This window comes from Ictidomys tridecemlineatus, chromosome 2, assembly GCF_052094955.1.
Source record: "Ictidomys tridecemlineatus isolate mIctTri1 chromosome 2, mIctTri1.hap1, whole genome shotgun sequence".
In the NCBI taxonomy this organism is placed as follows: Eukaryota; Metazoa; Chordata; class Mammalia; order Rodentia; family Sciuridae; genus Ictidomys; species Ictidomys tridecemlineatus.
In genome coordinates this window covers 219723749-219844149 of record NC_135478.1, presented here as the reverse complement: position 1 = coordinate 219844149, position 120401 = coordinate 219723749, and the positions used below count along the sequence as shown (strand labels likewise).

The 120401-nt window shown below is 47.1% G+C and overlaps 5 protein-coding genes across 10 annotated transcripts; 3 read left to right on the top strand and 2 right to left on the bottom strand.

Annotated features, from left to right (window-relative positions):
• Window positions 1-19162: 19162 nt before the first annotated feature.
• Kel (Kell metallo-endopeptidase (Kell blood group)) lies at window positions 19163-38994 on the top strand. 2 transcript variants are annotated; one of them, XM_040291330.2, is made up of 19 exons: window positions 19168-19598; window positions 19921-19998; window positions 20278-20419; window positions 20674-20850; window positions 22655-22779; window positions 23097-23243; window positions 26087-26149; window positions 26239-26427; window positions 26667-26815; window positions 27789-27918; window positions 34510-34620; window positions 35682-35780; window positions 35954-36031; window positions 36415-36515; window positions 36693-36803; window positions 36946-37013; window positions 37216-37385; window positions 37741-37836; window positions 38716-38994. In XM_040291330.2, exons 1-19 carry the CDS (start codon window positions 19596-19598, stop codon window positions 38875-38877), a joined length of 2199 nt encoding a protein of 732 aa, XP_040147264.2. In that variant the 5' UTR covers window positions 19168-19595; the 3' UTR covers window positions 38878-38994. The 2 variants fall into 2 exon arrangements, with proteins under 2 accessions (XP_077896807.1, XP_040147264.2); XM_078040681.1 differs by lacking the exons at window positions 37741-37836; window positions 38716-38994 and having other exon boundaries at window positions 19163-19598; window positions 36946-37017; window positions 37216-37379.
• A 212-nt stretch (window positions 38995-39206) lies between these two features.
• On the bottom strand, window positions 39207-43916 carry Llcfc1 (LLLL and CFNLAS motif containing 1). 2 transcript variants are annotated; one of them, XM_040291331.2, is made up of 4 exons: window positions 43811-43916; window positions 40468-40652; window positions 40233-40353; window positions 39207-39712 (listed from the first exon to the last, which is right to left on the bottom strand). In XM_040291331.2, exons 2-4 carry the CDS (start codon window positions 40501-40503, stop codon window positions 39534-39536), a joined length of 336 nt encoding a protein of 111 aa, XP_040147265.1. In that variant the 5' UTR covers window positions 40504-40652; window positions 43811-43916; the 3' UTR covers window positions 39207-39533. The 2 variants fall into 2 exon arrangements, with proteins under 2 accessions (XP_040147265.1, XP_005326662.1); XM_005326605.4 differs by lacking the exons at window positions 40468-40652; window positions 43811-43916 and having other exon boundaries at window positions 40233-40374.
• A 1183-nt stretch (window positions 43917-45099) lies between these two features.
• On the top strand, window positions 45100-73020 carry Trpv5 (transient receptor potential cation channel subfamily V member 5). 2 transcript variants are annotated; one of them, XM_078040680.1, is made up of 15 exons: window positions 45100-45685; window positions 47886-47998; window positions 48148-48270; window positions 48747-48884; window positions 49194-49292; window positions 49410-49582; window positions 50089-50235; window positions 52090-52302; window positions 62387-62473; window positions 62570-62646; window positions 62902-63067; window positions 63255-63321; window positions 65000-65268; window positions 68103-68209; window positions 68803-73020. In XM_078040680.1, exons 1-15 carry the CDS (start codon window positions 45573-45575, stop codon window positions 69098-69100), a joined length of 2190 nt encoding a protein of 729 aa, XP_077896806.1. In that variant the 5' UTR covers window positions 45100-45572; the 3' UTR covers window positions 69101-73020. The 2 variants fall into 2 exon arrangements, with proteins under 2 accessions (XP_077896806.1, XP_005326661.2); XM_005326604.5 differs by having other exon boundaries at window positions 45101-45685; window positions 47901-47998.
• A 12109-nt stretch (window positions 73021-85129) lies between these two features.
• Trpv6 (transient receptor potential cation channel subfamily V member 6) lies at window positions 85130-99833 on the top strand. Of its 2 annotated transcripts, XM_005326603.4 has the most exons (15): window positions 85130-85506; window positions 93056-93153; window positions 93300-93422; window positions 93786-93923; window positions 94234-94332; window positions 94453-94625; window positions 95097-95243; window positions 95325-95537; window positions 95836-95922; window positions 96021-96097; window positions 96333-96498; window positions 96850-96916; window positions 97301-97569; window positions 98625-98731; window positions 99103-99833. In XM_005326603.4, exons 1-15 carry the CDS (start codon window positions 85379-85381, stop codon window positions 99392-99394), a joined length of 2184 nt encoding a protein of 727 aa, XP_005326660.1. In that variant the 5' UTR covers window positions 85130-85378; the 3' UTR covers window positions 99395-99833. The 2 variants fall into 2 exon arrangements, with proteins under 2 accessions (XP_005326660.1, XP_040147268.1); XM_040291334.2 differs by lacking the exons at window positions 85130-85506; window positions 93056-93153 and having other exon boundaries at window positions 93298-93422; window positions 93791-93923.
• Window positions 99834-99907: 74 nt separating this feature from the next.
• Window positions 99908-114966, bottom strand: Ephb6 (EPH receptor B6). 2 transcript variants are annotated; one of them, XM_021727227.3, is made up of 19 exons: window positions 114636-114966; window positions 114162-114372; window positions 107469-107540; window positions 106988-107188; window positions 106677-106741; window positions 105647-106418; window positions 104847-105002; window positions 104186-104536; window positions 103872-103996; window positions 103497-103659; window positions 102926-103040; window positions 102683-102735; window positions 102394-102513; window positions 102014-102261; window positions 101607-101780; window positions 100967-101116; window positions 100608-100801; window positions 100328-100483; window positions 99908-100222 (listed from the first exon to the last, which is right to left on the bottom strand). In XM_021727227.3, exons 4-19 carry the CDS (start codon window positions 107085-107087, stop codon window positions 100114-100116), a joined length of 3051 nt encoding a protein of 1016 aa, XP_021582902.2. In that variant the 5' UTR covers window positions 107088-107188; window positions 107469-107540; window positions 114162-114372; window positions 114636-114966; the 3' UTR covers window positions 99908-100113. The 2 variants fall into 2 exon arrangements, with proteins under 2 accessions (XP_021582902.2, XP_005326658.2); XM_005326601.5 differs by lacking the exon at window positions 114162-114372.
• Window positions 114967-120401: the final 5435 nt, after the last annotated feature.

The window sequence follows — 120401 nt, the reverse complement described above, 5'->3', positions numbered from 1 at the left end:
AGTAATTTATCTATAGAAAGTCAATAAGAAAGGGCAGGGCCTCCTGTAAGCAATGAGGACTGTGTCCGCTGATGATCCAAAGGCAGGTTAGGAAAAACTCTGCAGAGCTGCTGCTGACTCTTGGGACATTTTGGTCATGGAGACCAGGAGCGGGCCTTCTCAGATCATCTCCGGATGGCTGCGACCACTTAATGTTAATTGAGAGGGAGCAAAAAGGCATTCAGAAGTGCTTAACAGTATCTTGTTTTTAAGGTTTTTAAATTTTTTAAAAATTATACATGAACACAATATCTTTATTTTTGTTTATTTATTTTTATGTGGTGCTGAGTATCGAACCCAGTGCCTCACATGTATGAGGCAAGTGCTCTGCCACTGAGCCACAACCCCAACCTTTAATAGACTCTTTTGAGACAGGCTTTCATGTTCAATATTTAAATGGATCAGAAAAAAACTTTCAATGATTGAAAGTCTAAAATTTAGGCTCTTTGGAAAACATCACAATGCAGTTCAGGTTTCTGGTGGTTTATAATCTATTTTTAAAATGCTTAAGTGAAATATTGACTAAAGATTCCAGAATAACTAGTCAGAGGTTTCCCTCGGTATTGAACACAATAAAATAACAAAATGAGTATTCAACAAATGAAAATGTCAATATTGAAAACTGGCAGAAGATTTACCAAAAACAAAGCAAGAAAACTATCATAGCACAAGAAATAATTTTATCATACATAAAAGCCCAGAGAAGCTTCTAACTTTTCTATAATGAATGGCTCCAAAAATCACAATAAAAAATGTTAATAATAGGTAAAATCTGTTAGTAAAGAAATGAGAATTATACCAGTCATCAGTCTAGAACAGGTTAGAATAAAGGCAGTAGTAATTTAATGATTAACCATAATGGAGTAATTAAAATGATCACTGATGTACTCTTTGACCTAGCCATTTCTAGGAATTGTTCTTCTAGATGTATGCACATTAGGTACAGAGATATGCACACCAAGATATGAATACCTTTGTTAGAAAACTATCTAGACTGCTTTGAAATAATGAGGCTAAAAGCAACTTAAATGTCCAATGAAAGGGGACTGATAAAACAAATTTTGTTATATCCATACAAAGGAATACTATGTAATAATTAAGTAGATGTGTGTGTGTGTGTGTGTGTGTGTGTACTCATACTTAAAATTAACGACTTTAAAACAAAGAAAAGGGCTGTGGCTGTGGCTTAGTGGTAGAGCCTTGCCTCACACTGGCAGAATATTTATCAAAAAAAAAAAAAAGCAAGAAAACTATCGTAGCACAAGAAATAATTTCATAATACATAAGAGCCCAGAAGTATGAGGCACTGGGTTTGACCCTCAGCACCACATGAAAATAAATAAAATCTACAACTAAAAATATATTTTAAAAAAGAAAAAAAATAAGTTGCAGAAGATCATACAATGAATCATATTTAAAAATTCTATGTGTGTGTGTGTATGTGTGTGTGTGCACGTATTATGATTGGAAAATAGTTAGAAAGATACCCACCAACCAAAGTGGTATATAAATTGAGGATTTGGAGAAGCAGACTATGGGTTTGAATTTTTTGCATTACTCTATAGATAGTTATATTTGATTTTTTAAAATGTTTTTTAAATGTTTAAAAACAAGAATATTATTGTTAAGTTTGAAAAATTAATTGATGGAATGGACCAAAAAATCAAGCCTAACTTAAAATTGGGTTAAAATAATGCATTGAAAATGATGGAACTTGAAAATGGTATGTAATGGATAGGGATCACTGTGCTAGAACATGCCCTTCCTTCCTCTGGGCAATGTCAGCAGCACTTCCTTCCCTTGGACAATGTCTCTTCCCCTCTGCAAACTTTTGGCTTCAAGAACCTGCAACTGTCTTTCAAATTCTATGCTCCTGACCAAATGATAGGCCCAACAGGAAGCTCCTAGCCTAAACTGGGCTACACATAGAAACAGGACTCTGTCCCCAATATACATGACGGTGTGGGAGTCCAAGCAAAACCTATCACAGCTCTTTTCAGCATGTTTCAATTGGTATTTGAGAAGGGGAGGGATTCCTTCTGGGGGGTGGGACTCAAAGGTGCATCTCTGGAGATGTCCCCTCCACGTGGAGGAAGCCAGGTGGCAAAAGATAATGAGCCAATGTTCAAAAGAAGCTGTGGTGAGAGCTGTAGAGCAGATTGTTGTAGCTCTACCAGTCCCACTTCCCTTCTCGGGGTTACACGAGAAAACAATTCTCCTGACTAAATTAGCTCAGGTTGGGTATCTGTCCTTTTCAACCAGAAACATACTAATAACAGAAAGAACAGGCAAACCAGCTAGCACATCTATTTGCTTCCACATTCCTTTCAATGGAAATGTCATGAGGATATATTAATCCAAAAGTGTACTGAAAATATTCAAAAGATTATAGATTGGGACGACTACAACTTTTATGATTTAAATCATAAATCTAGAAATAGGACAATATTTGCAAGTTCTTACAGAAAACCTTTTATATGTTTGAAGGACAATCTATTTGCAAAGAATAAAAAAAAGGAGATAGATTTTCACAGGTTCAAAGGCCAGAGAGAAATCTGCTGACCTCATATCTCATTGCTGAACACATTTAAAATAATGTGTTAGCAGCTTACCACGTGAGAAAAGCATGTTGGAAAGATGATACTGAGAATTCAGGAAGCAAATGGATTGATGTTTTGGTCAGAGTAATGCTGGATTTAAAACCATACATGGGATAAAAAAAGAAAATGAATGAGACACACATTCAGACGTGGGACAACTTGTGCAAAACCTCATCAGAAAAGAATCCAAAATTTCAACTTGCTGTTTAATAGAAATAGAAATAAGAATGTTTTTTTATTAGTCCACCCTGTAGAACTGAATTACATAAAGCTTTTTTCAATCCATTTGGAACATGTAAATGAAGTTCATATGTAAAAAGGCATAATTTTTAAAGCAACAACAAGAACTGGAGGAAGAAAACCAACTCAGTAGTATGTATTTCAGCCATAACCTCTACTTTTCAAAAAATAAAATAAAATTCACCTCTCAAAAATGTCTCATCCTATATTTAAAAGCAAAGCCAATTATAATGTTTAAAAAATAGAAGATTAGCTGGGGGTGGTGGAACATGCCTATAATCCAAGCTACTTAGGAGCAGAGACAGAAGGATCATAATGTCAAGGACAGTCTGGGAAACTCAGTGAGACCCTATCTCAAAACTTTTTTTAAAAAAACAATAAATTTAAAAAGGCCTGAGGATGTAGCTTGGTGCTAGAGCACCCCTAGGTTCAAGCCCCAGTACCACAAAAGGGGGCAAAAATATCCAGAAAGAACATGAGCTGAAATAAAGAGTATGAAATTACAAAGACAGCATGAGTGATTTTCAAAAATGGAGATCATTTCATTAATAATTAGGTGTGATAGTGACTACTTAATAAAGTAATGTGATAAAAATGCATAATAAAAATAATAAAACCACCTTTACATTCAATCCAACCATTTAACATGAAAACAATGTCAATGAAAATATGCTTAAAATGGAAGAAAGTGAGGCAGTCACCAGAGCAGCCCTTGCAGACCTCCAAGTATGTGGAGTTGACTGGGGAGCACTCCTACTAGCTTTGACATCTGTCCTGGGAGAGGTGAGGCCATGCCATGCTGCTTCCATGGGCTCCTCAAAACAGCCCACACTTAGAGAAGTGGGTTTCCTCCGACTGCAGCTTCATTTGAGGGCTCGCCAGTGATCCCCCCAAGCCCTCTGAGACTATGTGACATGCAGAAAACTTCCACTCACTTTCTCTTCCTTCCCTCTGGGACAGCCTTGCAGGGTGGCTTAATGACCCTCCCCCTATATTTCTTCCCAGGCCTTTCTTTTCCCTAATAAACACTGGCGTGTTAATCTGGTTTTACCAGCTGCTTCTCTGAGAACTAGACCAACACAAAGAGATCGATAAAATAATACATTCATAGTGAGAGATCTGAGCTGCATGGCAAAACTTGCAACCCAAGCAAGTTCAGGTACTCGTCTCCCCACTCCAGTGGCAAACTCAGCTTCTTTTTTTTTTTTTTTTTAGCAGAATTCAATGTTTCATAACTGTAGGTGATTCATCTCTTCATCCTGCTGGGAGGAACAGAGGAACACAATCAAGCTCCCCAGGGAGTAGCAATGGCCCAGATGGAGCTGGGGTCCCACCATGGAGAGAGCACAACCAGAAATGGAGACAGAAGTTCTAACAGTGCCAGTCCACAGAGGGCATGTTAAGAAAGTGAGAACTCTGGGGCACCACCCACCCACCAGGAAACCCACTGGGAGCAACAGAGCCCATCCAAGACTCCTTGCACTATAGGACCCTTGATGTAATTCTTGTGGGCTGGGATCATAGATCCAAAAGGACTGTGACTCTCAGGAATGGGAAAGGGGTTGACAATACTATGGTGATAAAACGCCTTAAGAAAAGTGTTACAAACTTAGACAATTCAACGACTCAGGCAATTTTAATAAATCATTGTGAAATTAACTGAGAAAAATAGAAAATATATTTCTGAATAGCTATCACAAAAAAAAAATCAAAATAGGTCATTAAAGTATTTTTAAAATATCAACCACCAGCCTTCTAAGAGCAAGAATTCTACCCAACACATGTTTTAACTATTACACATTTAAAGGAGAAATGAATAAGAAAATATTAATAAATTGCTTAATTTCTTAAGATATTGAAATACTTTTTATAAGTAAAAATTGGCTTAGGAAGGAAATTAAGAATGCAATAAAATTGTATTTTAGCGTAATTGTAATCAACACAGTTCTGAATATGAAAATGCGATGGGATGTGGCCAAAACAGTCTTTAGAAGAAAATGTACTCATTTAAATGTCTTTAATAAGAAAAGAAAAAGAGACCTATTAGTGAAAAACTAATATACGATAAAATTCTAGAACAGAACAAAGTATTAATTTAAATATGCAAGCAAAAATAATAACCCCAGAAAATAAATGCTATAATCATACACAAAACTAAGAACTGGTTATTTGACAAGAGAAGAAAATTGATAAACCTCTGATAGATATAATTTAAAATACATAGAATAGTCTAGTATCTACAGATATCTATATGAATACCCCAATGCAACATCTCCAATTAAAAAAAAAATCAACATATGCTTGCAGACACACTGGTAAAACTCCTAACACTCCTCAGATTAATCTTCCTTGCAGGCTTATCTTTTTGACCATCAAATGTTGGAAAGGTGCATACTCCAACCTCATTTCTGGACCTGAGGAATTCAACTTCCGACTTCCAATTTGTCATCTCCAACCTTGACCTCTCTTGAGCTCTAGTGGTTTTATTTAATTTTCTACTGAACATCTCTTCTAATAAGAATCCTTGAATTTGAAAATCTAAATCAAAGCACTCACTAGCAACTTGTTCCTTAATTTTATTTCAGAAAATTGTTCTGCCATTCATCCAGCTATTCAGGCATCAAACCTTGGTCTTGGGCTTGATAGTCACATCTCCTTCCCATCTCACATGGAGAGTTGAACATCTAATCCTGTTGCAGCAATCTTGGAGGATGGATAGATAGATAGATAGATAGATACATAGATAGATACATAGATAGATGGGTAGATCTCTCTTGATTTTGACCCCTTTCTTGACACCTCCATTGCTATCATTTTAATCCCTTTCTTCATCATGTTTTTCTTGGATCTTGCAATGATTCCAACAGCCTCTTATATCAGCCCTCCTGCTTCCAGTCAATCTTCCCAGAAGCCTGGACCATTCTTTATAAACCGTGCAACAACTTCCCACTACACACACAGGAAGCTTGGTCTTTCCTGAGATCAGCACACACTGCCTTCTGCCCTCCTTCTGCTCATTTGCTAGCTCACATCATCAAAAATGGCGCCCCATTACCATCTCCCTCCATCTCTCCCTGTCCTCTTTTCCTGATTGATTCTTCTTCACAGCAGTCATCACCCTGTAGAATTATCATATTTTGGATACAGCTGTTTATTGTCTGCCTATCCCTCCCTCTGGGTGCCAGGACACTACATTTACCCTTGACTCCTTGATCTTTCTTTATCTACTCAGAAATAGCAGTTCCCAAAACTATCTTGCAAGAAGGTGAAGCGGAGCCCTGGAGAAGGTCTTGCATTGTCTGAAGCTGTGCAAGGACCCCATGGGTCATGGTCAGAGTCAAGGGAATAGCACAGTGCTGGGGATTCGAGTTTCAGTACAGAAGTTGAGAGGAGCTGACAACCGAGATCTTGACACCAATAAATGCGTGCTGGAAACACAAACAAGGCCTGGACGTAGTTCCTGCCGTCTCTGATATGAGAATGGGAAGTATCTTCCTACGTCCATGGTAAAACTGGAAGCTTTCTTTATTTCTCCTCGTGAGTGAATCTCAAGGTACGAATGAAGCTTGCTAGCTCTTAGTCACCTCTACTCAAAGAAGAGATATCAAATGGGAGAAGGGATTAAAGGGTGTGGTATGGCATCTCCATTCTGCAGGCACAGCGTGTATGGAAGTGTTGGGAGAGAAACTGTGGGCCATCATGTCAGCCTAGAAGTCCTCAAGGATGTCCCCAGGTTCAGTGAGTGAGTCTGAGCAGGCTCCGTGGTAAAAGCCTAGGCAGGTGTGCATCCTGTAGTTTCAGACATCCACAGACAGACTCTGGGTCACTTTTTTGTGTGGGGGATTGGTTAACAGAGCATAGTCCTGACCCTTATCCAGAAGTGGTTAGGAATTCCAGGCTCAAGTCACCCACTGGTCTTTTAAATATAGATAGTACAAATCCAATAAGGCTCTTAAATTTCAACATAGCTTTGGCACCAAAACTCAGACTGCTGTACTAAAATCAAACCACATCCGCCAGTTCTATATTTATGGACCACAGGCTTTAGAAAATGTAGAGGACAATCTGGAAAGCAAAGTAAGAACATTTCTCTTCAAAATAGAGTTTTCTTGGGAGGCTTCGGATTCCCAAAAGAGAATAATCCTGTAGACCCATTCCAAACCAGCCACACAAATAGACTCAGAGGGTTTTTAGAGGCAAAATCCACATTTTCCTATTGTGCAGTGATAAGTTTGGCTAAACTTATCTTGTTCAATTAAAACAACTGGGACCAGGCCTCCAAAAATCTGGCATTAGGGACTCTATTGATGGGATGAGTACACAGTTTTTCTATTTTTAACTGTCTCCCAGAGTGGTTCCATCTTCTGCTGGGTGACCTCAGTTCCCAGGATTCATTAATACACCTTTGCTCTTCTAGTTTTAAGGCATGTAGTTTCTACTTTTTGTTGATAATTTTGGGGGCTGTTTCATTGGTTTCCTACCTGTTTGCTTTCTCCATTCTTTTATCACCTGTATATCCAATTAAATATATTAAGTTTCTTCTTTCTGTCTTCTTGGAAAGACTCCAATTATCCGACTCATCCAAATAAAGCCAAGTTGAACAGCTTGTGCAAGAACATCTAGGTCTCTGAGTGAACCAGCAAGCAGAATAGGAAGAACATAGCAGTAGGAATGAGATCAACTTCCTCTTTTTGACCTCATGTTACTTGTTAGATACAAGGTTGCCACATGACCCAACCCTATAGAAAACCATGCATTCCCTAGCCCATGCATTTGACGCTCCTTGGAGCTGTGCAGTTCACAGTAGGGTCATCTGCATCTACCAACCCTGGGTAGGCAGACATTTTCAAACCTCATTTCTTGTAGATGGTAAGTACCTGTGCATTAGTAGGACCAGAATAAACCATGAGTGATAGAAAAAAAATGATACTAACCTAAATCAAACAGTCATTTTTTTCACATGTAAAAGTCTCCTGGGATGTAGTCCAGAGCTGGTAAAGCTGCTCTCCTCCACAAAGTTCTCAGACCTCCAGACACTGGATTCCTTCCAATCCACCAGTGTGCTGGCCATCAAATGTGAACCTCATTTTTATCATCCATGGAAACATCTGCCCCCAGGCAGCAGAATAGAGGAAGGAACCAAAAGAATAACAATAACAAATGAAAACCCCAAAGAAAAACACAAAACATGTAGAGGTGATGGGAAAACGAAAGTCTCTTCCAAAGAAGATTCCAACAGCTAGTGTAGGACACGTTGCTTATATGCCTTTGGCAGAACTTTCAGGAGTGGAGGTGGTAAGCTTAAGTTGTCCCCACAGGTTGAGGCTGGTTTCTGACCCTAGAACTATAGAGACTTCCAAGAAAAATGTTGTCACCAAATCAGAAACCTAGAAGCACAGGCTTTAAATACCAGATTTTATTGAGATAGAAAATCAGGCAAAAATCACCCAGGTAGTTTATGAGACATATAAAGAAAACCAAGTTTTCTGACTCCTAGTTCAGTGGACTCTTCATGATTTATGATTTCCACAGAAAGTGGTCTTTCTCTTTATGGCATATCAAATATGAAAACATATGACCAAGTATTCTTTGCAATCTCTTCCCTCAAGTCAAGGAGTTTATTTTTCAACTCATTTGATATCCAGTAGTCTTGAGACTTGTACCAGTGGATTATGGCTGAAGTGATGCTGCAGGCCTTCCAAGCCTAGGTCCCCAGAGTCTTGCAAATTCCACTCTTGCTCCCTGGGAATCCAAGAAAACTAGTCCAGCCAGCCTGCTGGAGGGGCTTCATGGAGGTGATCTGAGCATCTGCCAGCAGCTATGCCAACCACCTACCATGTTGAGTGGGACCATCCTGGACTGGACAGATTCTAGCCTCCCCGCCATGTGAAACCAAACACATAAATAAGCACAGCTTACACTCCAGCTGTACTTAATTGGCCAATCCATAGGATGGATAGCAATAAATTATGTTGTGTTTTTCCCCCTGGGGAGGGAATAGCACCAAATTTGGGGGTTGTGCATTATGAAGCAATAAATAACTGACTCACCCTTGGTCATGTAGTTAATATGACTGGTTTAATAACAGAGCTAGACTTGGCAAAGTGCAGATTGACTTTATTCTTTCTTGCAATTATTCCTGCAAAACTGCTCTATCAATTTGTTCATCATCTCTGGGTGAAGTCTTATGCAAGTCCAGTAGTTTTTCCAGGTGCTTTCAGTAATAAAACATCCAGTCAGTTGATAATAATAATAATAATAATAATAATAATGCCATCTAATGCCACCAAAACTCTGGCTTGTCATCTGTTTCCAAATGTTCTCTCCTTCCCCAGTTTGCACTTGTCCCAGGCTTGGGGACTGCAGTGAAACACAAGTCATAGCTAACATCTTCTTTCTTTCTTTATCCACTTCCTTTCTAACTTGTCATAGCTGTTTTGTTTCCTTCTAGGTTAGAGCTTGGGAAGGGAGGAGAAAGACAAGATGGAACTGGTTTTACTTTTAATCTGATGCTGGAGCCCTCTAGATGAGACCGATATCCAGAGTCTTATGGGACACTCTTCTGTATTCTTCAGAGTGATTCTCCCACAGAATAAATAACTAAAGTCCTCTGAATTTTATCATGCTTCTCTGGCTCATCATTTTTAATTCTGTCTTAATTTTTCCATCCAGGAGTGTATGAGCAGCCTCTTCCTGCTAAGTCTGCTTTCTCCTGGCATGAAGACCCCCGTCGTGTACATTTTAGTGCAGCTCATGGCCAGCTCTACGCCAAGAGACTCACACAGCACAGAAAACAGGCATCATGAAGGTGCATGTAATAGGCACCGTGGTGTTTTGGCTGGGCCATCTCAGTGCAAGTACCCAGCAGCCTCATCTTTACAGTTTTCAGGTATGAGTCATGAGCTCCCTTCATGACACGTCAAGTTCTTCAACATTTTCTTTTGCCTCAAAGTGAGAGGAGACTTGGTGAGGAGAAGAAACATCAGGACTCATGGTGAGGGGTAAAAAATCACAGTATCCCAAAATGTATTCAAAGAAGTGCATGTTCTCCAACGTCTTCAAATTTTCAGTGACTTTCTAGCCTTGTCATATGTTCTGTTGAGATGCAAGACAAATCAAGAGCAAGAAAACCAGAGTCACAATCTCTGATTCTTTACTGCATCACTATCATGAAACTATTGCATTGTTCTTGGAAACTCTGAAACATGAAAATGAAAACACAGGTACATGGGGGAAAGCCAGCACTTGTTGTTTGTCTATAATATGCAAAGCAATGGATAAAACGCATCACTTTATTTAGTTCTTACACCAAGTGGGTCAAAGAAGGCATGATTGTTGGATTACAGACGAGAACATCAAAGGTATAGAGATTGTGATACTTTCCCAAGATCACATGGGCAGGAACCGGTAGAACTCACACTCCCAACAACTCAGGGATGCCTAGAACTAAAATTCCTGCTTTGCATTAGATCACACCACTTCTAAGAAACACCCTGATCTTATTTACTGGGGGGGTGGGGTGGATTATATATATTTTATATCAGGTGAAGGATGAGGGAGCCAAGATTGACACAAAGAGCTGGAGGAGGTTATATTACAGGGAAGATGAGGCCAGTCGAGATATAAAGAGGCCTCTGACTTTCTGAAGGAGAAAGAAGAAAGAGAGAACCCCAGCACGGTCAGTCTTAAGAGTTCCAGGAAAAGATAAAAATGAGACAATAAAGGAGGTGAGAAACTCACAAACCAGGAGGTACCCTTTTGAAGATGAGGTGGTGTGTGTGTGTGTGTGTGTGTGTGTTTAGAGGGAGTTAAAGAACAGAATTTTTAGTGAAAAAAGAAGTGGTTGAGAGTATACAAAGAACTCAAAAAATTAGACAATAACATAACAAATAACCCAATCAACAAATGGGCCAAGGACCTGAACAGACACTTCTCAGAGGAGGACATACAATCAATCAACAAGTACATGAAAAAATGCTCACCACCTCTAGCAGTCAGAGAAATGCAAATCAAAACCACCCTAAGATACCATCTCACTCCAGTAAGATTGGCAGCCACTATGAAGTCAAACAACAACAAGTGCTGTTGAGGATGTGGGGAAAAGGGTACACTTGTACATTGTTGGTGGGACTGCAAATTGGTGCAGCCAATTTGGAAAGCAGTATGGAGATTTCTTGGAAAGCTGGGAATGGAACCACCATTTGACCCAGCTATTCCCCTTCTCAGTCTATTCTCTAAAGACCTAAAAAGAGCATGCTACAGGGACACTGCTACATTGATGTTCATAGCAGCACAATTCACAATAGCAAGACTGTGGAAGCAACCTAGATGCCCTTCAATAGACGAATGGATAAAAAAAGTGGCATTTATACACAATGGAGTATTACTCTGCATTAAAAAATGACAAAATCATAGAATTTGGAGGGAAATGGATGGCATTAGAGCAGATTATGCTAAGTGAAGCTAGCCAATCCCTAAAAAACAAATGCCAAATGTCTTCTTTGATATAAGGAGAGTAACTAAGAACAGAGTAGGGACGAAGAGCATGAGAAGATTAACATTAAATAGGGATGAGAGGGGGGAGGGGAAGGGAGAGAGAAGGGAAATTGCATGGAAATGGAAGGAGACCCTCAGGGTTATACAAAATTACATACAAGAGGAAGTGAGGGGAAACGGAAAAATAATACAAGGGGAAGAAATGAATTACAGTAGAGGGGGTAGAGAGAGAAGAGGGGAGGGGAGGGGAGGGGAGGGGGGATAGTAGAGGATAGGAAAGGCAGCAGAATACAACAGACACTAGTATGGCAATATGTAAATCAATGGAAGTGTAACCGATGTGATTCTGCGATCTGTATACGGGGTAAAAATGGGAGTTCATAACCCACTTGAATCAAAGTGTGAAATATGATATATCAAGAACTATGTAATGTTTTGAACAACCAACAATAAAAAAAGATAAAGCAAATATCATATGAAAATTTATACTTTCAATTGCAAAAAAAAGAAGTGGTTGAAGAAAGAGTAAAGGCAATTGCTTCCAGAGTTTGGAGATGATGACCATGATCCTTGATGTCTTTGAAAAAATTTATTTTGATGCTCAGTTGTGGTAAAAAAAATCTAACAGAAAATTTACCAATTAAACCATTCCAAGTGGCCAATTCAGTGGCAGTAAGTATATATACCTTGTTGTATAACTAACATCCTTCTACAGGACTTTTTCCTCTACCCAAACTAAAACTCTGCCTGAATTACACATCAAATCCCCATCCTCCCTTTCCCCCACCTGCTGGAAATCAGCATTCTGTGTTTTGTCTCTATGGATTTGACTACTTTAAGTATCTCACCTAAGTAGACTCAATTAGTATTTGTCCTTTATTGACAGGATTCTTTAACTTAGACTTTTATTTATTTATATTCAGTTTTGTATGGAAATGGTTGTATCCATTGTTGCTTATTTAACCATTTCTCAGCCATGAGACAGGTTAGGGGCTTATAGTTTTTTAAAAGTCATTATAAATAACACTGCAGGTGCCCTTATAGTCAAGCTGTAGGTCCATTCATTCAGTTCTTCCTTTCCAGTCAGAGTATGATCCCCCTGTTCTGTGCCAACACACTCAAGTCAGTGACTAATAAATATTGTCAGTAGAAGATGCTCTAACTTAAGAATCCAGGAATTAGGTCAGGCTAAGTGAGAGTCTTTGGACTCTCAAGAGACCAGACAAGCTGAGAGCTGTCTCTGTAAATTCCTCCACATGCTAAGATTAGACACCTCTTCCTGGGCTTTATGTCCTGGCCAACCCCTGCCAGCTTCATTCCATCCTATTTCCTGAACTCAACACATCTTGGGTGATGTCTTGGGTTCTAAACCCAGCCTTGATTTTTACTTTTTCCTATTCACGTTGTTCAAAAGATCTCCATCTCTTTTAATTGGTGGGCTGACCAGCTGACATTGGGATAACAAATAACAATTTGTGGGTACTTTTAGATCTGAAATCTAAAGTACAGAAAACAAAAGCAAAAGCATACAAATGGGTATATCAAACTAAAAAGCTTGGTCCAGCCAAGAAATAATCAACAGAGTGAAGAGACAAGCTATGTAATAGAAGAAAATGTAGAGAATCAGATGTGACTGTGTTACTATTACTGTCCTTGATGGAGTCTGCCTGCAAACGGGATATTCTGTCAAGGTATAGATAGGTAACAATGGACATGCTTGAAAACCAGGTGTCTACTGTCTTGGGAGGGCCTACTTGCAAACAAGAGGCTCCTTCAAGGTTTAGATAAGGTAACAGCGGACATGCTTGAAAACGAGGTGTCTGCTGTCCTTGGGAGGACTTGCCTGCAAACGGGATGTTCTGCCAAGTGGGCTAGGAGGGTGCTGAGAAAAATTTTATCATCTGTTATTAACAAAGAGCAGAGCTCAACATACTCCGAGCTGAGAATAGATTAGCCATGAGAAGCGGGTCACTTCTGATTAGAAAGTAAAACTTCTGTGTGCTATGTTTAATTAGCTGAAAGACCTGATTTATTGATGTTGGAAGGCTGCCTTCTTTGTTCACAATACTATAAAAAGATTGCTTATACACAATAAAGGACTTTTTTTTTTTTCTGTTGCTGCTTTGCTTGCTCTGCTTCTTCTTTTTCTTTCTTTTCCCATGCTGACCTGCAAGTGAATTACTGCAACAAGAAAATATTTGCAAGCCATATATCAGATAAGAGTTAATATCCAAAATATGTAAGGAACTCAAACAACTCAATAGTTACGAAACAGATAACCTGATTTCAAAAAATGGGCAAAGGATCCAAAGAGACATTTCTTAAAATAAAGTATATAAGTGGCCAACAAGTACATGAAAAGTTGCTTATCATCACTATCCATCAGAGAAATGCAATTAAAAACTGCAGTGAGATGTCACCTCAGACCCATTAGGATGACTGGCACCAACAAGATGAAAGGTGACAAGTATTGGAGAGAATGTGCAGGCGTCTCTGTATACTGTTGGTGAGAGTATAAAGTTAAGTGGTCATTATGGAAAACAGTTTAGAGGACCCTCAAAAAATTGGAAGTAGAACTGCCACATGATCTGGGGGTACATCCAAAGGAAATGAAATCAGTATGGAAGAGACTTTGCACTCCCTTGCTCCATGCCAAACTAGTCACGATGGTCAAGATATGAAATCCACCAAGGAGTCCATTCAGGGATGAATGGATATTAAAAAAATGTGATTTTATATATTATGGAATACCATTTGGCCTTAAAAAGAAGGAAATTCTGTCATTTGGGATGACATGCTTGAACCTGGAAGGTGGTTATACTCAGTAAAATAAACCAGGCACAGAAAGACAGATACCATATAATTTCACTTATATGTAAACTGTGAAGAGTTGAAATCATAAAAGTAGAGAGTAAAATGGTGGTTACCAAAGGATGGGATGTGGGAAATTGGGAAGATATTGCTCAAAGGATATGAAACTTAAGTTAGAAGGAATAAATTCAAGAATTCTATTGCATAACACAGTGGCTATACTTAATAACAATGTACTGTATCTTTTTAATATTTATTTTTTAATTATAGGTGGACACAATATCTTTATTTTTTTGTGTGTGTGGTGTTGAGGATTGAACCCAGTGCCTCATGCATGCCAGGTGAGCGCTCTACCTCTTGAGCTACAACCCCAGCCCTCAACGTACTGTATTCTTGAAAATGCTGAAAGAATAGATTTTAAGTCTTCCTACCACAAAAATTATGAATATATGGGGTAATGCATATGCAAATTAGCTGGGTTTTACCATTTCATAATGTCTATATATTTCAAAGCAAAATGTTATACACAATTTTATTTATCAATTAATATAGAATAAAAATGAGTTTTTTACAATTTCTAAAGAAGATAAAAACGTCATGGGTTGGGGGCTAGGTTAAAGGATCTTACTGGAACTGGAGTCTTCCAGGAGCTGAAGATCCAAGGCATGAATTTAAGCCAAAATCTTTAGAGTGTTTGCACACTTAAATCTGTATTAGTTAATCTGAAGCAATAAGGCTGAGATATGGATGCTAGGCTTAAAGAAACAACAGAACCAAGGGTCAGTAGCAGAACCAGAAAGAATGGTCAAGGTCAATATTAAAATGAGGAGAATCTTAGAAACCAATTTTTTTTTCCTGTGAAAAAGCTAAGGCATTTTGTGCATTTGCTTGAGTTGGTAAAAGACTGGTTTAATTGTTCACAGATGAAGGAATGCTATGCTGCCTGTGGCCTGAGATGCCCTGCAGTGCTTAAGGACACAGGGAGCAAGGACCACCATTCATGTGACACAAGAAGTATTTGGGGTTTCCTCACACAGAAAGCTGACCCCATGTGGTTCCTGCCATTTCATTTCTGTGTAGATTTCTGATGGTGTCACAAAGGGGCACATTTTTCTGCTTCCATAACAATATGATCAAACCCTAATGAGAGAGTATGTGGGATTCGCAATAGAATATGTATGGTGGTTTATGTTCATTAGTTAGCAAATATTCACTAAGGTTCCCCTCCTCCTGTAGCAAGGTATACTTTTGATCCATTGACCTTGAGCTTGGCCATGTGACTTATTTTAGCCAATGGAATGTGGGCAGAGATGATGAAACCAACCTTAACATTTCTTTCACGCTTTGGTTTAAATCTTGGACTCTGGTGATCCTTTATGGGAACACATGACCTGCTTAGCCTCTGCCCATTAGCCTGGGCTCCAGAATAAACATTTGTGGGGCAGATTTGTATGAGCCTGTACACTGGATTCAAACTCTCCAATTATAACTGGAAGCACAGAGGGATACCGTGTAGATTGGCCGAGCAACATGAGGTTAACACACAGATCTTTGAACCTGACAATAAATCCTTGTTTTTACATCCACTGAGTTTGGGTGGTTGTTATGAACCACTGTTATGGCAGTTATTGATTCAGAAGGTTGGTTTAGGTTTAGCATATATTGAATTGACACAATTTTTAGAGTTTCATATATCCAGACTACTGACATGAACACTTGTTGGCAGGGAAGGAGGCATGGATAAAATAATAAGGACAATAAAGGACTAGAATCATCCTTTTGATGTGTTTTTACCTTCAGTCTTTTGGGCATTACCTTCAGGTTTTCTCCATGTTTCAGTACCGATTCCAACTATTATCTGTTAAATATATTTTTAGTTGACTTATCTGTTTAATCAAACAGGGATTTTTCTATTCTAATATTGCTCTAGTCATGTATCTATAGAAGACAAAAAAAACATGGAAATTAAATAAAAATTTATATGGAAATTGAAATGTTAAACTACTAAAGTGGTTTCAAAACCAGTTTGTGGAATACTGAAGTTGTAATTTTTCTATCCCAAGCATGATCTCCAATTCTGAATATGTCTTCCTTTGAGAGAGTAATTAGGATGTCCCCAAACTTGCCTCTGGGACTCTGTGTCTCCTCATTTTCTTGTCAAAGTCCTCAGCATTGCTTGTGACACAAAGGATTACTATGCTTCATTCAGAATCAGGTCGATGATAATTAGGAGGTAGCTTCCTGGTTGTTATCACTGCAATCCAATGAGCTAAGAAGCAAATTGCCACCGATGTTCACACCTAAGTGCCACAATAAGTACATAAATGTCCTGTCCTTGGTGTTGATATCATAAGCCCTGCAGATGGTAGTAGATTCTGAATAGATTGAAAAAAAAAAAAAAAAAAAAAGCAGCTCCAGTCCCAGTCTTCAGAAGGTGAAACTGGATGTTCAAGAGTTTAGAGAGTAACAGCCCCTAAAGCCATCTCATAACAAGGTCAAGCAGAAAAGATAGTTACAAAAAGGAAAGTAAGACAAAGGAAGAAAACTCTTAAAGGCAGATGCTTAATGCCTAAGAGCCTCAATTGATAAAGCAGAAAAGATAGTTACAAAAAGGAAAGTAAGACAAAGGAAGAAAACTCTTAAAGGCAGATGCTTAATGCCTAAGAGCCTCAATTGATAAAGCTTTGGTTCAATTCTCAGTTCTGATCATTACTGATCTTATCACCTTGGGAAAGCTTACTGTGCTTCTATGCACTTCAGCTTGCTCATTTATACAACAGAGAGAATGGCAACTCTCACCTCCTTTACAGAATTGTTGTGAAGACCCAAGGGGGAAAAAAAAGACGTAATAAGCAAATCATTTAATGTATTCCTGGCACACAGGAAGTGCTCTGTAAAAAATAGATATTATTGTTATGATTACTTGTAGTATAATTGTGCATTAAGCAAAGCTCTTGCTTGGCATTAGAATAGGCAGTATGAAACAATTAAGGCACCCAGGAAGCAGTGTCTGCAGAGATAAACATGGTGGCTGCTCCAGGATCGGTGCTCTGAGCTCACCTCTCTTTGCTGCCCAGCTCTGAGTGGTGGCGGCTGTACTCACCCAGCGGCTGGGCACGGCTGCGGTGGCGGTGACACCCAGAGGAGGAAACAGGAGATAAGGGGGAGCTGCACTCCGGAGGCAGCTACCAGAACAGAGGTTCCTTTGCCTTCCAGAGCTTCTAGACGGGAAGGGGAGAAGCCAGGAGGCTCAGTTGCCATCCACAGTTGGCTCGGCTTCTCCAGCAAGGAGGGAACGCAAGTCAGGCTGCAGTGGCTGTCCACAGGGTTAATGCCACACAGCACACGCCTGCCTCAATTCACTCTAACCAATGGAGCTAGTCAGCCACCAATGCACTCTTATCTCATCAGAACGGCCCCTATTATCCTTTTACTAGAGAAACAGCTTGGGGATTGATTGACAGAAGAGAAGGGAGGAAGGAAATTTGGGTGCAGGAAATTAGATGTTCATGGAAAGCGTTGTGGGACTGCCTGGGAAGGGAAGGCACCACTGGCATGTACCAGGCAGACTGAACACTTCTGAAATCCCGAAGCATCATTTTTCCCTTCAGGCTGATACCCACTCCCCTCCTAGGCCAAGATTCCAGTTTTTCCATCACTGTTGTTACTGTTCTTCTAGCCATCCAGAAATACAACTCATGCCTCCATGAGAACCCCTCTCCCATCAATCTGAATGTACGACTTTATTTTCTTGCATAAAATGCTACTTCCTACTTCCCTCCCCTTTGTCTGCATTAGGGGCCAGGCCCTCACTCCATTGTTTCTGCAACACCCAAGCAGCCACTGACTTGTCTTTTATTTAATCAATCCCGACCCACAGGACTACATCAACCTTTCCTAAGAGCCTCTTTCTGTCACTCTAGTCCTCAAAAAACCTCATTTCCTTGTTTAATTGGTGCATTATAATTATATGTAATAGTGGGATTCATTGTGTTGTATTCATACATGCGCTCGACATAATTGGATCAATCTCATTCCCAAGTAACTTTCCTTTCCCTCCCCTCAGGAGCCCTCTTTTTAAAATTCCTTCCCCCCCCCAGTATTTCTACCTTCCACATACGAGAGAAAATATCTGATGATCTGACCCTTGATGTCTTGAGTCTGTCCTATTTGACTCACCTTGATGTTCCCCAGTTCCATCCATTAACTAGCAAATAACAAAATTTCCCTGATGCCTTATTTTATATCCTGACTCATCTTCGTAACTTTCTTGGTCTTCCATAATATGACCCCAGTTGACCCAGCAATTTGACTTCTCCAACTATGGAACCACTCTTTTTGAACCCAGCTCTATCCCAAAAAAATGCCACTTGGCCCTAGCACAGCGCTGCTGCTATCAGTGAGTATTTCCAGGTTGGCATTAACATGACTATCCTGATCAATTCCTTTCCACCTAGGATGAGGACACAAGGGATCTACTCCCAGAAACGTGCCTGCTTTACTGAGACTGCAATATGATGCAGGAAAGAGAGTTTCTGACATGAAATTCGATTCATTCCTACTAACATTTGTAAAGCATCTTGGGTGCATGTGAAGCAAAAAGGGATACCATACCCGCCACAAAACATTTTTTAATCAGCAGGGAGAGGAAGATGCAAATCAGTGGTGCAGTAGAAAGCAGAAGAAAGATTGGGACTCAGTATACTGAGTCTCATTCCTTAGTAGCAGGTGTGAGACCTTGTGAGGTAGGCATAGGAAAACATTACCTTCATTTTCCAGATGACAAAACTTGCTTACCAGCCTGAGAGCTTAAGTGGCTTGTTTATTGTTGCAGAGCTAATAATTAGCAGATTAGGGTCTCCTAGCTGGGTGATCTTTTAAATGTACAACTCTGCCTACAACCAGCAAGGAAATGAAACACCTAGAAAATCAATTAAGCATGCTTGGGAACAGAGTGAACGGCCTGGAGCTGGGAGGCCTCCCGGGTGAGATGGCATTCGCTCGACCTGGGAATTAAAAAAACCCAAGAGATTTCAATCAGAGAAGAAAAAGAAGGAGAAAGAATATTCTAGAAATAAAAGAAATTTATGAACAAAGCCACAGAACAGGATAAGAGGAACAGACCAAGGGCAAGATTTCTTGCCTAGTGAAGACTCCTCCCTCTTCTCCCCTGAGAAACTGAGATAAAGGAGGAGAGGCTTGAGTGTCTCCCAGCTGATAAACAGGCTCCACCCAGAGGCCGGCAGTGTGTGTTTGGGGACAGGGGGGCAGAGTGGCAGAAGTGCTCTTTCTCCAGGACCACAGACCTGGGGCAAGGGCAGAAGGGAGGCCATTTCCTACATCCCAGTCCTCAGACTCAACACCTAGTGCAGAACCAGGAGGACTCTGGGAGCCGAAGAGGAGAGACACATGGCAAGTGCCCTGAAGAAGCCAGATGCCTGGGGTGGGGTGTGGGGGTGGCTCTGTGAGAAGGCCCTGCCCTCCACTAGGGAGGAGGCAATATGGGGCTTCCAGAATAGGAAGCGGGTAGAGCAGGAGGCGAGGGAAGAGAAGGGATGAAGTGGCACATCCAGGGGATACCTTCACCCTGAGGCCAATCTGGGGACACTACCTTGAGACGAGAATACATCTATGGGAGAGGTTGTGGGGGGTGTCAAACCACCAGATAAAACTGTCCTTAACACCCCCGCCCCCTTCCTGAACTGGCTTCTCTCTCCTCCTCTGCTCTCTTCAGGAGGGTGGGGACAAAAGTGGACAAGAAGGAAGGAGACAGAGCCAGGCCAGGGGCCTGGGGCCTCCCTGGAGCCAGGAGGTAAGTGCCTTCCTGGGTGGCACTGGAGTCAGTCCTTCGGGCTCTAAAGTCCCACAAACCCTCCTTGCTCAGTGCTTACCCCAAACGGGTACCGTCCTGTGCTTTCTCATCCTGCAGGGCCTGAAGAGGGATGGGTCTAGGAGAATCAGCAGAACTCCCTCTGTGCCAGGGGGCCCTGGCACTAACTTATTCCCTCTCTGTGCCCCCCCCTCGCCCTTTTCTACCCCTCTCTCAAAACTCCTCCATGTTGTGTTTTTCACCTCCCGGCTCCTCCCACAGAGCCCTCCAGAAGAGGGGCTGCCCACTGAATGGAGCCCAGAGTGGTCAGTGACCCGGCGGCTGCTGTTGGTGGTCTCCCTTTTTAGCCTGCTGCTCGGTTCTTCTGTGCTTTGGGTTTACATCTTCCGGAACTGCGGTCCTCGTAAGCAAGACTCTGGGACACCCCGGGCCCAGGCAGCTGTCCCTCAGCCATGGGCACCATCCTTGCCCGGACCCTTGTATTCCCTGTGAATCCCTGGATCCCACACCCGGCTCCCACTCCCACCATGTTCTTCCTACCCTCGTTTCCCAGTGGATCCTCCCCTTTGATCCTCACTGGGGATTCCTTGGCCAGCCCCTTGGGGGAGCCCTCATCCCTTTCCCTCTTCTCTCCTAGCTCTGAGCTGTTCCCCACAGGCCCCTGTGAGACACCCCTGTGTTTGGATCTCCTGGCTCGTTACCAGGCCTCTGGGAACACCAGTGAGGCCCCCTGCACCGACTTCTTCAGCTTTTCCTGTAAAAAGGCCAAAAGGATCAGTGATTCTTTTCAGGCTCTTGCGGAGGAGAATAAGAAACGTCTGAAGAGACAACTAGGTGAGGAAAGCAGGCCCGAAGATGCTCTGTGCAAGTGGATGGCTGAGCCCAGGACACCATGACTGCCCCCAACTCTGCACAGCAGGGAACAACGGGTTTGCGCCATCCTGGGTGGAATTTCTTGGGTTGGCTTCTCCACCCCTTTGCTCTCACATCAGATACCTCTCTCCCTCCATCTTTTCTGGTCTCTCTCCATGATCTCTTCCCCTTTTCTTTACCACTTATGTATGGTTGCTCCATTCTATTTAAATGCTCTTTTTTTAACAAGTTCCATAAACTTCGTTTTTCCCCCAATTTTTAATTTCTATCCTATGTATAGCATTTTCTACTACCTACTCCTCTTCAAGACATCCTGCACTTTAAGTCCTTATCAACATTACCTTCTCCTTTTCATCTCTCCTCAAATTCCCTCTCACAATGACTTCTTGCTTCTCCCCCTGAAACGCTGGACCATGTCAAGCAAGTTGAGATGGAACAAGGCATAACGGAAATGGGTGATTAGAGATGATAGGGGAAGAAAAGAAGCTGAATAGAAGTGAGAGGGGCTTTCATTACGGGTGGTGTATGTGGAAAAGAATGAGTGAGCACAGAGCAAGGGGAGAGACAACTGAAATGCAGATGAGGAATATTCCTGAAGATGGAGGCTAGGCAGAAGAATGAATAACTGCCAGGACTGAAATGAAAACCAAGACAGAGGGGCATATGAAAGACAAGAAGAAGGGCACCCAGGTTTGTTCCACAGTTTAGCAAATACCATGGTACCAACCTAGGTTCCTTTCAATACATGAATGGATAAAGAAAATGTGGTCTATATATTCAATGGAGGTTGAAACAGGGGTCCCAGGAAGTTGGTGGATGGCAATGTAGGTTTAGTAATAAGGACACTTAAGATAGGCAAGAATTTCCATTCCAAAGAAACCTAGAGAATGGGTTGACAGTGTAAATTGGAACCCTCCCTTTTATAAGAAAAGAGTAGAAAGTAGGTTTTCTTTTGGTTGAGGAGTACTTTCAGTTAAGGCACAGAAATGAAAAGAAATACCATGCTCAGGATAAGTTCTGTTTTTCACGAAGGGATGAAGAGATATCAGGGACACAGGGAGGAGAGTTGTAGATTTTAGTGGGCAGATATGTGTGTGTGTGTGTGTGTGTGTGTGTGTGTGAGAGAGAGAGAGAATTACTGTAACGTGTTGGATTGTTTGTTTTCTGAGATCAAGAGATGAGGAGAGTCTGAACTCATGGAGTTCTTCCCATTCTTCTCCTTTGATGAGTTTTCTTCCCTGCGTTCCCTCAAAGTCCTCTGGTTCCCTGATTCTGTCCCTGTCCCTTCTGCCTTCCGTTTCTCTCCATTCTCCTTTGAATCATATCCCTCTTATCCCTATCCTTTTCTTTTATTCTTTTGTTTAATTGATAGCCACGGTGTCAGTAAAGACTTCCTGGAAGAGATACTCAGAGCCAACATTTGAAAACATGTAAGAATTTTCTAAGTGAAGTGTGGTTAATTGTAGGCAAAAGGAGCAGAGTATGCAAAGAAAGAAGAGACATTCTTTTCCTTCTTCTTTTGTTTTCCACTTTCCCCTTATTTTCTTTATCATCTTCTTGTCTGCAGTCTCTCTTCCTGTTCTTCTGCTTGCATCAAGTTGATCCATTACAAATTGGATGCTTTTTTTCCATTTATTTAAAACAGTTCCTCCCCTTCTATATTCCCGTGGGGAACTTCCCTTTCTTTCCTTTAAGTGCTGTGTCTCTCACCTCTCGGTCTCTACACCAGATTCCACCCTTTAATCCTCCCATTCTTCCTTTTTAGAAGATCCAGAGTCCTGGCACCTAGGCTCTGGGGAGGAGAAAGCCTTCCAATTCTATAACTCCTGCATGGACACAGATGCCATTGAAGCTGAAGGAGCTGGTCCCCTTAAACAAGTCATTGAGGAGGTAAGAAAAATCGGGGCATTGACTTTTCTGGATATAGAACCCCTAAGTCCAGAGTATGCTTAGGGCTGCCATGTTTCCTAGAATCTGGGTCTCTTTCCTAGGGATCCTTAAGTTCTAGGAGGGATGGAGATGGAAATGGCAATGCCCTGTGAAGAATCAGGAACTAGGGTAAGAGGAGAGAGAGAGAATAGATGTAGAGACCTGGAGGGATCAAAGGGCTCAGAAGTCAGGAGACAGAGCTATGAGAGGAAGGGAAAATCAAGACAATGGGGAGAGGTCTCATAGCTCCCTGTCCTTTTGCCTTTCTCTTCTTCTAGCTTGGAGGCTGGCACATCTCTGGTAACAGGACTTCCTTTGACTTTAACCAAACTCTGAAACTTCTGATGAGTCAGTATGGCCACTTCCCATTCTTCAGAGCCTACCTGGGACCCCATCCTGAATCTCAGCACACGCCAGTCATCAAGGTGAGAGCTACCCTGGCAAAAACATAGCTGGACCCGGGCCTGGCTCAAACTCTAGGCTGCCATTTCTTAGAGGAAGACTATAAGGTTTGGGAGACACCACAAATGTTCAAAATTTCCTATTTCAAGAGAAAATTACTGCTATGAGAGCCAGGGACACTAGGTCAGGGTGGGAGAAAGAGCAAGAGTCAGTTCTGGGAAGACTGGAATAGTTCCAACCTTCCTTATTGCTAATCTGGATTTCTCTCAACCTCTTAACTAGTCTTCCCATCTCCAGGTTTGCCCTATTCTTATTTACTCTTCATTTCTGCCCAAGGGACCTTTTAAACTAAGAGTTAATTATGCTATTGTTTCTGTTAAATGTCCCCCATTTCAATGGCTCATCGGCTCCTCGGGTCATCAGGATCTGATCCCTAATCCTTAGCAAAGCCTCCCAAGTCTTGTGATCTGACCCTTATACACTTCTCCAGCCTTATCTCCTACCACATTCTTTCTCCCTTTTATACCCTAACCTCTGCTGTCTCACTTGTAGCTCCAAGAATGTCTCTTCTTTCTTTGCATACTCTGCTCCTTTTGCCTACAATTAACCACACTTCACTTAGAAAATTCTTATATGTTTTCAAATGTTGGCTCTGAGTATCTCTTCCAGGAAGTCTTTACTGATACCGTGGCTATAAATTCAGTGAAATCCCTCTGTCCTGTCATATCCTCATGCTCTAAGCACTTAATACTCTAAATTGAAGACTTTGGGCCTCCTCCCAACAGGCAGCAGAGGTCCTCCTTGTCAAGCAGTTAGAACTCTTTACTGGATGGTTTTCTAATTGAGCAAATAAGTAAATAAATAGTGGCACCATCACTATTGTGGTAGGCAATGTCATGCTATATATTTGGCTCCTGTTCTCAAAAAGTTCCACGGTGTTATAAGGAAGAATATTCAAGAAGATCTGATAATCAGTGTAAGGTATTCAAAGTTCACTTTTAAAGTGTGTGCTCAGAAGTTTAATAGGTGTGGCCTTTGGAGATTTGTAAAGACCTGAGTTGGTTAAGGAAAGACTCAGAGAAGAGAATGTAAGGTGAGCCTTGAAGCATGGTCCATCTGCTCAGATGAAGGTGAGGCTGAAGGTCATCGCGAGAGCTATGGGAAGATTCTGAGTCAAAGGAAGAACTGGGAACACTGTGGCTTTTCCATGGGGTCAGTGAGAAGACTGGTCTGGAGGTAGGGTGGGGGACCGTAGGAAGAAAAGGAAGACAACATGTGAGGTTTGGCCTGGTTGTTCCTGGCCAAGGAAGCCAGGCAGATTTACCAGGAACAACAACAAGAACAAAGCTACTGAGTGCTTTCAGATTTTATGATGGCTAGGTATAGAGTTTAAGAGAGGCAGCAGTCTCGAAGGTCTACCAGAGGTGTTAGGAATCTAAGTGAGCACCATGAGGTCCTGAAATGGTGGAAGAAATGGAAAGGAAGAGCTAGGCATGAGGATAGAGCCAACTTCATCCTGGTGGTGATGGTCTGAGGTGTTTCCAGAGGACTTAGTGACTGAATAAAAAAGGAGGGAGATGGAGGCGCTACCAAATGATGGCACTGTTTTGGGTCTGGGTGGCTCTTGGGAATAGAATAGGAAGGGAGATGCAACCACAGAAGGAGCACCCATGAGAGGCTGGCTCAGAAGGGAGCCAGAGAAGAGGAAGAACAGCCAGGAAAGTGGATGTTAGACCAGCGTGTGTGGGACCACCCAGGAAAAGAGAGGACTTCCAGAAGGGGGTCGTTGTTGATTCCTGAGATTCCCAAATTCCCTTCCTTTCCATAGGAATGGAAAGATGTCACTGGAGACCTGAAGATAGTTTCAAAACAGTTGTAGAAATGAACGCAATTTATTTGGCGTTTAGGAGAAGGGTGAGGAAGTTGAATCATTGGCATAGATGCCTTTTTACTTTTTAAACTTAGAACCTAAGATGTGAAAAAAAGGGTCAAGTGAAATATTTTTTATGCTAGAGGAAAAGTATATAGCTTCAGTTGGGAGTGAGATGTAGATATTGATGAGAAAAAGGAAAGTGTAGAAATAAACATCTTCAGAATCAAGGGCAAACTAGGGCATCATTACTATTGTGGTAGGCAAGGGGAATGGGGCACTCTCCTGGGGTGAAAAATTTAAGAGGTACCCCCAAACTCAGTATCAAGATAATGATGACTTGAATATTCTTTAAAAAAAACAAAATCAATGCAAAAATCTACTATGAACAAAATTTCCAATTTGGGTTTATTGTGGATTTGAGAGGGGGCAGGAATTATATCTTTTCCCTAAATGGAACAAAAAAACTTTATTAAGGACTTTTTTTTGGAAAATACTTACAATATTAAAAGTAAATTAAAATTTTTTTGTGGAATTTATGGTAAAATAATGCTAAGCAAATTTTTGATGTTATTCATCATGGATTTTTTCCATTAACTTAGATTTTTGAAAAATATTAAGATTTGTGTCCTGTTTTCTGTGTTGTGGCTACTCCTAATTATTTCAACTAAGGTGAGTGTCTCACCTGCCTTACCCCATACTTAACTCCGGCACAAGGAAGAGTTCCATCCAAGATGTTGATTTATTATATTTATCTCTTGCTGAGCATCCTCAAGCTGGTTGTGATTCCAATACCTGCTCACATTTTCATACCCAGACCTTCACCCATGCCACTTGCCCCCAATCTCTTCCTTTATTTATAATCCAGCTCCTTCTTTGTAGGCTCTTTACTCGCCTCTCCCCAAGCCACCTTTGGTGGAGCCTTCTCTACCTTCCCACACCTGCCCTCTCCATCCCCCGTGCTCCCCATTTCTCTTCAGTCTCTCTTGTGTCCAGATAGACCAGCCAGAGTTTGATGTTCCCCTCAAGCAAGAGCAGGAACAGAAGATCTATGCCCAGGTAAGATGGTGCATGAACACAAACCTGCCCTCAGATCTGGAGAAAGATTGGGACCTCTGGCACCTGTGACCAAGGTTGTCTTCCTCCAGATTTTTCGGGAATACCTGACTTACCTCAATCGCCTGGGAACTTTGCTGGGAGGAGACCCCATCAAGGTGCAGCAACACGCCTCCTTGTCCATCTCCATTACCTCACAGCTGTTCCAGTTCCTAAGTCCCCTGGAGCAGCAGGAGGCACAGGACAAGCACTTCCAAATGGTCACCATTAACCAACTGCAGGTGCCTGGAACTGGAGGGCAGAGGACTGTGGGCATGACAATCCATCAAACTTTATTTATTTATTTTACTTTATCTTCTTCCTCCTGGTGTCCTTGGCTCCTTTCCATCCCTATTCTTCTCTGGCTGTATTTTTTTCTCAACGCTCCTCACTCCGTTTCAAACCCAAGGAGAAGCCCTTTCCCCTTCATTCTCGCTTCCCTTCATTCCCCCCACCCTCAGTTTTGTGTTCTTCCTCTAAGGAAATGGCGCCTGCCATCGACTGGTTGTCCTGCTTGCAAGCCACATTCACACCGATGTCCCTGAGCCCATCTCAGCTCCTTATGGTCCAAGACCTGGATTATTTGAGAAATATGTCACAACTGGTAGAAGAAATGCTGTTGAAGCACAGGTTTGCCCCAGTTGGGTTTGGAGAGGAATTGGGAATGGAAACTGAGTCTGAGGACCCATAGGTTCCAAAGACCAAGGACACGGTAGGTGAGAAGGAACTGCAGAGAGGGGACAGAGTTAGTGTGCAGTGGATGACACAAGAGTGAATGGAGGGAACAAGAAGTATGCAAGGCTTAGGAGCATGAAGAAGGCATATGCAAGAAATGAAGGATCCTGGGGTCTGTGGGAGGGAGCAAAATGTTAGCCTCTGAAGAGGCTGCATCAGAGGAGATGCTAGAAGGACCAGCCGGGAGCAGCCTGGGATGTTCTAGGCGAAGAAACGGTGGGAGGCCCCTTCCCAGCTGTGGTGAGCAGATCCACCGAACCTCCTTGGGAAAGAATTTCCAAGATAAATTCTGCTATGATTAGGAAGTCAAGGATGGTGGGACAGGAGTGTGACTCCATATTAGTTTTGCTGCCTTTCCTGATGCCTAAATGGCCACCACCCAAAGGTAGTGGCTTCCATCTGGGGGCTTGAACTCAGGACCCTTCTACAGAGTAATTCAGGGCAGCAGCATCTAGAAATCCCTTTTGAGGGAGGAAAGAAACACCCATGTGGGCACCAGCAGGTTTACACAGGGTATCGGTTGAGAGAGCTGCTGTGCTTAGGAGATGCATCTTCAGATGAACTGAGGTTCTTTGGTTATAGAAATAGATGAATCTGTTTGTTGAATTGAGCCCACCTCCTTGTGACTTAAGAAGGCTGCCTCTTTATCCAGTTCCTCTGTCATTCTCCAAACCTCACCAAGAAAGGCTCTTCTTGACTTGTCTGCATGCAGTGACAGTTATTCTTTGTAAATACACAGAAGGGTCTGCCCCCTGGAATGCTGACTTGGCTTCCCCAAAGAGATTCTTTTTCTGAACACCCCGCCCCCCACAGAGCCCTACAGTTTATATGAGGTCTTTTTTTTTTTTTTTTTTTTTTGTCTCCCTAGGGACTTTCTGCAGAGCCACATGATCTTTGGGCTGGTGGGGACCCTTTCTCCAGCCCTAGACAGTAAATTCCAGGAGGCACGCAGGGAACTGAGACAGAAACTGCGGGAGCTGACAGAGCGGCCACCCTTGGTGAGGAGAGAAAGCCATGTATTTTCCAGATGGGGGCGAATATTGGTGTATCTCTATGAGGGAAAGGGCCATGAGAACAGAGAACCCTCCACGTGTAGGCTTTCCGTGGAAGCAGGCAGGTTGGGAAGACAGAGACTCACTCAAGAAGCAAACTAGCAGATACCAGATTTTCAGGCACAAATTCCTGGCCACCTCTCTGGCCTTTTGCTGAGTTCTAGAGTTTAAATATAACATTGACATTATCAAGGGCTGCTTTTGGACAATTTGTCATCACTCTTAAACTGTTTGCTCAGTTATCTTGAGCTCTGTGATTGGAGGACTCCCGACCTACAGTTTAGGACTCACTGCAAGAATACATAAACATAGCAAGCACTGGACTTCCCTCTGTCTAGATGATTCCACGATTGATGTTCAAATGTGCTTCGCAAGGAGTTCATCTCTGATCCAGTGGGATCGGTGGTAGAGATGTTAATAACTCTGAGGAGGGGCCAGTGTAGGAAATATGCTTCACCAATCAGAGACTACTTGGAATTCTAGATCATATACATTCAAATGCAAGTAGAGATATCTACTACCCTGAATACATCCCAACCTCAGCAAAGGCCACAGTTTTGCCTTGAAGATTATTTTTTCCTTAATAATTTTTGGACCATTTCTCTGCCTTAGAGAAACCTGAAATATGTTTGGAATTCAGAGATGGGAAATGTATCCACAGAGACAGGAATATAGTTATTGCTTATTGAGAGATTATCACATGCTCAATGTTTCCCTAAAACTTTGAGTCTAGTAGCTGATTTAATCCTCAAAATTCTCTGAGATATGATGGATATCATTTTATCTTTGTTTCAAAATAGGGAAATAGATGTACACCTATTAGGGAAGTTGCCCATGGTAATACAGCCAGTGAGTCGTTCGAACAAGAATGTAAACCCCAGCGGTCTGGCTTCTGGGTCTGAGTGTTATAGCACATTTCTTCTTGGGACCTTCACTCAGGGGGGCAAATTCCAAAGAAGCTCTTGCCCAGCTCCTTTTCTTGATTCAACTGAAGCCAAACAGAACCCCAGCTCTTGTTTTCTTGCTACAAAATTCCTGGAAACAAATAGCTTTCTGTAAAAGCCAGCACCGTGGCCTGACATCCTGGGTTGAAGGGTGGAGGAGTGCCAACCTGAGACTCAAGCTTAAAGAATGTAGAAGACTTTCAAATCCTGAAACCACTATCCTTTCTTCTAGGGTACATATTTGTCCTTAGGCTGAAAAGCTGAACCAAGCTCTGCCAAGAAACAGTGGTGTGACCTTGGGGAAAGTACTTCACCTTTCGGGAACAACAGTACAAAATATGACACAATAACTGCCGTGCTCAGCCAAAAAACACTGAGTGGCTGCTGTCTGTAGTTACGTTCCTGGAAAACTTTGGTTTAAACCACAGATATTCTGGGGGTTCCCAAGAAGGTGCATGCATGGTGGCAGGTTTGAGGATCAATGGCATCTCTTTATGACTGAAGCCATGTCTAGAGACCCAGAGTGTTCCAGCAAAGAAAGAGATCTCATCTGGTCAGGACAGCAGAGAACTTAGCGCAATATGGGGAATCTTCCTGGTGGCTCTGTCTGAGAAGAGATGACAAGGTTTGCCCGCGGGGCCGTGTCCAGGGCTACTGCTGAAACACGATGCGGGTGTTTGAAAAACAGAAAGTTAAATCAGGGCATCTGGAACAGAGGGAAGAGGAGAACAGTGAGGTGGAAATGAGAGGGGCGTTGGGAGGACCTCACAGGGTTTGCAGGTCACTGTAAAGACTTTGCGGTTCTCTGCATGAAATAGGGATTGCAGAGGAACTTGTCTTTCATGTTTTAAAAAAAAATATTTTAAGTGAAGTAAGGGATTTGATGTCGGAAGAAAAGTGGGGACAAGGACAAAAATTAAGGTTTCAGCTTTGATTTGACCAAAATTTGGGGTTCTATCCAAGAGTCATTAATTTATAAACTTTATTGTTCCTAAGGGATTCTAATTTCAGTCGTCTTTATTGGATAAGATGGCTAACTTTTATCATCTGACTATCTTTGCTGGGATATGTAGTCAGTGAAAATGTTTTGGAAAGTAAAAAAACAGACCAAAAAATAAGAAAAGAAAAATAGGACATCACATTTGTACCTGCAAAATGTGTAGTATTTATATTCAATCAAAGATCCCAATTTGTTTATTCAATAATTTGAATCGTTGTTTCAACAATCCATTCTATGACTTTTCCTTTACCTCTTTGGGTTGTTTGCAGTTTTATTCAGTATTTCTTCATCAGACCACTGCTAGATCCCGAAGCTAGGAGGACTTTGGGTCAAGTTATTGATGACTTACCTATACGGTCATCCATTTATTTATGTGAGAAATATTTATTGAGCACCTTCTATGTGCCAGACACTTCTTTACTCACGTGGAATACAGAGGAAACAAAACAGACAAGTATTCTTGCTTGTAGGCATTTGTATGGTGGAGGAAGAAAACAATCAAAAATGTTGGGTGGTGTTAGGGTCAAAAGCGTAACAGCAAATGAAGAAAGTGATGCTAGGTGGGCAGCAGTTGTGAGACTTGATGGGAGGGTCAGAAGAGGTCATAGGAAATCCAAGTCCTCCACCATCCATGTTTAGTTACGGTTTAGCCAGATGAGAGTCTGTTCAAATTGCACCATCGTTTAGCATTGATTTTTCTATTGAATTTCCTAGGACTGGGACTTGATTAGTGGTTCTGCCTGACATTCTTCTGAAATCAAAATAACTCCAACAGGGTGACATTAGGATAAACAGAGGAAGGAGCCAGGTGTGGCACACATGCCTATAATCTCTGAAGGCTGAGGCAGGAGGATGGCTAGTTTGAGACCAGTCTGGGCAATTTAGGAAGATTCCTGTTTCAAAAGAAGAAATAAAAAAGGCTGGCGGGGCCCGGTGACACATGTCTGTTATCCCAGCAGCTCGGAAGGCTGAGGTCAGAGCATCGTGAGTTCAAAGCCAGCCTCAGTAATTTGGTGAGGTCCTTGGCAGCTTAACAAGATCTTATCTTTAAATAAAGAATTAAAAATGTCTGGGGTTGTGACTCAGTGGTTAAGCACCCTTGGGTTCAATTCCTGATGCCAAAAAAAAAAAAAAAAGGCTGAGATTGTGGCTCAGTGGTAGGTAGAGGTCCCTGGGTTCAAGTCACAAAACTTGAAGGTATTATTTTACCTGATCCTCCAATCTGTGAGGAAGGTAGAACAGGCATTACTCTTATTTTTACGGCTGGTGCAACCAGAGTACTGGGGTTTAAATTAATAACCATGCTTGGTAAATGCTGGATACGGTTCAGGAGACTGTGGTGGCCCTTGAGGATCACTTTAGTCTATAGATTTGTTTTGTTGATTTTTAGAGTAATTTACAACTTTGAGGGCTGGGATTGTGGCTCAGCGGTAGAGCACTCGCCTCTCACATGTGAGACCCTGGGTTTGATCCTCAGCACCACATAAAAATAAATTTAAAAAAAATAAATAAATAAAAATATTGTGCCCATGTATAACTAAAAAATATTTGGGCTGGGGTTGTGGCTCAGCGGTAGCATGCTTGCCTAGCATGCATGAGGCACTGGGTTCGATTCTCAGCACCACATACAAATAAATAAAAATAAAAAGGTCCATCAACAATTTAAAAAAATTTTTTAAAAAATGTACAACTTTGAGTTAATTGCCAGCATTCCAAAACTGGGAGATGACGTGCCAATATTCAGATTTCTAATTGCCTGTGGATGCACGCGACATGCAAAGCTTGGCAGCCCTGGGCAGCCTTCTCGGGTGACAGTGTTTGACTGTACCTGAAAAGGGCACCTCAGTACAGCTGGTACTCCCTATCCAGTCTCCCATAGCCTTGCCCTGCTCTGAGCTTGGGCTGCTGGACTGTTGCTGCATGGCCCCTGTTGGAAATCGTGGCTCCTGCTGGTTCCTATGCCCCAGTTTAATGAGCTTTTTAACCAGATAAATTTTTATTATTTTAGTATTATCTGTCCTCAGTGATCTCTCCTTGGTTCTTAATAGTTACACATTACTTTCAGAATTCTCTAAAATAATTTCTTTAATGACTCATTCTAGAATTTTGCTTAGGAATTAACATTAAAGATTCTCCACTGGGCTATTGTCCTTCATTCTACTTTACCCCTCTTGAAGATTGTCCAAAGTTTTGCTTCCCTCCGGACTCTTGGAATTTTTCCTGAGTTCTATCACTTCTGAAATATTATTATTCATGGTTCAGAGGTGATAGATGAAAATTTCTCAGTGTCCTAAAATTAATCTACTGAGCTTCATTTCTTCCATCTTATATGTAAGCGCAAGATGATGGGTACAGACCTCAACAGATTGAGGGATTCTAAAGTTTTAGGGAATCACATCTAGGGAAGCCATTTATTCTTTTGTGGACTCCAGCACCATAGAGCTTATTTCCTGGATGCGAGAAATGGCCTTCGTTACAGAGGGGATTTGGGTTTTATAGGGTACAATTAGGGTGGTTTCATCATTGGAATTTGTGGGCGTGCCCGTTCGATCGAATAGTCAGGAGCTAGTTAGGTAGGTTAAAACTTTAACTCAGGAGAGCAGCTGTAAAAGGTTGAAATTCATTGTTACTTGGACAGGTAGGAGCCCAGATTGTGAAGGATGGGTATTTAAATCTGTTCATCTCCTTCCTTCGGGGACCATTGTTCAGTATTTACCATGTGTCCTAATTTGCAATGGGGGAGGGTCAAAGTCCAGAGCCTAACACTCAGTTTTCAGTATTGGCCTCCTTCCTTCAGGGCCCATTGTTAAAGGGAAGGGATTTAATGAAAGGTTAATGCTTGGCTAGTTTCTTTCCCTTCTCCTGAGCTGCCTTGTCTCTCTGCTTTTCCTCTGGGGGCTGTTTCATAGGATTATTATTTTTCATAACTCCTCATTATATATTTTACAGATTTTTCTCTTTTTATTCTATGTCTTTTTCTCTCTGCAGTCATTGTGGTTTACTTTAGCATTGGGGTAGTAGTCTGAATGGTGTCTGTACTCTTGAGTAACCAGGTCTCATTACAAAGGGTGTTGGAGAAATGGTCAGGCATCCACCCGTGAAGGGGATCAGCAAACAAGTCGGGAAGTGTGAAAGGGCGGGCAGATCCACATCACCGAGCTCACCCGGGTCCCCCACAGATGGCTGTTGCTGCTGCACCCGGGTGCAGCCATAGTCAAGGGAGAGGCATTCTCAGAGACAGGTCCGTCTGGAGTAGGAAGGATGTTGAAAGTCATTGCAGTCAGACCCACATTCCCAATGGGAACCCATTGCTTTTCACATTGATATCGAAGAACTTCGACTAGCACACCATAGAAAGGATCTGACCTCTTTTCACAAGAAGAGACATGCACAGAGTTTATGGTTCAGAGAACAGAGCCCACAGATTTAGGCACCCAAGACTGGAGCAACCTGCAAAAGAATGAACAGGCAGGCCCAGGAGCTTCCTCTCCACCCAGGCTGCAATGACCCGCCTTTCCATTTCCTCCAGTGGGATGCCCCTGGGGCCCCATCTCCAACCAGGGAACCAGCCCAGCTCCTGTTAAAAACAGCAGTGACAGCCTTCCTACCTTCCTAGCCAGCAGATCTTCCGGAGGGAAATAAGTTACAGGAATAAAGTGACTGGTTTCATCTCTTCTAACCCAGATTAGTCTAGTAGCTGGTTTTTATAGGTTCCAGCTTGGCCACCCCTAGGCCAGTTGCCTGAATTTTTTTCTCTGGCTCCGCAATATGTTTCTTCATCCACCTGTGTCCTCTCTGGGCTAATCCCTGGTCAACTTTTCAAAACCACCCAATCCATTCTCTGATATCTCCCCAGCATCTTTCTTTTGTTTTTTTTTAATTCTTTGGGTCATGCTCTTAGAAAAACACGTCCCTAGTTCTCTTGAGCTGATAATTTTTCTGTACCTTTGAAGTTAAATTTTCCTTTTCTCATCCTATTCCCCCTCAAAAAAAAAAAAAATTGGGGTGAAAGTTTCGTAGATTTGTGAATTATACACTTAGCTGCTTTTTTTTTCTTGCTTCCTCAAGCAAACAATGTAGCCTCCAAAGCCTAGTTTTATTAATGATTTTCTTCTTTATGACTTAAGGTCCTGCAATATGATATATACACTTAGAAAGCAGGCATGGGTGATGGTAGAGGAAGGGAATCACTGTCTTAATTGTCCATTTTGAGCAAAGAAGTGTGGGAGGGTGGAGTCATTGCTGGGACCCAGGGCCATGTGTGTGGTGGGTGGGGACCGGGGTGGGTAATTGTCCTACTAAAGGAAGAGGTTAGGCTTCTCCTCCTCCCCTGCCCAGGAGCCTTGTATTCCTTCAGAGCAATGCCTGCCGGGAGTCTTGCTTTCCAATTAATAGGCAATTTGCTCAACCAGGCTCACAAGACCAGCTGCAGAGGACCCAAGCCCTATAGGCTGAGTAGGAATGTATGGCCAGAGGGGGTAATAAAGAGAGATAAATCAGGGACTCCAGGGCAGAGAGCAGGCTCTGGGGTGAAGGTCTAGAGAAGATTGGTGAGGAAAGAGCCTTAGACTCACTCCAACTTTGTCTCTGCAGCCAGCCCACCCGCGATGGATGAAATGTGTGGAGGAAACAGGCACTTTCTTCCAGCCCACCCTGGCGGCCTTGTTTGTTCGTGAGGCATTTGGCCCAGGCATCCGAAGTGCTGTATGTGAGAGCGATCCCCCGCTGCGCCCCCTGCCCCGTCCTATGGACTGCATGCTTCTCAGTAGTATGTGTGGGGGACAGGGGGATCCCAGAGGCCCCTCCACCCCCTGGGTGGGCACAGTTCAGCTATGGAACACGAGGAGGCATAACATGCACTAATTTGGACACGTCACCGACTTCCTTGGTCTTGTGTTTCTTCAACCATAAAATGAGAAAATCGAACTCCCTGACCTTTAAGGCTCCTCCCTGTTTATCTAAGACTTTAGAGCAACACATGACATGACGTGAGCGTGAGGTGACGTAACCTTGAGGAGTACAAATAAATAACTACAGGACACTTGGTGAGTGTCTTGTCACATGCTGGGACTCTTGCAAGTATTTCACCCGCGACTTTATTTAAGTCTGGGTATCATCCTAATTTGATAGGACCAAGAACTGAGGCATGGAAAGGTGAGATGACTCGATCAAGGTCACACAGCTACCAAACAGCACAGTCAGGACTGAACTGGGGCAGTCTGATGCCAGATCCCAGGCTTCCGAATATTGTCACTCACTTTCTTCCCCGAAGAGAGGAGGCATGCAAGATGCTGGGTGGCTGAAAAACAGGAACTATACTTCCAGGCCCTGAAGATGGGGAGAGGCCCACTTGTTAGGAAGCTGAAGAGCTCAGAAAGGCGAAGAGAGGAAGTGCATGCATTGGGAGGGAGGGTGGGAGGACAAGATCCCGATCCCGAGAGCAGAGGGGGAGACGGCAGCCCTCTTCTCCCTTGGCTCCAGCTGTAAGGGCCTCTCCAGCTCAGATCTCCCTCTTCCTGATTGACCAGTGGTGGCCAGCTCCCGCTTTCCTCTCTGTGCTTGGCACTGCCTTTTTAGCCCTGCCTTTATAGTACCTAGGAAAAGGCCTTCCCCTCCTCTTTCTGAGCTCTTTTTCCTTCTGTGACAGCTCCTCCTGTGAAGGCACCCTCCAGAGCCAAGGCCCCCTGAAGGTCAGTGCTGTGGCAGAGCCAGAGCTGAGGCTGATCTTGGTTCTGTTCCCCTGTCCCCCACCCTCACCCCCACAGGCCATGGAGCTATTCACTGAGATCAAAGATGCCCTTGTCGCACACCTCAAAAGACTCCCCTGGATAAGTGAAAAGACCCGAAGAGAGGCCCAGAACAGGGTAAGGCCAGGATTGCAGGCCAGTGTGGGAATGCTTAGGGGTAGGTCAAACGACAGTGGAGGGGGAGAGAGCCAAAATGCCACTGTGCTGCACACACGCCTGGAGACGGCATTAAAGGCTCCGAGACAGTCAGGGAATGTGAGGTCCTTACCACCTTTCATGTCTCTCCCCAGATCACTCAACTGCAGGTGCAGATGGGAGCCCCTGAATGGACCCTGAAGCCGGAGCTGGCCAGACAAGAATACAGCAACGTGGGTCCCTGCCTTTTGCAGCTCTCCTCCCTGACCTAGCCAAGTCTTATCCACAGCATCCATTTTCCCCGAGCAATTCTTACCCACCCACTTCCTTGCCCTGGTGCTGGCTGGGTCTTGCCAGCAGAAAAACAGAAACTATTCAGGCTGTGATGCTTGAGTGCACACACCTGTGTCTCCTGTGACTTCCTGTGTATGTTTGTCTGTGTGCTGATGCACGTGGAGCGTGTCTGCACCCACAGCAGGAGTGGTCTCCACCAACTCATGGATGTGTGTGTATGAGGGTGTTATGTGTGTTTGGGTTTAATGTGCTCCTTGGCATATATAGATGTCCGTCAGTGCTTGTCTCTGTGTGCCCAAGTCACCTCTTGCCTCCTCTCTAGATACAACTTGGACCCAACTTCCTGCAGTCTTTTCTGAGCTGTGTCCGATCTCTCCAAGCTAGAAAGGTCTGGAGCTTCTTGCAGCCTCTCCCTTACCACAGGTATGGGGTCAGAGGAGACAGGGACACGCCATCCCTGAGATACCCCATTTGTAATTAGTAGGAAAGGAATCTGGAGACTTGGAGGTGGCCGTGGGGACAGTGGTATTCGTTGGAGGAACTGTAGGTGCCTTGGGGCAGTTAATGATGGAGCTGTGTTCATATGTGCTTTCCCCACAGATGGCAGGTGTCCCCCTGGGGGGTCACTGCTTCCTATTCCATACCTGACCATGAGGTGGTCTTCCCAGCGGGACTCCTGCAACCTCCATTCTTCCACCCTGACTACCCTAGGTAAGGGCCATTCTGGGAGGGTGGCCGGGGAGTTTCCCAGGAGAGATGAACAGTTGTTATGATGGATGAGATCCGTGGCTGGAGAGTTGGGGTAAAAAATGTTGAAGGATTCTGGGGGTGAGACAGGCTCTTGTATCCCTAGAGCCGTGAACTTTGGCGCTGCTGGCAGCATCATGGCCCGTGAGCTGTTGCACATCTTCTACCAGCTGTGTGGGTAACAGGGGCCACTGGGATGTGGGACCACAGGGAACCCAAGGGAAGACCTCAAAGAAGTCCTACAGGGGAAAGGAGGATTATTCAAGGGCTCCAGGAGGGACAGTCCTAGAAACCTGCCGTGTTTCTGGGAGCCAGAACCTTCCGTGGCACAACCCACGTCCCTTGCCGTTTCATTTTCTTGCTCTGTTTTCAACAGTGCACCCTGGGGACTGCCAGGACTGTGACACCCGGGCCCTGCAGGAGGCACTCCTGTGTTTGGAGCGCCATTACGCTGCCTTCCCATTGCCCGGTGGAACCTCCTTCAATGGCTCCAGCACGCTCCTAGAGAATGCCGCAGATGTGGGGGGGCTGGCCATTGCGTTCCAGGTGGGCCAACGGTCATGATCTGTTTTCACCAGCAGAACTAAAGGCACTGTCCTCGAGTTTTCCTTCCACCTTCTCTCATGCAAATATACTTACATAATTTTCTGCCCTTTATATCTCCACGTATCAGTTGGCAGCTTGGGGACACACCTCACTCCCTGTAGATTCCCCCCTCCCACTTTCTAAGAAATCTATCAGTCTTCCGGAAAATATTCTTTCTTTTGGCTCAGACCAATGTGTTAGCTCAGAACAGGGAACAAAGGCCCAGGGGTTTGTTTGAGGTACTGCTCGAACGGCATCGAGCTTCCAGATGGTCTCAAGCCTAAAGCCAACTCTTCATCCTATCCCCCCAATCCAGGCATACAGCAGGAGCCTCCTCGAGTACCGTGGGGAGACCAAGCTGCCCAACTGGGACCTCAGCCCCCACCAGCTCTTCTTCAGAAGCTATGCCCAGGTAAGCAGCTGCCCTGCCTTCCTCAGCTTGCTTCAGATCCGATAAGCACCCTATTACTAATACGCAAAGGCATTTTCTCTATGACACACCCTCTTCAAATACCCCTGACTCACTGCCATGGATGTCCCTGCTGTCAACCTTTCTCACTTGTCCCCTTGCCCTCACCCTCCAGATCACTAAAAAATTCTTCTACCAAATCAGCAACCCTCCCCCCTCCTCAAAAAGAAGAAAAAATTTCTCCTTCTAGGTCCCTCCATGAGTTGAGTCCAACATTTTCTTATCTCATAGGCCAGAAATACGGACCCTTTAAAATGACCCCACCAGAAGCTGACTCTATGTAACATTCCTCCTCAGAGACTTCACCCCCAGGAGTGGTCCCAGTTTGACATGACCCCTTTTATCACCTGTGCTTCCCCAAGAGGCACAGTCCCCAGCTCCCTCGCGGAGCTGTCTCATTATTAGACTCGGCCTAATAGGGGTCCTCACCAATGGTGTCATTGCGTAACTTGGGCCCTCCTCTGCTCTCCTAGTGCCAGATGAAATGACTTACAAATGACATGAACTCTACTAGGCCCTTGAGCATTTGAATCCTGCTCTGCTCTTTGTCTGCTCCTCCTGGTGACCCTTAGCCCCAGCCTTGTTCTAATAAACCTATAAGAACTTTATCTGGTCAGGCACATGGTAACACTGGTGACATGAGCGGCTGAGGCAGGAGGACTGCAATTTTTGAGACCAACTTCAGAAATTTAGCAAGACTCTGTCTCAAAACTGACAAGATGGAAAGGGTTGGGGATGTAGCTACGTGGCACAGCACCCCTGGGTTCAGCTCCTAGTTCTAGAAAGAAAAAGTCAAGACCTCTGCTCCTTACCCTTCCTCAGGTCCTGTGCAGGGAACCCAGCACTGAGCACTCCCAGGACACTCACAGCCCTCCCAGACTTCGGGTCCACGGACCTCTCAGCAACACCCCAGCCTTTGCCAGACATTTTCGGTGTCCGCGTGATGCCCTCATGAACCCCTCCAGCCGCTGCCAGCTCTGGTAACATGGACCCACAGACACAGCAACGCAGGTGGATCAGCAGCCCCGGGCCCATCCAGGCAGTTGGGCACCATCTCTTTTCCCTTCTATTCTCCAAATAAAAGGCGGCCCTTGGTCCCCACCTGTCTCCCAGTGACTCTTTCCTGCTATGCTCTATTCCTAGAAGTCAGAAAAGATAAGAGGGAAACGTGCCAAGGACGGTAGGTAGAAAAGGAAAGAGCTGGAGAGATGGTGGGTCTGAAGGTCAGTCAGTCCGTGGGCCAAAGGGCTGGCAATTCCACAGACCATTTAGAGCCCCAAGGGCTTGGTGAGGGCTCAGAAAGCTGCTCCCAATGGTTTTCAGGATTTTATTGCTATTTTATTGTCACTGCCTCCTCCCTCTAATCTTCTGTTTTGGACAAAGCCAGGAGAGGTGTGAGAGGGAGAAGGGTGTAGGTCTGGTGTGATGTCTCTGGCGGTGGGAGATGAAACTCTGGGCGTGGGGTGGCAACCGCAGTCTCTGTTGCCGCACCGAGTCTAGGTACCAATGATAAGAGGTGGGGAGTGGTGTAGTGACCTGAAGCCCACTGGGGGGAAGAGGTCAGTGAGCAATTATGAAGCGCAGGCAGACGTTCAGGTTTTCATTCAGGAACCAGGCCACCACCTCAGCCTCAATGTCTCTTATAAAAAAAACATGATGCTGGCCATGTTAAAGCAGAAGGCTAGATCAAAAAGGTGGTCTCGGACAGCTGCTGCCTTCGATGTCGTGTTCTCCTCTTGCTGGGCCATGTCCATCACCTGCCACAGCTCACCCACCGAGGAAGCCAGAAAATGTTCTTCAAACTGCTCTTGGTTCTGGTCTGGAACAGGGAAGAGCGGGAGGCATGGGCGGCCCTGATCCTGACCTGCCCCCACCTTGACCTGGCTGAGAGAGAAAAGTGGGGACCAAGGGGATTTGGCACAATTGCCACCTCTTTGGCCTTGACGAGAGAGGTGCTCCCCATCTAGATGTCTTTTCTGATCTGGGTTCAAATCCCACATACCCCAACCCCACCTCTAAGGCTAGCTGTCTCCTCTAAAGTGGTACCATCCTGAGGGAATGAAGGACATCCTTCAATATGAGGAAAACCCAGGTTCTCCTCCAGGACACTCATGCTCACCCATGCAGAAGCTGCATGCAATTGCAGCTGGCCCAGGTCGGCCCTGGCTGGGAACCCCCCCTGCTCCAGACAGGACATTCTACCCTGATAGGGAAACGGAGCCGTCTCCCAGAATCCAAACCCATCTCAGATGCACCCTCATCTGAACAGCTACCTGAGGCCTGGCCTCAATCAGACCCAGCCCTAACCTCCAGACCTTGTCTCTCTCTTCTCCACCTACCTGCAGAAGCCATTTTCTCTTTCTGCTTCCCCTCATCCATGTCTGGGCTGCCCTTCTGAGACTTCATCCCCTTCACCCGCAGCAGCAGTAGGAGGGCTGTCAGGAATGCTACCCAGCAGAGCTGGGAGCCCAGAGATGTCATGGGCCTGCCCACCCACAGCTTCTGGCCCACCAGCTCCCTAGTGCCCAGCAGGCTTCCCCCACCTGCCTCCCCCGTCCCTGTCCCAGTCCTTACCCTTTCCCTGCATCGATTTCCTCTCTTCTCTTCCATAGGACCTCTGACTTCATGTGCTCTGTGACATCACAGCCATGGATCCCATGCTCATTCCAGCTCACTAGTGCATTCCATTGCCAGGAGGGAGGAGGAGGGTAGCCAGCCGGGGATGGCAGAGGCCTTTATAATGGCTGTAGTGGGTCATCCTGTAGAGATGGCAATAAAAAGGACTTAAGAGCTTGCAAAGTACTTTCTTTTTTATTTTGTACCCATGGGTGCTCAACCACTGAGACACATCCCCAGTTCTTTGTATTTATTTACTTATTTTATTTGGAGACAGGGTCTTGCTAAGTTACTTAGGGCCTTACTAAATTGCTGAATCTGGTTTTGAACTTGCAATCCTCCTGCCTCATGTTCCTGAGATGCTAGGATTACAGGCGTGAGCCACTGTGAGCCAGCTTACAAAGTACTTTCAAATCCACTATGTTATTGGTTCCGAACACACAGGCACTGGCACTCCAAAGTACTAGTATTCTCATACCCATTATATAGATGAGGAAACCAAGGTTCACAGAAGAAATGAGCTCTTTCTCGAGATCATGGAGTTACCAATGAATGGGCAGAGCAGGACTCTCAATTACAGCTTTTGAATGTGAACATGACATTTCTCCGCTGTCCGTGTAGCATTTCTTTAAAGAGAGTGTCTTGAATAGATAAGGGCCAGACCAGACGTAGCAACAAGCAACAAAGATCACCAAATCCTGGGAACATGCTTCATGCTGTGCATAAAAGCCTAGTCTGTTCAAAGTGAAATAGAGTGGGGCAGATGGAGAGAGGGAAAATTCTCATGCTCTAAACCTGTGCATGAGCAACAGACAGACACAGAGACAGAGACACATAGAATGCACAGATATAGAAACAGAACAGTCTCCTGTCCCTGAGTAGAAGCCATTATCTCCTCTTCCTTCTCCTCTATTTTTTTTCCTTTCCTAGACTTTATCCTCTTGTAGCACTTGAAGCTAAAAACCTTCTCTCTTTCTCTCTCTCTCTCTGTCTCTCTCTCTCTCTCTGTACCAAGTATGATTGAACCCAGGGTCTTACCTTGCTAGGCAAGTGGTTCACCACTGAGCTACATCCCCAGCACTCCACCTTTTCAGATAGGGTGTTGTGGTGTGGATGTGGAGTGGCCCCCAAAAGCTCATGTGTTGAAGGCTTGGTCCCCAGTGCAAGAGGGTTCAGAGGTAGGGCTTTTAAAAATGATTGGATCTTGGGGCTGGGGATGTGGCTCAAGCCGTAGCGCGCTCGCCTGGCATGCGTGCGGCCTGGGTTCGATCCTCAGCACCACATACCAACAAAGATGTTGTGTCCACCCATACTAAAAAATAAATATTAAAAAACTTCTCTCTCTCTCTCTCTCTTTGAAAAGAAAAAAAAGATTGGATCTGAAGGCTCTAACCTCACCAGTGGATTAATCCATTTGGTGGATTAATATTTTGAATAGACCATTGGAAGGGGATAGAAATTGTAGGAAGTGGGACCCAGTTGGAGGAAGCAGACCACTGGAGGTGTGCTCTTGGGGACAATTTCTTGTCCCTGCCCCCACCACCCTCTCTTCTTCCCATCTGCCATGAACTGAGCAGCTGTCTGGGGGATGCCACTGCCATGACATTTCTGCCTTGGAGCCAGCTGACGCAGGACTGAAACTGTGAGCCAAAAATAAAAATAAACCGACCACCCAACCACCAAAGGTCTCACTAAGGGGCCCAGGCAGACCTCAGACTTGCGATCCTCCTGCCTCAGCCTCTCATGTAGCTGGAATTGTAGGTGTGCACCATGGCACCTGGGAGTCTCTTCTCTTCTTTTACACTTTAAGACACAGAGAAAAAGTGTTTCCAGGCTCATCTCCAAGCCCTTCCCTTGACAGAAGGAGTTACTCTGCAGAGGAAATGTAGTGGGGCAGGTGTCTCTGCAGCTCACTTTCATCCTGCCCATGAACCTGGTGAGCACAGACATGTTGGCCCCCTGGATGGTTGTGGGTTGGAGAGACAGGATGAAGGACTTTCCTGGAAAACCAAAAGCTGATGCCAAACCATAAGAGGCAGGTTGGGTGCCTAGGACGAGGGAGGAGCTATCACAGCCACTAGCGCTGCCCACGCAGACCATGCCCGAATGAAGTGTGCACCCGCTGGTGCAAGGACACATGCAAAAACATGTGCCCCTTGTTCAAGAGCGACCTGCAGACCTGGGAAGTGTGACAAGATTTGCCCGGGCTAGCAGATGTGTTCCTGTGGAGGCTGCTCCTTGTGCAGCAGATACCACCTCTGACATAATTCCTGGTGACCCAAACCAGATGACAGTGAACCAGAGAGCGGTCTGGAAGGGCACTTGATGATGAAGGAGGAAAGAGTCAGATTGAGAGTGACCCGGCTCACCCCTTCCTTGTACCCATTGAACTGCAGAGCCACAAAACTAATGCTTGAACGGAAAAAAGAAAATCACTAATCTCCTCCTGGCTATTTTGGGGGAGGAGCCTGTTGATTCCCTGGCACAAAGAGAAGCCATCTCCAGCTCTGTAGATATGAATGGGGAGGGCAGCTGCGGGAGGGGCAAGCTGGAGTGGAAAGAACCAGTTTATACCGACCACCATTACTTCCACCTGCCTGACTCCTGGTGTCAAGAGGTAAATAAATCCTTGCAGGAAGCCAACAATCCATTTAAAAAAAATTTTTTTTGTATAGAAAAGTACACACACACACACACACACACACACAGGCTAATCATTCCATCATTGAATGATATTCACTCTGAATGTTTTTAAAATGTAGTAGAACTCAGATCTGTTTCCTGCTTGCCTGTGGGCAGCTGGGGTGACAGGGCATTTCCTAAAACTTGAAACCCAGGTATGTTTTCTCCTCCTTCTCAGCATGTCAGTCTGCGAAGTCCTGCTGCTTTTCTCTAAGAGCACTCTGGGATGTGTTGATGGGGCGAAGCGCCCCAGCCCAGCTCCTCTCCCAGGCACCTGGCGGCATTAGACTCTGAGGTGTTCTGGCTGGGGAAGCCGCTATCTGAATTGGGGGTGTGCTTGTCCACAGAAAGCTGGGGCAGGACAGAGGAAGACAGAATGGCAATGCAGACTATTGCCAAGATGAGGAGTGGCGGAAGACAAGAAGGAGATCAAAAGAGAGTCCAATCTCCCCTCTACCAGCTGGGACAGGCAGACAGTATGGTCTCCATCCAGAGTACTTGTTCATGCTCTTCCCATTAAAGACAACAGTGTAGGCAGCAGCAGGGGACAGGAGAGACACTGAAGACCCAGGGGTGGGGACTTGAACATGGGGCCCTCTTTCCTCCTTCCCAGACTTACAGCTGATGCCCTTAGTGGTAGCCCCGGTACCTGCTCCGTGCAGCTCTGACCAGGCCAGCCTCCTCCACTGCCAGCTCCTCCCTCCCCCACCCCCTGCAGGGGTGGCTTTATGGGTTGAGTGTTTCCTTGGCAAGTGCTCCCTTCCTGGCCTGCCCCCCCTGCTTATCAGCGCATCTACAACCCCCACTTCAACCTTATCGCTCCCTCCATCTCCTTAGACTGGAAGTCCCCAGGCTTCAGTGATCATTACCACCCACACTGCCCCAACCCTCGGGAAGGCAGGAAAATGTCCCACAAGGTGACCCCTCCCCACTCCCTGGGTGAGAACACCTCCCGGTCGGGGACACCTCCTCTTCCTTTCTTGCTTGATTTTCCTTTCAATTCTTGTCCTTCTCTAGTGGTTATCTTATCCATCCCTTACTCTCTGGAGCACAGTAAACGAGGAAGGCAGTTCTTGGTTCCAGAGGATCCCCAAGAGGAGGCTCCCAACATACCCCACCCAAGTCTCTCACATCTTTATGGACAAAAGACTCCCAAGAAGCAACAAGATCTGGAGACAACTCACTGGGAGCCAAAATCCCCAATTCAGAGCCAGGTCCAGTCTTGCCTCCAGCCCTGGGGTTTGGGGGAACCTTACTTCTTCTCTGTGCTCTGTCTTTCATTCAGAAAACAGAGAACTTGTGCCCTATTCCCCTTGACCTCACAGAATGACTGCAACTCAATGACATTGATATGCCTTTTTGAGAACAATCAGAACAATAGGCACAAGCTGTCACACAATAAAGTAATATAACCTCGACTTATCCGTGTCCATTCCTCCTGCAGCCTTGTTCCTGGAATGAGTCTTAAGATTTCCCTGTCCTACACTTTACTAGGCTCCTGCTGTTCAACTCCCCTTGGAGCACAGACCGCTGCGGGTTTCCTGGGATTTGAACCTGAGAGTCTTGCTCAGGCTGGGCTCAGGAAAATGGCAGGGGAGGAGGAGTCACCACAGGCAGGGGTGGCCTGGAAAGGGGAGAGTCAGACACCCTCTTTTGAGGTCCAGACACGAGCCACAGGCTTTTGAGGAGAAGCCATCCCCGGGTTCTTTGGGGGAGAATAAGCTGGTGAGGTCTTGTGACACATGGTACCTTACATACACTTTCTTGTTACGGTATAATTGCTTCCCCTACTTTAAAAATTCAGAAGATCCTGGTGAAGAATGCGCACCTGACTGTAAGTGGTAAGAGGCAGGACTTAAACCGGGATCTGCCAGATTCCTGAGCTGGAGGCCTTTAGTTCCCACATCTTGCAACCCACAGCCTGCACACCTTGTTCAGGGAACCCACCTTCCAGGCACTGCCCTTGCTTCCTCTCCAAACTTATCTGCCCCATTCCTCAGCCTCTCCAGGTCTCAGCTGACCCAGCTGACTACCAGGACCCAAGAAGTTCCCTCCCCTTCCCCTATCCCTGCTCCAGGGCAGCTCTGTGCCCCCAGGCTCAGCTCTGGAAAGAGCTCCGCCCCTTCCAGGGAAAGCCTCCTCTCCCTAGGCAGGTTGGCTAGTCCCTCAGTGCACGTGCACACACACACACACACACACACACACACAGACACACACAGACACACACACACACACACCACAACCACACTTGCACACACCAGTCACACAGAGAATATACTCACTCAGGGTCCTAAGCAGACCCTGCTTCCTGAGTTGCTGCTGCCATCCTAGCTTGTTCCTCTCACCAGAGTCTCATACCCTGCCAGTGCCTGCAAGAAGACATGGGGGCAAAAGGGCCTTGGATTCAACTCCAGAAATTTCTGGCCTCCTGGCTGGTTGGAGAGCAAGACTGGGACCAGCACCTGGACCAGGTCTACATGTTGCAGCAGAAGAGGTAGGCTCCTAAGGAGTTGGTGTGAAATGCACCAATTCTCAAACCCTCCGACCCACAGGACTGTTTTTCTGATATTGCACCCTAGAATTCAGCATCAGCTTCCTGGATATATTCTTCCCTCCAGCCCACCCACTAAAGCACCCCAGCGGGACCCTCTTGGTAGTAGTGCAGAATGTAGCATTGGGCCACCTAAGGAGACTTTGTCAATATAAAGGCAGGGGCAGATTGACAGCCCAGGCAGGAACCTGCTTGCCTCCTGGAAGGAGGACTAAATGCGACTAGATTGAAGAAGCCAAGCATATAGAATGGGGAGGACAGACAAAATCAGGTTGTTGGGAGCAGGTTGCTGGAGATGGGATCAGATGTTACCTACCGGTCTTTTGTTGAGAAAACTTGGTGGAAGACAGAACATGAAGTTACAGTTGGAATTAAAGTCGGTTGTCTGGAAAAGAGGGAGGAGAGATTAGTTTTGTGTGACACTTGGATGTGACCAGCTGAAGAGGACAACCAGGGTGACATGGCAGAATCCTGCCTTCAATTCTGCCTTTTATTGTGTGTACTGTGTTGGGGGTGCACCAGGTGCCCACTACATGGAGAATGAATGGGGCTTGTGCCGTTCCTGGGACCTTTCGTTCAGGAAAGGGCTGGTCTACCTAGTGCAGACCATCCCATGGTTTTTCCCTGAGGTCCAGAGTCGGGAAAAGCAGCCTGGGTGGGGGCAGGGATGCACCCTGCAGGCCAGCCTGCGGGGGAGGGAGTGGGGCCTTCCCACTCTAGAGCTGAGGGGTGGAGCAAGCAGACAGCCATCTCTGAAGCAGGCTGCTCTGGGTGTCAGGAGAGTCTTGTTTTTGGTTAAGTGTCCTGCTGTCCCTGTCTTGAGACTGTTCATCATTTTGAAGAGGAAGTCCTGAATTTGCGTTTCACATTGAACCCTCCTATTGACAGGGCCTTCTGCTGACTCAGCCCCAATCCCCCACCACGCCCTATGCTGGAGCCTTTGATCTCCCCTCCCCCTGCATCAGAGTGGGACTGAAGTGGTCTCCCAGGGACCTGGTCACAGGACCTCCCCTCTGCAGAGTAGCAGCGGGCCAAGGGTCAGGAGGGACAAGAGCTTTGTACAGTGGCCTTAGGACAGGGAGTGAACTCCGGAATCTAGCCCTGGCCACTCTGGACAGGTCAGAGATACACAGTTCACTGGGACTGAGGGCCTGGGTGAAAGAGGCAGGTGCTGACCCTTCGCTCTGCAAGTCTCTCCCAGTGGTATTCCCTGGGATAGAGAACTCCTTCTTTAACCAGAACACTTCTTCCCCCTGGCTCCGGGAGCCCTGGGAAGAAAGGAATCCGTGAGTCCGGGCCATGAGGTAAACAGCTCCTCTGCTCTGCCCGATGACCCTCATCCTGCCTGACTCTGTGTTTGCCTTTGGAGCCAAGGCTACCTTGTCTAGCAGGCCGGGCTCCAGCTTTATCTCTTTTGGCTTTAGAAGCAGACAAGGGCAGGAACAATAATGAACTCTTGGAGGGCGTGTCGATGGCTGTCTCATCCTGATTTCTGAGCTGAGAAGCCCGCTGCTCATTCCTCCTCAGGCATGAACAACTTGCTTTGAGTCCAGGAGGAGGAATACCTGGCCCATAACCTACCCCAAATTCTCCATCCACAGTAGACATTGTATCTAAACAGCCCAAAGGAGTATCCAGAGCTTTAGAAGCTCATGATTTCCACAGATTGCCTAAGCCCTAACAGTTGGTCTTGTCCTCCTTCACCGTTTTAAACTCCCCTGGCTACAGAGGGCAGGTTCAGTAGGCATGAAATCCTGGGGGACCCCACAGAAACGCACCTTCCCTCCACCTGCTGATTTCCGGAAACATCTACGCAATTTTGATGAGTCAGCAGGGTCCCGAGAACTCTTTGCAGGGATGTCACAGCCAGACCTCAGGCTTCCTCCTTCAGCAACTGCACCCTTCTGTTAGCCTCCCTCCCCAGCTGAGCCACAAACCTGTATTCAAGGAATCTTCATGACAGGGATGGCACCAGAACCAGGGAAACCCTTAGACCACACTTTGCCTTAATGTCCCCTTAGTTCCTTCAGTCCTTGCAGATGATGCAAGGGTGGCCAAGTGGAGATGTGTGCATGTTAGACAGAGGATGTCTCTGGTTGCCCCTGCTCCTGGCATCTCTGTGATGGTTTCTACCTGACTCCAGTTCACCCTCCTCCAGGATATGGGAGTCTCCACTGCTTCAGGCAGCCAAGGAAAATGACCTGTGTACACTTAAGAAACTTCTGTTGGAACAAAATTGTGACTTTCGACAAAGAGGTGAGATCAGAGTTTAATGGGATAGAGGTAGGCAGAAGGCCCCTCTCCCTGCTCAGCATGTGGGCACTTTGGAGGTATTCCTGGAGCCAGGAGCTCCTTCCTGGAGGGCTTCTGGCTGGAATTGACGTTCTTGTCTCATTCCACTCCAGGAGCCCTGGGGGAGACGGCACTGCACGTAGCAGCCCTCTATGACAACCTGGAGGCCGCCATGGTGCTGATGGAGGCCGCCCCAGACCTGGTCCAGGAGCCCACCGTGTGTGAGCCTTTTATAGGTGAGGAGGCTGCGTGGTAACTCCAGGTGGAGACAGGCATGGGATGGTTGGCTGTTTCCTTTTGAAATGCGCTTCTGAAGGGTGGGCTTGGGGAAGTACTAGAGGGCCAGGAAGCATGACACCCATGAATTGGGAGAAATACCCAAATCCCAGCCTTTGCTTTGAGTATCCATGGATCCCTTTAGCTGTTTTGCATCTCAATCCTGTCAGCATCCCTGACAACATCTCTCTCTGCCCCTTGCATAGCAGCCACAGTGATTTTATTTACATCAAGTCCTCCTCACCTGCCTCCAGTAGTGGAGGGGTAGGGACAATGAGTTGGGCAGCCCGAGGAAGTAACTAGCCACTCTGTGCAGCCATGGTAGTAGTCTACATGAGGACCTGGCAGGGACTCTTGCTGGGGATTCTGCTGGGTGTTGTGTCCCTGAGAGACCTGAGGGAGATGGACTTGTGACTGATGGTTCTCTCTGGGCCAGGTCAGACTGCCCTGCACATCGCTGTCATGAACCAGAACGTGAACCTGGTGCGCGCCCTGCTTTCCCATGGAGCCAGCGTCTCTGCCAGAGCCACAGGCACCGCCTTCCAACGCAGTCCCCACAACCTCATCTACTATGGTGAGGGCAGGGCCAGGCTGGGAGGAAGGGGAGGTGGAGAGCCAGGTCGAGGACAAGGAGCTGGACTAAGCAGGGCCTTGCCCTCAGCTCCATCTGTGGGGAAGCAGAAGGGCAGCCCTTACAGGACTTAAGGCCACAGGCCAATTCCCAGGACCCTCTTCAGTGTCCTTCCTCTGGTTCTTCTGGACAAGTGCCCCATGCCCTGAGCTGAGATGTGTGAGGAGCAAGCAGGCAGTCACCTGGGAGAAACTGCCCCCTCTCAGCTCGTGACCCTGTGGTCTCCTGCCATGGATCTCTCTGTGTCCCCAGGGGAGCACCCTTTGTCCTTTGCTGCCTGCGTGGGCAGCGAGGAGATTGTGCGGCTGCTCATTGAGCATGAAGCTGACATTCGGGCCCAGGACTCTCTGGGTAAGAGCTGAGATGGGAGGGGTGCTGGGATGTGGCTGGGGGTGTGAGGGAGGACCCGGGGGGGGACCACGGGGTCCTTTAGACCTGTGTCCACATGCCAGCCCGTGTCCTCCCCAGGAAACACAGTGCTGCACATCCTCATCCTGCAGCCCAACAAAACCTTTGCCTGCCAGATGTACAACCTGCTGCTGTCCTATGATGGAGGGGACCACCTGCAGCCCCTGGAGCTCGTGCCCAATCACCAGGGCCTCACCCCCTTCAAGCTGGCTGGAGTAGAGGGCAACACTGTGGTGAGAGGGTCCCTAGCCCTAAGGTGCCTCTCTTATGACCCTTCTCTCCAAGCTCCTCCCAAAGGAGGTAGTCCCCTACTTTCTACCTCATCACCAAATTGTTCAACCTCAGGTTCCCCTCCTAGTGGCATTTGAGACTTTCATCTTAAAATATTTTCCATTGTATTCTCAAATCCTACTCCCTTCATCTCATTTCCTCCTACAGAGCTTTATGGGAAAGAAAGAAAGGGGTGGGGGGAATGGAGGGAGTGGGGAGAGAGGAAGGAAGGAAGGAAGGGAGGAAGGAAGGGAGGAAGGAAGGGAGGAAGGGAGGAAGGAAGGAAGGAAGGAAGGAAAGGAGGAAGGAAGGAAGGAAGGAAGGAAGGAAGGAGGAAGATTCGTGTAAACAGAAGATGGCCAATTCTGCACTATCTGTGGAGAGTGAGCAACTGGCCTGGTCCACAGGCGTTTTGTCTCATACCAGCTTCTCACTCTTTGACTCTCCTGTTCGTCCCTGTATCTTTCAGATGTTCCAGCACCTGATGCAGAGGCGGAAGCACATCCAATGGACATATGGACCCCTGACCTCCACTCTCTACGACCTCACAGAGATCGACTCCTGGGGAGAGGAGCTGTCCTTTCTAGAACTTGTGGTCTCCTCCAAGAAGCGGGAGGTATGGACTCAAGAAGCGTCAGAGAGCGCTGTGTCCACACGGTACCTGCCCATTTTCTGGGATCCCGGGCTCCAGGGGACTTACAACAGGTCAAGAGGAGAACAGTTTCCTGAGACCTGGGGGAATGACCAGCCAACACTAATCTCCTGAGGTCGTTTTCCCTCTGCTTGGCTCTAGTTCCTTCAGCTTACCTGTTCCACTCTACCATGAGGAATTCTCCAGAAGGAAACTCTTCCTTCCCTCCCTCCTTTGCTTTCTTCCTTTTTTCCTTCAGCATAATGAGCACCTGCTGGGTTCCAGACACTACCCAGGAACTGAGAATACAGAAAGAGAGAAAACACGTTTCCTGTCGGCCAAATTCCTCAATTCTGATCCCTATCCTCAACAACTGCAGTAGAGCACAAGATGTACCATTGTAGGGTGGTGAGCTATGAACTGGGGCAGCAACATGGAGGTGTAGTCGACTTGGTTTGGAGGGCCAAAGAGGGTGTCACAGAGGAAGTGCTCCTCCTAGGTCTTCAACGGGGAGTTGGGAGTCATCAGGAAGATGAGTCAAAAGAGAGCTTTCCAGAGAGGGAACAAGGCATAGATCATTGAGACAGTCCAAGATTGAATAACACGAAGGAAAGGAAAATTTGTGGAAGTCTATACAAGGAAGAAGAAAATGCTGCTGGCATTCAGGAACCTCCAAGATACTGGCCAGCTATAGTTTCCGTTGTTTATCTGCTACGTGACAATTTCCTAGGAGCCTTTGTAGAGTCACGAAACATGGACAGTTGTGATGGATGATGGAAACATGAATGAGGGGAGGAAGGCTGAGTGGTCAGTTTTTGTGGCCCTCCTCAAGGAATCATCCTGGAAACGGATAAGCTTTGAGCAGGTTTTCTTAGGAATTAGATGTCTGGTCCCTCTGTGTGGACTTTGCCACCATGCTTGTTTAGTTTTTGATATCAGCTAGTTCTCAACAGACTCTTGTGGGTCTGATACCTTCCCCTTCCCTAACCCCTCCCAGCTATTCCCTTTTCATATTCTTGCTACCTTCACCCTTAGTTCCAGCAAAGAAGACCCCTACCTGTGACAAACCTTAGCCACTCTGGGTGGGGATCCTTAAACTTTCTGCTCTGAACTGCCAAGCACTCTGTCTCTCTCTTTCCCTTCAGCTTCAGTGGTATAAAAAGTTTTTTTTTTATGCTAATGGTTAATCGCTTCAGCTTTGCCTTGGATCTGCCTCTTCCTAATTTCTGACATGCTTCATCCCGTCCTTCACCCTCTCTAGAGCACAGTCCCATCACACTTAGATTTCTGGCACATTCTACAGCCTGCTTACTGCTTTTCTTGAGTCTAACAGTACTTCCAGAGCAAACTGGACTATATCCTTGCTTAGACTTTCCACTTGCTTTCCATTGTATTCAGACTTCACACACAATACACAATAACATGGCTCATATTTACCTTGCGCATTATGTCTTTTGTCCACCAGTCCCAACAGGTTCTCCCATATTCCCAACCGCACCTCACCTGCAAATGGATAATGCCTTCTCACCCCCTCCTGCCCTGGTGCCTGCTGCCACTTCATGGAATGATCTTTCCTAACTCTCCTTCATTCAGTAAACTACTCTTCATCTGTTAAAGCTACAGTGGTGCTATGGTGCCTTGTTTTTGCTTCTTAATAGTATATCTATAGTATTAGCACAAACCTAGCATACAGTAGAAATGGACTAGTAATCCTTCAAGGAAATGACTAACTAAATGAATGATGATAATGATGGTTACTGTCCTTCACTTCTGGGACCCAGTGGGAACTCAATAACCTCAAAATGTTGGTCACCCCAAGCTACTTTCCTTCCATGGCAGGCTCGCCAGATCTTGGAACAGACCCCAGTGAAGGAGCTGGTGAGCTTCAAGTGGAAGAAATATGGGCAGCCATACTTCTGTATCCTGGGTGCCTTGTACATTCTCTATATGATGTGCTTCACCACATGTTGTGTCTACCGCCCCCTCAAGTTCCGTGTTGGCAACCGCACAAATCCTCGAGATAACATCATCTTCCAACAGAAACTACTACAGGTGATTTTATTGGAAGAGATAGAAGGGAATAGTAACATGGGGTAATGATGCTGGAGACAAGACTGATGCTATCCAGGAAAGATACCACCCTTGGGTTCTAGAAGTTGCAGGCTGCAAATCACCATGGTAGGAATTAGGCATAAGATAAAGGAATCATGGAATTTAATGAGCGAAAGAGTAATTGCCTAGGGATTTATGGATTCTTTTGCAACAACATTGAGAGAGCCCTTCATATTAGTAACCTCACGCATTTATGAAACTTTTTGCACTTTACAAAGAGGACCAGCTTTTTGGTAGTGGGATATTCAAGGAAACCTCTTCTAAAGAAGGAAGATTGTACTCCAAGTCACATGTGTGTTATTTTCTGTTCTGGTAGGGTCAGCACTTCTGGCCTGCTTTCTCTTCTGGACACTATCAATATCAGCTCATTGGCAATAATGGGTCAGCTGTCTGATTTCTAGTTGAGGACCTTGTGGATCTGCCTCTTCCTAATTTCTGACATGCTTGGATTGGGCAGCAGATTGCAGTAAATGGACTTTGAGGTCACAGGCCTGCCTTCCATAATGTTCTTGAGAACTGGGAGGATGAGAAGGGCTGATTAGAGGTGTGTAGACACAAAACTCTGTAGCTGGGGAAAACAAACTGTCTTTTGGGTGTAATAGAGGGAGTAAATTCAAAATAGTACTTTTAAACACGTAAAATTCAACCTAGTACAACTACATTTGGGATTGATCCATGGATTACTAAAATTTTTGTCCTGGTGAGCTAAAACAAGCAGAAATAGGTCAGGCATGTAGGAATAAAGGAACCAGAAATGGAAGAAGAATTTTGCAAGATAAGTAAGAGCTGGGTGACTGGAGATCTATGGTCTATGAGGGTAGACCAGCCATAGGAAGAGCTCAGCGTGGACGACTAGGAAAAGGGGTAGGTTAGGTGAGAAAGAGAAGATAAACTTCTTACAGTCAAGAAGCAAAAACTCTGAGTTGGGTTAGACCAAAGACAATAGTATGCACAGAGAAAAAGAGGGAAAAGGACCCCAAACTGAGTAGGCACTCCATCTCTTCAATTTCTAGCATTCGCTACCCTAGTTATATGTGTAGCTCAAACTACACAAAAGCTGTAAGGATGGAGTTAGTTTATCTGTATCCAATTTTGAGAATACCTTGACTCTAAGATGCCTCAATATTCATTTATAGGAGTTGTGTTTTTCCCCCCAGGGGAAGGGGCAGGAGAGAGAGAGAGAGAGAGAGAGAGAGAGAGAGAGAGAGAGAGAGAGAGAGAGAGAGAGAGAAAGAAAGAAAGAAAAAGAAAGAAAGAAAAAGAAAGAAAGAAAGACTCCTGTATCAAGAGCCCCTGTGAGTTTGTGTTCCATGAACATCACTCCAGGCAAGGAGATTGTCTCTGGTGTGGAGAGCCATAAGGCCAATAAGGACATTTAGGAGATAGTCAGATAGAATGGGGAGTGACTAGGAATGAAGAGAATGTATAAACATAAACAAATTGAGCGTGCCTAGACTTTCCTCTAGCTTCTGGCCCTATTTCTTCAGATGTGCTCCTTCCCAGCCTTCCTTTGTCTCCGATTTCTTGGAATCTTCATGAGTTTTCAGTGTAGATAGTGTTCTGCTCTAGGAGTTGGGAGATGTTGAGCAATTAACCACCAGTGTCTTCTTCCGTGTGTCTGCTTCTCTTGGGGCAGGTCGAATTAGATAGGAACATGTTCCCAGATAGTGAAATCACACTTATCAGGTCCCCTGGCTTTGCCTCAGGACTAGGAGAGGCATGTTTAAGGCTAAGTACCCCTACCATCCTTCTTCTCTCCTATTCTTTCCCTTCTATCTTCTTAGCATTTTTGCCCTGGGTCAAAGCCACCTTGATCTATAAGGAAGTCTCTTTGAGTTCTAAATGTTCTTTCTCAGTGCAGGAGAGGGGCAAGAGGGTTAAGAATGCAGCTGTGGGGGGTTAGAAAGAAATAACAGCCAAAGGTCCCTAGTCTTTGGTGTTAGCCCTTAGCCTTGTCCCTGAGTTGATGGAATGTTTGTACTGCTCTTACTCAAATGGTAAGCCAATCTGGATTAGATCCGGGACTCCCAAGCATATCACTATGACTTGAAAGATTCTGCTCTCCCAGTGCTGCTGAAAGCAAATTTTGCACTTTGTTAAATAATAAGAAATTCTCTCTTTTTTTTCTTTTCTTCTACTTTTTGGTTACTTGAAAGTTTTAGAAATATTAAAGTGGACAGTATAGAATCTTTATGATTGCAGCTGTCACTGATTAGCTAGTTTATGGATCTTCAGCTTAGATAAATGAATACTCTAATAGCCAAGTTTATTAGTAAGCCTAGAAGCCCTTGGCTCTCAGTCACTCTAGCATTTTCTCTGTGGATCTTTTGGGGTCTAAGGAAAACATTGGGCTCTATGAACTTTAAGATCCTTTGTACCTTAACTTCTAGATTTTATGACAGCCAGCCACCCAAGAGCACCATCTCAAGACATTTGAAATTGAGAAAAACAAGCTCTTAATTTTCATGAAACTCTACAAAAGTTGAATCATGTCAGGATGGGATTAGTTCATTTCTATCCAATTTGGGGTATAACTTAAGGACTCTAAGATGCGTCATCGTTCAGCTTCCCCAGCATCTCCCAAGAGCTCTATTAATTAGAATTACTTTCCTCCTGCACTCAAATTTTTACCTGGCTTAGGCAGAGCAGCAAGCACTATAGAACTAGTTCTTTTAGGTTCCCAGGTGAGTGGAAAGTTCAAAGTCGGTGAGCTAGGTGGTTTGGATTTTAGTCCTAAATCTGAAATTAAATAGTTGTTTGACCTCAGGCAAATCCTACCTCCCGTTAGATATGTGATTTTTAACCAAGACTATATATTAGAAATTTGGGAGGCTGGTAAAGAAGACCTGTTCTTATGCTACAACCCAGTAAATCAGAATGTCTGAGCTGAGGCTCTGGCCTTGGTGGTTTTTTTTTTTTAATTTTTATTTATTTATTTTTAGTCATACATGACAGTAGAATGCTTTTAGATATATAATACATACACGGAATGTACATACATCAATCATGTTGTCTATTCTGTTGCCCTTCCTATCCTCCCTACTCCTCCCCTCCTCTCCCATCCTTTCTCTCTATCCAATCTAATGTGACACGCTTTCTTTTTTTTTCCTTTTTCTCATTACAACATCATATATGTATTCTGTATAACAATGAGGTTCTCTTTCCATCTTCTGTGCAACTCCTCTTCTCCCTCTTTTCCCTCCCAGAGTTGAGAACTCGCAGATTCTGTCTTTGAGATCTGCTCAGTTTCAGTTGGCTAGTCTTGGGGCTGCCATCTGAGCATTTAGATTCTAAAGTGCACCGTTCAGCTTGAGGGTATTAATTTTACATCGCCATATCTCCTTTTTCTCTCTTAGAAAAGATTCCCTCAAGCTCTTCTTTGCCTTTTCCTTTCCTAGAAACATTTCACTGATTCATTCATTAAACAAATAATTAATGCTAAACACTGTTCTAGGTGTTAGAAATTCAATACTCACCGTTTGAGCAAAACACAAAGTAGATAGTGTTTTGGTCTGATAGTTTAAAGACTGATGCATATTAATTAAATGAGAGTATGAATAGCTATTTCATTACAAACTGATTAACATTATTTTGTTCCATGGTATAAAAAGGACACGGTGCAAAGAGGGCTTATAACAGGGCCCTGGTCCTTCCAGGAGGCCAGAGAGGGTCTTTGAAGAAGGCTTGTCTCTGAGCTGAAATTGGTGTGAAAAGAATATTTTAGGCAGAGGGAATGCTTATCCAAAGACCCCAAGGCAGGAAGACCCTCCTTAAGGTCTAGGAACTAAAAGTTTAGCTAGAACCCAGGGAACCAGGGTAGGTGCCTGCAGATGAAATGGTCCTTTCCAAATTACACAGGGTGCTACAGGATATATTGGGGATTTTATCCTTTATTTCCAAAGCAATGAGATGTTCAGAAGGATTTTAAACAGGATAAGAACTTGACCAGATTTTTTTTTTTAAATGACTCCTTGCATGGTAGAGTATTCTCTGTTGAGTTGAGGGAACTAGAGAGGATGTGGAAAGACTAGTAAGCATCCACTGCAGTTTAGCAATCCAGAGACAATGGCAGATTGGTACAGAGGTGTGATGGGAGGTGGGGGGAAGGAGTGACATCAGGGCAGATTGTTAAAAGCATCAGAAGGTGAAAGCATCGCTCCCTGGTGACAGATTGGATGCAAAGAGTGAGGGAGCAGATGGGGCAGGAATGACATGTGTTGTTCTATCCATTTGAAATCATCTTTTACCTGTTGCAAAAAGTGGGATGATTTGTGTACACCTCATTATTCCTTATGAATTCTGGACAACCCAGAGCACCATAGCTATTTGAAAACCCAATTGATCTCCAACTCTGTCCTAGTTGATTCAGGAGTCCTAACCAACACCCTGTGGAACAAGCACAGCAGATAAAGACAGAGGAAGGGATGGGGAGAAACAGGAAACCCAGGAGGAAAAAAAAATGACATCTACTAAGTGCTTACTGTGTGCACATTACATGCATGGGTCAGCACCTTCAAGAACTTGTTAAAGCGCAGATTCTGGCAGTGAGGCTGGGTGGTACCTGAGAAACTGCATTTCTGACAAGCTTCCCATGAAGTTGATGTGACTCTGTAGACCATGGCAAAGCATTATATCATTTAATACCATTAGCAAATAAAATTGTCACCATTTTAACAATGGTGACTCCGAGGTCAGAAGAGATCAAACACGCAGGCAAAGACACTTAGCTGGCAAGGGGAATGTAGGGGTTGGGGTGCAGGAGTGCTTCATTTGAAAACCTTCACCTCTAAATACCAAGAGAGAGCACTTGTCTCTCCAGAACCATGAGCTCGATCCCAGTCTTCTTTCTTAGGGACCCAATCTATAAGAAATTCATCTTCATCCTGCTTTGAGCTCACCAGGGGACACCACGCTCACATTTATGTGCCACATCTAATCTTTCCCTCTTAAGATGAGAGGGACACGGATTGATGGGTAGATCAGATATGTAATAACTCCTACCCCCAGAGACTGAGCTACTGCCTGTTCTCTCATGTAGCTGTGACCTCTTTAGAACCTAGAATGCCAGGCAAAGGGAGAAAATTAAAAGACTTGCAAGGGCAAAGCGAGGATATGTAACCTGGCAAAGGACAATGGCAAAGGAGCAGCCACAGTTACATGTGGCTTCTCGGAAGAGAGTAAAATTTTCCAAGATCCATCTTCCTGAGAAAATGCAGAGTGTCTTTGAAGGTGGCCTTTCATGGGAACCACATTTTCCTCTCTTATGGCCCAGGCCCAGAAATTCTCACCTTGGAATACAGAGTAGAATACATATTAAAAATCTACCAAGATTTTTCTTTTTAGAAAAACAAACAACAACATATTGGTCCAAACTATGGATCCAGGCTTGGCCTTTGTGTGTATGTTGTGACAAAGACTTGCCATTTAGTTCTAATGGGGAGCTGTATTTGGGAGACCTGCCCCATTTAGAGAATCAGAGTAACTTTCATTGAGAGCTTGCAAGGCCCTGCTTCATTTATTTACAAGTCTGGGATTTGGGAGAGACAAAGTAAGGTCTAGATTGGGGTTGACGAGTGGTTCTGGTGCCCTCCCACTTTCTATTGGGGCAGGGGATGCTCGCTGCTGCACTTTCCTGCAGGACACACACCCAGCTCTTTCAACTCAGTGGAGCCCCAGGCTCTGTTCTGCCTGCTTGCCTCTGGGCATTTCCTTGAAGGCAAAGAGCTCAGGCATCTGCCAAGCAAGAGCAATCTCGTTGGGGCAGTTTCTCAGTGAAGTAGGAAGGGCCAAACTCTGCAGGGGATTTGGTTGTTGACAACCCCTAAAATTCTAAGACATGTAGCGATGTGAAAAAATTCCAGACATTGTTGGAAGATATTTATTTTTAAAGGAGTGGTGTGGAGTGTTTTCTTAGTGCATTATTAGTCAGGCTTGCCTAAGGGACTTTGAGCCTGAGGACTTTGGAAATCTCAGAAAAGCCCAATTGTCATCTTTTTCTCCTTTCATTCCCAGTTGGGTGTCCCTATTTCCACTTCTCCATTCCTTCTTTGTCTCCCTTTAGGTAATGCTCAGCTTGAATCTGCCGCAGCCCGGTTGGCTCCATTTCCCCTCTCCTTTCTCACCTTCCTTCTTTCTTTTCTTACTAAATCAATACCTGCCATCGTGGTGGGCATTGTGGTAAAAAGCAGGAGACACCCCTGCTCCCTGGAGAGACAAGGGGTACCCAGACACCTTCCAATGTGCTGGGGTAAGGGCCGTGAACACAGAGCAGCACCAGGTGTCTGCGAGAGAGCACCTGATCTGGACACAGAGGGGCAGGAAATGAGAGCCAAGAGGAATGCTGGGCTCACCTTAGTCCTGGAGATCAGGAAGGGTGAGACAGGCTAACAGGGGGCAGAAGGTGTTCTATAGAAAGGGCCCATCCTTGATGGAAGGCTTGACTCAACCACCAAGTCCCCAGTAGCTCAGAGCATGGGGATCAAAGCAGTGAGGGCTTTGTACATCATGCTTGATAATCTGGGGTTTATCTCACAATCAACATTTCTAATTAAAAGAGTACATACATGTGGTTTAAGATCAAGTGACATATTTGATGAAAAGCAACTGTGTCCTGCACTGGTCCTTCTCCCCACCACCTTTCATTCCTGGGCACGACCAGGCTTTACTTGCTGCAGCTCTCCATTCTTGTCCTTATCTCCATGTCATTGAAATAATCTGCATCTTTATCCATTTATCAATCAAATTCAGACACTATCAAAATTTCCACTGTCATATGAAAGTAAGGAACACTGCTCTCTTGCCTACCCTTTTATTTTGAAGGCTTTGGGTAGCAAAAAAAGGCATTAAATAGAGAAGCCATATGATAATATTCATGACTTTTGTGTTTAGAAAGATCATTCCAGAAGCTTGATGGGGAAAGTGGATGCAGATAAACAAGATGATAGGTGCCATGGGATTGACTAAAGGGTTGGTTCTGTTAATTCAGAGAACATGAAGCAAGAAAAGTTGGGAGACTGAATCGGTACTTGGGGATGAGTGTTCCTGATAATTTACTTTGCTAAACATAACCTTGAACTTGATCCCAAAACCTGGGTATGAGGACTAAAAATCTAGAAAGCTACGGATTAATTAGCCTTTCATCTTAGAAAATCCTGAATACAATCCCCAAAGAATAAAATTCTAGAAACTGAAAGGAAGTCATTATTTGTTTGAGTTTAGGGCTTAATTCTAGGGGGACCAGGTGGTTTCTTAAATATGAATCCTTATTATTGTTTCAAGCAACATCAAAAAATCCATCATTGAAATTCGATGCTCCTTTCTATTTTTGAAACGCTAAAATATTCTTAACAACTACAAAGAGTACTTATTCTAAACCATGAACCAACAACATATATCAAATGAAACTCTAGAGTTCCCCTTAAAAATCAAAACAAAATTCAAATGTTTTAAAAGTCCAATACTCTTATTTTTATGGCAACTTTCACACACATACCAAGTTTTTTTTTTTCCTTGCCCAAAGAGAACAGTTAAAAAAAAAAAAATAAGCAAACAGGACCCTATATAAAAGTCTGTGTACTGGTCCAGAAGATGAGCAAGGAAGGGGGTTCTCAGCTGACCTGGCACCTGCGGCCTAGGGCCCTGGGGACAGATGGTGCAGGCAGCCACTCCAGGGCTGTGGATCCCAGGTGGGGCTGGGCAAAGCGAGCAGTTTCTGTTCCTTGGCCTCCTCACTGTTGAATTTGTGCCAGGAAACGCCTCCGTGTGAAGGAATCTGTGAAATAAGCAAAGAGAAGCTGGCGAGGGGAAGCCCCAGCAGGACCTGCACTGTCCCCAATGTTCTCTGTTGGTTGAGGTTTCATGGTTTTCATCTCCTGAGATTATCATAGCTGGTGCCATTCCTTTTCGGGCCGCTAGGGGTGCTCTGATCTTCACAGCTCTTCAGGTGAACCTGAGCACAGTTCCTTCTCTTAGTTGTGACAAGATACAAAAACAGGCGTTTACCCTGACATACTCAACAAAGACACAACATTTTAAAAGAAATTCAACGTTGTTGTGCAAACACATATAAAATAATACAGGGTTTTTGTTTTTTGTTTTTGCAGTTTGGGGGACGGAACCCAGGACTTCCTGTGAGCAACATTCCCAGCCCCTTTCATTTTACTTTGAGACAGTCTTGTTAAATTGCTCAGGCTGGCCTAGAACTTGTGATCCTCCTGCTTCAGCCTCCTGAGTAGCTGGGATCACAGGGGCACCAGCATGCTTGGCTTATTTCTATATTTAATGTAGTTTCTAAAGTTAATATATTTATTATTTTTCTCCTGCCACAAGTCTGAAAAGGAGTTGACATGTTTTACAATAAAAAGACATGCTGTAGAAACATTAAGATAAAACAAAATATTAAAGTCCATGAACTGAATTTTAAGAGCGAGGAGAGGGAGTTCAAAGACAGTTGCTAGGACTGAGGACAAAACAAGCCAATGAACAAAAACAGTGAACCCTTTTATGGCCAAAAAGTTGCCTTAATGTTTTGGAATTCATTGCATAATTGTCTGCACCTGAATGTATTTCTCTGAAAGAGGGTCCATAGTCCTTTTTATATACTTAGGTGGGGTCATGGCTTTAAACATGTTAAGGATGTTTAATGTGAGATTTAATCCCTGCTTCTGTACGATGTTGCAGAACTTCCACTAGAGGTAACATGCATTGAAGTAGGATGGTCTTCACTCCACCCTGACCCCAGGACTATGCCTTCTACATCTTCTGCTCAGGATAGGCAGGGACCCTTCCTAAGAACTAAAATCCATACAGCATTTCTAGCCCAATTTCTACCACAATTATGTGTTGCCAAATAATAATAAAACCATGATGAATGTATCAGTGGTCCTTTATGGTTTGTGAAGTTCATCCAAATATATCATATAGTGTGATCTTCACAATAACTCTTCAAGGTAAGTAGTAGAATCTCCATCTTCTGGTTGAGGACTCCTCAGGCTCAGAGATCTTCAATGACTTGTTCAAGGTCACATAGGAAATGGTAGTTTCTGGGCCCATACTAGAACCTGCATTCTGAGGTAGGCTTACAGTGTATTCTACCCAGTGCCAGCCATAATGAGATTGGAAAAGCTGGACTTCTCCCATAGTCAAAACAATCCCAAGCCACTAAGATCTCTCTTTTTAAAAAAATTTGCTTTATCAGTGCCCTGTACCTTTCCCTTCCCTCTCCTATTCCCTCCCTCCTCTGCTCTCTCTGCTCTATAGATCTCCCTTCCATCTTTATGAAATCCCTTTTCTTTTCCCTTTTCTCTCTAGCTTCCACTTATGAGAGATTTCTGGTCTGACTTATTTTACTTAGCATGATGTTCTCTAGTTCTATCCATTTTCCTGAAAATGACATGATTTCATTCTTCTTTATGTCTGAATAAATCTTCATTATGTATATATATCACATTCATCTGTTGACAAACAGACTAGTTCTATAACTTGGTATTGTGAATTGTGCTGCTATAAACATGGGTATGCATGTATCATTATGGTATGATGATTTTAATTCTTTAGGATAAATATCAAGGAGTGGTATAGCTGGGTCATTTGGTGTTTTCAAAACTAGTCTTTTGAGGAATCTCCATTGTGGTTTTAGTAATTTACAATCCTACCCACAGTATGTAAATGTAAAGATCGCTTCTTATTTATTAATTCAGTCCTATTAACTTGTATATCTCAAATATGTTCCCAGCTGCTCATACACAAATCATAAAGTACTGCTTACAACATATATAGAGGAGGTGATATCCAATAATAGGTCAAGCCATTAGCATTTAGTTTTTTAAATAAACCTTGGACATACAGACTCCAGTCCTGGTTGAATTTAGCCACATTGGTACTATACTGGGGATGACTGACAGGGGGATGATGGATGGCTTTTCTTCATCCTGCATAAACGTTGGAATCTTTAGACCACTCACTTGAAAGGATTTGACTCTCCACCCATCAGAAAGCATTCCTTGTCCTGAATTTCCCTCCATAGGAGGCCTATGTGACTTACCAGGATCACATCCGGCTGGTCGGGGAGCTGGTGACGGTCATCGGGGCTGTGATTATCCTGCTTCTAGAGGTGAGGTGCAGGGGGGTCCAGGCTAAGGCCATGCACCTGAGACCCCAGGATGAACTGCAGTCTACATTGTCTCTTTGTTTTACTGGCCTCCCCCAGATCCCAGACATTTTCAGAGTTGGTGCCTCTCGCTATTTTGGACAGACAATCCTCGGGGGGCCATTCCATGTCATCATGTGAGTGTCTCCTCCTTTTAGCCCCTGCCTACACTTAAAATTGTTCCAGGTCTCCAGTGCACTCTCTGGGACATAGACCTTAGGTGACCCTCACTCAGGTGTTTCTCTCCAGTGGACTTACATCTATGTGTGTAGGTGTGTTTTATGTGTTAAAACTAAGCCTGAGTGTGTGGGTAGCACCCAAGTCACCACCATGCTGTGGGGATATAGAATATTCCCAGCCCACCCTCACTCTGTTTCCTGCTCTTCTTCCAGCATCACCTATGCCTCCCTGGTGCTGGTGACCATGGTGATGCGGCTCACCAACACGAACGGAGAGGTGGTACCCATATCCTTGGCCCTGGTGCTGGGCTGGTGCAGTGTCATGTACTTTGCTCGAGGGTTCCAGATGCTGGGTCCCTTCACCATCATGATCCAGAAGGTCAGTGCTGTCTGAAGCCTTCTTCTGGCTCAGTTAGAGGACTTTTTCAGACTGAGGGTTGGGGACAGGTGCAAAAAAGGAACTTCTGCTCTGACTGGAGCTGGTGGAACTCTGGGTAGTAATAATGGCCCAGATACAGTGGAGAAAGGATCATTCCACCTTTCTTCCTCTTCTCTGTTTCATGCAGATGATTTTTGGGGACCTGATGCGTTTCTGTTGGCTGATGGCCATGGTCATCCTGGGATTTGCCTCTGGTGAGTGTGTGACTCCTTCTTCCAGTGGATCATTGGATCCAGATCTTCAGAAAGCTCACCCTCACTCTCGCTCTCAGCTCTCTTCTGTACTCTATTTTGTTGTCCATGAGATCGGGACCACTTTGGCTGGCCAAGAAGGCGGACTCATGTGGCCTGGACCAATCACATTTGTGTTGACTAACTTCCCTGTGAGACCTTGAGCTGGAGAGGGCTTTTGGAGAGAGAGATGGACCTTAAACAGGAAAGACTGGCCAGTTGTGGATCCCAGAAAACTGTGTGGACAAAGAGAAACAAGGCAGTGTTTAACTCTTCTTTCCTTACAGTTCAGAAGAAGAAACAAAGCATGGAGAAGACAGTGTGCTCTCTTTCTCTAGGTGGTCTTTAAAGTTGAGATAAAAGGAAAGAATTAGAACAAAGAGATATACAAGAGAGTCTGGGCCTTTTAAATCATGGTAGAGAAAACAGAAAAAGAAGAGTGGTGAAGAGAGACTGAGAGATATGGGACAAGCAGGGATTCAGTCAAGGCTTAGTGGAGGGTGCCAGGGAGAGAGAGAAAAGAGAGCAAGGGAAGGAAAAATGGCAGGGAGAGCAGCGGGTAGGAGAAGGAACAGGAAGGAGTACAAGAGAGTTCTTGGTGTTGAAAAGATGAAGATCCTAAGGCCAGGAACTCTGAGTCTGTCCTTGATTAGACAGGCGGGTGTATCAGAAGAGCTTTGAAGACCACCAACTCTAAAAGATCATGACTCCTTACACAGATTCTTTGCTATTCCCAGAAATTTCCCTGTTCAATAGGGGTTCCCACAAAAACAAAGACGGAAAAACAAAAAGAAAAACAACAACAACAAAAAAAACCCAAAACACTCCAAGATATAAAGCATGAAAGGGTAGAGCTGGCAGTCTATCTAGAATGTTCTACTCCCCTGCACCCTCCGATACCCCTTCTCCCTTCCTCACCTGCGTCTACTCATACACAGGTTATAAAACAGGGCAAGGGTAACAGAGTTGCTTCCTACAATGTCCTAGACCCCACATTCCCTAAATGATCACTTCTTGGCCATTGTACTTAACTTTTTTATTAAATAAGGAAGATGTTCTCGGTCATGGACCCTATTTCTGCTCTTGGAGCCAACTTGTTGATGTTTCAATTTCCCACACGGAGAAGCCATTTAAAGGGTCTAATGCTGAGATCAGGTCCAAGGATGCCCATTACCGTCCAGCAGGTCACACAGAAAGCAACGATAGCCTTCCCATGAGCGTCTAGGCTCACCTAGGGAGTCTCAGGGTGATGGATAGTTATCTAAAGCCCATCGAGATAAAAGGTCCTCTTCTTTTAGCCTTTTTATGTGCTCCATTTTTAAAAATTGTTGCATATTCCACGCATTCTTTTAAACAACTTATCTTGTAAATGTTTGGCTTTCTAAAAGTTAAGAAACAGTTGATGTTATGCCATACATGCCCATACATTTTTTTTTCTTAATGCCTGAGTATTATCATCACCCAGCATGGTGAACTTAGTCATAGGGCCCCTTGGAGTTGGCCAGTTTCATAGTTTCACATTTGCGGATGCATGATTGTGTGGACGTGTGTATGTATATGGAGATGTAGGTATCAGAGGTAGAGTGAATACTAATTTGGCCCGTGCTTATTGTGATAATTCCATTCTTTCTGGGCGGAGCAGCGTTCTGTATCATTTTCCAGACAGAGGACCCAGCCAACCTGGGGGAATTCTCTGACTACCCCACGGCACTGTTCAGCACCTTTGAGCTGTTCCTTACCATCATCGATGGCCCTGCCAACTACAACGTAGATCTGCCCTTCATGTACAACCTCGCCTACGCCGCCTTCGCCATCATCGCCACACTGCTCATGCTCAACTTGTTCATCGCCATGATGGGCGACACCCACTGGAGAGTGGCTCAGGAGCGTGATGAGCTCTGGAGGGCCCAGGTGAGTTTATTAGTGCGATTCTTGCTAAGGGACAGGGGATGGAGAGAAAAATCAAAGTGGGATGTTATGGTGGACCGTGCCCAGAAGAGTCACAGGACAACCCAGTGAGGCTGTCATCTCAGTGATGTGTAAATCTGAGGTACATGTGGATAGATAGAGGGGACAGAAGCAGGATAAACTGGAGGGTAGAGGCAAGAGGTGGGGCTGTTGATCATGGGTGAAAAGTAGATCTAGGAGTCCTTCTTGGATCTGCTGGGAACCAGAAACTGTGCTAGTATATTCTAGTTTTTATATTTGGACCTTTTGTTCTCTTAGAATCCCTGTTTTCCATGATCTTTTCTTGTGTCACCATAAGACAATAAGTAGTAGAGTTGGAAGTTACCCTCAGGAGACCTCTAAGAAGTACTCACCTACTACTCAGCATAATTATTTATTGGTCAGAGTCCTTCAACATCTTCTCAATGCTAATCAAGACCTTTATTATCTTATATGTTTGGATAGGGGGTAGGAGGAGGGGAGTTTTCCCAAATTATTAAAAATGTCCATGTTGCGTTGAGCTGAAACTTGTCTTTTTATAATTTTCATTCTCTGGCCTTAAACTTCTTCCCCTCATACAATAGGGAATACATTTTTTTATGCCACTAGTCAATTATTTGAATAGAGTCATCTTCCAATTTACTCCTCAAACTTTTCATTTGGGTCATGATAATCCTTTAAGGCCTGCTCTTTACTGGGAAATTTCTAGGAGCTGGAACACATGCACAAACTCGACCGCTGTAACCTGTGACCTCATGGGGCTGCCAGTCTAGTTGGAAAGACAGACATCAAGCAAATGACTTCATAGAAGGTTGCAAACTTACAGCAATAAAAGTGCCATGGAGAATACCAGGTGCTCAGAAGAGGAGGCAACCCAGGAACCTGACTGGAAAGTCAGGGAATGCTTTCCTGAGGCAGTGACATTTAAGATGAGACCTAAAGATGGGCAAGAATCCATTGAGAACAATGGTGGAGAGGATAGGGGTCAGGGATTGTAGCAGTGAGGACCCATGACAACAGGAACAGAAAACAAAACTCAAACAGACTTGTTTTTATGTAGGAGGAGGAGGGTATGTTGATCCTTTGGGGGTGGCTGGTCAGAATCCAGTCTCCATCTCACATATTCTGTCAGTCCCTTGTTCTGCTCTCTCTTGTTCTGATTTTCTTCTAAGTCAGGTTCTCCTGTCCTGTTGTCCTGATGACTTAAAGAAGTTCTAAGCTCTGAGGGAAAGAGCAGGTTCCTTTAGTGCATAATCATAAGACCTGTTCTTGTTGTGTTCTGTCAACATCGTATAGTGCTGTTGGCTTGGAAAGAGCATCTTTGACCCCAGAAAAATCAGCCTAAGATTCACATCCTTGCAAAAAGTGTGGGTCTCACAGACCCATTTCTGAATTTAACATAAAGTTATGACCTTGATGGTGGTGACCTTGATGATGGAGGTAAGGGGCCCTCACCTCGAGCCCCATAATGGAGGAGATGATTTCCAGGGACTTGGTAATCCAGCTTATTCTAACCAATGGGCTGAGAGAGGTGAAGGATCCATTCTCTAAATGAAGGATGGGTTCTGTTACCAGAAAACAAAGGGGGGGCTGAATAATAGCTGAGTAAATCATGTGAAAAAAAATTCAGATTCTAGTAGATCATAAACTTAGAAAGAGACAGTTACATATATGTATCCTTTTTGCGGAAGAGAAGACCTATCCAGAGAAGAGAACAGAATGGTTAGAAGTCCTGAGATTGACTCAACTATGAACCCAAGGGAAGTGTGGAGTAATAAAAAAGTCAGGGAATGGGAGAGGGTGACGTGGACAGTTGGCTGTATTAAGAACTGCTAGCTCCTTCAATCAATAATGCTACCTGGCCCTGACCCATTGTGACTGCACTCTGTTCCTGTGATAATAGACCACGGTCCTTTTGAAATTAGAATTGTCCAGTCCCTGATATGATTGGAGCAGTGCTGAGAGAGATAATGCCTTTTCTTACTTTGGATATAATACTATTACCAAAAGCACCTAAAATCAGGTCAGATCTTTTAGCATATATGTAACTGCCTCTTTCTAAGTTTATGATCTACTAGAATCTGAATTTTTTTCCACATGATTTACTCAGCTAAGTTCCTTACGTGTAAAGGTAGGACCTCACATTTTTTTTTTAATTCAATGTTATTGGTTTTAGAGCAGCATTCTGGTTTGGTGAGGTCATTTTATATTGCTTTTGTCACCCCACATATTACGTATCCCTCCCAGTTTTGTGTCACAGGCATATTTGATAAGCTTGTCCTCTGTTTCATCTAGGTAGTTAATGAGGGCTGGGCAAAGGACAGAACCTGGGACATGCTACTAGAAGTTTCCCTGCCAAGTGAGCAGTCATTAATCAATCCTTTTCCCTCTTCAGGTATGGATGTTTAAGTAGCTGAAATTCCTTGAACTGGAGCAGCATCAGTTCATCCCTGAGATCAGAGAGATTTTATTTAGTCATTTTATTTAAACTGTGACCTTCCAATGAAAAAAGAAAATGAGATTACTTTGAAATGACTCATTTTCCCTGAATCTGAATAATAATGTTGGAGTCACTGTTTTATTCCAAACAAAGAACATCCTTTCTCCTTTTCCTATGAGAAAAGCAGGCTGGCATGATCTTGTCACAGGCTCCAAGAAGACAATGGTAGCTCTTACCGCAGATCTCTGGGGTCCTGGTTTCACACATTGCTTTTGATTCCCTTTGTGGGTGGCCTCGATGTCCCTCTGAACCTCACAGCTCTTTCTGAGTTCTTTCTCTGCCTCTCCCCTCCTTTCAGGTGGTGGCCACCACCGTGATGCTGGAGAGAAAGATGCCTCGCTTCCTGTGGCCTCGCTCAGGGATCTGCGGGTGCGAGTATGGCCTGGGGGACCGCTGGTTCTTGCGGTGAGTGACGAGGGTGACCAGCCTGAGAAGCAAGGGCCACCAGGGGACTTCATGAGACTGTGTTAGCCTGTCTTGGGGAGGGAGATGGAGTACAGGCGGGGGCTTAAGGAATGCAGATGGTAACAGCAGGCTGTGTGTGTGAAAGGCTCGGATGTGAGCGCGATTGCCCGGCTCATGGTCTGCTCCTGCCTGACCAGCATTTCCCATATACCCTGGCCTTGAGTGCTGCTTCCTCCTTCATGCTCTTCCCTTATCTCCTTACCTGGCTCTCGTCTCTCCGGGGGTTTCCTGAACTCTATCTATATCCTCAGCCCTGTGACCCTGTGTCTGTTAACTGACCCCATTTTCTCCTCCACATTCCTCTATATTGCCATCACCCATGTCCCACGGCCTCTAAAGGCTGATGGCTCGACTCCTCCATTGCACTGCAGTCCCCTTCCCCTCTCCTGATCCTCGAGGCTCTTCCTGCTCCAGCTCTGGTCCCCTCCTTTTCTTCCCCTGACGTGGATCCCGTCTCCTCCACGTTCCCCTCTCCTTCTCCCCCACAGCCTCTTCCCACCTCGGGTGACTCCTTTCTGCTTTTCTCTCCACAGGGTCGAGAACCATCACGACCAGAATCCTTTGCGAGTGCTCCGTTACGTGGAAGCTTTCAAATGCTCAGACAAGGAGGATGGGCAGGAGCAGCTGTCTGAGAAACAGCCCTCGGTGACCGAGGTGGGAACTCTAGCCAGAGCCTCTCTGGTTCTTCAAACTCCGTCCCTGTCCAGGACCACATCTCAGAGCAGCAACAGCCACCGGGGCTGGGAGATCCTTCGTCGGAACACCCTGGCACACTTGAATCTTGGACTGGACCTTGGTGAGGGGGATGGAGAGGAGGTCTACCATTTCTGATGAGGATTCCCTGACTCTTGGCCTGACTCCAGGTGGGCCTGGGTGGGGACAGAGAAGGAGATGCCTGCTGATGCAAGCGTCTAGCTTTCATGCCTGTTAGTCACGAGAAGGTGTAGATGGAACGGTTTCTAAAGGGCCATACCATATTTCACCCATCACGTCAGCATCTATGCAGGTGGGCGATGGTCATCGACTGTCCCATGTATCTTATGGGTTCTTGGAAGTCTCAAGTCCTGAAAATGGCGGGTATCTTTCTGAGCAAAGTTGGACTAGAGACATGAGATAGGGAGGCCAGATTGATATCTGGACCATCTCTCTTCTGCCCCAGGCAGTCTTCAGAGAGTAGCAAGCAGTGCGGCCTGCCCAGCTCCACACAGCTTCTTAGGGGAAGAGCTAGGCTTGGCATAAAACAGTGGCCTTTCTTCTTTTCCAATCTCTCTGCTGGACTCTCTCCCACCTAGCAACCAAAGCCCAGCTATGAAGCTACAAGAAGAAAGCTTCCATATCCTTGCTTTCTCTAAATTTTCTCTTACTGTGGCTAAGTACATATAATCTAAAATTTACTCTTTTAATTATTTTTTAGATGTACATTTCAGTAGCAGGAAGTACATTCACATCGTTGTACAAAGTTTCATCATTTTGCAGAAGTTTATCATCATCATAGATGATAAGCCCACTAAATAACAACTCCCTTCCATTTCCTACCCCTGTTTCTAATAATTGATGTTTTACTTGGTGTCCATGACTTTGACTACTCTAAGTACCTCATATAAATGAAATCATGCAGTTAAGTCCTACTGTATCTCTCTATCTTCAGTTAGCATAATATTCTCAAGGTTCATCCATGCTGAAGCAGGTATCAGAATTTCATTTCTTGTTAAGGTGGAATGATATTTTGTTGTGTATACGCACACACACACACATCCCACAATTTTTTTTATCTCTTTATTTATCTATAAATATTCAGTTATTTCTACTTTTGGCTATTGTAAATAATGCTGCTATGAAAATGAATGTATACATATCTGTTCCAGTCACTGCTTTCAGTTCTTTGGGGCATATACCTAGAAATGGAATTGTTAGGTCACATGACAATTCTATGCTTACTATTTTGAGAATCTGCCATACTGTTTTCCACCTTGGTCTTCAGATTTGACATTTCCTCCTAATGAGTGTGAAATGGTATCTCATTGTACTTTTAATTTGCCTTTCCCTAAGTACTAAGGATATTGAACATATTGACATGTATTTATTTATGGGACATTTGTATATCATTGGGAAAATGTCTATTCAATGTCTTTGCCTCATTTCGAAATGGGTTTTTTTTTGTTTTTATGGTTGTTGTTAAGTTGCCTTATCTAATTTCTCTCCTGGTGTGTGTATGTTTGTTTTTCTTTAATTTGTTTTACCTAGTTACACATGACAGTACAGTGATCTTGATATATCATACATTTGAATCAGATGGGATATAATTTCTCATGTTTCTGAGTATACAGGTTGCAGAATCACATAGGGGTGGTGAATGTTGACTTTCTCTGTTTGAATGGCCCAATCGCTTCTGCCAGAGGCTCCCTGCTCTATCCTTCAGGTGGCTCATTTGCAGCTAATCATCCTTGAGCCTGGAGGCAAAGGCTCCTGCTTTGTATCCTGAAACTGCCTGGCTCCACACCCTTTTCCCTTTGCCCCTGTGCTGAGTTGTGAATTGAACAGCAAGAATAAAAGGCTGTCATCTCTGCCAGGAGGGAAATTTGGAACCAGGTGACCAGATTACAGGAGCTCGTATATAATGTCCCGCTTGTCCCCAGCCCTTACATCTCATCTCAGTCCTGTCATCGCTTCTACAAAAAAAAAAAAAAAAAAAAAAAAAAAAACCATTACAACTTTAAAAAGAACTACAGTCTGGAATAGTAAAGAGGTAAGTGGCATTTGTGAAACCATAGCCAGGTTCATTCAGATACATAAGTGCCGAGTTGCACTCCCCAACAGTGAGGGCTCACACCAAAGTTCACAAACACTCTCACACACACGGGACCTACTGGGCATGGTGTTTCAAAGTGCTGAGCCATGGTGATTCCTCTGTTCTCCTTCAAGTGGAAGTACTTCCAAGCCTCCGGAAAACTGGACTCTCATCTGTGCTCCAGATCCAGTTCTCTCTGCATTTTCAGACACCTGTGCCCAGCGCTGTCTGCTTTCACTCTTCCTATTTATGTATCTCCAGCTTCTCCTCCACTAGCTCATCAGTAGATAAACATGCTGCATTCTTAAGCACACTCTCTCCACTCCACACTACTTTCAGCTCCCTATGATTTCTACTTCCTGTTTAAGGAAAAACTTCTTAAGATTTGTCTCATTGTCTGCTGGTCTTCCACTGATTCCTCAACCCACTGTGCTTTGACCTGGTCTTTTCCATGCTACTGGTTCTACCCTGGTCTGGGCTATCTTCCTGGGGCCAACTCATGGAACCATCTTGGTTTTGCTTCAACTCTCTGCAGTATTCAGATTACAGTTGACTATCTGCCACTTCCCATGTTCCTACCTCTCTGGCTGCTTGTCTTCATTTCCTTAAATGTCTTTGGTCCACAAGACTCTGTTTCCTCTATCACCTGGGCAGTGCCACCTCCTGCCATAGATTACTACATGTAAGCTCATGTCTTGCAAGTGCCTATCTTTGGTTCAGATCTGTCTTCTGAGCTCCAGGCATGAACAGCTTCGACACCAGCTATTGGACCGCTCCACTTGGATATTTTATAGACCTCTTGAACTCAACATGTCCCAAACTGAACAGCGTTTCCTCCTCACCAAACCTGCTCCTCCACCAGTGTTCTCAACCAAATAGGCAGCAGCACAATAGGCAAAGTTGCCCAAACCAGTATCTTAGGCGTCATCCTCAGCATTTCTGTCTCAATTCTCATATCCAGCACATCTCATCTTGTGGAAATTCTATTCCTTAAAATATCTGCTTTGAGAAATAATCATTCTGATTAGACAGAAAAGTAAACTTTACTATCTCTGCCTCAGCCCCTTGGCTGTTTCCCCCAGGGCTACTCACTATTAAAAGTTTGTTATTTATCTTTCCAAAAATACTTTAAGTGTGCCCAAGCACAGGTGTGTACATATTTCCTTAAAAATAATATCATGGGATAGTCTATTAGAAAAACAGTTTTTACTTTTCTCATTTAATGAATTTTTAGAGACTATTCTGTATTGACATAACATTTAAAAGTTTTCTTTTTTTTTTTTTTGTCTGCTTCTTTGTAAAACGGGCCACCATCATCTCCCTCCCACATCACAGGAGAACATTCCCAACGGCTCAGGTTGCATGCAGCCTTGGTCTTCCCCAGTCTGTAGCTCCCAGTACAGCCAGAATGACCTTGGTATGAGGCAGCTCCTGCCTTACATTATGGTCTTTGGGAAGTGCTGACCCCTAGCAACCTCTCCAGCCTTCTCTCTCTTCCTGTGCTGTGTGTCACCAAGATAAATTCCTCTCAGTTCCTGGAGAGTAAGTTTGCTTCCTCTCATCTTCGTGATTTATGGACCTTTCTACCTCTCTGTACTATTCTCCCTTCCATCTTTGTAACTTTTTACTCATCCTTTGGTGTCAACTTAAAGATAAGACCTTTGGGGGGTGTGTGTGTATGTGTGTGTGTGCCCGCGTGCCCGTGTGTGCACGTACCATCTGGAAGAGGAGGGGTAGTCTCTGTCCCCCTAGATTAAGTTAGAGACCACCTGCTGTTTCCTGTCTAATAATTTTTTTTAATATTATGCACCCTACACCATTCCACTTACTTGTTTAAATATCTGTTTTCCTTAGTAAACTACGCACACCACAAAGGCAAAGATGGTGCCCATCCTACTCTCTATTGTTTTCCCAGGACCTGGCATAATTCCTGGTATTGTGAAATAAATATTCATTAACTGAATCTATGAATGATTGACCTGTTTTTAGTTTAAGTTCTCACTGGCCACCCTCACTTTCCCCCCGCCCCCATACTGGAGATTGAACCCAGAGGCACTTTGTTACTGAGCTATATCCCACCCCTTTTTATTCTTTATTTTGAAAAAGGTCTTGCTAAGTTGCTTAGGGCTTCGCTAAGTTGCTGAGGCTGGCTTTGATCTTGCAACTCTCCTGCCTCAACCTCCAGAGTCACTGGAATTACAGGTCTGCCCCACTGTGCCTGGCTTTCTTACTTCTTAAAGGTGTTAAAAAAATAACTGACTTTGAGTGGAGTTGTAATAATTAAAGATGAGCAATGAGTAGAAACACTTGGAAAAGATAAAACCAACGCAAATGCAATTAGTGGGACATTTTTCCAGCTTAATTATACATGAGTAGGGGAAAGGGAGCTGCGGAAGGAAGGAAAAGCTGAAGGACAAAGAACCATGAGGAATATCAGGAGGGAGAGGAAAAGGGAGGAGGCCCCAGCAGCAGAGCTCTGGGACAGACCTCCCTGCACCTGCTACGGTGTGGCACCCTCTGGGTGGCACTGAGATCTACAAGACTCCACACCTGGTCTCAGAGGCCCAAGTGAGAAGGGAAGACATCTGTACTGCAGGCCAGACATGGTAAGTGGGCCACGTGTGAAGGGTTAGACCAAAGAGCAGGTGTTCTTGTCCTGCCCTCCTGCTTGATGAAGCAGAAGTAGAGCAAAAGACATCCTGCTGTCTCTGCCCCAGGAATTCTTCAGATACCCCAGAGGGTCACCGTTCTCCCCTCTTCAGAATAGAATGCAGAACATTCTGGCTCCCGCAGGCCTCATAGGCTAGAAGCAGGGAAGTTCCCACAGGTGTCACCAGGTTGGACAAGGTATCCCCTCCCAGAGGTTTGCAAAGAATGTTCTTGATGAGGTTCTGAGTTCTGGTGAGGAGGATCGCATTGCCCCTGAGAAGTGGCTCTGCCGGCAGCCTTGGGGAAGGCCAGAGGCCAGCATCCTTTCCCCCCTGTGCTATATCTGAAGAAAGACAGGATAAGGCGTTGGGTCCTGGAGCTGAGGGAGATGGAGAAGTGGAGGAAGGAGAGACCCAGAGAAGGAAGGGCTGTGGAACTCAGCCAAGACTGGGCAGAGAAATGGAGTTGGCAAAGAAGGGCAAATGGTGGCCCCTTGCCACCACTAAGATGGCTCAGTGAGAAGCTGAGAAGACACCTTGATGTGGGGCCAAGGGTCATTTACCTCTCTGAGCCGTGCCACTTACTTCTTAAAGGTTAATGGGAAAGGATGAGAAATGTGCAGGGAAAGGCATGTTTGGACCAGATCACTGGTGCCACACTGCTGGGAGAGCTTGGGCAAGTGTGGTCCCCTTTTCCTGCCTGGGATGGCAGCCAAGCAGGAGCCACCTGGGGAAGGGCTGGACACACCTTCTGTCTACTTCTCCCTCTTCTTTGTCATCCCTGGGACTGAGGAGGCGGCAATTAGGGCCACTTGGCCCTGAGGGAGCAGGTGCTTGTGCAAGGCTGCAGCTGGGCAAAGGCAGCGTGTGTGTCCGCTCATACCTTTGCTGGGCCAGGTATTCTGAGAGGGTGCTTGCTGCTCGGTGTTCCCTAAGGTCCACTCTCTATCCACAAAGCTGTCTCTCCTCTCCTTCCTCCTATATTCCCTGCCACTTCCTGACCAAGCCTGCAGTCAACAGAGGGGGCCAGCCCAAAGCTCTTCCCCAGCACCATGACCGCCCACGCCCAACCCCGGATCACCATCATGGGCTTCTCCTGCGAGTGACTACCCCAGGTTCCCGAAAACCTGAGGTTTCCTTGTTTCTCATTCTTGGGGGCAGGGTTCTCTGGGGATCAAGGCCCTTTGGAGGCGATGAGTGCACATGCAAACCCAACCTCAGTCCCCGTCCCTGCACATGAGATTAGCGAAGGAAACTTGGGCTCAGACAGCCGAGGATGATAATTCCTCACTAGTCCACCTGACGTGGCTGTGACAAGATATGGAAGCCTGCGGTCACTGAAGTTTTCCGGTTGTAGGAATTACCGAAATGTCTCAGCCTGCCCTCAGCTCCCTCTCTGGGTTCTCGTTGCCTCTGCTATTCCTCAGCCCTCCAGTTCTGGGATAAACAGACAAGAGAAAGAGCCATGGCTTCATGAAGGTGACCCTGGCCTAGTCCATGTACCCTCTCTTGAGCTCCTGGGTCAAAGAGCATTAACCCCAGCGAATGGCCAGCTCCTTCTCCCAGGGAGTCCTGGAGCCCGGGCCCTAACTTTCCGGCTGGTCTCCCATCTAAACCATGAACAGAGAGGGCAGCAGCACATTGGTCCCAATTATTCTTCTCTTCCCCACAAGGAGGTCCCTGTCTCTGCTCTTCCCTCTCCCTCCATGAGCAAGCCTGGTGGCAGGAAGGAGACAATTCCAAGGCTTTGTGACCATTGTTCTAGCCCCTTTAGGCCTCCAGTCAGTGACCACTCCCTCCCTGGGGCACAGGCTCCTGGGATGGGTGAGTTCAGTTCAGGAGTGTGACAGTGGCTGGGACACAGGTGCCTTTGCTGCACACACCCCGTCCTCCTCATCCCAGCTGCGGCTCCCTACCCACCTTCTCAGGACAATAAATCTTTCAAGAGCAGATGGCCGGCCATTCTCTGTGTGGAGGCTGAGAATTGACCAACACCCCCAATCCATACTGACACACACACTTTTCTGCCACCTTCCCTTTCCCTCGTCACCTTCAGGGGCCCCTTCTCACATACTGACCTACCTTTGCCCTTGGGGCCCCAGAAAGGAAAGACAGCTACTCAACGACTTGCAATTTCCTTGGCACAGCTCACTCTTCACAAAACACGGTTCAACACAAACTCTGCCAAGTGCTCTCATGGGGAGAAAGAAGAATTCAGTGTGGGTTACCCTCTTCCTTGGAGACTCTGAGCGAGGAAAAGAGGTAAGTGAAGGAAGACTCTTACTGCCTTAGGTCACCCTGCACTCCTAGTGGGCAGGAAGGAGCCACAGCTGGGTGGGATGAGATGCAGAGGAGAGAAAAGAGAAAAGGTGGCATTTGAGAGGAGCTTCCAGGGATGAGCTGGAGCTTGCAGATCAGGCCATCTGGGGTATCTTTGGCCTGGTTAGAGAGCCTTGTTTTGGGAAGTGTCAGGGACACTATTTATGCCCTACTCTAGTCAACAGTGAATAAGGGAACTACAGGTGCACAGTCTCTTCAGGAGGGAAGGGGCCAATGGGATGGAAGATGGAACTTACCCTGCGAAGGTGGCGACAGGCTGAGATGGGATTTTCTCTGGTCCCATGGAGGGAGGGTAAGCTGGTCACTGAAAGGTCTCCAAGACAGGAAAAACTGTATAAAGAAGATTGAGGGAAAGGAACAGAGACGATTACTGTACATTGATCATGGGCCAGGTGCCCCATACACCTGTCTCTTCTAATTCTCAGGAGCCTGCAAGTCAGCTGTTGTTATCCTTGCTTTCCAGACAGGCAACTAAGGGCCAGAGCAGGGTGAATTAACTTGTCCAAGGTCAAGTGACTATTACCGTGATCATTTTGTAGACAAGGAAGCTGAGGCTCAGAGAGGTGGACTAATTTGCTCAAGATGGCTCAACCTGTAATTAGCAGAGTCTGACTTTAAACTCAAATGTATCTGGCCCCAAAGCCTATGCTTCTACTAAGCTTCAGGGCCCCGGAGACCAGACAACTCTAATATCTCTATCAGAAAGCAATTTCCTCGAGTCTTCCATTTCAAATACTCCCACCCAAGCAAAGATGATAAAAACAAATGGTTTGCATTCCTATGAAATTTTATAGCATGTAAGGCCTTTTCATGTCCATTATTGTCTTTAATCCTAACAACAACCCTATAAAGTTAACAGAGCACGATGAGTGTTCTCACTTTACAGACAAGGAAGTCCATTCTTAGATTATCTGATAGAGGTCACGGATCTCACCAATACAGAGCAGTACACTAACCCAGGACTCCCAGGTCCCCTTGTTTTGTGTGAACAGCTGGACAAATCCAGACCTGTGGCAGGGTGGGTGGTGTTATCCTCACCACAAAGTCCTTCCCCTGAGCAGACACAGAAAATGAGATCCAGAGATGCTGGGTGCAGTGGTAAGCACACAGGCCTTGTGTAACCTCTGACATAGAAAGTGTGTATTTTATTTTTTTAAATACTTATTCTTTAGTTAGACACAAAATCTTTATTTTATTTATTTATTTTTATGTGGTGCTGAGGATCAAACCCAGGACCTCACACATACTAGACGGGCCCTCTGACGCTGAGCCACAATCCCAGCCCTGGAAAGGGTTTTAATAGACTGCGCTCCATGACGGACACACCGTCTCGGCCACACAATCACACCCATCACCTTCAGCACTGGCCCTCATGGGCAACCTGTGCTCTGAAGGTTTATCTCCTCTCTCTGGTCTGTGTGAAAGACTTTGAGCTCAACCCTGACTTTTTAGTAGCTCCGAGGCTCCTGGTCACTCCAGAGTCACCTCCTGGAGTTGCGCACTTCAGCAAAGCAAGAAGAAGGGGGAGGAGGCAAGAGAACTGCCCCCAGGGCTCTGCATGCAACTCTGTGATAAGGAGATGATAGGTCAACAGGTTTCCAACTAGAGATTCTTACTCTCCCAAGTGCCTGTCCGCCTCCACTCCACCCCGATTTCTCCCTGCCCCATGTGTGTTCCAGGGCAGGCATGCTGCCTAAATCCAGGTGTCACATTCAGACATCGCCATGTCCCCTGTCCTGGGATTATGTGTGGTGGGGACAGGGGAGGTAAGGGAGTTGCAGAGTAGTTAAGATGTTTTTTTTTTCTTTTTCAATTTCCTAGTTCCTGTTATTGTCGAGGCTGACCACGGACCTCATGCTCTTGGTTCCTAGGTAGGTTCAGAATTGCCCAACAGCCACCTAGAGAATGTACTATTTGGCTTCCGTCCCTCCCTTGTACCCAGCAGGGACACCTCCTTCTGGCCCCCTTGGTTCCTGCCTCTTCACCCTCTCAGCCTCCCAGCGCACCCTGCTCAAGTATTGCCACAGAATCTGTTCAGCCCCTCATGCCCTGGCCTGGTGCTGACCTCTAGTCCAGGGGGTGCAGATGGTGGGCCTGGCTTCCACTCCATCTCCAGGGAACCCCTAGCCCCAGCTATGGCAAAGGGTGTTTCATGCTCTGACTGCAGGACTCAGGGCCCACCTCCAGCCCCTAGATTCTCGGGGTGTCCCTCACTCCTAGTTCCTTTCCTCCTCCATTCTGCCTTTTCCTTATCCCTCGGTCGCTCTGCCTGGGCCTTCAGAAAGAGCACTCGTGCCTGCTCTTAGTGGGTCCCCTCCCACAGTTTGCATGTGTCTGAACACATTAAACAATCCCCACTACTCTTAGACAAGTCTGGCATTTTACTTGTTTTTTATGACGGCGGTGGTGGGGTGTTGGGTGAGTGCTTGCGTTAAATAAATAGAATTTGAAAGAGTTCTTATCGCCCGCTGCCCTTTCATTGAGTGTGTTGGGGTGGGGATAAAAAAAAAGAATAAATACACAGGTGGGGAAAAATCGGGGAAAGATCAGTGATAAATGTGGCTGCCGGCAAGGGCCATGGGTTCTAGACTAAATGCCCTTGGAGAGGGGTTTGGCAAACATGATGAGATTAGGTCCTGTCTCCTGGGCCCAACCAGTGCTATTTATTCTAGGCTCTAGGACCCCACAGCCCCCTCCCCATGCCCTTGGCTGAGAGGCCACAAGATTCTTGCAGAATAAAAATAGTTGGTGATGTCGGGCCTGGAGTCTGGTGATACCGCCCAGGACCAGAGAGCCAGCCTCCTGCTGCCTTGTTCCAGGGGCCACACATGTTATTCCCTCCCCTTTTTGTGGCTGTCCAGTGCTCTGGGAAGCACCATGGTTGGGGAGCTTCACTCTTCCCCACCCAGAGCTAGCGGTGATCAAAGGCTGTGTGCCCAGTTTCTTCCTGCTACCCTCTCCCTCTCCTCCCTGCCTGGTGGAGCCTCTGCCAGTGTCTTTCACACATACAGACAGCCAACCAGCCTGGGAAAGATGAGAGCCCTGCTGACATGGTGCTGCATCCAGCTCCTTCCTCTCCACAGCGGGGGAAACCCAGGAGAACTGCCTGGGGGCGCAGGGAGTGGAGAGAGGAGCAGAGAAGTTGAGACAGGGAACCTTTAGTTTTTCAGATCAGAAAACAAAAGGTAAGTGACGTGGCCGAGGTCAATCCAATAATTTCTGGGTGAATTGATGTTGTATTGCAGCTTTTCTGATCCCACCGATTGCTCTCCTCTCTCCGTTTTCCTCTCCCTGAAAGCCAAGCCCCTCAGCACATTCTGCGCACTTGTAAAGCTCCTTAGTGGGCTCTGTGCACTTCTGCAGCCTGTCCTCTTGGTCGGCCTTGGCGCCTGCAAGAGAGTAGATGGGACTGGGGTCCCTGAGGCTCAATGAGGAAGAGAGACAGAGGGAGGCAGAAAAATTCAGCCCCGGGGAAAACAAGGCCCGTGGGACTGGGACTCACCCAGAGGCAGGTTGTGGACTTTGACACCCTCCTTCATAAGTCATAATCGTATCTCTAGGGGGCCCTGCTTGGGCATAGGCCAAGACTCTAGTTAGGTGGGTCAGGGCAGAGCTGGTGGGTCCTGGGGCCTCATGGGCTTCCTCTAGATCTCAGAACCTCTCCTCACAAACCCAGGAGGCCCAGGGCCCATTCCACCCAGCCCAGAGCTGAACCCCTCCCCTGACATTTTCTGGATGGGGCATTATGAATAAGGTGCTCATCAGGGTGAGGGAGGTGCTGTCATCTACATGAACTCTCTCAAAGTAGGACCAGACAATCTGCCAGCAGAGTGCCTGGGAAGGGAGAGGGGTGAGACTGGGCACTGGTGCATGCAAATGCCCCATACATGTGTTCCTAGATGCCCCCTTGGGTACAGCCCACGAAGGGGCAAATTCCATCAGGACTCAATACCTGAGGATTTTGAAGAGTACAGGAAGGAAGCCAGATAACAAACACATGCACACCATCCTTCGAAAACATCACTATAGCATATAGATGCATTTCCACATGAAACACCATGCGTCCAGTTAGGTCAAATGTCATACATATCTGAGAAGTGCACTAGCTGCATGACGCTGTTCGTCACGGCCACTGCCTCCAGTATGCCTCATTTCCACCACTAACTCAGCCCTCAACCACCTCCCCAGTGCCCCTCCCCAGAGCTCTCCAGGGAAGCACACACAGAGTCTGAGGCTGGCTGTACAATGTCCCCCATAGTGTGAGGCTCAGTGGGGTCTAGAGAGAGAGACTGCAGGAAATGAGGGCTCAGGGCAGAAGGTTGGAGCTACGTCTGCTTCTGGGATAAAAAGGGGGCATGGGGACTGAATTCACACTTTGGTAAAAAATGCATGACAGTTCTGCAACAAATGAGACCTCCTGACTTGTTCAAAGCCAAAGTGATTCTGTGCACATGAAACCATGTGTGACTCCTATTTCTTCAGAATCACAGGATGCTTGAGTTGAAAAGGACCCCGAAGGGTTTCAGCACACTGGGTCATGCAGACACAAACAGGGGAGTGACAGAGCTAGTCAGACATTACAGTGGTACACACCATTGTCCCCAGCTCTGGGCGGTGCTGGTGGCCTGCGCACTCCCCTGCTGACCTGTCTGTGCTACTCCACAGGCTTTATGAGCTGGCACCCAGGGCTTGTGAACCCAGTGACTGGAACAAACTCCACGATGAGTGAGCACTGGTTTTGATCTCACTGCCCTGCATAGGCTCCGTCCTCACGGCCCTGTGGCTGGTCTGACCAGTCCTGCTCCTGACCACAGAATGAGGAGACCCCCTCCACGAGGGAGTGGGGCCAAGGAAACAAAGGCCTAGATAGAAACACAGAGAGAGGAGAAGGGAGAGAGGATGTAAGAAATTCAGAGCTCCATGGAGACCTCGAAAGGTCTTGCAGGTACACATACACATTCACCATGCACAACCCACCACCATCCACTGCACACACCATACACACACAACCACATGCATGTACTGTACATACACCACATTCAACACCACACACTGCACGTACTGTGTATATACCACTCGTACATCACACACACCACACGCATACATACATAGGCACACACATCACACAATGCACACATAACCTACACCACTCACAAAACATATTATACAAGCCACACGCATGCACACACCATACGATACAGCACACTCTCCACACACCACAGACATACCTCACCCCTGCTCATGTACATAACCCCCATACCTTAACGCACACCACACACATGCACCATACATACCATACACACATATCACATATACATACCAAATACCACATGCACACCACCCAAGCATGTGTGTGCACACACACACACATATACATGAGCACAGAGATTAAGACTGAGGGAGCAGGGACACCTCTGCAGAGTGACACAGATAAGATAGTGAAAACCCACCCGGACTGAACCCACTGACCCTGGGTGGGTGGGGAGGCAGCTAATCGAACATAGAATGAACAAAATGAGACCCAAAGCCAGAACAAAGTTATATACGTATCTACTTGTTTGCCCTAAATCAGTGGTTCCCAATGGAGGATGATCTTGCCAGCTGGGGGACTTCAGGCAAGATCTACAGAAACTTTTGGTTGTCGCAACTGAGGACAGGGAGAGACAACTGTGGTCACCTGGTAAATGGAACCTAGGATCTACTAAGCATCAAGAGATGCCTGTCCGACAGGCTCAGGCCTGAAAGAAGGGTTATTTGTTCCAGAATGAAGCGTCCAGTGATTGTGCCTGAAAGGCAGGATGTGTGTCCTAGGCTCCGAATCGGGGTGTGTCCCAGCTGCTCCTGCACCTGCACTGACACACATGGCTGAAGGCCTCTGGCCCCGCGGGGGCCTTTCAGTTGACTCCTGAGGACTTCACTGTTGCTTAGAGTTTGAGGCTCAGAAGCCCAGCTTGGGGCAGGCAGGACCGGCTAGAACAAGCTCCTCTTGTGCATCTTGGCCTGCTTTAGATCTGTCCAGGTGGATCCTCCCTCCCCCATGGGTCCTGCTCCCACCAGTTCTCCCCAAGGCATGATGGGAAACTGTCATAAGGTTGAGACAGACTAGATGTCAGCCACCCCTAGTCTGTGCACCTGCTGTTACAGAGGGGACCACTGAGCGGGATGGCGACTACCAGCAAAAAAGTTTTCTCCCATTTGAAGTTTGGGCAAGTGATGTGAATGGGTGTGAGGGCAAGACTCACAAGCTGAGGTCAGCCCCTGGGACAACCCTGCTAGGCGCACCAAGCTCCCTCCCACCCTCCAAACTCCCAATCCCAATGTCCGTGGCCTCCTACTGGTGGACACTGCTCAGCTCTGGGTTGCAGAACTGACTCTTCTCCCGCAGTGGGCTTGGCACAGTAGTGGAATGGGCAGAGGGCCATGCCACTCTCAGGATGCTTTCTGTCCCCTGGGAACCTCAGTCCTGGAACTACATCCTTCACACGTGAGGCTGGGAGTCAATGGGGTGTCATTGGCCCTCGGGTAGTGCTGCCGCCACATGGCCCACTCCATTACTGTCCCAAGTGCATGATGTGGGTCCCGAGGACTGAGATAATGGTGCCACCAGAGCCTGTTCGCAGCAACTCATACCTCCCTTTCTTTGCCTCCACCCCACTGTGAGTCCATTCTCAATTTCCTGTCATTGGTCCTTGCAGCCGACCTGTGAGAAGTCAACTCGAGGGTGGAGCTGCAGGAGGGAAAGAGAGCTGGAAACTGACTCCTCTTCCTGTCCTCCCGATTCCCAGCACGACACACCTCATTGCCCCATCCCTACCCCCACCAGGGACTAAGCTGGGGTCTTTTCCTGGAGCTGAGAAGCATAGAGGTGTGGGCAACAGGCAGACAAACACTGGCTTAATGGGCCCAAAGGTCCCGGGGTCAAGGTTTGGATTCTAGCACCTTCCCCCCACCCAGACTGAACCCACTGACCCTGGGTGGGTGGGGAGGCAGCTAATCGAACTGCACTGTTTGCTCAGGGCTGTATGGGCTGGCCTTAGGTCCAACAGCAGGAACACAAGTAGCTTTCCATTTAAAGGTGGTTCTTCTATGCCCCACCCACAGAGACACCCCACCCTGCCTGCACCCAAGTACTCCCTTGTCCCTACACATGTGCTCTCATACACGCACACACAGAGTCCATACAACATGTATGATACACACCACATAACACGCACACACACCATACCACATGTGCCATACACGGACACCACAGACACTCAGCACACACTGTCATTACACACATATGCATAATATCACACACAGCATGCACACTATGTATCAAACACTCAGCACGTACACACAAGCACACCAGAAACATACAGCACGTGTTGCACCTCATGTACCATGCAGTCGTACATAGAACACACATAACATCAAACACATAGGCATCTCACCTCCTCACCACCCCCACCATATATACCATGACGCTCATCATATTCACACCAGACAGGCCATACCTGATATACATACTCCACACACTCTATACACACATACCATACACACCAGACACCATAGACACATCACATACACAGAGCACATACATACCACACACCACACACGCACACACACACACACACACACACACGCACATATACAGAGGCAACACACATGTGCACGCACACCATGCATACCTTACAGGCATCTCACATACACACATACTGCCGTGGTTGCAACTTCCCACTCGCTGTATCTTGAGACAGAAACAAAATATTACAAAGTTAGAGGGAGACCCCATGCCTGTGACTTTAAACACCCAGACACCTGCCCCAGGCTGGCAGGCCCTTGGCTGGCATCAGGGCCTCCGCTTCTCTCCGACAGTGTAGATAAACCAGAGGGTCTCCCTGGTGGCTCCCAGTAGCTCCTGATGGCTTCTGCTGAGGCTCTCTGTGGCAGGATCAATGTGGCGGGGGCCGGGGGGGGGTGTCTCTGCAACAGCATCCCTACGTGTGGTGGGGGGGAGTCTCTCACTTCTCTGCTAGTTAGGGTGGAGTGTGGGATGGAGCAGAAGGGAGGTGGGCTTCAGAATCCCGGTGGATTTGGACCTGGCCTCTGCCACTCTGTGACCTTGGATGGCTTATTTCATCACTTTGAGCTTCAGTTTTCTCTGTGGGAAAATGGGGACAAGAATACCTGCCTCACAGGTTTGTTGTAAGTTTCTGTGGGAACACTCAATTAAAGGACCCAGCACCCGTAGTGGTGAATCAATGTGGCCTCTACCAGAAGGTTGCGGGATAAAATACTTGATAAAATCTGGAGCATTTTTATACTAATTTTTTTTCTTTGCTGATTATCTGGAATTCTAGCTTGCCAAGCATACTGTATTTTATCTGGCACCACGTCCACTGAATGTATGTGGTGTTGGGGAGGCGTCTCCAGCACTTCAGAGCCCAATCTGCCCACAGTTAGGTTTGGGGCCCTGGCTAATGAGCCATGGGTGAATTTTACATCCTTAAAGGTGGAATCAAAACAGAACAAAAACCCACACCCCAAAAAACACAAAACAAAGACGAATGTGCATCAGAGACTGTGCCAAACTGGGAAATCCTATACTATCCGGCCCTTCACAGAGTCAGCTTGTTAACCTGAAGTTGGTAAGAACCAAGAATCTTTGCTATTTTGATACCTATCCTAGGCCCTGCAAGAGGTTTAACCAGAAAGGTCAAGAAAACCTAAATCTCCAGAAAAAGGAGTCAAGGAGGCCCAGAGAAGGAGGGGAAGGGGACTGACAGAAAAGGCGCTATAAGGAAGGGTGATCCTTCCTGCAGCCCCTTGATCCTGGGAATGGATCTGGCCCTCCTCCTCTTCTCAGGTGAGGCTGACCTGTCCAGGCCTTCCCAAGACAGGTCACTGGTTGTCCCAAAGTCCAGGGGAGAGCTCTCTAATCTCTTTGAAGGCCTCCCCTGCAGAGACTGGCCTGGGGGCAGGGAGAGAGTCCCAGGGTGGAGAAAGAGAGGAACTGACGCAAGGCCCCCAGGTAGGCAGGACTGCGGGCCTGTCTCTTTAAATCTCAGGTAATTTGGGAGGAGAGAGGGAGTGTCCCTCCAGCTCACTCCCAGCCGGAGCTCCAGGCAGACCAGCCCAGCAGAATCCCAGCTCTGCCAAGAGTAACAAACTCCAGCCCTCTGCAGACAGCTAGGCGGCCACAGGGAGCTTCCCAGGGCCTTGAAGGAGAAGTAGGAGACGGGACCTCTACAGGGAGAGGGCAGGCCGGCTCTTGGGGTTGCTGATGTGGCCCCAAGGCCGAGCCCAGTCGGGGTCTGGCCTCAGCCCCCCAAAGAGCAGTTTCTGCACTCCATGGGGTTGTCTCTGCCCAAGGAGAAGGGGTTAATTCTGTGCCTATGGAACAAGTTCTGCAGATGGTTCCACAGACAGGAGTCCTCGGCTCAAAGCCGAGATGAGCAAAACCTGCTGCAGCAGAAGAGGTAAGTCTCGCTGTCTACTCCCCTTCCCAGCCCCGGGCTGGTACCCCCGTCAGCCCCCTTCACCCCTGTCTTTACTTGGCCCCCCTCCCCGGCTGCACAGATGGTGCTCCACAGCCTGAACCGGCTCCTTGGGCGCACCTTGTCTCTAGAGTCTTGGCCTGTGGGGCTCCCTGTCTGGATGCCAGGTCACAGAGGAGTGGCTACAGGGGCGCAGGTGTCCATTACCTTCACAATCTCATTCAATCCCAGAGCCTTTAGAGAGTACCTCCCTAATGGAAAAGGGAATTCCCTGGGCCTTGTGGCATTCCAGGCCCCCTCACCTCAAAGGTGCTAGCGGGTCAGGTCAAGCTTCATATATTCCCTTCTCTGTGCCCCCCAAACAATCTCTATGGTGGAAACACAGAGCACACATGCATACATGTAGGAATGAGGGCAAGGCCGAATGAGTAAAGCCGAAAGGGGACTAGTAATCACTAGTAATCACACATAGGACAAAATGTGAAATAGTTATCTCCGCATTGATCTCAGACCTTGACTAAGGCTGAGCTATCTTCCAGGCACTGGAGGGGGGGGGGCAGGCAATGGGTACCTGGCCAAAATACCAGATGTGCAAGAGGACCAGGCTCACCCACATTCTCATTCAGGTTGGGGGATTTGAGAGGCTCTAGAGTTTGAGTCCTAAGCAAATCTCACTGTTGCCTCCAGTCCTGAAGACCTCTCTCAACTCCCTTGACTCCTACGCTTCACCCCCCAGTGCCAGCTCAGAGCTGGAGTTGGGAGCAGGAGAGAAGAGAATCCCCATAGGATCTTGGAGCCATCCTGCTGTGTCTCCCCTCCCAGGTTTCTAATGGATTCTCCCACCCAGTTGATGACAGCTAGAAGGAAGTTCAGAACTTTGGGGTTTTCCCTGGGCCCCTAATGCGGCAGATAATATGTCTCTTCATACAAGAAAAATCTGAAGGTTTTGTGTCTTGGGGTTTTTCTCCGTCTCTGAAAGCAGGGGTCTGCCTTGGCTGGCTGGAAAGCTGCCTGGGGGTTTCCTCTGCTTTGCTCAAGAATTCTGGGCTGGGATGTGCCCTTCTTTGAGTTGTGACTTCCTGTCTCTCACATCAGCCACCCACCTCTCTCCCCCCAGGCCTGGGAGAGTGGGGGCTGGGACACATGTCTGGCTGATGACGTCTTGGGACAACAGAATGGCATTGTTAGAGAATAGGTCGTCACTGGCTCTACTCATCCTCTTCCCACTCCTGGGACCCTAGGGCTGGGGGCACAGAGCACCGAGAGGCCTGGGTAGGTGAGCTTCCCTGTGTCCTGCTATGACGGGAGGACATTGTAAGGGATTTGGACTGGAGCATCCCGGTCCAGGCTGAGCATAGGTTCTTCCCAGTCTTATCTGCCTCCAGTTCTTCCTAAGACCAACTAGTGGGCCCATTCTGCCATCATCTGGGGCTCTCCTCCATTCCCTGACCTCTGCATCCGTTTCTGTTTCTTGCCCTCTACCTCTAAACACCAGGTGTCCATAATAATGGCTCCTCTTTGGGTGGCAATTCCCAAAGGGAGCTGAAGTTTTCTGGAAGGGGACTTTCCTAGTCTGTGTGGTTAACTAGACAAAGGAAGACACACTGGTAATTGGAAAATCATGGGATGGCCATGCAAATAAGGTCAGTATGGAGAGGTGAAGGTTGAGCTGAGGAGAGAGGGGAAAAAACAATGGACTGAGAACCTGGAACTGAATAGCTTCCAGCTCCTACCTTGTCTCGTGTAATCTCAGATTCAGGCTGAGGAGGTAGGGCCTCACGTCCCTGTAGGAGTGAGGCAGGCCCAGGGCCCATGAGGGAGGAAGAGGTGAGTCAGAATGTGTGCTGAGGGGGACTTGGAGGGGAACTTCAGAGTGGAGTCAGGTGTGGTTCCATGGATGGTCCAGTGAGAAGGTCTCTTGCTTGGGTCTTCATCAGACAGTCTCCTACTTATATCCACGTTGTTGGGGTCCAAGTTGACTTCTCAACTCTCTCCCATTTCTTCCAGATCACCTCTCCCTCTGGCTCAAACTTTTTCACTTCTTGATTATCATTGCATTCAACATTTGAGCGTACGACACTTCACTAGGTTTGGAAAATGGATAGGACACATTCCTACTCTCAAGGGCTTACGTTCTGAGGGGGAAAATGTACCCAAATGCATATACACTAGGCCCTCTGCACCTACAGATTCAATCACTTTTTCTTTTTTTTGTCTGTGGTGCTAGGATGGAACCCAGGGCCTTGCTCATGCTAGACGAGTGTTCTTCCCACCAAGTTATATTCCCAGCCCTTGCTTCAGCAAATTCAACCAAACCTTGGAGAGGAAAGAATTTTTTAAAAGTTCTGTTGTTGCTGACATGTGCTGTGTGGTTAAGCACACGATGGTCGTGTTGTTATTTCCTAAACAATACGGTAACAACTATTTACACAGCGTTCACGTTGAATTGGGTCTCACAAGCCATCTAGAGATGTGTGTAAATTATAGGCAAACACCACACCACTGTATATAAAGGACCTGAGCATCTGAGCATTCCCATAGCTGTGGAAGTCCTGTGCAATCCCCTTCCCAGACGGGAGGGATGACTGGATGTGGTTAAAGATGAGCTTGGTGAAGGTCACCAGAAGGGGACAGACCAGTGCAAAGGGAGCACAGAGGAGGAAGCTGCCATATCTGATTTCAGCTGAGAGCAGTCAGAGGCTGCCCCAAATGACTCTAGTCCCTCCCATGCTGGCACCTTCTCTCCAGGAGCAAAGGCAGGTATACTGGAAGGTTCTCTGTAGTTTTCTACAGTTATGTAGGTACATGGATGAATATAGGTGAACTGAAGTGTCTGAGAACACTAAGCTCTGACACGCCCCATGCTCCACTCACTCCTGCCTCAACAAACACACACTCATCGACTTGCATGTCTACTTACATGAAGGCATCGTGGTAGTTAAAAAGATGGCCAGGCTCCAAGTCTCGAAAGAGCCACTTTCCGCAGATTTTGGCTTCCTCATCTCATTGCCAGGAGCCTCAGCTGGAGGGAGGACCCACAAGTGCTTAGTGAATATTGCTTCCCACACATGACTGCTCTCTTCTTCCTCTGTGGTCACCGCCCGAGGCATACCCCCCACCTCCCAAGAAAAACCAGGAGGAGCCATAAAACTTGAAGAACCACATAATTTAGTGGTAAGAGCCTGGGGCTATGTTCTTGGCCAAGCTTTCTGCCTTTTAACCCTGTGTAATCTTCTGGCAATGATTGGCCATGCTGCCTCAGTTTACTTTTTTGAAAAATGGGAGAATTACCCCCATCATGCTAAAGGGTGATAATGAGCAAAAGAGATATATTGCTTTGGAAACTGAATGGTGTGTTTAACAAGTGGGATTATTGTGATTAAAAAAAAAATACATAGCAATATAGGGCAACTCCTCAAGATCACAAGCATCAGAGAGGCTATGAACTTCCTCCTAGCAGAACAGGACAGAATCTACCAGAAGGTGTGTCCAACCATACTGTGTATCATTCCCATCTCCATCATGAAGGCACCTTCATCTGAGAGGGTGTTTGGGGAGAAACCTATGGGATTGATGGGTCTCCTCATGGTCCCCTCTGTGGTCTCTGATCCTTCTTCCAACCCTTATTAGCATTAGGAACAGGGATGGAGAAATGGCTAAAGGGGCACTCATCCCAGCTCTCCTCTGGCTTGGTTGGACAAATCACATCAGAGCTCTGGGACTCTGTCACATGAACAGATTAGACTCAATTTCTGGGGACTTTCTAATCTTAATCTTCTGATTTGAGCTTTTCCTCAAGAATGTCTGTATTCTGCTGTTTTCCCCAGCACTAAAAACAAAACTTGACTTGTGTACAGGGAACACACAGATATTTAAGTACATGAGAACCAAGAGAGGAGTGTGGGGTCCAGGGGCAGAGAGGAGGGAAGTCAAAGATCCTTACTTGGTGGCCTAGAGGTGGCCTGAGTGGAAAATCATTGACTTGTCTTCTCAGAAAAAAAAAAAAAAAAAGGAGCCGGTTTTGTGCCAGGAACCCCATAGATGGGTTCTATAATCAATATTGAATGTAGACTTCAATTTCATAATTAATTGAACAGTAAAACAAAAAATTCTAGGACCTGAAAACACCTTTCCTAGTGGGATAATTTCAGATTTGCTCTATAATTCTTTTTGCTACTTAACCAGTGGGAGCTTAAATGGCTTCATCTTTTTGTTTCCTCCTTAGTTGAGTATTTCATGATCTGTATGTATGGCAAATTTCTAATTCTCTTTCGTGTGAAGAATCCTTTTTTTCTTTTTAAAATAGATCATGAACACTTGTACCTGGAAGTCAGAGTTTCTCCACCTTGGCATGATTAACATTTGGGGCAGGGTAGCTCTCTGGTGGGTGCCATCCTGTACGGGATGTTTAGTAGCATCCCTTCCCTCTGCCAGGAGCACACCCCTGTCCCTCAGTAGTGATCTAAACTCCTCTGATGGGCTGCCATTGGAGAATCTACAAGCATCTTTGATGCTCTTTGCACATTCCTTATGGAGCCTGAGGATCCTCAGAGATTTGGGGGTCTGCCTCCGCACTACCAAGAACCAGAACTTGGGCTTTCTCTGCTGTCCCCTGGTGGCCCCATTTTATTATTACAAGTAATGTTTCTCCCTGATACCATGGAACCCATTCACACGCCTACCCAACTTTTTGTTGGATTCTGGAGTTTGCAACCAGAAGAGGCGATTTTCAAAAAAACTTTGCTGGGTTGGATTATAAGTTGTTTCTTCACCCAGAATGTGCTCTGGTTAGGTTATCAGATAAAATCCAGGATACCCAGTTCAAGATGAATCTCAGATTAACAAAGAGTAAATTATTAGTGTTAGAGTATCACAAATATTGCTTGGGATATATATTTAAAAAAACAGTTATGGATGTAAAATTAAAAATTAACTGAGCATCTTGTAGTTTTACTTTACAAATCTGGCAAACCTAGGTTCTCTCCAGTCCCACTAGAATATCTACAGAAGCAAGAAAAGGAAGATATAGGGATTGGAGGCTTGAGGGGGGACATCTGCAGGCTTCAGAGATGAATAGGGCCCTTTCCTTGGGTCTAGGAATAGACAGATGCTAATTACAACCCAAAGAATGAGATGCGGGAATAAAAGTAAAGCCAAAGGAGAGAGTAAAGAATATGCTGGGGAGGGTGTGTATATGTGAGTGTGCCCCGTTCTAGTGCAGGTTCTGAATATCTACAGAAGAGGAGTTTGGGCAAATGGCCGGAGGGGTGGTGGTGATGGGGAAGGAGGTGTCGGAAGCTTTTCTGCAGCTATTTTTGCATGCCAAGCATACTGTTTTTCATTTAGATATATGTTTGCTTAAGGCTGGCTCAGGGGATGGCTACTAGAGAAAATAAGGAGGGGCAGTAAAATCAGGCCACCTTTTTGGCCCTGCTAGGGATTCATCCATTGCACAGCTAGCTCTGGTGAGCGCCCACTGCATTCTCAACTTCTCCCCCAGCAGCGCAGTGCAGAATAGACAATGAACAATTCAGGGCCCTGCAGTCAATTCTAGGAGGTGGGAGCCCTGTGGGCGCAGGCATAGGGAAATCCATGTGCTCTGCGGAGCTGAGACGTGTGTGGTGAGACCAAAACGCAGGGTGGAAGGAGTGAGTGGGAGGAGCAGCAAATGGAAAAATAGTTGTACAAAGACCGTAAAGGACCTCTGTGTTCCCTCTCCTTGGGCACTGAGGGACCCATCCTAATATGATAAGCTGTGATTGCAGGTGGCATTTAGAAAGGTTGTCTTGGCAGCCTCCGGAAGAAGGGATTAGGGGTATGTAGGTTGCAGGGGCACTAGTTAGGAGAATATTTTGCTAATCTTGGGCTAGAGAATGAGGACGTGACTTAATGAAGGTTAGCAGGAGCAAAAAGGAAAGGAATGAATGGAGATGGAACTTGGATGTTGGAGTGACCAGCCTGGTGGCTGCCCATGTGGCCTGGAGGGGAAGAAGGAGCTATGGCTGGGGAGATGTCCAAGTCATTTCTCCTCTTCTGGATTACCCTCCCAACCCCGGTTTCACAGTAGGTTTCTTGTAATTACACTGCTGGCACTTCAGAATAAGAACTCCAGTTGATGTTTTCTGTTTGTTTGTTTTCGTATATCACGTAATTGGCCACATATAAATAAATAGGATTATTTCATTCACTCCTATAGAAAGACCAAATGTCTCAAGGCTGAGGGAGAAAATTGGATAGAAGGTGATCCATATGTCTTAGTTGGAAAAAGTTGTGATCTGATGAGATTTTTAGTTCATTGTCAGAATAACACTAGAGAAATCTGGAGAGTCATAGAAGATAATTTTCCCCTAAAGCAAGTGAAAAGCAGATATAATAAAAAAGGAAAGACTAAGGACAAGAAAATACAAAATTTTAAAAAAGATCCTATGAATCCAAAATCAGGGAAGCCCAAAAAGAACAAAAGGAAAGAATGGGGACATTCAAACCTGCATGGCATTCAATGAATGAACCCTACTAATTAGATTTTCCAGCTTCTCTGCATCTATCATTGCTGGCCATAGTTTATATTTTTACAAGTGCTAAGCTCTAGTGTGTGCTGTTTGAAAGTGGAGTTTCCTGAGCATGCCTAGATCCATCACCTTTGGTAATTTGCATGCACGGAGCATACTCAAATAGCTACTAACTTGAGTGATGCTCCTCAAAATTTTAATATGCACAAGAATCAGTTGGAATTTTCTTAAATTACAGACCCTGGTTTTCCAGGTCCAAGGGTGGGCCTGAGAGTTCATATTTCTTATCAGTGCTCATAAGATGCTAATGATTTCTTTAAGAAGAAACGGCATAAAAATAACACGTGAGAAGAAAGAAGAGAGACAGGAAGAGAGAGAGAGAGAGAGAGAGAGAGAGAGAGAGAGAGAGAGAGAGAGTGAGTGTGTGTGTGTGTCAGGCCTTTACAAACAAGCAGCTCTCACTTTTGGACTGAACCCCAAAGATGCTACCCTCAGGAGGAGGAAAAAGCTAGAATAAAAGGAATTTCTGAGAAGGTCAAATAGGCAGAGCATCACAACAGGAAAAAACTGGTTAGCCTCTGCATGTTGACTTCCTCCACAAACATGAGGGAGGAACTTCTTGTACCCCTAGTCCATGCAAAACAAGGCTTATCCTGAAGGCAATCTCAGGGCAGCCAGGAGGCTAACCCAGGACCACTCCAGAGGTAAACAGGTCAGGAGGTGAATGCATACTGAGAACAACTCCTCCCCTCTCACCTGATATGCAAGATAACACTAACACGCACTGTACATTCTGGTCCGGCACTCAGGGTATGGCCAGCCAGTCATGACCCTCTCCTACCGACTGGCCAGGTGAAGAAAGACTAGGTGACCTTTGCTCTGCCATGGTCCCACCTGCCTGGGTCAAGGGCCTTGGGGTCCATCACAGCCCAGATACAGGTTCTGAAGGACAAAGCCTCACCACTTGATCCACCACTGAGCGTGCTCACTGTCACCACTTCTCTTCTCCCATTCCCTGGTAGGATCTGGGAGTCTCCTCTCCTTCTAGCAGCCAAAGAAAATGATGTCCAGGTTCTGAGCAAGCTGCTCAAGTATGAGGCCTGTGAGGTGCACCAGAGAGGTAAGGATCAGAGCCCAGCACCCATCCATCTACTGGGTCAGCCCCAGACACAGGACTTCCCAGGAGAGCCCAGGACCTTCAGTCTGTACTGTCCCCACTCGTCTGCTCCATAGAATCCAGGTGACTCTTTTCTTTACAAATGCCAGGAGCCATGGGGGAAACAGCGCTGCACATAGCAGCCCTCTACGACAACCTGGAGGCCGCCATGGTGCTGATGGAGGCTGCCCCAGAACTGGTCTTTGAGCCCATGACATCTGAGCTGTATGAAGGTGAGGGCCCGTGGGTCCAGCCAGGGTAAGAGATGGGGTGCACTGAGATATTTCCAGCTACCTCTGTAAGGGATCATTTGGGGAAACCAGAGGGAGCATATGAGCATCCCTTCTCTTTATTCCCTTCCCAGGAATTCTCCTTTCTTCCTTGACTTCCTCACATTCCTAGAATACCTGGCTTCTGAAACCCAGAGGCCAAGAGGAAGAGATGGGGGTCAGCTTGGTCCCCTGGGAACCCTGAACACCCAAGCAATTCCAGTCCTCCATCCCAGTCTGCCCTTAGGAAGGAGACCATGGGTTCGCTAGTGAGGTCTCTTCAGGGTACTGGGGGCACTTTGTGACTGATGGCTCTCTCTGGGCCAGGTCAGACTGCCCTGCACATCGCTGTCATGAACCAGAACGTGAACCTGGTGCGCGCCCTGCTTTCCCATGGGGCCAGCGTCTCTGCCAGAGCCACAGGCACCGCCTTCCAACGCAGTCCCCACAACCTCATCTACTATGGTGAGGGCAGGGCCAGGCTGGGAGGAAGGGGAGGTGGAGAGCCAGGTCGAGGACAAGGAGCTGGACTAAGCAGGGCCTTGCCCTCAGCTCCATCTGTGGGGGAAGCAGAAGGGCAGCCCTTACAGGACTTAAGGCCACAGGCCAATTCCCAGGACCCTCTTCAGTGTCCTTCGTCTGGTTCTGCTGGACAAGTGCCCTATGCCCTGAGCTGAGATGTGCGAGGAACAAGCAGGCAGTCACCTGGGAGAAACTGCCCCCTCTCAGCTCGTGACCCTGTGGTCTCCTGCCATGGATCTCTCTGTGTCCCCAGGGGAGCACCCTTTGTCCTTTGCTGCCTGCGTGGGCAGCGAGGAGATTGTGCGGCTGCTCATTGAGCATGGAGCTGACATTCGGGCCCAGGACTCTCTGGGTAAGAGCTGAGATGGGAGGGGGTGCTGGGATGTGGCTGGGGGTGTGAGGGAGGACCGGGGGGGGGGGACCACGGGGTCCTTTAGACCTGTGTCCACATGCCAGCCCGTGTCCTCCCCAGGAAACACAGTGCTGCACATCCTCATCCTGCAGCCCAACAAAACCTTTGCCTGCCAGATGTATAACCTGCTGCTGTCCTATGATGGAGGGGACCACCTGCAGCCCCTGGAGCTCGTGCCCAATCACCAGGGCCTCACCCCCTTCAAGCTGGCTGGAGTAGAGGGCAACACTGTGGTGAGAGGCTCCCCAGCCCTAAGGTGCCTCTCTAGTGACCCATATCCTACTTTGCTGCCCTGGGAGGAAACAGATGTTAATGCCCATTCCTGATGCCTGGGTCCCTTTGCCAGCTCAGATTGGGGTTTTCCTCCTGATTTTTATCTTTCTTGTTCCTGTTCCATTTCCTGCCCACTTTCTCTGACCTGAGTATTGGGAATTTAATCTAGATCCAGGCTTGGTGTCTGTAATGCCCGGGGCCATGTATCCTACCCAGAGCAGCTTCCCTTCTCTCCTCTTCCTTCCTGAGCTCTGGAGAGAGTCATGGGGAAGGAAGATGAATTTGACATCAGAGTGAACATGGCTGATGCTGCCTCTTAAATTAGGGCCACTGCCCTCTCCAGGGCTGCTCTCCTCCTGGATGTGCTCCTGCTCCACCCTTTATGGCATGCCCTCTGCCTGCAGCTCCTGATGCTCTCCACCTTCCCTCAGATGTTCCAGCACCTGATGCAGAAGAGGAAGCACATCCAGTGGACATACGGGCCCCTGACCTCCACCCTCTACGACCTCACAGAGATCGACTCTTCAGGGGATGAGCAATCCCTGCTAGAACTTATTGTCACCACCAAGAAGCGGGAGGTATGGGGGTCTCCCCAGCAGAGGTGGCCGGGAGGATGTGCCAGGGTCTCAGAGTCACCTGTTCTACTCTTTCTGCTGCAGGCTCGCCATATCCTGGACCAGACTCCAGTGAAGGAGCTGGTGAGCCTCAAGTGGAAGAGGTATGGGCGGCCCTACTTCTGCGTGCTGGGTGCCATCTACCTACTGTACATCATCTGCTTTACCATGTGCTGTGTCTACCGCCCCCTCAAGCCCAGGACCACTAACCGCACCAACCCCCGGGACAACACCCTCCTCCAGCAGAAGCTCTTCCAGGTGATCCCCCAGGAGTGGAGGACTAACAGGGCAGGATGCTGCTCTCTGCTCTTTCTCAGTTTGGTCCCACTGCCCTGTTCTCAAATCCACATTTCTCCCCTCACATGTCTGATATATGGGTCCAGAGTCAAAGCACACACACATAGAAACACACACACACACACACTCTAGGAGCAGCCTGAGACTAACCAGACCTAAGGGGTTAGAAAGGTCTGGGCTTGTGGCTGTAGGCTCCAGGAAAGACAGAACAGATGCATGAGAGCCCTGGATGCTCTGAGCCATCTTTTTCTCCCCTCAGGAGGCCTATGTGACCCCCAAAGATGACCTCCGGTTGGTGGGGGAACTGGTGACCGTCATTGGCGCTGTGATCATCCTGCTGGTAGAGGTGAGGTGTGGATGCAATCCACAGTGAAGCTGTTGTCCCAGGGATCCAGCCTAATGCAGGTCTTCAAGTGCCTTTGTGTCTCCCCAACTTCTCTTCAGATACCAGATATCTTCAGGTTTGGTGTCACTCGCTTCTTCGGACAGACCATCCTTGGCGGACCGTTCCATGTCATCATGTGAGTCTCGGATCTCTCACTCCCATCCCTTTCCTCTTAGGGCTCCAGTTTCCTTCCCTGGATCCCTGACTTTCTAATCTTAACTCCAGACATCCTTCTCCAGGGATGTGTGTCCCAATGTGTGCACAGGCCGAGTCTGAATGTGTGGGGACTGTCCCAGTTACACCCTTGCTGCCTGGTGGCTTGTATAATCCCAGCCCTCTACTCATCACCTCCCTTACTGCTCTCCTCCTAGCGTCACCTATGCGTTCATGGTGCTGGTGACCATGGTGATGCGGCTCACCAATGCAGATGGGGAGGTGGTACCCATGTCCTTTGCCCTGGTACTGGGCTGGTGCAATGTCATGTATTTTGCCCGAGGATTCCAGATGCTGGGCCCTTTCACCATCATGATCCAGAAGGTCAGTGCTTTCCCCCCATGCTTCCTAGAGAGAGGTCCCAGAACCAAGCTTTTGTAGAGGGCCAAATACTCAATACTTCAGGTTTTGTAAACCATACATGGTACCTGTTGCATATTCTTCTTTACTTTAAAAAAACAATCCCTTAAAAATGTTGAAACCATTCATCCATCCAATATTAAAACCATTCAAAAGCCACAACAGGCCAGGTAGATTTGACCTGCAGGTTATGGTGTGCTGACCTGTATCTTGGGGCATGGAGCTGTTAGAATAACTGGTGCTAGACCTGCTAGCTCTGGATGGAGCAACTGCTAAGAGAACGTGTGATGTTCTCTTTGTCTCATCCCCTTTTAGATGATTTTTGGTGACCTGATGCGGTTCTGCTGGCTGATGGTTGTGGTCATCCTGGGCTTCGCTTCAGGTAAATTGCCTATCCAAAATGGGGGCCATGGAGGAAGGGGTTGGGGGGACCTACAGGGTATGGAATGCCTCTGGCTAAACTTGAGGGAGGGAAGGAAGGAGGGGGGGAAGGCAAAAGTCAAAGGAGGCCGGGCAATGTCTGAGGATGCGATATCCCTCAGAGGTAAGGGAAAATTGGGAGTCTCGGGAAAATGGCTCTTGGGATCAGGAGGCTGAATCTTGTAGAAAATGTGGAACAAAAGAACCTGGAAAAAAGGAGAGTTGTGGGCTGAGATGGTGATCCTGGAGATGAAGGGAATAGGAAGGCAATGTGCAGCAATGAGCTGGCTGTGGGCTGGTCATGATACAGTTGCCATGGTAACTCTCACCCCCTTGGGTGGAGCAGCCTTCTATATCATCTTCCAGACAGAGGATCCCGACGAGCTGGGCCATTTCTATGATTACCCCATGGCACTGTTCAGCACCTTCGAGCTGTTCCTCACCATCATTGATGGTCCTGCCAACTATGACGTGGATCTGCCCTTCATGTACAGCATCACCTACGCTGCCTTTGCCATCATCGCCACGCTGCTCATGCTCAACCTCCTCATCGCCATGATGGGCGACACTCACTGGCGAGTGGCTCATGAGAGGGATGAGCTCTGGAGGGCTCAGGTGAGCTCCCAGTGGCTGGGTAGGTTCTTGTAAGTCATCCTCTTCCTGCCCAAGAAATGCCTATGCTCAGGTAGAAGCAGGTATTCTGGCCCTATGTGTGTTGGATAATTATTGCACAGTAAGCAAAACAATGCCAAGTGTGCAGAAGAATTGGATTAGCAATACCATAGAGAAATACTGGACTCTCCGGAAAGAATTCCTCATTGTTTTCCCGATACTGAAAACCTTAAATCTCTTCTAGAATACTCAACAGGAATCAAAGCTGACAGTGGCCAAAACTACATTCAGTCAATTTTGCTTCCAAGTGAGAATGGAAGTTTCAAATTTTCTTGACAATATTTAAGTCTGCAAAATCTGACCCAGAAAAAATGGAAGTGTTAAAAATAAGAACCTATCTTCAGCCATATGATGAAGATGGGCATAAGACAATTAGATGAATCAAATCCCCATTTAAAAATATACTTAGAAGAGAATTGAGATCAACAAAGATAATTTCAGCAAAATAAAAATGGAAATTCCAAACACTAGAAGGCATTTAACTATGAAAACAGTGAAACCTAAGCTGACTAAATGAGATTTGCTCCGGGAAATATTTTCTCCTTGAAAATGTACTGATACTAGATTTGCAAGTAGGTATTTACGTCTATAAGTGGCCATTATGTGGGGTCAGGTTATTCTGAGGCCCTGAAGACTCCTTTCTGTTTACTTCCCTCCTCTCCCTATCCTCCTTGGAAAAGGTCTCTCCTTCTAAGGAGAATCTCCACATCCCAGCTTCACTCTGCCTGGCTTTGCCACGAACGTCACATTATTGGATGAAGATGTGTGGGGCTCAAGTCCCATCAAACTCTTCCTCAGAAGAGGCTCAACAGAGTTCAAACCACCATTCCAGATCAGGGGTGTGGCTCACCCTTCTGGGAAGCCATGAGCTGAGTTTCCTGGCTGTTGTAAAACTCGTCTCTGCTGGGCCTGCCCTTCTTCCCCCATTCTTCTCAATCTACATTGCCTGGTCTGTACCTGGGCTCCTTTCTGACTCTCCCCTTTGTCCTCACATGCAGGTGGTAGCCACCACGGTGATGCTGGAGCGGAAATTGCCTCGCTGCCTGTGGCCTCGCTCCGGGATCTGCGGGAGCGAGTACGGGCTGGGGGACCGCTGGTTCCTGCGGTAAGTCATGGTGCTGGGTAGGCGTCCCCTGAGCAACCACTTTTGCAGGGGACCCCTTGGCTCAGACAACCTCTGGCTCCCAAGGGCCCCATGGAGACCTGGGGTGTCCCCTAGGCCCCATATCCACTGACTGGATCATGACTCCTGAGAAAGTGGCCCCATCAGGAGCATCCTAAGAGCTGGTGGACCAGAGCCGGCTATTTCCTGGGCCCTGGCTGCGGAGGGCCAGGTGTCCCATGCCCATGACAGTTGCAGAGGGTAAAGGCCAATAGTGGTGGGGCTGGGAAGCAGGTGGATAGGAGAGAGGCATTGGCCTTGCCTCTCTTCTTCGGCTCCTGCTCCCCCTCACGTCCTGCTCCTGCACTCCACAGAGTGGAAGACAGGCAGGATCTCAACCGGCAGCGAATCCGTCGCTACGCACAGGCCTTCCAGCCGCAGGAAGTCCTCTGCTCTGAGGGCTTGGACAAAGACTCAGGGGGAAAACCAGAGCGGTGCCGTCCCTTGGGCCCCCACCTGTCCTTTCCTACACCCTCCGTGTCTCGAAGCACCTCCCGGAGCAGCATCAACTGGGAAAGGCTCCGACAAGGGACCCTGCGGAGGGACCTGCGGGGGATGATCAACCAGGGCCTGGAGGACGGGGAGGGCTGGGAATACCAGATCTGAGCGCTCACGCCCACTGCGAGCACGGAAACCAAACAGGGCAACACCAACAAGAACCGAGGGGTCTCATCTCCCAGGTCCAAGGGGGAAAGGGGCAGACCATGAACGCTAAGCACTTGGGGAATTACTGCTCCAGGCCTCCAGGATGCCTGGAGCTGGGCAAAGAGAAGCTGAGGCGACGGTCCTTCCTCCTTCTCTTGCGGAAGTCCCACTGCACGTCAGAGCACTTTAAGGACAGGTTTGCCTTCTCAGGCACCTGTCTCCACCCCTGTGTAATAAGTAGGAAGGGAGAGAGCCCTTTCCAGGGTGCTCCAGACAGTTGAAGGGGGAAGCGCTGGGTTTATGGAAAGGTGCCCGGGAGAGGGAGACAGGCACCTCTCTAGGAGTGAAAAAGCTGGGCTGAGTCTCACCACCTTCCAATAAAGTCATTTCCTGCTCCCTGTCCCACGGCCTGGTGTCTGCCTGCCCCCTCCTCCACTCCGCCCCTCCTTGCAGACTGAGGTCTGGACACACCTGAACGTTCAAATTCCCTTCCCTTTAATGTAGAGGAGGCTGGCAGAGGCTGGAGGACTGGGGAAATGCAGCGTCCAGAGGAGGGTTGGGAGAATGCAGCAGGCACAGAGGGAGCCTGGCTCACATCTCGCGCATCCCTCCTCCTCGGACCTGTGTCCGGGGCTGGGTCTCCGGCATTGTGGGCGCCCAGCTTCCTGCCCAGACCTCACTCACACCTCCACTGAGCCTGGCTGCCTCAGATGCTGCCGGAGGAGCTGGATGTTGTGCAGCAGTTTCTTCTGGTGGCCAGCCAGGGTGATGCCCAGGGCAGGCAGGTCTCTGGCGGGGAAGGAGTGGGTCAGAGCTGGGCCAGTTTCTCTAAGATCCCAGACACCCGCTCTCCTGGGGCCTGGAGCTCCTGCCCACCCCGCCACCCCTGCTTACTCCAGGCTGAGCTGAGCCACATCACTGAAGGTGCAGAGGCCGAACTTGGAGAAGTTGTCCTGGTAGCACTCTAGTCCAATGGCCGAAAGCCAGGCCTGGGGCGAGTCCAGACAAGGAAAGTCCAGGACCACAGGGTTCAGGAGGGCCTGGGAAGGTCTAAGGTGAGGAGGGGCAAGCAGGTCAAGTTCTCCTCTTCATCTTAGCCCTCTCGCCTCAGCTTTCTTTTTGGCTTTCATTGACCCTCCCTGGCTTTCCCAGGTTCCAGCCCCAAGTTCCAGACCTGTCCCCCGCGCCCCCATCAGCTTGCAGGGTGTCTGGCTTGCGGATCATCTTGTCAAATGCAGCCACCAGCTGGTCAAAGTGAGGCCGCCGGGCACGGTCCTTCTGCCATGTGTCCAGCATCAGCAGATGTAGTCCAGGAGGACAGCCTGGAGGCGGGGGCAGCCGGAACTCCTGCTCTATTGCATTTAGTACCTGGGGGTCAGGGGAAGCATCTGGTGACAGAAAGCTCTTGCTAGTCGCGGGGAGCGTTAGGAAAGCAGGGATGGACTGTAATCTGGTGCCACATGATATCTGAGAATGTGAGTGGAAGGGACGTCTTGGAATATGTGGGCCCGGGAGGGATCATGGTAAGCTCACCTCTTGCTCACTCATGTCCCAGTAGGGCCGTTCTCCATAGCTCATCACTTCCCACATAAGTATCCCAAAGCTCCAGACGTCGCTGGATGTCGTATGCTTTCCGTGTGCAATGACCTCTGGGGCTGCCCAGCGAAGCAAGCAACTTGAGCCCTGAGGAGCGAAGTCAAATGCAGCAATAACAATAATCCCAGCGAGAGTCACATTTACTGAACAACTACTCTGGACTCGGACGTATGTTAAGGGTTTCACACTGAACATCTCATTGAATCCCCTGAACACCCGTGTAGGGTGGACATCAGGATGCAGAAGTGAGGCATAAAGAATATGAACTTGCTGGAGATGTGCTGGGGCATTCTGGATTTGTCCCCAGCTGTCCTGATTCTGGAGCCTGTGAATCCTCCACATTAGGGGGAAGGCAGGAGTGGGTGCCAGTCTGACACTCCTGCCCTCCCAAGCCCCCTTTCTTTGCCTTAGTCCCTGAGATCCTTCAACTGCCCCTTGCTCAGGCTCCTCTCTCCCCAACACATGGGTGAGCCTCCAACCCCCAGATGCTGTGCTATCCTACCTGGCGCCCACCCCAGATTCCAGCTCACCCCAGAGCCCCTGCTGAGGGAAGCTAAGCCTCAGGCTCTGCACTCACCTGAGGACTGTGGCCAAGACGGGCCACCTTGCACACCAGGTGGCTATTCACCAGCACGCTCCCGGCAGAGAGTGCGCGGTGCACAAAGGCAAAGCTGGACAGGTACTGCATGGCAGCGGCCACGCCCCGCTGCATGGCCACCAGCTGCAGGCTGCTGAACTGGCCCTCCCGTTGCTGAGGGGCAGAGGACAGAGGTCAGCAACAGAGTGGAACCTGGGCACACTGAGCAGCAGACACTAGCTTGAGAGGGCCATTGGGGGCAGAATTTGGGATCGCACAGGCCTGGGAAAGAAGGATGAAGACCACCATGGGAGGCAGGGGGAGGGAGCAAAGGTATAGCAAAGAGGTGAGGCCCCCAAGCTTTCCTGCACCCACGCACCCTCCTCCTCCACCCCAGCTGGACTGACCCTGAGGAAGCTGTCCAGGGGGCCGAGCTCCATGAGCTCTGTCAGCACCATGAGGGGACGGCTCTTGGTGACCACACCCTCCAGCCGCAGGATGTTGGGGTGCTGGAACTGGCCCAGGAGTGCGGCACGGCCCAGGAAGGTCATCTGCAGGCCCTCGGCACCCCCAGCCCACAGGGCCTGGATGGCCACGGCCTGCTCCCGCCGTCCCCGGGGCTGCAGTCGGCCCCTGCGCACTTCTCCAAAGGAGCCTGCAGAATGGGAGCAGGTGGCATGGGGGTCAAGGAAGGACCGCGGGCTCACAGTGTCCTGCTGTGCTTACAGGGATTCCTGGCTAAGGAGGGCTACCAGGAACCCCCAGTCCCTCCTTGTCCCTGCAGTACCTGCCCCAATGACCTCTTCAATCTTGATATACGAAGGGTCGACCTCCCGGGCAAGCTCTCGGATGGCCTGGCAGGGGTCGTCGTATGTGGAGGGGTCTGTGTAGTACTTTACCCCAAGTCCTGTAGGGAGGAGTGGGCTCTTGGGGTGTGGTGCAAGGCTGGGTGCCCACATGCCCGAGAAGTGCCCGCTTGCTTCTGGAAGCCAGTGTGAAGGAGCCCTTCAACCCTGCCAGGCACGCACCCAGCCCCCAGACTCCCAGGCCCAGTCCTGCTCCCTCCTCCTGCCCACCTGGGCTGCTGTACTGCTGCAGCTGCTCTGTGTAGCCTGTGCCTCGCCGCTTCCTGCAGGACAAACGGGTGACCTGGAACAGTGGCCCCATCTCCACCCCTGTGCTGTCCCCCCACGTCCCACTGTGGCACGGGGTTCAGGGTGGGGTAGTGGGAAAAGGCTGTCTATAGGGAGGTCCGCAGGGGTATCCAGGACATGAATGGTGCTGGGCAGGTTGGGGAGGCTGGGGCACAGGGGCCTCACCGCTGGAAGATGACAGCCAGGACGGTGATGGTCGCCAGCAGGAGGAAGGCCAAGGCTCCCAGGATGGAGCCAATCACCAAGGACAGCTTCTCTGGAAGCTGAGAGGACAGTTCACCTGGGGGACCAGGCCTCACACATGAGTGTGTGAAAGCATCTCATTACCCTAGGCACCCCCACACCACACACACACACACACACACACACACACACACACCCCACCTCACAGACCCACCCACACACATGAACACACAACAGGCATGTGCACACCTGACTACGAATCCACACCTAGGCATGCGTATGCACATATATACACTTAGTGCTGTACACGCACCCACAACCCCTACAGCCCTACACATGCAACTTGCATATCCACGTGACCCACACATTCACCCCTGCACACCCTCCCCGGCAGCCCCTGAGGTCAAGGGTCAGCCACGGTACCATCCTCACATCCTCCTTTCTCAGAGTCTCTGGTCCCGGAGATGCCGGGTCAAGGTTCAAAGCCTGTACAGTCTTGACCTGTCCTCAGTGTTCCCTTAGACACCCAGTTCCCCTCCAGGCACCCCCTCACCTTGAGGCAGCGTCTGGAAATAGACCTTGCCCCCATAGGGGCCGTGGCCAGCAGCAGTCCTCGCCCGCACCTGGAAGCCGTAGATGTGGCCAGGACTCAGCCGTGTCACGGTGGCAGTGTTGGTCTCGCTGGTCAGAGTGAAGGAGTGGGATTCGTCTTCTGCCTGGGGGCAACAGCCACTCACTGCCTGCGCAGCCTGCTCCTCTTGCCCCTGCTCTTACCCCCAAGCTCTCCTCAGCTGATGTGGCCGTCAAACACATCCCCGGTGCTGCAGTCCCTTGGGACTGCCCATTGCCTCATGCGACCCCCATGCTCTCCTGTAGGGACTTCCAGCTCCTACCAGCCCTGCTGTGGTGCCCCCTGCTCCTTGCCCACCTGGTCATAGTAGCGGAGCTGGTAGTCAAGGATGTTCCCATTGGTCTGGTCAGGCTGTGGCCAGGACACAGTGATGCTGTTGGCGGCCCTGCTCACTTGGTGCACCACAGGGACTGCAGAGGGGACTGGATTGCAGGAGGGATTATTAGGGGGATAGGAGTCTCTGGGAGCAGAAACATCCCTGGTGGGTGGAGGGCATGGAGCTTAGACTATGGATTCTAAGGCAGCCTGATTGGAGGGCAGGTTTGGGAAAGGCGGGCAGGGGGTTCTAAGGAGTTATGGGAGATGTCACTAAGCTGGATAAACGGGCTTACCTTCATGACTGGTGCTGACATTGATGGCTGCAGCGTGGGGAGGGTCAGAGCTGAGCTCAGACACCCCATTGACAGCCTGCACCTCCAGGATGTAGGGTACATGTGCTCGGAGCCCCCCGACTAACACTCGACTCTCCGTCAGGCCCCTCTGGCGGGGGTCAAAATGCACCTCATCCCTGCAGCGGCGACACGAGCTCCCACTGCCAGGCTCCTGATGCCCACCACATTCCTTGCACACGACGTTGAAGAGCAGGTCACCTCGTCCGCCCAGCTCCTGTGGCAGGCGCCAGTGCAACATGAGCACTGAGCCCTGCACCTCAAACCAAAGCTCCCGGGGTGCTGATGGAGGGCCTGGGTGCCGTCAGGTGCAGTGGGAGGGTGGCAAGGTGGGAGGGTGGAGATGAGGTGAGGAAGGAAGGAGGCGAGGAGGGTTGACCATGCAGAGGAGGAGGGACGAGAGCATGGGGTTGGGGCAGGAAACAGAGGAGGCAGGTGGGAGGAGAGAGGGAGGTGTGGCAGGGAGGGGAAAAAATAAGGAAATATAACAAAAAAAAAAGAAAGTCACTCCAAATGCAAAAAGCACCCAACGTGGCAGCAGGCTCCCCTGCCTCCAGCCCCACTCCCAGACTCTTTTCCATGCTGGGCTGGGAGGCAGACTCACCAGTACAGGGGGCCTCCGGTGGATCAGAACTGGCCCGATAGAAGCCCTGGAGGCAGGGGCAAACGGGGGCTGCAGGGTCAGGGGAGTGGCTGCGGGCAGGGCATGGTGAACAGGGAGCATTCCCGGCCAAGGCCTTATAGGACCCCCTAGGGCAGGCTGAAGAGGCAGAGAGAATGGGGCATCACTCTTGTTCCATCCACCACCCTGAGCTCCCAATGCCCCTGCACACAGGCTTCAGCACAGCTCTCTGTTCCCCAGAGCTGGTCCTCCTGAGACCTAACCACCCCCCTTCCCTAGGGCAAAGACTCCTGTCAGTCACAGGGACAGAACTGTATCTCCAGTGACGAAGAGGTGAGGTGTGATGGGGTTGCGGCCTGGGCAAGCCCCACAGGCGTGGTTGCATAACCTCTCTCTGCAGCTATATCCACTGCTCCTTCTACTGGCTTCGCAGGCACCTGGTGCTGCAGTGAACCCTCCCAACCAGAGGGGGACAAGCGACCCCACCCAAGGTAATCCCGGAGTTTAACAACTTTTGGTCTGTATCACTTCTTAGGTCTGCAGCCCAAAGATCCACAGCAATTGCTGTAGAAAGATCCAGAAGATTCCAGAAATTTCAGATGAATGGGTGTGAGCAAGTTTGTGCGCTTCAGGAAATAAAATGGGGGAAATGGGTCCTGTCCTAAGATGGCTTGATCCTGACATTTTGGGGGACAAAACAAAGTCTGGGGTGCTCGGGGGAGGACCCCAAGGTTGGCGGCAGGTAGAAGATGCTGGGTAAGTGCAGGGCACTGGACTCTCACCTTGGCAGGCCTTGTCTCCATGAGCAGGCTGGTGTCCAGGCTGGCAGCGGCAGCCCCCAACGGCTACCATCCACTTGCCCTCCCCATTGCAGTGCAGCCTGGGGGGGCTGCCCCCTGCCTGGCCCCCAACTCCATCCTCCTCTGGCTCCGCGTGAGCCACACAGGTGCCCACAGCTGCCACCAGGGAGGCCCCCCCAGCACCACTGGCCTGCGTCTCAGGAAAGGAGGCAAAGGCACGGAGCACGGTGGGGCAGGCGTAGGAGAACAGCTTGACCGCTACAAGGGCCAGGCAGGCCCCTGTGTCCTGGAAGGCCACATAGAAGCCACGCTGGGTAAGAGGGCCAAAGCTTCGCTCCTTGACATTCAGCTGCAGGCCAGCTCGCTGACCAGTCCCTTGGGGCCCCACGGCCCAAGAGGAGGAGGAAGAGGAGGAGGAAGAGGCAGGGAAGCTCTCATCTGCTGCGATGGTGTCCACCTTGGTCCAGCGTTTGAGGTGCCAGGTTGAGGTGTGGTCGGGGTCGTCGGGCTCCTCCGCCTGGCGGTAGTAAAGGGTGAAGGTCTCCCTGCAGGTGCCCCCGCTCACGCCCAGGCTGGAGCAGGCGCGCACGGAGAAGTGGAGTCTGATGTGTGCCCTCTGGGCCCCTCGCCGCTCCACAAAGTGCGTCTGTAGCCAGTTGTCCTGTGTGGTACCTGGAGCGGCCCCTGCCACGTGGCAGGCCTCAAAGGTCCTTGTGAGGCGACGCTGGTCGTCCAGAACGCTCACCTCGTCCCACTGCCGGGGGACCAGGAAAGGCGTCAGCTGCTCAGAGCTTGGGCAGGGAGGTGTTTGGGGGCCCGGGGAATGAAGGGGACATATCTGTTCCACTGAGACTTAATGACAACCAAGCAGCAGGAGGATTCATTGAAATCCTGTTCAGGGAGGGAGGGGGGGGTCTTATCCCACCCGCAAGACCCAGGGTTTCCTTCCCAAATTCCGCTCTAGGGAACAGGAAGGGGTGGAGATGGGTGCAGAATGAAGAGCGGCACTCACCCCACCTGGTGGGAAGGTGAGCCAGCCAATCTCAGATGTCTCTCCCGTGGTGTCCAGCAACACTTCTGCCCAGAGAGAGAGGGGCACTCGGTGCCAACCCTCCAGTCAGCACCTCTGACCCCAACCCCATTCCCATGGGGAGCCAAGGACTGTCCCTCCATGTCCACTTACTTTGCCAGCAGTCACTCAGCTGTCTGTCAGGAGCCCATCTCTGAAACCCCCGATGCAGATCCTGGTCACCCTTCCCAGGCCTCTCCCACTTCTGATGTCTTCCCTCACTGGCCCCCCACTGGGCCTCCCCTCCTTCTTACCTTCCAGAGCCAGAACTGAGGGCCCCAGGACCAGGACCCACAGGCTGCACACCATGCCAGACACTCTGCTCCCTGACCGCACAGCCCCCTCAGTAGCCATGGGGCATCTTCAAGGTTCCCACCATTGCCCCGGCCACCACCCTGCTCCCAGGTGGGCCTGTGGCTTTTGCTCAAATGGGGGTTGGCAGCGAAGCTTGCTTCCTAGGGAGACACAGAGGCCCGGGAGAGGTGGGGTGGGTAGGGAGGAAGCTGCATTCTCATATACAGCAGTTTCACCCAACCTGATGCCGAATTTCAAACTGCCCCCGCACCCACCCTAGGGCCAAGCCAACAGAGAGCTCTCTCAGAGAACGGCTTTGAAGATTCAGCACCCTGGAGGGCCTCGTGCCAGGTTGCTTATCGCGACTCCCTGTGTGGCTGTGTCTCTGTGTTTCTCCTGGCCCTCCTTCTCAGAGGGGAGCACGGGGTAGTGGTGGCTTACCCTTTTCCTGTGGAAGGAGTTATTCCAGTTCTTTCTCTTCATTTACTCTCCTCCCTTTCTCCAAAGGCCAGTCTGTATTGGAAGTTAAAGTTAGAAGATTCTTCTCATTAAAGACAGGTGGGCAGGAATCCATCCTGTCCTTAGGGAACACAAGGATGCTCCCCGTGCCCCAGCAATGCTGCCCTGGGTATTCCAGACACTTTACAGAGGCAGCGAAGCACGAGGGACACAGAAAAATAGCCATGGGGTATGAAGGGAGGGAAGGTAGGAGAACAAATATAAACAGAGCTGGGGCATAAAGACTCTGAAAGAGAAATGAGGAGAGAGCTATGTATGTGAACAAAGGTCCTCTCCCCCAAGGGGCACTTTTTTGTGTGTGGCTAACAGAAAAATAAGTGTGTGTCTTCAACATATGAAAAGATGCTTTTTGTTTGCTCGCATTTAAAGGAGGATCTATTAAAACAACAGTGGCATGCCATTTGTTAGAGGCTGAGTGTTGGTGCCTCTGCCCCTATTCACATGTCAAAATCTTAACCCCCAATGTGACAGTATTTGGAGTTGGGGACTTTGTCAGGTAACTAGGTCATGAGGGTGGAGCAGCCATGAACAGGATTAATGCTCTGATAAGAGACCCCAAAGAGCTTACTAGCCCTCCTTCTACCTTGCAGGCTTATAATAAAGATGCAAAGAGGACTGTCCGCGGTTCAGAAGAGGACCCTTGCCAGAACCCAACCTTGGCGCTCTGACCTTGGATCAGCCTCCAGAATGGTGAGAAATAAGTTCCTATTGCTTATAAGCCACTGAATCTATGGACTTTGTCATTGCAGCCTTAATTGCTTACTAAGACCTCTTTTTTTTTTTTTTTTTGGTACTGAGGATTGAACCCTGGGGTATTCTATCACTGAGCTTCATCCCTCAGCCTTTTTATTTAGAGAAAGACTCTCACTGAGTTGCTTAGGGCCTCACTAAGTTGTTGAGGCTGACCTTGAACTTCCAATTCTTCTGCCTCAGCCTCCAGAGGGCTGGGTTCACAAGTGTGTGCCAACGTGGCCAGCTCTAAGACTTCATTGTTACCTATGAAGTCAATAACCAGGTTGGACAAGTATAGATAAATAGGGTCTCTTCAGTATACCATATTATGAGTTCAAACTGGAATCTTGGTGTACAGAGAACAGTTGGCAAATCTAGCTAGCAGTTTCACTCCTAAGAAGTCCTTGGGGTACAATATACATTCACCAGTTTTCATAGATGTTTGAGTGGGATACTTATGTGAACTGTTTATAAGAGAAAGACTATAAACTGTCCATTGATAGGATGATGGTTAAGAAATTAAGGCACATCCTTAACAAGGAATACAGGCTACTGTTTATGTATTAATATGCAAATAACTTCCAAGTGAAAGTAGTAATCCCAGGAAAAGATAAGGTAAGCTCTATTTTCTATGCTTTAATAATTATTCAATGAATTCAAATGAATTCTAAGGTTATGTATAACTGAACTAATAAAAAATAAAATATATGTGGGAAAAAATGAAAAAAGAAAGGAAAAAAAGAGAAATCAACTTAGCTGGGTGTGGTAGCACGTGTCTATAAACACAGCAACTTGGAAGGCTGAGACAGGAGGATTGCCAGTTAGAGACCAGCCTCAGCAAGAGGCCCTAAGCAGCTTTGTGATACCCTGTCTCAAAATAAAAAACAAAAAGTGATTGGGGCTATAGCTATGTAGCTCAGTGATAGATCACCCCTGGGTTCAATCCCCAGTACCATGCACACACACACACAAGATGAAGGTAAGCCTGGTGGCACTCTGACCCTCCTCATGACTGAGTCTCAAAAGTCCATGTGCTACATGGACAAGAGCAGTAGGATCCATTTATTTCTGTTGAGGAGGAAAATGTGCTGCTCCAGAGAGGATTGAGGAAAAATAAGCCAACCGGAAGGGGACTTGAACCTGGATATATGTGGCCTTGTGATTCACAGTGGTATAGAAAACTATGTGTTTCTCCATGAAACTGAAATCAAACTCTAAGACGATGTTAGACTGTGATCAACATGAAAGCCATAATTTGATTCCCACTCATCTAATTTTTTTATGTTCCTGCTGGCTGCATCGTAAGATGAAGACTTCAGTGCCGTTTCCATGAAGTCAGCATCACGGAGAGATTCATGTAGGCCGATGTGTGCTGGGCATCCTTCAACCAGCCACTGAAATTGACCCCTCGTATCTCTAGAGCTCAATTCTCTGCACATAGAGGCAAGTAAGAAGCAGTTCCGTGTGGCAGATAGTATTCTTTTTTTCCCCTTAAAATAGTTTTTTAAGAAAAAAAGATTCTTTGCAAATACTGTCCTAAATGTTGTTAGGACCATCCACTGATGACATAAGTGCTCCAGACAGAAACAGGCAGATCATGAAGTAGAGAGCATGCCTCGCTCTCTTAACTTCAGAAGCATTGGCTCCATCACCAACAGCTGCTCAATAAATACCCCGAAGCAATTTATGTTGCAGGTGCAATCCCCAAATTCTCAGTGCCTGAATTTGGGAACATGCTTGACACACAAAAAAGCAAACCAGATTCTGTCCAGAGCCACAGTCTTTAGGAACACTGTTATCAAGAACAGAGAAGGCCAGAGGCAAGCTTTTAAACAATGAAGGCTATTTTACAATTTGCCCAGAAGATATTCTTTAAAATAGTCTCTTTCAGGCAGAACATGAATGGGTTCTGTGATGGGTACAAAGAAGAAACAATAAGGACTGTGCTTCCCTAAACTCACAACTAGACAATCATGAAGGAATAATAAATATTTTGGTAACATCGTAATGAATTTTTTAAATTGAAAGACAGCAAAGCAAGATAGAAAAGATGCTTCACGAACAATATCAATGGTACCATATGGAACATTCTAGAAGATGAAGAATGGCAAGATAGTTCCCTTGATGACCCACAATACAAGTAATGCAGCAGCTTGTGACTGCATCAGGGCATGCTTGGATAGCCTTAGCACGCCTCTTAACGACAACAAGAAGCTGGCCTCTCTCCAAAAGATCCAGAAATGAGTAGCAGCAATTTACTTTGTCAATTTGTTTCTGACATCAAGAACCATCAGAAAGAAAAGAATAAAATGGAGACACTACAGGTAGATTGCCACTTGAGTAATTTTTTTTTTTGAAATTTTACTAAGAACAAAAATATTCATGAAAAATGAAATGGTTGAGGATCCTAAAGTGCCCATAAGTTTATTCTGATATTTGATGGGAATGACTTTCAGATTCAGACCCAGAATACTGAAGGTTAGAACCAAGTTTCTTTAGAAGAAAAATGACTGCTGAGTCAGACTAGGAAGTCAGGTCAGTTCTTGCTTATCTAACAAAACAGATAAATTCAACTCTTTTATTTTTTTAACAGATAGAAAGACCCTAAGTGGATCTCTACTGCAAGAATAAAAATACAGCAAGAGAAAACTTTAAGATATGGAATAAATTGCTGTCAACTAATTCATACCACTGCAGATTCTTCTGAAGCAAGTTTCAAAGGTAGAAAAACAAGCGACAAGAACATGACTGCTCCGCATGCCTGGAATACTAAGCAAGCAGGACTTGGAAGCCGACTTTCAGACTTTCAATGGCAGTGGACATGGAACACCCAGGACACATCCTGGGCACCATGGAGCACAAGGATACGGATACGGCGGCACCATGTGGAAGAGGCATCCGCAAGGCCAGGTCTCTCTCTTCCCCCTGAGCCTGCGTGTCAGTCCTCTCTCTGCTCCAGCTCATGAGAAGAACTGGCCAGTGTTTAGAAATCTCTGCACAAGAAAGTGCCAAAAACTGACTTAAATCAGGAAAACATTCAAATTTCAGATGCATATAAGGTTTTAAAAATATCAAACAACTGAAGCAGCAGAAATGTGGATGTAAAACGACAGCTCAGAAAATGAGACTGATTAGTTTCATGTGATAAAAATTGCATTCTACAGCTTCATACTTCTTCTCAGCTTCTTTTCTGGATATATCATATTTATCTCCTCTCTCTCTCTCTCTCTCTCTCTCTCTCTCTCTCTCTCTCTCAGTACTGAGGGTTGAATGCAGGGGTGCTCCCCAGCCCTTTTTACTTTTAATTTTGAGACATGGTCTTGCTAAGTTGTTGAGGCTGGCCTTAAACTTGTGATCCTCCTGCCTCAGCCTCTGAAGTAGCTGAGATTCCAGGCTTGGAGACTAGATCCACAAGCCTGCTACATTTCTTTGGTTGACAAAAATAAGATACGCTCTTGGGCCTATTTTGTTTTCAGAAACCTGAAAAAATTAGAGACTTGTAGAATCTTAGCTTATAAAGCATAGCTTATGAAGTCTCTTCTTTGAGAAAATGAAAGATTTAAAAGTAAATTGGTAAACCTGCATGCAATTTGAAAAATTAACTATGCTCCAATTAAATGCTAAATACGATACTTTTATGAACAAATCCAGCTTACTTAATAGAGTTTATGCACCTCAATCCACAAAGCGAATTTTAAAAATTAAATAATGCTAGCCAGATAAGCTTGGAGGCAGGTATGACAGAAATACATTGGATCATTAAAATTGGTTACTGTAGGAGGTAGAAATGGAGGGTGGTAGGTGGGGTATAATTAGCTTCGTCTTACACATATTGGAATTGTTTCTCTTGTTACAATAAGCATACCTTATTTTTTATAGTTACAACAAAATCCAAACAAGAAAGTATTTAAAACTTAGACAAATACAGCATATGTTTATATTTTATCCCCTGGTCTTTTATCCTCTAGCTTTCAAAATACCTAGAAATTTTCATCTAGAAGAAGAAAGCAGAGATGAAGAGACAGCAGAAGCTGAGCATGAATGAACTGAGAGCAACATAAGCAAAACAACTTTTTATCATGGCCTGTTCTTTACGCTTCTCTCCCAAGAAGTTCACATTGTCCTCATGCTTTTCTGCCACTCTGTCAAGCAGAGGACCGGGACTACAAAGGGAAAAAGGGACAAAGGGGGACACCCGTAACACAGGGCATAGTTGGTGGCAAAGGGAGCCTAGACAGGTGAGCCGGTCAGCTAGAGGTCAGCAGGGAGAGGGAGTGTCCCAATGGAGAGGGGCTGGGTGCATTTATGTCTGCTGTGGTTGCTGGGCTGGTTCTCACACCTGTTAGCTGCAGGGTCACCGTGGGAGGGGTCAGCACCACAGGCCCTGTCCTCTGCCCTGTTCTGCAGCTGTTAAACGCCCAGGAAATTCCAATATAATCCTTGCTCAGCTCAATGCTGCCTCCTCTGCCCTTTAATCTGCACCCTGAAGACCCTCTGGGTAGCTCTCCGTGCTCTGGCCCTCTGCCTTGAAAAGGATTCTGGCAGGCTTTAAGGCAGCCGTCAGGACAGACAGGGGAGAGGTGGCAGTCCTTTGGCTCTTGATCCCCTGCTACCCAGGCTAGAGAAGCCAATGGATGGATCACCTAGCTGAGGATAGTCCTGTGTCCCTGGAGGCCTCCAGCCTCTGAGACTGTCCCCCAGAGCACGCCAACTCAGACAAATGTGCCTCCCACTCCCAGGCTGTGGAGCTGGAAGAGGCTTTTAGGATGCAGGCAGTGTCTGGGTAAGCCACTCTGACTGTGCACTGACCGGTGACATCTTTGACTCTGGAAAACAGCATGAGGGGGTGTTGGGGCAATGGGCAAATGTGCACAAGGAATGAGTAGTGAAAGGTGCTGGGGGGATCAATACCTGTGTCCCCAGATGCCTGAGGCTGTGTCTCCCTGGTACAGTGAGTAAGAAAATGTGTGTGTAAGGCAAGGTAGGCAGCAGTAACAAGTCAGGAGATGAGTGTGTGTCAGATATGCTGCTCAGTGCTGTTCTGGAGGGGTCTCATGAACTGTCCCTCACCCTGGGCCCTGCTCCATCACTCCCTCTGGGTGAGAGCTCTCTCCTGGGAGGTGATTCTGCAGAGAAGGGGCCAAGCAAGAAGGAGAACATAGGGAAACCAAGGCTTCCAACCCCAATGCTGCCATTCCCCTTCCACCTAGAGTGATGGGGCAGGGTGTGGACAGGGGGCCTGGCACCCAGGTGCAGGTGACAGTGAGGGGCTGGGAATGCTGTTATCCCAGAGGAACCACCTGCCTTTCCTATGCTCTGTCACCCAGGCCTGTTGATCCTAGCATTCTGGTAACTCCATGGTCACTCGAAGTCATCTAGTGACTAGTGAACATAGTCACTAGGCAAGTACAGAGGAACCCCCACCCTAATTTTCTTTCTAGAAAAAAGAGTCCATTGCTCCACTGAGCAGAGCTCAATTCCCCAAAGCCACATTACTTGAGCAGCTTCTCTGGACCGTGAAGAGCCTCAGGCTCCTTCCCACTGGTCTCTCAGTTCAGGACCATCATCTCCCCTTCCAGAGCCTGAGTCAGGTTCCCCTGGCGGGTGGAGGGCCTGGGTTAACTGATTGGGAACAGGCCCAGCAGCTCTTCTCCATGGGCACTGCCAGGGACATTACAACATCAGCTATGCTGGGCCCATGCCAGCTCCCCTAGGGATGGGAGGAGAGAGGGTGCCAGACAGCCAAGATCTGTGGGTGGGGGTGGGGGACCAGTCAGGACCAAGCACCCAGATTCAGAGAGGAGGTGGAGCTAGGGCAGGAGCAGGCAGGAGACTTTGGTTACAACTTGGGGGTTATGGCTGTGAGCAGAAAATGAGCCTCACCTCCAAGACTTAAATGTGGTGATGGGGATCAGGGGCGGCGCAGGGGATGCTGTGCAGATCTGGGGGCAAGTGTGGACGGGCCTCCTGGCTCCTCCCAGCTCCAAGGGGATTGGAGAGATGCCACTGAAATCCGAGGGATGGGCAATTCTTTTCCTAACGCCTAGAGTCGGTCCTCAGATCAGGACCCCCAAGCAGAGCCAGAGAAGGGTCTCTGGAAAAACAGCGGAGGAAAGCCAAGCAACAAGGATAGAGGGGCGTCAACGAGATATGTGGGGGTATTCCCTAGCCCCTCACGAGCCCCGCTTGCTTTCTCCTTGGGGAGGTATACTCAGCACTCCCCCAGGAGGCCCTCCAGGGTGTGCAGAGGCCCAGCCTGGAGGACCCCCTCACTTTGCAAACCTTAATCCCTCTATCCCCAGGCACACTATCCCCCCCACCTCTCCACCCCTGCTGCCGCTTGCGACCCGGGCTCACCTTCCCGCCGGCCTCAAGCTTTGCAGGTCTGCGCCCGCGAGGGCCCGCGGCGAAGCCACTGCTCCCGGAGCTCACCCCGTGCGGTGCGCGTCCTTTCGGGTCCGGGAACCCTGCTCCCCGCGTCTGCTCCGCGCCCGAGTCTCTGGGATTCCGGGGCGAACCAGGGGCTAGCGGCAGGGGCTTCTCCGGAGGCGGGGCGCTGGATGGTGCAGAGCTAGCGTCGCGATCGCCGCCCCAAGCTCGGTCCCGGGTCCCACCGCCCGCTGCTTTGGAGCGGCGGCTGGAGCTAGCGCAGCCCGGCCCGCCCCCTCTGCGTCCCCTCCCAGCCTGGCCCGCCCCTCTCCGGCCCCTTCGGCCGCCCTCCTTTTCCCCTCTTCCGGGGAGCGGAGCCCGCCCTCCTGGCCTAGGCGGCTGGTACGAGGCGCCCGCTTTTCTCAGCGTTGGGGAGCGCGGGGAGATGCGGGGCGCGCCCTGGGCCCGCGGGAGTGCCGGGGGTGGGGGGGACGGGCAGCCTCCGCCCGCGGGTGCTGGCCCGGCCAGGAGGGACGTGGGCTGGGTGGGTGGGTGGCACGCGCGAATTGCAGTAGCAGGCTGCGAGCGGGAGGCTGGGAGATGTATTCAGACCCTTGGGCTCGAGCGCGCGGAGCCGAGCGCAATTGGCCGGCTGCGGACGCCCAGGGCGGGACAGAGCCCCCAAACGCACCCCCTTGCCTCCCCTCCTTTTCGGCTTTAACTCTGGGAACTAGACAGTGGGCTCCTACTGAGGTTTGAACTAAGGTGGGCGTAGAAAAAGAGATGGAAGAAAGAAGGGGGTGGAGGAAAAGACAACAGAAATCTCGGGGGTCCGGGCGGTGGTGCGGGAGGTTATGCAGCCAGGGAGAGGGGCGCCTGCGCTAGCCTCGAACTCTTTTCTCTTTTAGTGCTTGAATTTGGGTCAACGTCGGAGCTTCAGGCTCCAGCCTTCTCCCTCCACCCTCCCCAAGGGACTGGGAAGCTTGGGGGTGAAAAGGGGAAGTCCTGGTGTCGCTGCCCGGCTCTGACATGGCTTGGGCAAGTCGCTGCACCTCTGGGCGCCTCCTCCCTTGCCCGCGCTCCACAGAGAACCTTCCCACAGTGATGAGAGGCGGTCGAAGACGCTCTCAGTGTGTGCCCGCAGGCAGGGTTGAGGAACGCAGGGGGCGACTCAAGAAAAAATATTTCCGCCCACCCTTAACCTCTTAACCCCAGGTCTGGATGAGGGGTCTATTGTTTCGGTCCTAGGGAGCTGGGCTGGGGCCTTCGCGCGAAGTGTTGCTACCACCTGCTGGTCCTTTCAGGGAACGCAGGCACCTGGTGGAATTACTTCTGGCTCTTTTTTTTCCCTCCCATATCACCCTATCCCATCTTAGTCTCCTGCGTCTTTTACTTGTTCAAAGACATGCTTATGAAAGCACTAGCTGCAAAAGGGCTGATCACAACTAGTACTTAAGAAGCCTTCAGAAACCAATGGAAATTGTGAAAGATCTATGGGCTAACAAGCACAATAAACAAAGCAATGAAACTCATTAAGTGGCACCCAGGAGAGATAAACAGACTTTAATGAATTGACTGAATCAGTGATAGAAAGAAAGATAAAGCTTACTGAACGAGTCCCTACATGGCCAGGGGGTTGTTCACACCTAATATCGGGAGTCAGTTAATAAGACTGATGAAGTTTAATGATTCTGCATTTGGACCTCATTAATAATTCCAGTTGCACTGGTGGGTATAACTAGATCTCTTTCTTCCATTTGCTCCAAAGATTCTTGGTAAGGGCTGCCTTCGTTTCCTGGTCAGATTTTTCCAAAGTCTTCCAAGACTTTTGTGGAAAACCGGAATTTACATCCTATGCAATATAAATAAATATTATTCACACATGTATAGGTATATATGTGTGCGCATTTATATACATATGCATGGGTTTGAAATTATGATCTTATACATTTTAAGCAGACTTAGCTCCTAGATATATTAACAGTATATTTTGCTAGACATTTATGGGTGCTTTGGAAACTTTTAAAAAGTAATAAAGCACATAATGAAGTTATGTTAAAATAAAAGTGTCCACAAAACTAAAACAGATTTTTTTATAGAACTCAGAAATTTCAGTAGCAGTTTGCAACATCCTTATTGATATTACCATAAAAATATCCATATTCCTTTCTATTGTATGGCATGCCTCATAGCATAGTAGGTGCCTTTAATATTTTCTGCTCAAGTCTTATGTACTTAGTTATTTTTTCTCTTGCTAATACAATGTGAGAGGCATCTAGTGTTCAAAGAAAACACCATCATACGCAAGATAAAAAAGTTTAAATTTGTGATAACAATTGGCCTTATATTCTCATCTGTGAGTTTTTAGACCACATTTTATTCGTAGATGGAAAACACAGAATGCACTGTAAATTATGCCCCACTGTACAGCTATGGAAAAGCAAAGTACCAGGTTCATTTTAAAGTTGAATATAAATCTTTGGTATCATTTGTTCAATATTTGGTTCATATTAGGTGCTTAGTAGTGTTTCAAAATGGATAAGTATAAAATAATAATATTTAAACTTGTTCAGTGCTAAAAGGCAGGACTTAATAAAGTTTATGCCTCACGGAGTTCGTTATCTCCTGCACACAACAATCTATCATGTACATTTGGAGCCAAAGGACACTCTTGAGTAGGAAACTTCTGGAGGGATGGGATGCCTCTTGTTTCCTGAGTTTTCGCCTCCTTCCTGGGCTTTTCTCTCTTCAATATCTATCACTCCCGAAGGATGTGCAATTTTCTTCTTCCTTATTTCCCCTCAGAACAGCTGATGTAAGTTGATGTTATTATAAACAAAGAGCTTTACAAGCAATTTTAGTGGTAAGAAATCTAGCAAAAAAGCAATAAAAGAATTTCCTGAGCTTCCATATCTCTTATTTCAAAGTGTAAGTTATAGGCCCCAATGCAAGGCTTCACAAGGGGCCTAGGGCTTTTGCTAAACTGTCTTGAGAATTTGGGACCCCTAGGTGAAATCTTATTTTCCAAAAATGAGGTAGCTAATTTTTGGTCTCTTCAAATCCTTTGCTAATGAAAGGGTCAAATACCCATTTCTCCAACTAAACTTGGTTCTGGTTTGCTTGAAAGATGGAGACCACTATTGATACCCTGGATGCCAGGATGCTGCTGTAGGTTTTGCCATCATTATTTACACTTTGATAATAATTGAACCAAACAACAGTGAAAAAAACATTGTTAAGTATTCATGCACAGAGAGGAGGAGGATGACTCTTCTCTCAGAGTGCAAAATTATCCCAGTGAGCAGGAGACTTCAGCTGCAGCTAACAGAAGGGTCATACCACAGTAGTTTAAACAAATTAGGTGATCCTGGAGTACTATGCAGGCCCAGGTCAGCAAGGCTCCCTCTTCAGAGTGAGGCCTTTTCCTCAGGTTCTCTACACGTTGACCAGAGCTCCAGTTAAAACAGCCATTAATTTTTGGCAAGAAAAAAGAAGGGAACAGGATTAAAGAGATTCATCTGGCTAAGTTAGCACTGTTTCACGTTAGCTTTCCAGAACCTCTGCTCAGTGACTTCTTGTCATATATTATTGCCCAGGATTGTGCCACATGACCCTCCCTTCCGGTAAGAAACTGGGAAACCCAAGTTGCACCAAGTGAAATGAAACTTCTGTTAGAAAGTGAGGGGGAGAGAAAGAATACTGGACAGGCAACACACAGCCTGTGCCATAAAGAAGACAATATGACCACAATTACCTACATCTTTTCTTGTAATCAGCAAAGATTAAGGCTTTTTATAACCATCCTTGCTGATGTTTTTCCCCAAACCATCCTCTTTAATACAATTTTTTAATTTTCAAAGATGACTTCTGAAACTTATTGGAGTGAATGGAAATGCTAGGAGCCTCCTTTTCACTAAAGTAAGTCAAAGAAAAGTCACAAATCCTCGTGGTTCCTCTTGTAAATATTAAAATTTGAAAACTTTCTAGGTTTTTATATGATTCTGGGAAGGCCCCATGAGCAGCACAGGACTGATGGATGCTCCACACCACCACCTGCTCCTTTTCTTGTTTTTGTCCTCTACTTTCAGATCCAGACAGGAGATGGGATGATGGTTTCAGGGAGCAGATGGTCCCAGGGCTGCTCTTCCAGTCAGATGCAGTCTTTTCCTCTTGGTCTGGTTCAGGTAATGCTCACATCCACACCCCACAGCCTGAATGCTGACCTGTATCTGTGTGGAATGTGCCTACAAGATCTAGAGGTGCGGGGGACATGTCCTGGTGCTCAGACTCCTGAATAATCCCTTGTTTTAGATTATACATCTCTTTCTACCCTCAAATGGGTTTCTGAGAATCTATCCCAGCAGAACTTGAAACACCAACAACGAAGTGGAATACGTTACTAACAGGAATGAATAAATAACATCAAAAATAGAACATGAGATCCTCTTAAAATCTGGGGCAAAGTGCAAAATGAGCAAATATGGTAAGAGCTTAAAAAATGTCGTCACTTCATACTCTTAATAAATTAAAAGGCATGCAAGTTGTTATTAAAGATTGAGATAAAAAGAGAGTTAAAAAAAAAGAACATAACATCTAAAATAAAATCTCAGCCATGAAGGGGAAGACTTAAAACTCCAGGAAAAACAAACCCCTGAAATAGAAGATGAACCTGGAAGACATTCAAGTGTGAGACACAAATAGATTTTTTTTAAATAATAGAGAAGGTAAAAGACTTTGAAAATATAATAGGAAATTCTAAACTTAATAATTCCCAAATGAGAAGGAAGATAAAATACACATGAGAAATAAAATAAAAATAAAGAAATTTATTTCAGTACTTGGTACATATAAATAAGCACTTAACAAATACTTAACAGTTTTTTTTTAATTAACTGAAAAAAGTCATGAAAATTTAGAGATTTTGCCATTTTCTAAGTAAAACTGATAAGCAGAACTCAATGCCAAGGTATATTCTGGTAAGTAGTTTCTAGTCTGTCTCTTGGAACTTTCTCTCTCTCTCTCTCTCTCTCTCTCACACACACACACACACCTACACACATATACATACACATACAAACAATTCACATATAGAGTTTACTTAACAAGAATTTAAACTAAGACACATTCATATGGGGTTTTTTTGGGGGGGGAGAGGACACAGATCAATGAGAAGGTAAAGAGCAATCCTTCAGAGTTCTCAGATGAAAGAGGTAATAAAAAGGTAATATAACACCATTGACCAGCCTCTCAAAAGCCACTCTCAACTTTTTTTCCCCCTTTTTTTGTACCAGGGATTGAAGTCAGGAATACTACTTCACCACTGAGCCACACCCCCAGCCCTTTTTATTTTTATTTTGAGATAGGGCCCCTCTAAATTGCTGAGGTGGCATCCTCCTGCCTCAGCCTCCAGAGTTGCTGGGATTTCAGGTGTGCACAACCATGCCAGTCATTCCCAACTCTTTTCTGGGCTACCCCAATGCCAAAGCTAAAAAGAATAATTGCCCTCCCTCCATTTCTTGCAGAGTAGACGGAAGGCTTAAGTCTGGTCTGTGGCAAATCTTTTGGGGGGATTTCTGAGCAAATTTTTGGATCTCTGACGGGAGGGGACAAATTTGACTAACATGGCCATTTCTCCTTTGTATTGCTTTAACATAACCACTTGGACTTTGCATTAGTTCCCAGCAGTAACACAACACGTTTAGTGACTGAAAACAAATCTATTATCTCACAATTCTGGAAGTCATAAATCTGAAA

Excerpts from the sequence above, each read along its gene's own strand:
- Ephb6 (XM_021727227.3), bottom strand. The coding sequence starts at position 107,087 with ATGGCTACTGAGGGGGCTGTGCGGTCAGGGAGCAGAGTGTCTGGCATG. Across the intron at positions 106,742-106,987 it reads CTCAGTTCTGGCTCTGGAAG|AAGTGTTGCTGGACACCACG; the intron begins GTAAGAAGGAGG and ends CTCTCTGGGCAG. Across the intron at positions 106,419-106,676 it reads TCACCTTCCCACCAGGTGGG|TGGGACGAGGTGAGCGTTCT; the intron begins GTGAGTGCCGCT and ends GTCCCCCGGCAG.
- Llcfc1 (XM_040291331.2), bottom strand. The coding sequence starts at position 40,503 with ATGGAAGAGAAGAGAGGAAATCGATGCAGGGAAAGG. Across the intron at positions 40,354-40,467 it reads GAAATCGATGCAGGGAAAGG|CTCTGCTGGGTAGCATTCCT; the intron begins GTAAGGACTGGG and ends CTGGGCTCCCAG. Across the intron at positions 39,713-40,232 it reads AGAGAAAATGGCTTCTGCAG|ACCAGAACCAAGAGCAGTTT; the intron begins GTAGGTGGAGAA and ends TCCCTGTTCCAG.
- Kel (XM_040291330.2), top strand. Across the intron at positions 36,804-36,945 it reads TTCCACCCTGACTACCCTAG|AGCCGTGAACTTTGGCGCTG; the intron begins GTAAGGGCCATT and ends TTGTATCCCTAG. Across the intron at positions 37,014-37,215 it reads GCACATCTTCTACCAGCTGT|TGCACCCTGGGGACTGCCAG; the intron begins GTGGGTAACAGG and ends TGTTTTCAACAG.
- Trpv6 (XM_005326603.4), top strand. The coding sequence starts at position 85,379 with ATGGGGTTGTCTCTGCCCAAGGAGAAGGGGTTAATTCTGTGCCTATGG. Across the intron at positions 95,244-95,324 it reads TCACCACCAAGAAGCGGGAG|GCTCGCCATATCCTGGACCA; the intron begins GTATGGGGGTCT and ends TTTCTGCTGCAG. Across the intron at positions 95,538-95,835 it reads TCCAGCAGAAGCTCTTCCAG|GAGGCCTATGTGACCCCCAA; the intron begins GTGATCCCCCAG and ends TTCTCCCCTCAG.
- Trpv5 (XM_078040680.1), top strand. The coding sequence starts at position 45,573 with ATGGGGGCAAAAGGGCCTTGGATTCAACTCCAGAAATTTCTGGCCTCC. Across the intron at positions 47,999-48,147 it reads TTGTGACTTTCGACAAAGAG|GAGCCCTGGGGGAGACGGCA; the intron begins GTGAGATCAGAG and ends ATTCCACTCCAG. Across the intron at positions 63,322-64,999 it reads CATCCTGGGATTTGCCTCTG|CGTTCTGTATCATTTTCCAG; the intron begins GTGAGTGTGTGA and ends TGGGCGGAGCAG.